The sequence below is a fragment of the Coffea eugenioides genome, chromosome 2 (assembly GCF_003713205.1).
Source record: "Coffea eugenioides isolate CCC68of chromosome 2, Ceug_1.0, whole genome shotgun sequence".
NCBI lineage: Eukaryota > Viridiplantae > Streptophyta > Magnoliopsida > Gentianales > Rubiaceae > Coffea > Coffea eugenioides.
The window spans coordinates 22,089,590-22,230,022 of NC_040036.1; the positions used below are offsets into that span (position 1 = coordinate 22,089,590).

At 36.9% G+C, this 140,433-nt stretch overlaps 16 protein-coding genes and 1 pseudogene across 26 annotated transcripts in view; 9 read left to right on the plus strand and 8 right to left on the minus strand.

Moving 5' to 3' along the window:
- The window catches only part of LOC113761716 (phospho-2-dehydro-3-deoxyheptonate aldolase 2, chloroplastic-like), a 3,506-nt gene extending 3,179 nt beyond the window's left edge, over nt 1-327 (minus strand). Inside the window, exon 1 of the mRNA XM_027304819.1 lies at nt 1-327. This exon is cut by the window's left edge and continues 226 nt beyond it. Coding sequence (XP_027160620.1) covers nt 1-272 — 272 coding nt within the window. The 5' untranslated portion in view covers nt 273-327.
- Nucleotides 328-2,148: 1,821 nt separating this feature from the next.
- LOC113762719 (polyadenylate-binding protein 2-like) lies at nt 2,149-6,764 on the minus strand. Its single transcript, XM_027306286.1, has 6 exons — nt 6,667-6,764; nt 6,400-6,502; nt 5,331-5,401; nt 3,006-3,197; nt 2,602-2,729; nt 2,149-2,483 (listed from the first exon to the last, which is right to left on the minus strand). The coding sequence occupies exons 1-6, from the start codon at nt 6,712-6,714 to the stop codon at nt 2,435-2,437; spliced, it is 591 nt and encodes a 196-aa protein (XP_027162087.1). The 5' UTR covers nt 6,715-6,764; the 3' UTR covers nt 2,149-2,434.
- Nucleotides 6,765-15,704: 8,940 nt separating this feature from the next.
- LOC113761291 (ABC transporter G family member 11-like) lies at nt 15,705-20,845 on the minus strand. Its single transcript, XM_027304214.1, has 8 exons — nt 20,443-20,845; nt 19,311-19,390; nt 17,787-18,245; nt 17,490-17,576; nt 17,225-17,350; nt 16,851-17,051; nt 16,650-16,736; nt 15,705-16,549 (listed from the first exon to the last, which is right to left on the minus strand). The coding sequence occupies exons 1-8, from the start codon at nt 20,780-20,782 to the stop codon at nt 15,857-15,859; spliced, it is 2,073 nt and encodes a 690-aa protein (XP_027160015.1). The 5' UTR covers nt 20,783-20,845; the 3' UTR covers nt 15,705-15,856.
- A 10,859-nt stretch (nt 20,846-31,704) lies between these two features.
- Nucleotides 31,705-35,862, minus strand: LOC113760691 (ABC transporter G family member 11-like). Its single transcript, XM_027303370.1, has 8 exons — nt 35,484-35,862; nt 35,070-35,149; nt 33,630-34,094; nt 33,449-33,535; nt 33,224-33,349; nt 32,914-33,108; nt 32,726-32,812; nt 31,705-32,642 (listed from the first exon to the last, which is right to left on the minus strand). Exons 1-8 carry the CDS (start codon nt 35,830-35,832, stop codon nt 31,998-32,000), a joined length of 2,034 nt encoding a protein of 677 aa, XP_027159171.1. The 5' UTR covers nt 35,833-35,862; the 3' UTR covers nt 31,705-31,997.
- A 3,737-nt stretch (nt 35,863-39,599) lies between these two features.
- On the minus strand, nt 39,600-48,205 carry LOC113759249 (annotated as a pseudogene).
- A 2,382-nt stretch (nt 48,206-50,587) lies between these two features.
- On the plus strand, nt 50,588-56,389 carry LOC113762509 (2-carboxy-1,4-naphthoquinone phytyltransferase, chloroplastic). Of its 2 annotated transcripts, none has more exons than XM_027305983.1 (13): nt 50,588-50,696; nt 50,960-51,056; nt 52,169-52,415; nt 52,746-52,849; nt 53,305-53,376; nt 53,582-53,720; nt 54,284-54,390; nt 54,469-54,559; nt 54,647-54,685; nt 54,777-54,887; nt 55,119-55,184; nt 55,594-55,748; nt 55,835-56,389. In XM_027305983.1, the coding sequence occupies exons 1-12, from the start codon at nt 50,588-50,590 to the stop codon at nt 55,726-55,728; spliced, it is 1,317 nt and encodes a 438-aa protein (XP_027161784.1). In that variant the 3' UTR covers nt 55,729-55,748; nt 55,835-56,389. The 2 variants fall into 2 exon arrangements, with proteins under 2 accessions (XP_027161784.1, XP_027161785.1); XM_027305984.1 differs by having other exon boundaries at nt 50,694-50,751.
- Nucleotides 56,390-57,485: 1,096 nt separating this feature from the next.
- On the plus strand, nt 57,486-60,864 carry LOC113763774 (3-methyl-2-oxobutanoate hydroxymethyltransferase 1, mitochondrial-like). Of its 2 annotated transcripts, none has more exons than XM_027307694.1 (5): nt 57,486-58,207; nt 58,677-58,883; nt 58,986-59,132; nt 60,084-60,137; nt 60,248-60,864. In XM_027307694.1, the coding sequence occupies exons 1-5, from the start codon at nt 57,779-57,781 to the stop codon at nt 60,509-60,511; spliced, it is 1,101 nt and encodes a 366-aa protein (XP_027163495.1). In that variant the 5' UTR covers nt 57,486-57,778; the 3' UTR covers nt 60,512-60,864. The 2 variants fall into 2 exon arrangements, with proteins under 2 accessions (XP_027163495.1, XP_027163496.1); XM_027307695.1 differs by having other exon boundaries at nt 57,902-58,207; nt 58,661-58,883.
- Nucleotides 60,865-62,943: 2,079 nt separating this feature from the next.
- On the plus strand, nt 62,944-66,711 carry LOC113760649 (putative pentatricopeptide repeat-containing protein At1g16830). Of its 9 annotated transcripts, none has more exons than XM_027303310.1 (3): nt 62,944-65,896; nt 65,960-66,128; nt 66,223-66,711. In XM_027303310.1, the coding sequence occupies exon 1, from the start codon at nt 63,336-63,338 to the stop codon at nt 65,283-65,285; it is 1,950 nt and encodes a 649-aa protein (XP_027159111.1). In that variant the 5' UTR covers nt 62,944-63,335; the 3' UTR covers nt 65,286-65,896; nt 65,960-66,128; nt 66,223-66,711. The 9 variants fall into 9 exon arrangements, with proteins under 9 accessions (XP_027159111.1, XP_027159112.1, XP_027159114.1 ...); XM_027303311.1 differs by having other exon boundaries at nt 65,981-66,128; XM_027303313.1 differs by having other exon boundaries at nt 66,014-66,128.
- Nucleotides 66,712-67,315: 604 nt separating this feature from the next.
- LOC113761414 (14-3-3-like protein B) lies at nt 67,316-69,682 on the plus strand. The gene is made up of 4 exons (XM_027304390.1): nt 67,316-67,891; nt 68,661-68,783; nt 69,146-69,262; nt 69,393-69,682. Exons 1-4 carry the CDS (start codon nt 67,400-67,402, stop codon nt 69,447-69,449), a joined length of 789 nt encoding a protein of 262 aa, XP_027160191.1. The 5' UTR covers nt 67,316-67,399; the 3' UTR covers nt 69,450-69,682.
- Nucleotides 69,683-71,676: 1,994 nt separating this feature from the next.
- LOC113763527 (LMBR1 domain-containing protein 2 homolog) lies at nt 71,677-81,347 on the plus strand. The gene is made up of 14 exons (XM_027307360.1): nt 71,677-71,844; nt 72,482-72,561; nt 73,167-73,325; nt 74,289-74,502; nt 74,773-74,859; nt 74,981-75,120; nt 75,850-75,930; nt 76,995-77,059; nt 77,454-77,629; nt 78,592-78,722; nt 78,845-78,932; nt 79,192-79,408; nt 79,676-79,782; nt 80,487-81,347. Exons 1-14 carry the CDS (start codon nt 71,677-71,679, stop codon nt 80,979-80,981), a joined length of 2,208 nt encoding a protein of 735 aa, XP_027163161.1. The 3' UTR covers nt 80,982-81,347.
- Nucleotides 81,348-82,148: 801 nt separating this feature from the next.
- Nucleotides 82,149-94,827, plus strand: LOC113760561 (probable DNA helicase MCM9). Its single transcript, XM_027303190.1, has 20 exons — nt 82,149-82,425; nt 82,538-82,640; nt 82,935-83,034; nt 83,116-83,254; nt 83,663-83,729; nt 83,978-84,152; nt 89,310-89,409; nt 90,199-90,296; nt 90,380-90,445; nt 90,573-90,665; nt 90,974-91,090; nt 91,250-91,322; nt 91,931-91,997; nt 92,366-92,447; nt 92,647-92,768; nt 92,859-92,926; nt 93,426-93,535; nt 93,622-93,669; nt 93,740-93,892; nt 94,478-94,827. Exons 1-20 carry the CDS (start codon nt 82,304-82,306, stop codon nt 94,555-94,557), a joined length of 1,983 nt encoding a protein of 660 aa, XP_027158991.1. The 5' UTR covers nt 82,149-82,303; the 3' UTR covers nt 94,558-94,827.
- A 1,119-nt stretch (nt 94,828-95,946) lies between these two features.
- On the minus strand, nt 95,947-99,634 carry LOC113760646 (dicarboxylate transporter 2.1, chloroplastic). The gene is made up of 4 exons (XM_027303302.1): nt 98,616-99,634; nt 97,452-97,765; nt 96,670-97,118; nt 95,947-96,328 (listed from the first exon to the last, which is right to left on the minus strand). Exons 1-4 carry the CDS (start codon nt 99,423-99,425, stop codon nt 96,213-96,215), a joined length of 1,689 nt encoding a protein of 562 aa, XP_027159103.1. The 5' UTR covers nt 99,426-99,634; the 3' UTR covers nt 95,947-96,212.
- A 3,675-nt stretch (nt 99,635-103,309) lies between these two features.
- On the plus strand, nt 103,310-108,098 carry LOC113761054 (bifunctional riboflavin biosynthesis protein RIBA 1, chloroplastic-like). The gene is made up of 7 exons (XM_027303870.1): nt 103,310-103,584; nt 104,489-104,879; nt 104,974-105,195; nt 105,567-105,889; nt 106,374-106,503; nt 106,876-107,172; nt 107,467-108,098. The coding sequence occupies exons 1-7, from the start codon at nt 103,535-103,537 to the stop codon at nt 107,710-107,712; spliced, it is 1,659 nt and encodes a 552-aa protein (XP_027159671.1). The 5' UTR covers nt 103,310-103,534; the 3' UTR covers nt 107,713-108,098.
- Nucleotides 108,099-108,174: 76 nt separating this feature from the next.
- Nucleotides 108,175-109,815, minus strand: LOC113763353 (acetyl-CoA-benzylalcohol acetyltransferase-like). The gene is given in 2 exon segments (XM_027307122.1): nt 108,175-108,855; nt 108,858-109,815. Coding segments are annotated over 2 exon segments (1,380 nt in total). The 5' UTR covers nt 109,684-109,815; the 3' UTR covers nt 108,175-108,301.
- A 1,098-nt stretch (nt 109,816-110,913) lies between these two features.
- On the minus strand, nt 110,914-113,045 carry LOC113763979. Its single transcript, XM_027307983.1, has 5 exons — nt 112,781-113,045; nt 112,580-112,651; nt 111,647-111,729; nt 111,316-111,518; nt 110,914-111,222 (listed from the first exon to the last, which is right to left on the minus strand). Exons 1-5 carry the CDS (start codon nt 112,858-112,860, stop codon nt 111,127-111,129), a joined length of 534 nt encoding a protein of 177 aa, XP_027163784.1. The 5' UTR covers nt 112,861-113,045; the 3' UTR covers nt 110,914-111,126.
- A 4,339-nt stretch (nt 113,046-117,384) lies between these two features.
- LOC113761648 (E3 ubiquitin-protein ligase RING1-like) lies at nt 117,385-119,027 on the plus strand. The gene has a single exon (XM_027304722.1). The coding sequence runs from the start codon at nt 117,480-117,482 to the stop codon at nt 118,722-118,724; it is 1,245 nt and encodes a 414-aa protein (XP_027160523.1). The 5' UTR covers nt 117,385-117,479; the 3' UTR covers nt 118,725-119,027.
- A 13,879-nt stretch (nt 119,028-132,906) lies between these two features.
- Nucleotides 132,907-136,140, plus strand: LOC113761664 (protein DOWNY MILDEW RESISTANCE 6-like). Its single transcript, XM_027304748.1, has 4 exons — nt 132,907-133,264; nt 133,687-133,931; nt 135,062-135,389; nt 135,632-136,140. Exons 1-4 carry the CDS (start codon nt 133,049-133,051, stop codon nt 135,872-135,874), a joined length of 1,032 nt encoding a protein of 343 aa, XP_027160549.1. The 5' UTR covers nt 132,907-133,048; the 3' UTR covers nt 135,875-136,140.
- The last annotated feature ends 4,293 nt before the right edge of the window (nt 136,141-140,433 follow it).

Sequence of the window (140,433 nt, forward strand, 5' to 3'; positions counted from 1 at the left end):
ACTGATTCAAGATCAGATTTATCCGGATATTCTGGGAGCTGAAACGCTGTTTTGGATTTCCAGCTATCTGGCCTCCAATCCTTCTGGGCTGGTGGTGTTGTGGCCACGGCTGAGATGGGCTTGGCATTGAATTTTCTACGGGGAAAAGAGTTGAACGGGAAAGAGGAAAGAAAAGTGGGTTTAGTGGCTGCAGGGTGGAGGAAGGCGCTTGGGACGTTTGAGTTGCAGGTCACGTCCGCCACTGTGATGGTGGTTGTCAGCGCGTGAGCCATTGCTTCTGTCCTGAGATTTGGACTGGTAAAGGATCAGAAAGAAGACTAATTAAAAAAACAAAAAAAAAAGGAACGAAAAACGAAAATCTTAGCAATTAGCATAGATTTTAGCTTAGATTATTCACATCCTTTTCCACAGTTACATTTTACGGTTTATGGTATATATCAAAAAGAAAAATACAACCTCAAACTTGAGGGTTTTTTTAAATGATTATTTTAATGTCATCTCTGTTGGACATAATTTTTTATTAAAAAATTCCTTCTCAATTACTTCTTAGTGTGCATTTGATAAAATTAAAATTTACAAATTGAAATATGAATCCATTATGTTATTGAACTTTTAAATATTAAATTAAATACATTTGAGTGTATATGACATTTAGTGATAAGTGAATAACTTATCACTTATTTTTGTAAGCAAATTTTGCTTAGGAAATTTAGTGGCACTTAATTAATTCAGATGTTCAATTTTTTGTTATCGAACGCGTCTGAATATATTAAGATCTAAATACATTAATTTTAAGTGATGAATTACGTTATCAAACAGGACCTTAGTCTATTAAGATACAATTTACAGTAATAAGGCTCAACTTTTTTTTTTCTTTTTTATGCATAATAAGGCTCAACTTGACTTTTGTTTGGATAGAGCATTATCCCAAATAATTATTTGGAATAATTACTGTAACACTTTTTATGATGTGAGATAAAAAGGTGATTGGAAATATAAAAAGATGAATTGAAAAATGTGTTCATGATGCAAGCGAAAATTTTTTTTTTTGGAAAAAGTTGCTATCCAAACATAGTATATACTCTAGAAATTTCCATGATATCATGTATGTGAAATAAAGATGTGGTTGGGAAAATTAAAAAATAATTAAAACACCTATTTAAGATGCAACCAATTTTCTTTTTCCAGAATAATGAAGTACCTACATAAACCCAATTTTTACTATACATTCTGTCAAGTGGAATGCAATTTTTTTAAAAGAAAATTTGCATACAAATTTTCTGTATTAATAATGCTTAATAGCAAGCTATTTTATTTATATTATCTATTAATAAGTTATAATTATCTTTTACATCATTCTGTTTCTCTCCTAATGCACATTAGTGTAAAACCAACTAAACTAATTAATGGTTTTAAACACTCAAACTTTCAAAGCTTCCCATTTTCAAGGCTTTTAACTATTACTTAGTGCATAACCAATCAATATAATCCAAAAAGAACTCAAAAATTAATAAACTTGTTTCATGTATAACTAATTTTCGCTTATTCTTTTTTTAAAAATAACAAAAAAAAAATATTAGCAATGGCACACGCATGCCGTGTGCCATGAGCACTAGTGTCAATAATGTCGTTTTTACTCATGAGAAGTATCTCGAACCAGCCTGCTATTCAGCAATCAAGCATTCGGGCTGCTAAACCGTTGATCACAAAAATAACGTGCAATTATTGCACATTCATAAGAATATTAAGTAACACCATATCTCAAAAGATCGTAGTTTGTGGCAGCTAGCTTACAAGGAATAAAAAATAAACATCAACGACCTTTAAAGTGAATCCTCTTGCAGCCATTGGAATTTACATCAACGGCAATACAAGTATCACAATCTGCTCTCGAACTCAGACGATGTGGGCAAGGTTTTTTGAATAAATAATAATCAAAAAAGAGGACTCGGTTCCAGGTAAAGACTTGAATTCCCTGCTTAACTGGGCAGAGGTATCATCTGCCTCATTCAGATATTCGAGCGTTTAATTGCCTCCAGGCGCGAGAGGAATGGGAGATCTTTTCCTACCGTAATGTGTTATCCAGCCATTATTAGTTCCAAAATCCTTTTTTAAAAAAAAAATAATAATAAGTGCACATGCAATTGGAAAATGAGAAGGCATTAAAAGACCTTGCATAAATCACTCAAACAGCATCAATCCACAGCAGAAGAAACTGTTCCGGTCCATAATTACAATATTAACCAATAATATCCAGAAGGTAAAGCATACAAGTACCACCAAGGACTGACAGATTCTCGACCGATCCCGAAACCACCACTCCACCCCGAAACCACAATGGGTTCCCTCCAAGCATATTGGATGACACATCACAAGGCAAGACACAGGATTTGCAGAAGAGCGCCCTATCATATGATCTCATGGAAAACCGGATTCAGAAATAAGGGCTGTAACGCATAGGCATTCTGAACCTGGGAACCTTCCTGCAAAACAGATATTTCCAATACCATTGCCCAAGGTAATAACAACATGTGGAATGTCCATTGCAGCAAACACAATTTACAGAAAAAATTACATCGCAGAGAAATCATGGAAGCTCACCCAAATCCATAGGGAGGATATACATAAGGAGCCACATAAGGTGTCCTGCCCCGAAATCCCATATAGGGGCTGGGACGCCGGGGACGAAATTGTTTCATGCCAGGAACATTAGTCCGTTTAGCAGATACCTAATAACATATCCAGAGTTAAAGAGATAAAACAAGCCTTCAAAATGAATAGGAAAACAAACGGTAAGGCTTCACCATGCAACTAAAGTCATTGCAGGATTCAGGGTCCTTATGCCAAGAGGTTGTTCCTTGAAACAAAACAAGGACAGACGATTGGATCTTGGCTTATGTGTTTGCTTACTTTCATTGCAGGATTCAGATTCCTTATGTCAAGAAGTTGTTTCTTGAAACAAAACAAGCATAGAAGATTGAACCTTGGCTTATGTGTTTGCTTACTTTCAACTGGCGACCATGAAGCTCAGACTCATTGAGAAGGAGAGCCTCTTGAACAGCTTCTGGTTCAAGAAATTCGACATAAGCATATCCCTTTGGTTGGCCAAACTTGTTTGTTCGGATGGTTACTCTATTAACTGTTCCACATGCTTGAAAATGCTGCTGTACCTCCTCTGGGGTACATGAATAATCCACCTACAGAGCAAGTTGATACCACACAGAGAACTACTCAGGAAATAATTACGTGAATTGTGGTTCCATATTTACACCAAAAGACTTAAACTACATAAGAGGTATCTCACCCAAAAAAAGCTACATAAGAGGATTAAAAAATTTTAAAAAAATCCCTTGGCTTGTGAATATCCATCAACAGTTTGATTTACAAAGCAGATTATTTTTCACTTATCCACTGGTAGAAGAAGTTAGGTATCTTAGTACAAGTCACGCTAGCCTCCTGTAATTTTGTCATACAACTTGTCTCAAAAAATGACAACTGTGCAAGAAGTACGTGCAACAAAATAACCAAGGGACCAAAGGAAAAAAAAAAGAAGAAACAAGCCATATGGCAAACTGAAGGTGCTTCATTTGTTTAACAATTTTACTGTCCACAAGAATACAAGTCATATTTGCAAGAAATTTATTCACACTGATAAGGTTGACACTAGGTAAAAATCCATATGACAGTGACTGACTAGTTAATATATCCATAAGAAAGTGTAATTACAGCAACTAATTTTCATTGCGGCTTCAATCAGATTAACAAGGAAAGAGAAACAAGTCCTTGACACTGTCTGGCAGAACAATCCGCTATAATACAACAAAATCATGTAGCAGAATATTCACAAATTATGTAACATATAGATCATAACATATGCAACCAGGTCAAATTAGCTGAAAATACAATTAACCACTGGAAATTTTCCTTTCACAATCAGAAATAAGCCCAACTCTGAGGGACCATAGGCCACAGAGACACAATGCAAGCAATGAAATGCTAAGGAATACTAAATTCTCAGCACAAGCTCCATAATCATTCCCAAAATTCAAAAAGTAAGCAATAACTCAACCATAGAACCGGAATAAACCTCTCCAACAAAGACTGCTATTAGAAACCAGCACCAGGAGACCTAAAGCTCCCATTGCCCTCGATTGCATTGTATCAATGTTTATCCACTTCAAGGGAACATCTTAACAAACAAAAAGAAAATTTGTAAACATTTCATGCCCCAGGTTCTTGCACAAACTGAAAAAGAAAAACTATAATTGGAACCTAGCCAATCAGGTTTTGAAATTGGAACAATGATTGCTTGTCAACCACTTCAAAAAATATATCAGTCCAAGGCCCTTAAGATAAATCAAATCCGCAGGAGATTTTGTTGCTAGTAGGTCGGTCCTTAGGAAAAGCGTATGAGATTTCGTTGTTCTAATCACTGAGACGATATAAAGAAGCCGACACAATTCCACATGAATAACCTAAATTAACAATGTTAGGTTTCTTCACTGACACAGGAAGGATGAAAATGATCACTTAAAAGCCATAAATTTCACAGTATGTGACCTTTAATAAACTTAAGCTTACATGAACAGTCATGGACTGTTGGATCCTAAATCCTTGACTCTGGAAAGAAAAAAAATATTGATTCTTTTGGTTTAGACAATTAAGCCATGAAGCATTTTCACACAATCAAGCACCCTACGTGATGATTACAAACTAGAAGCTTGAAGCTAATACTCTCGTTCCCAGTTTTTCCCCAAAGGGATGAAATCTTGTTCTTAACAGCACAGAAAGTGAGGGAAGGAAACATATATGAAGAAAGATTGTGAGTTCATAGTACTGAGTCTGGAAGACCAAACAAAGACTGAATGATTCGAAAATCTAATCAAATTCATATAAGGACATATTGATTCCAAAATTGAATGAAATTACCCAAAAAATTCCAACAGCTCCTAAAGTATACATTTAAACACCCATCAACTTCTTATAAAAATCAAATTCATCAAGCAGCATCTTCCAGGAATCTTTGTACAATTTTCACTTATCTTGCATGCATATCCTGATATAATTAGGAGGAAAATAACTAAACATAGACAAAGATAAAACAAAACTTTCACAAGGCAATCATGCCAGCCACAAAACCCATATATCGACTCAGAGATATCTATGAATATCAATCACTAAAGCAACACATTATAAAATAAATAAACATTAATTATCGAAAGCAAACAAACTTCAGGGAAGTCAGGTGATTCATGAGTTAATGAGCCATTAATGCGAGTTTAAAAGTACACTTCATCTAATAATTAGTAGTTTATCATAGAGATTCTCACATTGCCAACAAAGACGGATCGAGAATCCACTTCTTCCCTATTTGCTTGACTTGCTGCAGCAGCAGCAGGATCTGATTGCATTTCAAAGAGGAAATAATAATGACAAGGTAGAAAATTTAACAAAAAAAATGCAAATGCTAATCAGTTTTATCATTGTACTTGCCAAGGGGAAGGGCCCCATTACATGACATTTCAGAAAGTGGACCAAGATAAGATAAATACTGACAAATGTCCTTAAGATGTAGAAGAATACTAGACTTTCCAACTGGGAAATTGCGAAAAGATCAAACAGAACAGTTAAAAAAATAGAAAATCAGAGATTTAATTGCTCTTTAAACAGATCAAAAGATCCTAAGAGCATATGGAAGAATATCTAATCGCTTGTATTAAATCAAATTCAACCAAAGTTCTCTGCCGTACAGGAAATTTCACAATTGAACTTATCCAACCAGCAACTAAAAAAATGTAAATTGCAGTATGTCCAACAACATATGGAGATGGTAATGACTGTAGTTGTGAAAAGCTGTGAAGCTGTAATGAAACCCAAACCCAAAAAATTTACAATATCAAACAAGACTCTCAAAATAAGTTGAGCAATCGATTACAAAGTCCATCCAAATAGTGGTCAAATTGCCAATTTCAGTAATTTCTTAAGATTATTCCAAATTCAACAGCTAGAGTACATAAAAAGAAAAACTTTGGCCAATAGAGCAGACCTTGTCCTACATTATAAGCCCACAGATACTCCTAGTTTACACATTAAAACTCCTCAAACTTTCTAATTTAGACCAATCCGTGGATTCGCAGCTCAACGAACAGCAACAAAGAACCCCCGAAAAAAAACCGAAAAAAAAAGAGCCGCAGAAAACACCAATGCACACATTAAGAACAGCTTTTTAGCTACAAAATAGATCCCTTAAAAAATGCCAGATATTGCAATTACCAACAAAGCTCACATCACTATTCACCAAATAACTCTAAAATTCTAATGATCAAATTAATAAGAGCGACGAATAGTAGAAAAAGGCTTTCAAAATATGAATATATGTATCATACGAAAAGGGAAGACCTTGAACGGCGCCCATTTCTTTCTCGACTTTGGCCTGCATTTCCCGGAGAGCTGCCGCTTCGTCTTCCATCTCCTTCAATCTTTTCTTCATGTCGTCCAGCTCCTGCGTGATAATAATTTGACACGTACAAAATCATCAGTTTTGATTTTTAGGTCAGTACAAGCAAAAAAGTTAGGGTTTTGAAAAAAAAAGATAAATGAAAAAGAAACGAAGTCAATTAATAGCAGAAAAACTTGCAAGGGAGAGAGTTAGAAAGAGGAGCGAACCACGAAAGCTCCATCCTCCGCCGCGGCCATCTCCACGTCGCCCTCCATCGCGATCTCTCTCTCTCTTCCCCCGTTCCTCTCTCGCTCTCCTCTCTCTCTCTCTCACTCAGTATATATACTTATAATAAAAAAATCTAAAATATGTGTTCTAAATATTAAAAGGACAAAACAGGACTTACGTTTTGAGTTTAGCTTCTTAGCCTGTTTAATAACCTAGTTCGACATTTAACTTTAATGGATTCGGATTTTAAAATATTCAAATCGTTTTATAACTAAAAATTAAGGGATAATTTCAGAAACCTCCCCTGAGGTTTCTGACAGTCTCAAGGACCTCCCCTGAAGTTCCGAAAATCCCTTATACCTCCCCTAAAACTAAGTAGATAGTTTCAGGTCCAACCCAATTGAGGTGGACAATGAATATAAAATGTGTTTCAGGAGAGAGAAAATAATCAAATTCCACCTCTGCCCTCAAGATTGTCATTAGTGAGGATGTTTATGTTAGGGGCTGCTTGGTTAAAGGGTTTGGGAATCACAAAATGGAATAAATCCCTTATTTGTTGCTTGGGTTAAGCCTATTGGAATGCTATTTTTGGAATCATTCCCGAGTAAATTGGGAGGTTTTGGACAAAACCCTCAACTCATTCCCTCAGACAATATTTATCAAACCAGAGTCTTCTTCTTCATCAGTTTTTCTATCTCTTCTTCTTCAATCAATCGCCACCCATCACCTTCATCGGACATCTTCTTTCTCATTTCAAAGTCCCAAATTCAGGTTCACAAATAGTAGCAATAGCTTTCCAAGATCTGAAAGTCTAAACGAGAAATTAGATCATGTAGTAGATGATTTGCTTGAAAAGGTTGAAGCTTCCAAGGTGGAAATTGGAGAAGAGAAGATTTTATTGATTGGGCAAAACATTCCTTAGAACCAAACAATGTCATGAGTGGTGAAGTTCTGGTGAAATTTTTTGATTGTGTTCTGGTAAATCTGAAGGATCTGCTTAAGTTTGAAAACAATTTGATTCTGTCTTTGAAGGAACAAATCTCAACCCTTGAAGTGAATTTACTATTCTTGAAAAACTTTGTCATCTTCACAAATAGGCTATGCAATGGGTATGCGAATATCGGACTGTTTTTTACTTCTATTGAAGATGCTGCAAATAATGGTATTTCGTTCTGGTGTTGGTTGGGATGGAAGAAATAGGGAGTCAAAAGTTGATAGTAATAGAGACAGCGACATTTTAACCCTTCATTCTAAAGCCATAAAGAGCTGGTGTTTTATGGAAAAATAGGTACTCTGTTCTTATAAAGTAGGAAAGTCATAAAGAGCTGGTCTTTTATGAAAAAATATGACTATTGTGAAAGTGACCGCGATTTGGTTTATGAAATTATCCCAAAAAAATAGCAGAATGAATTTGTTTGTTTTGAAAGTTGTATAACGGTCGTTAAACTTCAAATATTCCTTCCTTAAACTTCAAAATCTACAAAATCTCATATTTTGAACCCATTGAATGCCGAAATTAAAATAAAATAAAATAAATTTATTGAATTAAAATAAAAATTTTTCGGAAAAATCATGCCAAAATATGGAAGCATCATACGAAACAATGATGGGAAACTGAGGTACATGACCTTGCATTTGTTAAATGCAAGGTACATTATCTCGCATTGAAGGAAAATGGGTACTCTGTAAGTATAATGGACGAAAGCCATAAAGAGCTGGTCTTTTATTTAACAATGGGTTTAAATTTATTTTATCCGATAAATAAATTTCTAGAAAATTTTCTAGGCAATTTTCTAGGAATTCGTATTTATCGGATGCAAGATACAGTCCAACCAAAAAGCTTGCTAGTTTGATGCAATTTTTGGCGCCTTTTCTCTTAGCCCAAATTAGCAATTCATTTTATTATCAAATTCCAGTTAAGTTACTTAATCCTTTCTATTACTCATTTCACTAATTAATTCATGTTATTATCAGAATATATTACTTCAACAGCAGGGATATTTGTGTCAATTCAACGTTTTTCAAGTCATTTTGGGACCCAACAATCTGACAGGGGAGGTATAAGGGATTTTCGAAACTTCAGGGGAGGTCCTTGAGACTGTCAGAAACCTCAGGGGAGGTTTCTGAAATTATCCCAAAAATTAAATATTTGAATTAATTAAATTATATTAAATTTTCTAGATAAAATTTGCTTCCAAAATTAAGTGATAAATTATTCACTTGTCACTAAATATGATATACACTCAAATATATTAAATTTAATATTTAATAATTTAATAAATTCAAACTTTAGTTTTATCAAACACACCTCGAGACTAAATAGCACGAGCTTTAATAATTTTTTTTTTCCTTTTGCCCTTTTTCACGCCTAATTAGCGTGAACACAGGATTCGAACTTGAATTTGAATTGAGAACTCGACATGCCTAACTGACGTGGACACAGAATTCGAGCTGAGAACTCTAGAAGCTTGAGGTGACCTTAGTGGCTCACGAGCGTTAATAGTTTGATTCTTTTTAAATTAAATTTTATGTTTTAGATTTATAAGTTGAGCTTATGTTAGATCCTGTTTTTTTTTTATTTTTCGGTAGATGAATGATATTAACACTCCTCAAATATGAAGAGTGTGTTTGGATAGAAAATTACTTGAAAAAAACTAATAAAAATATTATAGTATCTTTTATAATATGATGCATGTGAAATTAAAAGATAATTAAAAATTAAAAAATTAATTAAAAAACTTATTTATAATGCAATCAAAATTTATTCTTTAACTAATAATAGCATATCCAAGCTAGACTTGAGTTGAATGCCGAGTAGCTTTTTTATTTTTCAGCTTCACTCATATGCAACAGTTGTGCACTGTCAAATGTCAATAATCAATTTTAAAAGCATTAATTATTCGATTTCTTCTCCTTTGTAAAAGCTTTAAAAAAGGATATTCCTATTATCATACGTTTACAAGCACACGCAATTGGTAAGCATGCATAAATTAGGCTAGTATTTCAGTATTAGCAAATAGCATACCAAGCATATAATGAGAAATTGCTTCGATAAGTAACTAGAATTTTACCCATACCTTAGCACAGTCTTTTTTTATTTATTTACTGTGAATTTATACAAATATGAATAATTTAAATACAAAAATTAACAACAATCATACATGCTCATTCATATTAACTTAAAAAATTAATGTATTCAAAATGTTCAATTATTTACTAATTTTTAAAAAATTTGTTTACATCATTATAATATGATAATATACATCAAATAACACATCCTATAGTAAAAGCTTGGTAGATATTCTTTTTTTATAAATATTCTTTTAGATAATTAAAATTTTTATAATGACCACAAATCTAAAACTATATATTCACATTTAATTAAGTAGAAAAGATCCATCAATCCGATTTTTTCATCAATAAATATTTAGTATCCAACAATATTGATAAAATATGTCAGTGTAACAGTTAATTCTCTATTTTGCACTAAGTTGATTCAAAATTAAGAAAAGAGATGATGAACAATTTGAATACTAATCAATGATATGGTGGTGAAAGGAAGTAATTTATGGAATATGTAAGATTTTAATAATTGTGATTTGAAAAAGTTTTACAATAGTTGTATGTAATAATTTGATAGAATGCAGATATTATTAAGATAAGATTAGTTATTTTTAAAATTATTTTAGATATCATTAAGATAATATTAGTTATTTTTTAAAGTTATTTTAAAATTAGGAATAATTTTTAAACATATAATATAACAGTCAATATGGGTAAAACCCAAATGACTTATAACCCATTAATTCTCTTCAATTAGATATGCCACACAGGAGTGAGAAACAACTCTAATTAAAATATCTACTTTCATATATATATATATATATATATATATTAGCATTAGTATTGTGTTTTTCAAGCATTAGCATAGTCTAATTAATCGTGTGTCAATATTAGATGAATATTGTTATATGTAGATAGAATTTATTTTATTTGGGGAGGTATATGAATAATTTTAGCCTTGTTTGTTTGGCATGATTTTTTTTTTCTAACTTTTGGCCTTTTTTTCTTAGGGGAGGTATATCAATAATTTTGGCCTTGAATGTTTGACCATGTTTTTAAAAAAACTTTAAATATGTTTTTCAATCACATTTTTATTTCACCATACGTACATTTATCTATAAAAATGCTACAACGAAAAATTTCAACGTGCACCTCAAAAAACAAGTATCTAGTATTCATTTGGTGCTATTAAGAAACATAATTTTTAATTAACTTTTTATCTTTCCAATCATTTTTTTATCTCACATACATTATATTCTAAAAAGTGCTACAGTAATTTTTTCAAATAATATTTTGCTTGCATCATAAACATATTTTTCAATCTACCTTTTTATATTTTCAACCACCTTTTTATCTCACATATATCATATCATAAAAAATGCTACATGCTATAGTAATTATTTTAAATAATACTCTATGCAAACACACATAATCTCCTACCCAAACACACGCACTAGTTTCCTATTTGGGTTGAAAAGTGGAATGGGGTGGATGACCTATTTATGTATTGAGTTGCATTTAAATGCTTATGATTAACAAAAAAAAAAAAAGTTCTTAAACTGTTCTCATCCCTACCAAGTTATGTGTATCAAATGAAGGAAGTGATACTCCAACACATGGGTGGTTCAATTTATGTGCGAAAAGTCACGTGAAATGTTACTATTCTCACAAAATATATAGCAATTTTTTTCGGGACATGATACAACAAACTGTACTCATATAGAACATACTGTTAGGAAATTGGCTTAATTTCTTTTAGGTAAATTTCCTGTTTTGTGTGGAAGTAACTAGATTCCTAATTGGTTTTAGTTACTTGAAATAGTAGTCAAATAAAGCCCTATTTAGCAGGAAATAGATGCTATTTCTATATGAGTTTAGGAAATAACATTGGTTTCCAAATTGTTATTTGGTTTTTTGGCAGTAATGTTCCCTATAAATAGGTGGGTTGACATACTACACGAGACACACAAGAGAGACACAAGGGGCATCATGTAGCCTTATACATGAGATGTGAGAGAGGGTTCTTGGGAGATGAGAGATGGTATACAAGGGTTGGATTTGGGTTCAAGTTGTATTCTTGTATAGGATTTTTCTCTCATAATAAAGAACAGGTTTCTCTCCGTGGATGTAGGCTCAATGGTGGAGTCGAACCACGTTAAATATTGTGTGTCGTCTATCTTTCATTCATGTGTGTTGTTCATCGTTCATGCTAGATATTGTTTTCTATTAAATTGTTGGTCTTTTCCTTTTCAAATAATTGGCCTGATACCTTAACAAGTGGTATCAGAGCCTGGTTGCAAGACTGGGCAATAGAGCAAGGTTCATGGTTGGATCCTAGTTAATTATTGAGATCAAGTGGATTGGTGGCTGTTACTAATTGAACGATTTAATGAGTGGTATCTTTGTTTCAATGGTTTGGCAAAAAGCATTGATGGTGAAGGATGGGAAGTCGAAAAGTATGGAGATGCTTGACGGTGAATCTAGGCAGGTGATTCAAGGGTCAAGAAAAATGCTATGTTTTCAGACTCGGACCGGGACTCGACTCGGTCGAGGTTAGGGGTCAGGGGTCAATGGGTTCGACCGGGGTCGATAGGGGGTCGAACCGGATGACGTCATATATACGTCATATATATATATTTATATATATATTTATATATATATATTCCTGCAAATCAAATTTACACAATATAACCAAAGAGCCCAATCATCCTAATTTATATCCAATTCACCAAACAATTCACCAAATTCATCCAAACTGACAAAATTTATAAAATAGAAATCCCATACATGTTTAATCCTTAACAAATAGCAATCCAAATAAGGTAACAAGTTCATGTTCAAATGCTTGATAAATATCAATTTAAATAAAACAATGTTCCAAAAAACTATCTAAGCCATTCTTCATCTTCATCTTCCATTGTCCTACATTAGAAAGAACATTGAAAATATTAAATAATTTTAAAAACCTCCTATAAATGAAAATCTACATCAATTATTACACATGAAGTTGGAAGTTGGAACATAGGTACCTTTCAATTCTATAAATCAGTACCTTTCAATTCTACTTTCTATTTGAGCATTTGGAAGTTGGAACATAGGTAAGAGCATCAGAACCAGCATAACAAACTTCAAGGTAATTCAATAATTAGCAAATTATATTTATTTTGTTGATGCACAAGATAGTAAGAGGCAGACAAATATCAACTTTCAACCCACAGAAAACCAAAACAGAGCAAAAGAGTGGGTTATAAAGAAGCTTAATGAGCAGTGGGGGCACCTAAGTCTCATCAAGCCATCCTAACAGGCATTCATTGAACTTGCCCATGTTTCATTCAACCTAGTTCAAAAATAAATGATTCTAAGGCTTAAAATTTAGCTCAAACCTTAAAAAATATAACACAACTAAGAGACATCCAGTTTTATGCAACAATAGTAGAAAGAAGAAACAAATGGCACTTAAAATTACCACAAGACTTAGTTAGCAAACTTTCTAAGTCAACAATATAACAAAAGTAGCCATAGAAAAACATCATTCAGATTAATGTTATCCAAACACAACATTGAGCTGTCTTCTCAAAAGTGGCTACCTTCAAGCCATTACTAATTCTCATCCTTAGATTATGCAAAAACCCACGTCAACCATTTACATTTTGTAACTACAGCTTTCTTACCCACTTCAAACAATTTGAACCAAACTGTCGTAAAAGATGAAAAAACTCAAAATGATAATTTGCAATCCTGCATCTTTTACAGATTAACGCTCAGAACTAAAACTTGTTCTATAGCTTTTCGACAATTCGTCACTCCAAAAAACAACATTTCCTTTTTCTTTTCAATCTTTGATTTTATCCACAGCCACTTTAGATGACAACTTCCAAACTTTTTTTTTTCTAGTACATCATGTAGCACAAACATAAATTGCAACAAGAAAGTTAAAGCAACAGTATATGCCACTTGAATCACATCTCAAACTAATCAAATATTCATCCAATCCACTAGAGAACCGATCAGGGGATTCTCGATCGGCCATTTCTAAGGTTACTTTTCCCTTGGCCCTTATAAAACTTCTTCAATCTTTAAACTAGCAATGTATCGAATTAACATCTGATTCAAACTAATTGCGAAATAGGAAACAAATTGAATAGTACAGAGAACAAAAATACAAGTGGCTATATCTATAGTTAGCGAAAGTAAAGTAGGCGGCTTTCTCATTCAATTCAAAATTTCCCCAAAATACAAGCGGCAACAGTAGTTAATAACAATATGAAGAATAATTCTGTTGTGATCCACTCCCATTCATATCTTTCGCAGACTCTTAGTCTCTCTCTCACTCTCCTGCTTCTCTTTTTCTTTCTCCAGATTCTCTAATAAGGAAGTATTATTCACACCCGTAATATCCAAAACCTAAATGCCCCGCATAATGAATCAAAAAAAATACTGAAATTCCAATCACAGATCAACTTTAGCATAATGAATCAGCAATAATAGCCTTCAGACTGTAAAAATTACCAGATTTAGCTTCAGTTCACCCGCATGTTAATTACTTGATTGTCTTGAAATCTGAAGATACTGGTGGTGTTGCGGCGGTGGAGGCTAGAGATTGAAGGACAGATGAATATTAGAAATCGTGATTAAGAAACGATCGATGAATCTCAAGAGATGGCGTGTTATCGGCGCTGAAGAAGAAAGGAAGAAAAGTAGAAAACTTATGAGAGGAGAAGCAGAGTAGCGGCCGACCCAAGTTTTGTCAATTTTAATCGATTTTTTCAGTCATTTTTTAGCCTTTTAGTTGGTCAGTCAACTGTCAAACTTTGACTGAAAAAAGGCCGAAAAAGAAAAAAAATACAAAAACCGGGGTTAACCAAAATTTCCGGTTCACCGGTCAAACCCGGTTATAACCGATTTTATAACACCCGGTTTCTTAAACTAACTCGGACCGGATGACTGGCCGGTTCCCGGTTCGACCGGTCCGACCGGCCGGTCCGGTCCGAGTCTGAAAACACAGGAAAAATGTGGAGTCCAATATTGACTTTGGACGTGAATCAGTGGAGACTTTCTCACATCTCCAACGGTTGATACTTCATCCCAGTGGAGTCTTAGAAATCACACGTGGCGAGACAGTCCTGATGATGGGAAGAAGTATGGTGATTTTACCACTTGGTTGCCTCAATGGTTAGGGTTAGAGCTCATAGAAGGGGATCCCAGATTGCAAGTGGTGGTGAGAAGAAATCCTGCAAAGGGAGATGGTGAATTGAGACACCTTCTCACGAGTCAACTGGAGGTTGGATTCGGGACAACTACACATGTTCGTTTGCCGATTGAATCAATTTGGTGTCAGGACTGTATTGATTCGGGTGTGTAGTTTGGTACCATATTATTTGGTAGTTGAAGGCAAATGATTGCTAAAAGAAATTTTCGCCAAGATGGAGATCTGTTAGGAAATTGGCTTAATTTCTTTTAGGTAAATTTCCGGTTTTGTGTGGAAGTAACTAGATTCCTAATTAGTTTTAGTTACTTGAAATAGTAGTCAAGTAAAGCCCTATTTAGCAGGAAATAGATGCTATTTCTATATGAGTTTAGGAAATAACATTGGTTTCCAAATTGTTATTTGGTTTTTTGGCAGTAATATTCTCTATAAATAGGTGGGTTGGCATACTACACGAGACACACAAGAGAGACACAAGGGGCATCATGTAGCCTTATACATGGGATGTGAGAGAGGGTTCTTGGGAGATGAGAGATGGTATACAAGGATTGGGCTTGGGTTAAAGTTGTATTCTTGTATAGGATTTTTCTCTCATAATAAAGAACAGGTTTCTCTCCGTGGATGTAGGCTCAATGGTGAAGTCGAACCACGTTAAATATTGTGTGTCGTCTATCGTTTATGCTTGTAGCTTGTTCCTCATTAAATTGTTATGTACTTGATATTTCAATAGTTGTTTATTACGCGTCCGGATCCCAACACCTACCAACGGAAACAAAGTAGCACAAGGCAATAATTGAGCACGCACCTGCTATTTCATGGACTCATTATCGTGGTACAAATTTTGCTCAGTTGCTACTTTATCCTATAGATGGCATCTAGCTAGATCTGGCTAAGAGGGATTTCATTGATTCGTGCGCCATTCACTGTAGAAGCTCCGCCGGATCATTTGCTGCCATCACTTGCCTGGCCTGTTGTGGTTGAACAGACGTCAATGCTCTTAAAACAGGCCTAACCTTTTCACCAACCTTGACAATAAGCCAGAAGAGCGAGCGATATACAACAACCATTCCAAACAAAATGGCAACGTCTACCCACTTGGAGTACGTCATTTCAACTTGCCAAGTATTTCGCAAGATGCTTTCACCGCTGAGCGTTGGAAGGTTTTCTCCAGGACGGTAAAAGGTTCGGCCTTCGAACTCACTCTTGTATAGACCTTGATATGCATACTTGTGGAAGGCAATGTAGTAGAGTGGGTATTTCCAGAATGGTGCTGGCAAATCGTTTGGATAGCGGAAGAACCCGCCGCTTAGAACCATCAGGCCTTGGATTCCGGCACCAACTATGATTCCCATGAGGAAATTAGGGACAACGCTTGCAACAATCATCATCAGGCTCTCAACCAACATCATGGAAACGAAGAGAATGGTACAGAAATAAATAAAATGTTCAAATCCTTCTCCAGGTCCAACTCCTTTCTCAAGTCCAGCAAGATAATAAGCGATCGATCCTGGAATCAGCGAAACTAGTAGCAAGTATGGCAGTGCAGACACAATGTTGCCAATAACAAAAGCACTCGAACCATAGTGGCCATTCAATCTTTCTCGTTGAAACACCTGTTAAGTTATTGGTTGTGGAAGTCAATATGCCTTTCTCAGAGTAATTATAATATTTGTATGTTGATCTTTGATTTTCTAGACAATAAGTGTATTATACCTTCATTTCCTCTACGAATGAAGGGAATCCACCTATAGCCATGAAAGTTAGGAATGAAGCCACAAACATGAGCATTGAACCTCTTGCCTGAAATAATAGCGAAAATTATTTAGGCTTAATTGACTGGTTAGAAAGAACCTGCATTACTGTTGTTTTCCATTGTGGCTTTAAATTTTAATGGCATAATTCCTAATTTCATACCTGAATGGAATTATAGCTTTTGCCACTGCCAACATCGTAATAGATGGTTCCGATCCCAAGAGCCATTACGGTGTAGACTACCAGGCGCATCCAGTAATATCCAAGATCTCTAAACATGTTTACGGATGATCTTCTTGTCAGAACGCTGCATTGACTGATGAAGTTGGCATTGTCTCTCCTTTTCTCTAGTTCTTCCCCATTCTGCAGGTACGTGATAAATGCTTATTACAACTAATTACTTACACGAAACAAGTTTTGAATTTGATTGGAGGCCTTCGACATGTTATGTGTTACTTGTGAAATTTTGAAAAGACTACAACGAAAAGGAAAAAGAAAGAAGAAGAAAGAGAGATTAAAAATGAATGTGTCCTCACATCACTGCATATTTCATCAACCTGCCTCTGAACTTCTTGGTAGTTAATGGATGATTTATAGGACTCAATAAGAATGCTGATGACTTCCTCCGTTCGCATCTTTCCAGTTGAGCCCTCTTCGATATCCTGTCAAGACCATCCAAATTAAACCCTTGGCTTCGTAAGTCAAATTAATTAAGGAAGAATTAAACATGGATTCAAGGACATTACATATTCCATAAACTAAAAGAAGATAAAAAATTCATTGTCTTTATATTTGACATACCTCATCAAAGTCGGTGTTTATAGTCTTCAGGAAGTGATCAGATGGATTTTGAAGAGTTGGGCAGGGAAAACCATTCGATGCAAAAAACTGCAGCAAGAGAAAGCTTGGAAGATTAATCATTCCTAGTTGGTTATACCTCAAAGATGATCTGCAATTAATATTTCTCTGCATTTGGTTCTCTGTCGGAATTGTAACTGGAATTGTATCTTACAAGCATGTTTATAAACATATTTGAGCTCCACTTCCGAAAATCCCAACCTCATAAAAACGAGAATATATGGGTATAATCTCACTCACCCCATTGGCTGCATTCGTTGGGCCAAAATATATAGTTCTTCCCGAAGACAATAGACAGACGTTCTGAAATAGGCTGAAAACTTCAGCACTTGGCTGATGAATGGATGCTAAAATGGTCTTTCCTGCCCGCTGTCTGGCAATTCTGCTCATAACATAATATGAAGCGGCACTGTCAAGTCCGCTCGTTGGTTCATCAAGGAAGAGAAGCTTTGGGCGAGTCAGTATCTCGATGCAAATGCTGAGTCTCCTCTTTTGTCCACCGCTAAGTCCCTTTTGCCCCCATCCTCCGACTCTCGTGTTCATTGCATCTTGCAACCCCATCTCTCTTATGGTCATTTCAGCTCTCTCTTTTTTCTCCGACTTGGGCATGGAATTTGGCAGCTGAAGTTGAGCAGAATAGTACACTGCCTCTTTTACGGTTAAGGTGGCAATCAATGCGTCATCTTGAGTCACATAGGCCTGATTTTACCAAAAATTTGAGAAGAAATAAACTTGATCAGTCTTAAACTCTTAATCTTACCTTGCGAGTACTTTTCTTGATAATACAGTTCAAAATTTGCAAACTAGTCGACAGCTGGTAGCTTGATTTTTTTTTTTCCTCATTAAAAGTTAATGTTTCTTAAATTGACGGTGTAAAGACGTTGTAAGGAGAGAATTACAGTGCTGCGTAAAAATCTTGTGGTATATATGCATCCAAATTAACAAGCTAAATTAATACATGTACACATCAGGTTAAGAAGGTTTAATCATTTTCCTCTCTATCATCGTTAATTGGCTTTTGTCCAAGTATATATTTTTAACCAAGAATAAATGGTTAAAGTTTAATTAGCTTTTTTTTTTTTAACTTATTATTTTTTACCTTGGCTTTAGCCGAGTCTCGTAAATGCTAGTACTTAATAATTTGTTGTCTCATCTGTTGTTTTGGATGCTTTCTTCAACTTTAGGTTGTAGTAAGTTTCTTTTCTCCTGACCTTTCGCATTGAATTGCCGTGATTGCTAATACTCAATTAATACTCACAGAAATTGACTCGTAGCATCTAAGGTCATGTGCTTAACAACTATTTTGACTAACTTATACAAGTAATAAATAATTTGAGCTGCGGGGAAGCGTAGGGTTGGGTAGCTTGACAATTAATACTTAATTAAGAGTCCAATTGACTTCTAGAGTCCAAGTTCATGCATTTAACTACTGCTTTGACCAATTTGTACCAGTAATAATGGGTTGAACTGTAAATAGAAAGTTATACCTCAAATCCTTCCACTTTAAAAAAAAAAAAAAAAATCGAGACATTTCACATTTGGCAGGTGTCACTGTTACGTGTAACACCAGAGCTTTGACAATGATGCTATTGTGCTCTCAGAAAAAAAGAAAAAAAGAAAAAAAGACAATGACGCTATTATCATCATGGGCAGAAAACCAACAAAAAAAGGGTACGCTAAAATTGTGTGGCTCTGAGTTGAGTTCAACAAACATCGGACTACAATACAATGACCAGCTAAAAATCGGAGAATGGAAAATCTTACAGAAGTTCCGTAGGCCAGTGCTTGTCTACGACCATTGATCAAGATATCACCGCTCTGCCCTGTGTTCGAGTCCAGCCTTCCTATACTCGCAGAAATTGTACAACTTCATGGATTAAACACAAGTTGATTTTCAAAACCAACAAATTGATCATCATAATTAAAAACAATTGACCTTGAACTGTTTTAAGTTCTTCTGTATAAAAATTGAATTTTCAACGTTTTAAGTCCACTGGATACGTTTATATTTGATTAAACGCAACAATCTCGCCCCCATACATCGCTGTCATCCGCCGGGTACTAGGTTGGGACAACATTTCATTTGAATATATGTCTATTGAGAGGAGTTGTCATGGTGCCATTGGCTTTCCCATCCCAAGATGCCTTTTTCACCATCGATGTAAGATAAATTCAATGCATTGGCATAATCGCGACAAAGTTTATTCTGTGATTCTTGTGCTTTCGTCCCCCTAATTGATTTTTCAAGCCACGGATCAACACGTTAATGTAACTCATATGGTTGATTTTCTAAAGCAGACGCAAAACCAGACACAAGGTTAAAAGAACTTGGGACAAAAAGATGATTGTTAGGAATGAAGGAAAAAAAAAAAGAAGGAAGCAAAATCCCTCGGATTTTATCGTGTGAATATTTGGTATTGCATGAAAGCTTTGGGAGTAGTTCACTATGTCGAGAAAACGAACGGTGTCTTGCTCAGAAAAATCAGGCAGGGTGTTTTTTTTGCTCCGACACATAACGTCTAACTCCTCGAGCACCATATTATCTGCTAAAATTCTCATCCTAAAGACAAAAGAAAGAAACGGAATGGGTGTGGCTGTGTTGGGAGAGATTCAGGAAGAGTGTGCCCAGATCGGGCAGGGAAGTGCAACTGCCCCCCGATATCATGCAAATCCATTTTTTTATACCACGAGAATGTGGATTTGCTTGAAAAGTGCCTCCATATATTCACGTTAATAATGAATTTAAATTGTCTTCCAGAGCAAAACTCCCCGTAATTTATATAATATAATGGTGTTGGATTGGATGCATGTTTGTATGCGCAGAGAGGAATACCCTGCAGAGTTGAAGATTGCAGTAACAGAGAGAATAATTTGAGACGATTTATATATATGGTACCTGCTAATGCATCAAGAAGTGTTGATTTGCCGCAGCCAGAAGGACCCATAATGGCTAAAAGTTCACCGGGACGGGCATAGCCCGTCAGCCCTTGAAGGATGCATCTGCTACCTTTTTTCCCATTGGAGACCGTGACCCATAAGTCGTTCCAAGTCAGAAAAACCCCTCTCCTGCTGGAATGGGTTTGGTCTGTAAGGCCGTGATTTCCTTCTCCCTGGTTTTGCATTTCCCTAAAACTCGTCTTAACTTCTGATGGGGATGGGTTTTCGATTTCTAAAACACTATGACTCAGCTCATGGTTGTCATCTGGAGGTGGGGTGGTGCAATAATTGGAAGCCATGCTCGAAAGAAGAAAAAAGGCGGAATGCGCGCTTGCAGTTTGCTTGGAATGCTGCAAAATACTACGTACTAGCGCGAGTGATACTTATAGACTTCAGGAGTCATGCACAAAATCACACATCTTCTCGGCATTGATTGGCCGTAAAAGAGGAATAGTCTACCTCATTTTTAAACTCAGAGAAGGAAAATGGAGATTAAATCAAATTTATATAGTACTATTAGACTAAAAGTTCACATAAACTAAAATAATAAAAAAACTGCTTTTTTAAAACAAAAAAATTAGTTTAGTATATTACGTCTTTTTAAAAAAGGAATTTGGTATCTATGTTTATTTCAGTATTATTTATTCTTTTTGTTTGACTCAAATTATAATAAATTGAACAAAGCATATATAAAAGTGAATACTAATCGCTAGAAAAAAATTTTATGGATATAAGCTAAATTTAAACTTTATTTAGCATTTTTCAGTTTGATAATTTTATATTGTTGATATGATAGAGAATATGTATATTTTTTAAAAATGAAAGAAAATAATATTAAGTTATAGATAATTTCATGAATAAACGAGCAATAATATCATTGCACTCACTTTTTTTTTTTTTTTTTTTTTGTATTTTTAACTTTAACTGGTGTTCATGAGGGATAAAGTGTATATATTTAAAATTAAAGAGAGGCGTAAAATGTGATTGCCCCCTAAGTTGGGGGCGGTGTTATTAATCCATCCTATTCTATACGTAAGCTTCCAATACGTACCCAACCTATTCTAGTGTAGTAAATGTAGCTTGCTGAGTCTAATATTGCTTAATACGTGTCGACCGTTGTAACTTTGTGTGTTAATAGTATCCTGACAGTGCTTAAATATTTGTGTTTCCTTAAGCGAAAATCATAATTTATTGAATTAATTCAAGTTGAATGTTATTGTGGTGTTATTTGGTTTGGCGTCCACTTGAGAAAATCGAACAATGGAGACAACGCTTACGTAATCGACTTGATTACAATGGTTTTAGGCGTGCTTGGTAGATGGGTACGTGTCAGGATAAGAAGAATGATTGAAATTGAAGGGCCAAAGTGTAATAAATTCTGGATTGTACTGTAGTAGTTATGGGAATTATGTGAAGATTAGGAGCTATTTTTGTTATTCCTCAGACATCAGTGGGCTCCAATTATATAGTCGACTAACAACTAATGATAGTCATCACTGACTAATTATATATAGTTGACTAGCAAGTAATGGTAGTTATCAGTAACTAACCCCTTATTCTAATAGCTCAAGTAACCCCTAATCTTCACATAATTCTCGAAACTGCTTGTACAATCCAGAATTTATTACAATTTGGCCCTTCAATTACTATTCAACAAGAATAATTCTGTTAAATTTTGCCACTTATGGCTTGGATTTGAAGTTGATTAACCCATGAATAGAATAATGAGGTTTAAGATATCAATTCCGATTTTGGAATACGAATCAAACGCCTCATTAGAATTTCAAGAACTTTTACTAAAAATAAACACTAGACGGGATCTCAGTTGAAATTATAGGTATAAAGAATTATTGGTCATAATAGATTTGTTTGTGTTTAAGGTGGATATCTTATTCTTCATTTATATAATAACTTTCGATCTAATAAACAATTGAGAATATGAGTACGTAAAAGATTTTTCTAACGTTTTGTTTAGGTTTAAATTATAATGTTTTTGGCCTACGGCTATATTATAATTTTTCCAAATGCCAGATAGCAGACCTGTTTAGTGACTAAAATGAATGGGGATTGGCAGATTATAAAATCATGGTACCTTGCGACCCTTATCATTAGTTGGATAGATTTTTAATCAACCCTTAATTATCATTATTGTTTCTAGTCGAATAAAACAGCAGGGGATCCTTATCATCATTCACAACCTAGTCATCCCTCCAATTCAATTGTTGCATTTTGTTTTGTCCAAGATACATACACAAGCATAAACAACATGCCAAAGAACATAAAAATGAGACATCAAATCCCTTGGCAAAGGAAAAAAAAAAAAAAAAAAGCCAACTAACAAAAATAGATAATACTACTCGAAACTTGAAAGTTGGAAATCTCGTTAATTTGTTTGAATAGAGTATTATTTGAAATAATTACTGTAATATTTTTTATGATGTGACGTATGTGAGATAAAGAGATAATTAAAAATATAAAAAAAAATTAAAAAATATATTTATAATGCAAGTAAAATATTATTTGAGATAATTTGCTATTCAAATAAACCCACGTAATTTTTTGTACTGAATTTGCCACATAGTTAATTCTGATATAGAGACAAACGACGGAGTGTCATTAAAAAAAAAAAACAAATGACATGTTACTAGTCTTCTTTCTTTCTGAGCCGAAATTGAAAATTCTGATTTCGCTGCCGATGTTTGTTTGTACACCACCTTTTTCGACAAGAACCGCAAGGCGTGATCCACGAGATTAAATGACGGCGACAGACCAATAAATGTGTGGTTTGAATTGTAAACAACCGCCCCAGGGCCAGGCTAGTCGTGTTTCGAATGCACATGCAGTCGGGCCGGCGGCCATGCTTTAAACGTTTCCCGTCGTGTACAGGATGTTTGGCTGCCGGAACCTTCCGCTGAGGACGCAAGCAATCCCACGTAGAGTATTTTTTTTCGTCTTTCTTGTTTCTATTGCAAGATCTTTTGTAGTGGTAATACAAAATTTCCGACATAAATTTGATTAAATGATAACATATACTGTATTTTTGTAACTTATTACATTAGTGCCTAACATTAATATTATTGTTTTAATATTTGAATCTATTGTTGTGCTAATCTCTACGTTGCATCATGCTATTGAAATTAGTGAAGGCTGGAGGTGCCGTGACTTGAACGGGTTTGAGCATGTTATAGTTGGATAATGGTTATAATTGACTCAATTCATTTATATCAATTTATTTAATATCATTTATACCCATTTTATAAATGAATATAGGTATAGTCAATTACCCATTTATGAATCATTTGAAATTTTACTTATTATTTGACAAAATTATTGTTATTATATTGGTAGAAAATTCAAATTTATCTCCATAACACTTACTAAAAATTGAGTTTAAATGTATAATTATTTTTAAATAAGTATAAATGGGTATGTCGAATCAATCCACTACCCACAAATTAGATGAATTTAATTGAATATCAATTTAGACACATTTAAAGATAATGAACGGATTTGGGCGGGTCATTAGTGGGTGGATTTAGGTGGATCAATATAATTAGATTAGGATCGACACCTCTCTAATAGCAGGAGATGTCTTGAACCCATTAACGTGTGTCATTTCATCCGATAAGTCTTTTTCCCGTGGATTAACAAATATAAATGTTCCATAAACAATTAAAGAGCTACTAAAAAAAAACAAAAAAAAGAGAGGGAGGGGAAGATTAATCCTTCTTAATACCGGCCGTGGAACGCTGCGATTAGTCAACACAACAAGGGCAATAATTCCCTCCGCTCTATCTGTCACTCTCAGTATGCCTCTGCTCTATCAGCCATACATTCAAGAATCCAAAGATCTCTCAAATTATCTAGAAAAGATTATTTATATATTCACTGTCCTTAGTCGAAATCAAATACTATCCATTGTTACTACACAAAAAAAGTCAGATGGCAATAATACAAGAAAGCTCAGATTTGATGGGTAAATTGACTTGATAAATGAGTTCATGGTAGAAAGGCACTCCATTTTAAATCAAGCCACCTCACTAATCTTTTTTTCTTTTTCCCAACTGTTCAAGCATTTGTCCCTAATGTGGAAATCACATAGCAAATATTACACATGGGGTTGTCCACATCTTCCTCTATGTAGCTTCTTCACTTGAAATAGCCAACTCTGTTCCACCACTAAAAGAAGGCCAGCACAGCAAAGTAGAATTGACACTTTTTTTTTTCCCTACCGCAAATAACACACACACACAAACTAATAAATACACACACAAGCAGTTAATGAAAGAACAGCCCAGAAAGCAGTCTAAGGAGAACCTACAAACCAACATCATCCAGTCAATTGATACTTGATATGATACAACTCTACTGAGTTCATGCCCGACTTTGGGAACTGCCAAAAATAGTACGAGGTGCTGGCAGATTAGTGGCACTTGCAAAAGACGTGAATTGTTTATATTCTTTTTCATCCACACAATATTACTTTGACATTTTCAACGGAATTGAAACGCAATAAACTCTTTGGTATGCTGGAATATTGGAACTTATGTTGCGTCAAACATTGAAAACAAATGAGCTCCAGTGACAGGCAGAAATACGGGAGCTAATTTGTCCATTATCTGGCAACCCAAAAAAAAAAGATCTAGGGGTGTTTGTCCATCAGCAGGCATATGTGGTTATAATTCTCTTCAGTTTCGTGGTGTGAGCCCGTTTGACTTGCTATGTTTTAGAATTATTTATTTATTTATTTTTATTTGTAGAAAAATTGCTTACCTTTTCTTTTTTACGGAGACGATAAACCTATTCTATTCTACACTAGGAGAAGGAGACGGACCTGAAAAAATCTAAGGGTAACTCGAAGGGACTGAACCACCACCGGATCAGTGCACCTGTCTGATTTTTTTAAGCAAAATCACTTAAAGTGGCAATTGGTGGGAAGTAACCCATTAAGCTTTAATGCTTTGGTGATGACCGCCAGATCAAAGACTGGTGGTTGAAAAATTGCTTACCCAACGAGGCCAATTTTGAATGGAATGGATCATCGATGTGACAATTTTGAATGGAATGGATCAAGGGTTTTACCATTGGGATAATTTCATAAACCTCCCTTGGGATTTTTGACATGAAGCCACCTCTCTTGAGGTTTAAAAAATTATACTTACTTTCCTTGATATTATGAAAAGATTATACAATAGGCTCAATAGATCTATGAATCCTAAATAAAAAATGGATGTAAAGGAAAAGAAATCCGCATTTTACAAATATTTCTTTATCCAATAGCTCGAACTTCATCTCATTTAATACATTATATTCAATTCCTAGATCATTTAAATAGACTGCTTAGTTAGTTTTATAAATAACCTACTAGGGGATGCATTTGTTAAAAACAATTTCTTCACAACTTACTTAGCAAAGGAGAAAAAAAAAAGAGGTCCAAATATTAAAAAATGATGCCTTGAAATATAGCCTAAATTTTGCTGCAAAGAACTACCTTAAATTTTTTTTTCTTAGTAAGTAATGCTTATATTTGATTTCTTTTGTCATTTAGTTTGTTTTGTAAATCAAATAGGGGAAATGTAGGATATTCATTAGATTTTTTGTACTTACCAAAACATATTTTGTAGGAGAGGTTTCTATGTGACAGCCCCACCTCCCCCTAAGGCGAACCAAAGGGTTCGGTGGGCCGCCTGCCCAACTCTCGTCAGGACTCAGTCGAGTCGTTAAAAGAAATCGAAAACGTTCAGGAAGGTAATAGCGCGCTCAAACGATTCAGAGTCGCCAAATGGCAAAACGAAAATCAACACCACAATGAATAGTGGTTGCCACATCACCACCCAGCCAGGAGCCCATCGAATACAGATATGGTCATATGACTCGGGAAAGCATTTCCAATCCAAATAGTATACATGAACAGGGTAAACAGTTTTATACACATACGTTTGTAATTTACGGAACAAAAGAAGATAATTAGATCAAAATACATTTAGGGTTTTCCAACTATCGAGGAGCTTTACAAAACTATAATAAAACTAGCTTGACTCGTGCGTCAAAACATCTTAGCCCCAAAAGTGGTTCCTTATAAGGAAAACAAAGATGACGGGAAGGGGTGAGTTTACGCTCAATGAGATACCAAAATAATAGCAAATAAGAAACATGGAATTTCATATTCAATTAATCGCATATGTGCATCAAATAAAGAAATGAACAAACACCATAGACAGAAAGGATACGGGTGGCTCTCAGGAGCCAAATTCCCATTTGCTTCACCGAAACTTGATCGAAATAACAGTTGACACTCCGTCAACGTTACAGAAGTAACCAATACCGTAGATTCCACTTTCTTCGATTCCTTCCACCTCACATACCCCCACCGGATCCGAAATTCAATCAGATCAGAAATGGTAATACTCGAGTATACCGGAATCAAGGGTCTCAATACCCAAAGATCCCAAAACAGACTACTGTGGTTCGTTATCTAATCGACCAGGCCCTTGCCGGCCCGACTCGAGTAACTAGCCACAGGGGTGGAGCTCAGAGGTCCCAGAAAGGTCGTTGGATACAAGCTTCCAAACGACGTCAGAACAGATACAGATACAGATACCAGATACAGATACCAGATTCAGATACGCACTCAAAATTGGCATATGAACAGACAAGAGAACGAGTGTGATAAAGTACACCCTCGTCTCAAACAGAATAAACAGATAGTTCAGTCGTTCATATCACAGATTGCATGTACAGAAACCGAGTTAAACAACAACAAGTGAGGGGAGTGGTACACTCACCGGTGTCAGTACAGATACCTCAAAAGCTTTTGTCCACAAGAAAGCTTTAATCACCAAGAAACCCTAAAATAATCAAAGTAAAACAATTGAAGGTTCCACTTTCAAAAATCGAGTATTCAGAATGCACATGTGAGGCTCGACTACCAGTCGTATGCCTCGCCAAATAATTGCTAATGCAAGGGTGCAAAACATGATTTTTGGAAACGAAAAGGTAACATGAAGACTTAGGCTCAAACAACCCAAAAGCCCTTCATTTCTACCAAAAGGCAATTCAAACTAAAGGAACCAAACGGCCTAGAAAATTGGACAGCATTTTCCCTAAATTTGCTTACTTTTCCAGCGTCATGGCTTCATTATTTCAACAATTCAGTCCCAACATCTCGTACAAAAATAATCTCATTTCCAAAAGCCGTTCACTAGGCTTAAAGTCATTCAAGTACAAAATTTAGCTAGGAAAATGACCGGAAAGGAAAGTCAAGCCCTAAAATATTCCAATAAGCACAATAAGACTCGATTACAAGTCATAAACCAATGCCAAATACTACCGAAATAGGGTTCCATAAGCATACATAAGCATTAGAGGAAACCAGAAAAATCCGGAAATGGAGTTAAGTGTTAACCCAAAAAAAATAGTTTTTGACATCATTTTGCGGTTTTGGTACCAATGGCACTACGATTATCGGATGGAGGTACAAGAGACACCGTTTCGAAGCTAAGAGATAGGGCTACAATGTTACAGAAGGTCACTCAGCCCAGTTTCGAGTGTAACCAGGTCAAAAATGCAATATACTACACCAGAACCGCAAAAACAGATTCACAAATCGCATTCTGGTGCAAACATCATAAATCAGGCTACCTAAGTCCAAATCCAGTAATTCCAAAGCCATCCGAAAGCTAAGAAACAGGGTTACAATTCATCAGAAGGCCTCAACAACTAATTCCGAAGCATTCCCAACCAAAATAACCCAGTACAGAAGCAATTCTCAAATTCGGGTAGAAACAGGGCAGCAAGGGTAATTCCATCTTTTCACAAGCTACGTTGCTCCGATTGACCTGAAATTTGTAGGCATCTCTAAAATATCATTCCCTACAACTTTCATGTTTTAACCCAAGGCCAATTCGGCCTCTAACTATGAGCTACAGTGCCGGGCAGAATGTAAATCAAAGAAACCCTAACTTTCCAATTTTCTTTCCAAAACAGAAATTGCTTGCAATTAACCACTTTTTCCACCTTCTAGCTTCCTTAACTATCATTTCCAATCATCATACATGACCACATAATCATATTCATATGAAAACAGAAATATCACCAATAATTATAAAACTTCACCAATTCAACCAAAAATCAAGATATAATCCATAAAATTGCATCTTATACCACCACCAATCATGAATTAAACATCATTAGATGGAGGAGAGGGGTTCCTTCACTACTCACCTTAGCAACACAAGAGAGGGAGCAACTAATCACTTTAGTATTCCAAACAACTCCACTAAACACCTCACAATCACTCACTTAAGAGTTTCTATGGAACAAAAGCAAGATTAAATGGTTGAGTTCTTGGATTTGAGCAAGAGTAGAGCTAAGAATTTGGAGAGGTTTTCTTTCTTTCTTCCTTGGAGAGAGCCGACTTCAAGAGCTTGAAATAAGGGTGAATTTTGGTAATTTTTGTTTTATTGGTTTAGTTGGTCAAATGGTAAAAGAATGAATAGTGGTCTTATAGCAAGATTGAATCATATGGTGACACTTGTCACCCTAATTAATGCATCTCTATCTCTTTGTTTCCTCTCTCACCAATCCACTTGGGTAACCTCTAATTATCTCTTAGCACCCGATAATTTAAACCCAGTGTCCAAAACTTAACCTAGTTGGCCGAATTTTGCCGAACTTTTCACCCTAGCGGGTCCCACGTCCGAAATACGCTCTTAATTTCTCAAAACCTATTCGATACTAGAAAAATCACCTAAAACCTCTATTTACTCATACAAATTATCTAGAAATTTTCCTAATCAAGAAAATGCAGAAAACAGGCCATTAAAGATAATAAAATCTAGAAAATGAAAAAGTTACGGGTTCTCACATTCTACAATTTTTCAAGACCTCAAGGGAGGTGGTTGCAATCATTACAAATCTCATGGAAGGCTTCTAGAATTATCCCTTTACAATTTTAAAGACTTTGCAAATATCTTAACCTCCTCCGTGTAGGAGTTTGTTCTTTCCACAAATCAATTTAGTGGACCTAAGTAGCCTGAACGTCAACTTCAGTCTCCCATGACTACTCTTCATAAGCGCAGGGGGCTGCATGGAATGAGAATGCCATCTTTGTTACGTCTCCGTGAAAAACATTTGCCCGTGAATCTTGTAAAGGAGCTTTAATTCACTGGTACGGGGGTGGAGGTCCCATGCTAATCCTGCCATTTTACGTCAAATATGTTTTGTGATTGGGAAGTGTTAACCCTATTCCCCTTTTAGTTTATCGCGCACTCACAATTTATTTCATCATGTAACGTGAAAAATGAAAATCATACCATAAAAATGACAGTGAAAGTGCAATTTAACATTTTCCTGTGCGATTTTATTCTGCATATATGACTAATTTAAGCCTAGTGAGGCGCTCTTGTTCAGCGATTCACTTTTGGATTCAGTTGTTGATATGCACATGATCGTATGCTTGTGAATGATTTCTTGGATCTGTGGGAGATGATACGTCTGAGTAGCCAAGTGATGCAAAGCAACCCTGGTAACTGACTGTTTCGGGTTTGAGTGATATGCTTCTTTTGACTCCTCCCTAATCAGGCCTCTCTAATGGAATCAAATGCAACAAACAGCTAAGACCTCAGATATAATTTTCTGCTGTCAGAATATTTGCATGAATTATTTTAAGCTCCACCACAGCACACTGTTGGAAGGAGATCCAAATTTTTGAACAATGGTACCATAAGGGAAGGGATTTGGGTCTGCAACCTAGACAAGTGAAACCGTACATTCGACATTTGCATGGGACGGTCCAGATTTTTTCCAACCCTTACAATAAATCAGGATCTAATCCTCAAGGATGGACCCTTATGAAATAATTGCAGCAGATATTCTTTTGTCAGCCCCCCTAATCTTGAAGGAAGGACCCTTCTTATCAAATAATTGCAGAAGAAAATCTTGTCAGGAGCAAGAGATGTCAACATTTTTGTTAACTGCTGTTTGACTTCTAAGAGCTCTCTCGTACCGCCGGGCCAACTCCAGATATATATATATCCTCCAACGTATAGTTTGCAAGTAACAGAGTACTGGCTTTGGTAATGATAGTTTTGATCTTTTCTCAGGAATCCACAGATTCTTCTTGTAGCGTACGTATCATATCTTGCTATTATATATTTTCTAGGTGGAGAACGTTTCTTGCATACCCCAAAAAATAATTTTGCATACCTTATCGTATATATATTTTTGTTGCACAACATGCTTATTATATAATTAAAAAATAAAATTCAGGTAATATGCAAGAAACTTGTTAGAGTTTCCTCCTTTTGGAAAGGTCCCATGACACGTGTATAGGAAACAGATACCATGCCTACACGGAAGAGAAGCAGCCGTTCCTGGCAGGTCATGACCGAAATTTGGCCAAAAAAAATTGTAAAGTTCAGATTTTATCTTGTACCTCGTTTTTAACATGTGTGGAACATATAAAGTTTTGTTCTAAAATTACACGTTATTAAAAATAAGGTATATCATATGTAAACACGGTTATATCGTGTGCAAAATACACATAATCTTCGGGGACAGTTGCTTCTTGCCCCGGTCCATGCCTACCCATGTTAGACTTTTCGTCACCTTCCATTTTTGCACTAATAGTTCTACTTGTCTTGTCACTGCTAGGCCAGCGAACAAGCAGGTAAAATACTGAAATTGACGTCAGCCCTGGAAGTTCTTACTGTAGCTTCTGTTTTCCATGGAATACATTCTAGTTGGGTTGAAGGAATTTAACGGGATTGTGTAGAGCTACAAACCATCTTGCCATTCTACTCGCGATTTGTGAGGACTGAGGAGAAGTAATCCAATTCAACACTTAAATTTAATGGATTCAGATATCAATATATTCAGATTGTTTGATAACCAAAAATTAAACATTTGAATTAATTAAGTGACACTGAATTTTGTAGATAAAATTTACTTCCAAAATTAAGTGTTAACCTATTTATTTATCATTGAATGTGATATGCATTCATTCAAATGTATTAGATTTAATGTTTAACAATTCAATAACTTAATAGATTCAGATTTTTTAAATTTTAAATTTCAGATTTCAGTTTTATTAAACGCAACCCAAACGTAACCTTTTTTCCCTTCCGGGGAGTAATATATTTGGTTTCATCGACGTCATCTTTTGCATCACGTGCAAATTCGTTGCTCTTAAAGAAATAGATTCGAAGAATGACGATCGTGATTTCTTTGACGGATAATTTATTTATAAAAATTGAAGCGGTTCGCTTTAGTGATTAACAGCTAAAACTTTCTCAATTATATTGTTCAACTCATCCAACTCCAGGATGGTTCTTGCTTCCAACAAGAGAAATACAGACTCACCTTAATATTTGGACATGCTAAGATTGATGTTAGGCCTGTAATGTAACATACTACTGAGACTAACGAAACGAGTCTGATACAGAACTTATCAAATCTCCAGCCGGAGCTTCTTTCTCTTGGCCCTTTGAAGTAGCCTAGTGAGCAATTCACAAATCATTCTTTCTTAAACGAAAGCCCCAGGTGAAAACGTTTGACCAGAGGTTTAATGCTTTCTCTTACTTTGATTATCCCGAAGAATAAGAGCCTGTATATGATCACCATTAGAAACAAGATTGCCAGATCAATCCACTTGGAGTAGCCCCTCTCAACTTGCCATGTATCTCTCAAAATAGTTTCACCATCAATCGGAGAAGATCCACCCATCATCAACTCATTACTGGGAAATTTCAGCCCTTCAAACTCGTTCTTGTATAGGCCTTGATATGCATACCTATGGAAGGAAATGTAGTAGATTGGATATTTCCAAAATATTTTTGGCAGATCATCTGGTAAACGAAAGAAACCGCCACTCAGCATCATTACACCTTGAGTACCAGCCCCAATGATCAATCCCATTAGGAAATTTGGTACCAAACTTGCTACAATCATCATGAGGCCTTCAACCAACACAATAGAAGCAAAGAGTACCATAGTGAAGTAGAGAAATCTTTCAGTTCCCCGGTGCAGTCCTACCAGATAATAAGCAATCACTCCGGGAATGACAGCTATGAGGAACAGGAAGAGAACTGATGAAACTGTGTTGCTAATAACAAATGCTGCAACCCCGTAGTGCCCATTCAATCTTTCTCGTTGAAAAACCTGTATGCATTTACTTGTCACAAAATTAATCAGGATGGTTGTTCTGTGACAGAAATAGAGCAAAAAATGAATGTTCTTCTGACCTTTATTTCCTCCACAAATGATGGGAAACCTCCAATACTCAAGAGAGTCAATAATGATGCTACAAACATGAGCATTGAGGCTCTTGCCTGAACAAAATGGTAACAAGCATTTCTAAATAGTAGAATATGGATGCAGGGGGAAGTAAAATTAGAAAAACTGCTAAATGCATACGAAAGATTTGGCTTACATTAATGGAGTTGTAACTGTTTCCAACATTGTAGAAGACGGTACCTAAGCCAAAAGCTAAAGTGATGTATATAGCAAGACGTAGCCAGTAGTAGCCTAGGTCACGGTACATATTCACAAATGACCTCTCTGTCAGGACAAGGCACTGCATAAAGAAGCTAGCACGTCTCCTCTTCTTCGCCATCACTCGAAGTTGCTACAATATATTAATTCAACATTTGCATCTTTAAGGTTTAACATATTGAAGAATGTAAAAGGAGTTGCTCAAACTTTCATATACTATCGCTTCTAGCTTATTCAGGAGAGCTTACTTGTCCATTTATCTGTGCTACTACACTCAGGATCAGGTTATATATATCAGATGATGTGTAAGAATCGACAAGCTTATCGATCACCTCCCTTGTGGTTGTCTTTCCTTCAGCAGCTGATTCAATGTCCTACACATGGTTTCGATGTTTACTGAAATTATAAGCTTGACACCCCATCTACTATAGAGGAGTGCTGCATAACTTAGAAAAGGGCTGTTATACACTTACCTCATCGAAATCTGTGTTTATCATTCTTATATAGTGATCTGCTGGATTTTGTAGACCAGGGCAAGAGAAACCATTCCTTGCAAAAAACTAAATTGACAACAAAAATTAGTCATCCGCAATAACTATTTTCTCTCAGATCAAAGCAACCAAAAACCAAAGTCCCAACACTAAACATACTCACCTGACTTGCTGCAAAGGAAGGTCCAAAGTATATGGTCCTACCCAAGGAAAGGAGACAAAGGTTGTCAAGTAGATTGCAGACTTCTGTACTAGGCTGGTGCATTGATGCTACTACTGTCATCCCATATTCCTTGGCAAGTTCAACAATTCGATTCATGACATAGTATGAAGCAGCGCTATCGAGTCCACTTGTCGGCTCATCCAGGAAAAGAAGCTTCGGTCGCGTCAACATTTCAATGCAAATGCTTACTCTCCTTTTCTGTCCACCGCTGAGACCTTTGCTTCCCCAGCCTCCAATTCTGGTGTCAATACAACTCTGCAATCCCATTTCCCTGATCGACCTGTCTGCTCTGTCTATTTTCTCTGCCTTTGACAAAGTGTTAGGCAGTTGGAGCTGAGCGGAGTAGTAGACAGCTTCTCTTGTGGTTAAAGTCCATGTCAGGATATTGTCTTGAGTCACATAAGCCTGAAAAAAGAAAAAGATTATACAGGGCTATACATTTAGAGATCTTTTTTCTTTAATACAGAAAAAGTATAATTTGGTAAGACTCGTACATATAGAACTTTCAAGAAATCTGTTACTAAATTTCTTTCTTTGTATTTTGATTATAATCACGCCTTCCAAAATCTGGAATGATTCAATATTTTATATAGTATTAGATAAGCACTGGCCGAACCAGAAGTCGAGATTTTTGTTTCGGGGAGGGGTAAAACTAGTAAAGTTGTACACTTAGAAGGAATACTTTTACAATTTCATAAAAACCTCGGGGGGCAAAGTCTAATTTTTTAAGGATATACATGAAAATATTTAATATTTAAAAAGGATGTATCAGAATTTCCAAAATCTTGGGGGTCAAAGTCTAATTTGTACAAAGACAAAAGCGAAATCTTTAAATTTTTAAGGAAATACAAAAAGATTTGTAAAATTTTGGAGGGCGGCTCCCCTCTCCCCCAGCCACCACCCTTTGCAAGATAAATGCCATAGTTAAATAAAGTATAATTATTTTACTTTTTTGTTAGGATTCAAATTTCAAATTATTATCGACAATTTTCTATCTTACGAGTGCCCGGAAGATAGAATTCAGATGTTGATGGAGTAAGAAATGCAAGATAGCGTAGTAATCATTATTTTGTGTTTTGCATACTTATATGGTAGGTGGATGTGATTTAATTGTAGTAACAAGTGTTTAGCGGGCACTTGCCAGAAAAATCCAACATAAAAATACATGTTTAAGACAATCAAATCAACCAATCTGACAGGAAAGAATTTCAGACTTTGGCACGTATAAATCTGGTAAACGGTGTGTTTGGTTGTTAGTCAGAATGTATTGCCTCATGCATCATTACTATAAGCATGGTGAAAGCGTGGTGCATCATTACTATATATTGCCTCATGCTGGCGTGTTGAAAGCGTGGTGAAGAAGAAAAGTATTGGTCATACCGACGTTCCATAAGCTAGCTGTTGCATTCGGCCGTTAACTAAAATTTCCCCCCTTTGCTTTGATTTTGAATCAAGCCTTCCTGAAATAAGCATACCACCATATAGAGTTGGAAAGAAGTTTAGTCTGGGTTTCATGCCACAAAATCCCCTACCATATTTGTTATTTAAGGCCTAAGAAAAGGACAAATTAATTGGGTTTTGGCCAAGCCATTACAAGGAACAAGTTTTGATGCCTTGCAGACTGAGATTTTAAAAGCAAGCAGTTGGTATAAATGTTCTTTCAAAGCAAGTAGATGTTGGATGTCTCTCTGCATACCAATTTTTCTAGTCGAGAGGGAGTAATTGTTTTTTTGAGATAACAAGGAAACATATGAATTCTGGCACGTAAAAGATTGAGCAAAAGACTCGTAGCACCTGCTAGCGCATCAAGCAGCGTGGACTTGCCACAGCCAGAAGGACCCATAATGGCTAAAAGTTCACCTGGACGTGCATAGCCCGTGAGCCCTTGAAGGATCGCTTTACACCCCTTCTTACCATTAGGAACACTAACCCACAAGTCGTCCCACGTTAAAAACACGCCTTTGCTGTTTGAGTTAGATTTACAGTAATCTGGACCAACATTTTCCTTTCCATCTTCATGATCTCCATCCACCTCTAATGGAATCTTGATTTCTGAAACAGTAGGATGTGGCGAATTCATCAGCACATCAGCATAGTCGTCGTAGCTAAGACGAGATGGGGAGGCGAGATTTGGAGAAGCCATGCTGAAGTAGTTTCGGGACTAGGGGAGCTAGCTAGGAATATTTTGAGGATACAATACTTATATATATAGTAAGACCCCCAATGCCATTTACGTATAATTTTAGTGGAGTAGAGAAGGAGTTGATCAGTGCGAGTAGTTTTAATGATTTACATGCAATAAATGATTTATTAGTAGATGGATTTAATCATGGTGGGCTGGAAAGTCGCCAATTGTATGGGTGATCGTGATTTCTGAAGCCGAACACAAGGAGTCCTTGTTAATGCATTAAAGCAGGTTCTTGAAATCTCAAGATGATCATGTAAATCATTAAATTGCATAGGTTTGCCACTTTCTGCTTGAAGGCAACTCGAGATCATCTTTTTATTGCAATCAAGTTGCGGGCTACCAACGCTAAAAGGATACTTACATTGCATAACTACGTACTGTTTGAAGATAAACCCGTTGTATTGAATTTACATTTGATTGAGATTGTGCTTTTGGCACGAGTACTTAATGGTATAGAGAAAACTCAGAAAGATATATCCAGCAGGAGATGTGGTCAAATCTTGGCCATGAATAGTTTCAAATGATTACTAGTTACAAATAGTGGGTGCATGCGTGATTATTCAAATTAGAGGGGCACTGGCCGCAGCTATCAGAAATCTTAAACGGAGGCTTCTGAAATTATCCCATCAAAGAATTGTCTTCTTCGTCGTATCGTACTTGAGGACTTTTGAGGTTACGCACTCTCCGCGTCGGCCTTTGTTATTCCATTCTGCGACAACTTCAGCATCAAATTAATTGAAACCTCGAAAGGCTCATTCCTCTAGGCTCGGTCTTGCAAAATACTAGTAGTAGTTGTATCTATTCTTCACACGCATCCATCATGTGGGCACCCTGAGTAGTTAGTAGTTATTAGTAGCTGTGTTCTGAGTTTGATTGCATTTTTTGCCGCTGCCATGTTGTCATCGCAGTACTAGCTAGCGCGCTACTCTGCATGGATGGCTTCCTGTAGCCCATCCATTTAGCTGTCATCTTGGCACCCAATCAGCTTGTGCACGATCTTCGGATCAATGGAATATCAACAAGTGTGTCTGATATTCTGATTTTTTTTTTTTTTTTTTTGCATAGACAAGGCAAGGAAAATGTATAAATTAGAGGTGGCAATTTGTCCCAAGTCCCAATGGGTTACCCATGCCCATGGGGACTTTGGGCGGGATGGGTATTGGATTTTGATATTGGGTTTAAAATGGGACAAATCCCAATTGTACCCATTAATTGATGGGAATACTTGGGAAATACTTGGGTACCCATTGGGCTCAAATAACAAGGGCTCTGTTTGGTTTAGCTATTTTTTGGGGGGTATTTTTGAAATATTTTATTATAGCAGTGTATATGAAAATTTTTTACTATAAAATTTTTTTGAAATATTTGATATACTAATATGGATGGGATGTTTTTTGAGTTATTGTATATTACTGTAACATTGTATTTGAAAAACTTATTTTTTGAAAAAATAGCCAATCCAAACGGAGTCTTAGATTAAAAAATTATCTTTAACAATTTTTATAGTCATACTAGAGAATATAATCTAGTAGTTTTCCTAGTCATTATCCACAAGAATTTTCAACATTTCAGTCAATTTAGACCTGTCATCTTTGGACAATGATGAGGATAAATATTCAACACCTTAAGTACCTTGGTCATCTTGATATATGTTGGAATATGACTGTATATCTATTTTTTCCTTTATTTGTTAATCCAATTTTTTATGGGAATCCTGAGTATAAAGCACTTGCATGTTTATTTAATAAAACTAAAAAAAATTTAATAAATCAAAAATATTAAAATTATATAAAAAATAAAAATGAATTAAAGGAAAAAAAATATGTAGAAAATAGATTTGGGTATTGGGCGGGATCAATCTAAACCCATCCCAAAGTGATCCCGCCCAAGTTAGTCCCAAAACACATATGGGTAAGGTTGGGCCCAAATCCATATGACTCGGTTCCATCACAAACCCAAGCACATCCCGCCCATTTTGCCACCTCTAGTATAAATCATGATTATTGATGTATACACAGGGATATTAATGAAAAGTTTTTAATGCTCAGCAACTTAGAGCTAACTGAAAATGGGAAGATGTTTAATTGCTGTTTGCCTTATTGGGCGTCCAGTGATTCATTTTCTCACTGAAGTGACCTCTAAACAACAATCTTGGGACTACCCTCCACCAGAATTAACAGGTTAGATTAGACAGCAACAAAAGTTGAAATCACATGGTCCGTCCAAGTAACTAGGCAACTCACCAGATTTTGCACTACTTCTAAGGTGGTTCCGTTTGATAAAATTGAATCTGAATTCAAAAGTCTGAATTTTGAAATTTGAATATTGAAATAATTAATTTGCTGAATTTTAAGCACTGAAAAGACATATATGAAAGTTTGAATTTCAATACCAAACCGATTTATACTATTTGATAAATATTTATAACTGAATGTTTAATAAATTTAATTTGACAAATTTGCCCTTATATCTTTTCATTCAAAAAGAAATAGAACCTATGATTTAATTAACTTAAAAATTGTTAGGTATGAAAATGACAATATTTATTTTTTAAATCAAATTAGTATAAAAGATAAAATATAGTGTATGAGGAGTATGGAGAAGATGTGAAAGTCATTAAAAAGGGAGAAAAGAAAAACAAAAAATCGTTAGATAGAAAATATCAAGTTGTTTAATTAGATAAAAATTTTGAACATAATTAACAAACAATGGTAGTTTTGGTAGATAAGATAAGGTAGTTGAAGTAATTCTATTGATTATTATCAGAATTAAGCATGCAGTTAGGATTCTTGTGCTGAAAAAAATACACACAAGTTCAGCAGATGGATTTTTATTTATTAAACACTCGAAACATCTGAATGTTTGAATAGGTTCAGTTTCAACAATTTTTTATGTTATCTAACAGACCATAAATCAAGTTAGATGCTTTTTCGTCAATCTCTGAGGATACTAAAGACACCAGAAGTGATGGAATCTCAGTTAGTTACTATTGCACTTCTTAGAAACTGTCAATGCCATCTACTCGTGTCATTCTACCCTACCTGTTGGTGGGAGTTTGGAATTTACAAACTGTTGCTTCGTGCTAACACAACCAACCAACGGACCTCATTATAGCTATGTTTTTAGAATCGGACCAGATATCGATTCGGTCGAGCTCAGGGGTCAATGGGTTCAATCGGATTCGATAGGGGTTGAACCGGATAACGTCATAAATAAAATTTATTAAAAATTAAAATATTATATGTAAAATACTTAATAACATGTTAATATTAATAAAGGTATATTCATATATATATTTGATGTTTCAAATATATTTAATAAGAAAATACAAATAAATTAGAGCAATCAAGTAGCAATTTATATTATTTAATAAGCATTAACAAGTTTAGAATTAAAATTATGGATTTAATTGAAAAATAACACCAAACTTTAAGACAACATTTATAAAGTATGAAATATTTGAAATATGTAAATAATTTTTAACAACTTAAGGATCAAAACATCATATTAAAAATATTCTGCCCTTTCAAAAAAAAAAAAAAGAGACCCGGTTCATTTTTTCGGTCAAACTCGGGTTTTGACCTGGTTTGACCGAATTTTTGATTTCCCGATTTTTAGGATTAACTCGGACCGACCAACTTGCCGGTTCCCGGTTCGATCGGTCGAACCGGCCGGTCCGGTCCGAGTTTAAAAACAGGGCATTATAGTGCGAGCCTGATAAGTTAAAACTTTTCTGCAATCTTGATAGTCCCAAAGAGTAGGAGTCTGTACAATCACCATTCCAAATAAGATTTCCAGATCAATCCACTTGGAGTAACCCATCTCCACTTGCCAGATATCCCTCAAAATAGTTTCACCATCTACCAGATTAGAAGATCCTCCGGCCAACAGATTTTTGGGAAATGCTAGCCCTTGGAATTCATTCTTGTATAGTCCTTGATATGCATACTTATGAAAGGCAATGTAGTACATCGGATATTTCCAAAAAATCTTTGGTAAATCACTTGGAAGTCGAAAGAAACCGCCGCTTAACATCATTAAACCTTGAAGTCCAGCACCGGTGACGAGTCCCATGAGGAAATTTGGCACTATGGTCGCCACAATCATCACAAGGGTCTCAACCAACATAAGACATGCAATGAGTACCATTATGAAGTACAAAAATCTGTCACTTCCCTGCTGAAGTCCAACAAAGGTAATAAAAAATTGCTCCAGGAATCATAGATATTAGGAGCAAGAAAGGAAGTGAAGAAACTGTATTGCTGACAACAAATGCTGCAACACCGTGATGCCCATTTTATCTTTCACGCTTGAAGACCTACACATGTTAATTAGGCAAAACATATCCAACAGATTGTTTCGGGAAATCATAAAGTTGATAATAAAATGAATGGTCTAACCTTTATGTCTTCCACAACTGATGGGAACCCTCCAAGAGCCATGATGGTTAATAACGATGCTACAAACATAAGCATAGAACCTCTGGCCTAAACAAAAATGGGAAACGTGAATATCTGAGAACATTAAAAATTCATGGCGTGAAACTCCTACCTAGTCAATAGAAACACTGATGATTGAACTTACATTGATGGAGCTGTAACTGTTTCCAACATTATGGAACACGGTACCCAACCCAAACCTAATGCAATGTGTTGATTTGTCAAGACGCAGCCGCAATTCTTGACTTGGATGGCAGAATTTTGCGTCCCACATCGAAGATCAGAAACGGAAGGCTTCCCTCTTGATTCCTATAAATAGAAGAGGCCATTGAACGTTTGAGGTGCACCACTCAAGAGAGTTATATGGGCTATTAGCTTCTTGAGTCATCTAGCCCATTCAGTCAAATATTTTAGGCTCTCTTGATTTGAGTTTAGGAATATTTTCTAAACTCTTTTGTAAGTGCCTATTGGCCTAGGAACCACTTTCCTACGGTCTTTTGTATTTCTTCTTCATAGTAGAAATATTGCTCCTCCCTCGCCCGTGGACGTAGGTCAATTTGACCGAACCACGTAAATCTTCTGTGTCTTTTATTTGCTTTGTTATCCGTCTTTATATGGTCGGTTTTACCGCCTAATTATTATATGGCTGGTATCTACCGCCTATCTATTATATGGTCGGTTATACCGCCTACTTTGTGCTAACTTGAGTTTGTCTATTCCTGGCCCGGTCCTAACAAACTGGTATCAGAGCTGGTTGTTATATTTTGCAAGACAGGTTCATCTGGTGGGGTCCGTCCATCCTGTGGGGCCCACTCATCCTGTGGGGTCCGTTTATCTGTGGGGCCCACTCATCCTGTGGGGTCCGTTTATCCGTGGGGCCCGCTCACCTTGTGGGGTCCGTTCATCCCCGTGGGGCCCGCTTATCTCGTGGGGTCCGCTCACCCTGTGGGGCCCGCTCACGAGACTTGCATATTTGTTTGGCCAGTTTTTTGAGACAAACTTCACGTTACAGATTTTGTGGCAACAATGACGATAACAAAGACGGTTGTCGAGAAATTCGACAGGAATGTCAACTTCGGAATGTGGCAGCTCAAGATGGAGGCCATTCTTGTTCAAGACGGAGTTGATCTAGCGATTCACGGAATCGAGAACAAACCAGAAGAAGTCAAGGATGCGGATTTCGCCGATATGGATAAGAAGGCCAGATCCAGCATAATCTTAAATCTCTCCGATGAGGTATTGCGTGAGGTAGCAACGGAGACTTCGGCCAAGGCTATGTGGGATAAATTGAAAGCCTTGTATATGAAGAAGACAGTCGAGAATCGGCTATATTTGAAGCAGAGTTTGTACATGCTTCGGATGTCTGAAGGTACATCTATACTCTCCCATCTTGATAAATTTGATTCCATTATTATGGATTTGGGGAATATAGATTCAAAAATTGATGATGAAGATCAAGCCCTATTACTTTTGTGTTCCCTTCCCCAATCTTTTAAGCATTTCCGTGATACTATGATTTATGGAAAGGAAACAATCTCGTATCGGGAAATTAAATCTGCATTAAAATCTAAAGAGCAGATAGATAGGGATATTACTGGGGAAACTAGTGGGAATCAAGCCGATGGCTTGTTTGTTCGGGGTAGATCTGAAAAGAGAAATACAGAAAATAGAAGTAGATCCAAGTCCAGACATAAAAATGTGGTGTGCAATTATTGTAAAAAGAAGGGCCATGTTATTTCTGATTGCTTTAAATTGAAAAATAAAGAAAAGCAAAAGGGGAAATTTGTTGAGAAAAATACTGAATCCGCTGAAGCTAGTATAGCAGCTGATGAGAATGATGGAACCATTTTCTGTGCAACGGAAAATAATTTTAGGTCTAACAATGAGTGGATTTTAGATTCGGGTTGTTCGTATCATATGTGTCCCAACAGGGACTGGTTTTCAACATATGAATCAGCTGAAGGTGGAGTTGTCTTAATGGGCAACAACGCTGTTTGTAAAGTTGTTGGCAAAGGCACAATTCGGATTAAAATGTACGATGGTATTGTGAGGACGCTCACAGATGTTAGACATGTTCCAGATTTGAAGAAAAATCTCATCTCTTTGGGCACTCTTGAGTCTATCGGGTGCAGGTATTCAGGTGGAGACGGAGTTCTCAAAATTACTCGAGGAGCTCTTGTTGTTATGAAGGCACACAGATCTGGTACTTTGTATATTTTGCAGGGATCTACTGTGACAGGTACATGTTGACTTTCATTGATGATTATTCAAGGAAAATTTGGGTATATTTTCTTAAGTATAAAAATGATGTTTTCCTAACTTTCAAGCAATGGAAAGTTTTGATTGAGAAGCAAACAGGAAAACACATTAAGCGGTTGAGAACAGATAATGGCATGGAATTTTGTGGAGGTGAATTTAATGAATTCTGCAAGAATGAAGGAATTGTTCGGCATCACACCGTCAGGATGACGCCTCAACAAAATGGTGTGGCCGAACGTATGAACAGAACGCTTTTGGAGAGAGCAAGATGTATGATCTCCAATGCAGGGTTGACAAACGACTTTTGGGCAGAGGCGATCAATATGGCCTGTTATATTGTCAACCGTTCTCTTTCTGCATCTCTTGATTTCAAAACTCCTGAGGAAGTTTGGTCAGGTACTCCTGCTGATTACTCCAATTTAAAAGTTTTTGGGTGTCCAGCATACATGCACGTGAATGATGGAAAATTGGAGCCTAGGGCTAAAAAGTGCATTTTTCTTGGGTATGCTTCTGGGGTGAAAGGATACAGATTATGGTGTCCTGATCCCAAATTCCCAAAATTTGTAATCAGTAGAGATGTTACTTTTGATGAATTGTCTATGTTATCTTCCAAGAAGGAGTCTTCTAGTCCTTGTACTACTGATAGTACACAGAAGCAGGTGGAGCTTGATATTGGCAGTTCTGGTCCTTCTCAGACCAAATCTTCTATTCAACAAATGTCAGTAGATGCACCTGAGTCTACTGTGGAAGATAGTTCAGAAGAAGAGGAATATTCCATAGCCAGAGATAGACAAAGGAGAGACATTCGACCACCACAAAGATATGCAAATTTAGTTGCATATGCTTTGTCTATTGCAGAAGAAACTGATGCAGTTGGTGAGCCTTCCACCTATTCAGAAGCAGTTTCTTGTGATGATTCTGCAAAGTGGTTGATTGCGATGAATGAAGAAATTGAATCTCTTCATCGTAATGAAACTTGGGTTCTTGTAAAGCCGCCGTCAGCTAAGAAAATTGTTGGATGCAAATGGGTCTTCAAGAAGAAGGAAGGTATTCCAGGGGTTGAAGATGCAAGATATAAAGCACGATTGGTTGCAAAGGGCTATAGTCAGGTACAAGGTGTTGATTTTAATGATATATTCTCACCTGTTGTTAAACATAGCTCTATTCGTGTTTTGCTTGCTTTAGTAGCCATGTATAATTTGGAGTTAGAGCAGCTTGATGTTAAGACAGCTTTCTTACATGGCGAACTTGAAGAACAAATTTATATGAAACAACCCCAGGGTTTTGAGATTGAAGGTAAGGAAGACCATGTTTGCTTATTGAAGAAATCCTTATATGGATTGAAGCAGTCTCCAAGACAATGGTATAAAAGGTTTGATTCCTTTATGTTGGGTCATGGTTATTTGAGGAGCATGTATGATAGTTGTGTTTACTTCCGGAAGTTAAATGATGGTTCTTTCATTTATTTGCTGCTTTATGTTGATGACATGCTCATTGCTGCCAAGAATTTGTCAGAAATTCACACTTTGAAACTGCAGTTAAATAGTGAATTTGAAATGAAAGATTTGGGAGCAGCTAAGAAAATTCTTGGCATGGATATCAAAAGAGATCGAGGAGTAGGGAAGTTATTCTTGACCCAGAAAAATTACCTTGAGAAAGTTTTGGAGCGTTTTGGCATGAAAGATGCTAAACCAGTAACTACTCCTCTTGCTAGCCATTTTCGGCTATCTGCTGCTCAATCACCAAAATCAGATGAAGAGGAAGATTATATGGCACGGGTTCCTTATTCCAGTGCAGTCGGCAGTATTATGTATGCAATGGTTTGTACTCGTCCAGATATTGCACAAGCAGTCAGTGTTGTTAGCAGATATATGTCTTGCCCTGGTAAAACACATTGGCAAGCTGTGAAGTGGATTCTCAGATACTTGCGAGGTACTTCAAATGCATGTTTGGAGTTTGGAAGAAATAATAACACTTTGGTTGGTTTTGTAGACTCAGACTACGCTGGGGATCTTGACAGGAGAAGATCACTTTCAGGCTATGTATTTTGCATTGGCGGTTGTGCTGTTAGTTGGAAAGCTACTCTACAACCTGTCGTAGCTTTGTCTACTACTGAAGCAAAATATATGGCTGTGACCGAGGCAATCAAAGAAGCCTTGTGGTTGAAGAGTTTATTTAGCGAACTAAGTCTATATCAAGGTGTTACTGATATTCACTGTGATAGTCAAAGTGCCATACACTTGACTAAAGATCAGATGTATCATGAGAGGACGAAACATATTGATGTGAAGTATCACTTCATTCGGGATATCATTGCTGAGGGAAAAGTCCTTATTCAGAAAATCAATACTAAGGACAATCCAGCCGATATGTTTACGAAACCTCTTCCAGTTTACAAGTTCAAGCAGTGCTTGGATTTGGTTGGTGTTCATTATTGGTGATTTACGCCCATTGGGGCTTATGTGGAGAAGGTGGAGTAATTTTACTATTGTCGATGGTGGAACTAAAATTATGCCAAGGTGGAGATTTGTTGATTTGTCAAGACGCAGCCGCAATTCTTGACTTGGATGGCAGAATTTTGCGTCCCACATCGAAGATCAGAAACGGAAGGCTTCCCTCTTGATTCCTATAAATAGAAGAGGCCATTGAACGTTTGAGGTGCACCACTCAAGAGAGTTATATGGGCTATTAGTTTCTTGAGTCATCTAGCCCATTCAGTTAAATATTTTAGGCTCTCTTGATTTGAGTTTAGGAATATTTTCTAAACTCTTTTGTAAGTGCCTATTGGCCTAGGAACCACTTTCCTACGGTCTTTTGTATTTCTTCTTCATAGTAGAAATATTGCTCCTCCCTCGCCCGTGGACGTAGGTCAATTTGACCGAACCACGTAAATCTTCTGTGTCTTTTATTTGCTTTGTTATCCGTCTTTATATGGTCGGTTTTACCGCCTAATTATTATATGGCTGGTATCTACCGCCTATCTATTATATGGTCGGTTATACCGCCTACTTTGTGCTAACTTGAATTTGTCTATTTCCTGGCCCGGTCCTAACACAATGTATATACCAAGGCGCAACCAGTAGTACCCTACATCACGGTACATATTCAGAAATGACCTTTCAATGAGGATGAGGCAGTGTATAAAGAAGCTTGCGGGGCTCCCCTTCTTCTCCATCGTACCAGTGCTCTGCACCTCATAAATGAGAAATTTAGCATGTCAAAGAATATTCAATTGTTAATAAACATCGCGCAAGCTTTTCTTTTGCTTCAGGTCTTCCATCAGTTCAAGTGGCTTCCTTGTTTATCCATCTCTGCTGCTTGTCTCAGGATATCTTTATAGGCATCAGACGATCTATAAGATTCTGCCAGCATATCAATTGCTTCCCTTGTGGTTGTCTTTCCTCCTGCACCGTATTGAATGTCCTAAAATTGTTTCACATTTTATTCAATTACCAGATACCTAAATGACAACGTACAAGGGGAAGTGGGAAAGGGGAGTCAACCCAACCTCCGGCCTGGAACAGCTTTAAGCTCTATGCAGTGGCTAAGGAGCCCAAGGCCAGGTGTTAAGGGTGAAGTTAACTGGCTAAGTACCTCACTGAAATCACTGTTGACCATCCTCAGATAATGATCTGCTGGATTCTGGAGAGCAGGACATGGAAAGCCATTCACTGCAAAAAACTGAAGCAGGCAAAAATCAGTCAACTCAAACGGATTTCACATCTCAACTTCAGAAAGCAAAGTCAGCTAAGATACTGGGGCGCTGAGCCAGTTTAACAATTCTAGGATATTGTACTCACCTGATTTGCAGCATAGGCAGGTCCAAAGTATATTGTCCTACCCAAACAGAGGAGGCAAAGATTGTCAAGGAGCTTGAAGGCTTCACTGCTAGGTTGATGCAAAGATGCTACCACAGTCATCCCATAATGCCGAGCCAGTCTAACAATTCTATTTACAATACAGTATGCAGCAGCACTGTCGAGTCCACTTGTTGGCTCATCAAGGAAGAGAAGCTTGGGTCGCGTCAAAATTTCCATGCAAATGCTCACTCTCCTCTTTTGCACGTTACTGAGGCCTTTAATGCCCCAGCCTCCAATTCTAGTATCAAAGCAAGGAAGCAATCCCATTTCCCTTATCGTTCTCTCTGCTCTCTCTTTTTTCTCTGATCTCGACATTGCATTTGGCAGTTGGAGGTTAGCAGAATAGTAGACAGCTTCTCTAACGGTCAATGTCCATGTTAGGATGTCATCATCAGTCACGTAGGCCTAAAAGAAGCACAAGGTAATGAGTTACAGATTTTATAGTACTTTTAGCTATAAGTGATTTCTATGGCCTATTGAAAACTTGAGGAGCCCCAATTATATTAATTACATTATATTTGTGCCCTCGAACTCAGGTTTCTAGCAAGGAAGGGGGGAAAACATCCCATCAGGATCAAGTAATGAGAATGGCAAGAAAGAGCTCCTGTGATCCCAGAGGTATAGAAGGTTTCCCCTTTCTACCAATCAAGTAGAAGGAACAGGGTTCATCTCCATTCATGTAGTCAATCATGATGTGAATCTGACTTTCTTCTGCCATCAACAGAAGTGATAAAATGGTCTCTGGGAACAATTTATTTATCTGATTTCTGTATGTTTTGGCTCTTGCATAGATGTCAATGAATATCACCCAAATCCGTGTGCGCAGCTGCTCTTAATTTTCAACTCCATAGACCAAGAATTTAACTCTAGTGGCTAAAAGTGATAGCAAAAGTTAGAACTAGAGTAGTTTTGTAATTGGCATTGTAAGATAACAGCGGAGAAGAGCAAATACCGATGTCCCATATGCAAGCTCTTGTTGTCGGCCATTAATCAGAATTTCGCCACTCCGCTTCATCTTTGTGCCTAGCCTCCCTGAAAGAGTTGACAGTTTCTGCTAGTAAATTCCAAAATTTCTACTGAAACACTTGAAAAGGGGCATTAATGGGACAGAATTTTGTGGAAACCAGGATTTGGACTTGTTATGCGAAGTACAGAGAGGAAATTAACAGCTGCATTTTGGGGTGGCACGAAATCAAGATTACACATCCAGAAACCTATGTAAATGAACAACACATTGGAAGTTTAGAACATAAAAGGAAAAACCTCGAATGGGAAAACACTACATCAACAGATTGGCCATGATTATTCAAGTTTCCATATTGCGCCAATGGAGAAAATTACAAAAGATTCAGTCCGGTTGCTAAGTTTTCTAATGGACAGTGCTGTTAAAAAATTAACAGGCTTTTTAATAGGAGCTGACGTTCAAGTACAAGTATAAAGAAAATAAAATAAAAAGTTTTAAGTTGTTGTTTTACCAGACAATGCATCCAGAAGAGTTGATTTGCCACAACCAGGAGGACCCATGATCGCCAGGAGCTGACCGGGAGTTGCATAACCATTAAGTCCTTGCAGAATGAATTTGGTGCCTTCTTTTACATTGGAAACTGTCACCCAAATGTCCTTCCACGTCAAGTATACTCCTCTCCCATGAAAACCATATTGTGCTCCACCTGCAACAAAATCAACCGTTTCAACATCAAGCGCATCCTTTTCACATTGTTCAAGGTCGGGCAGGTGTGCATGCGAATCCTTGCAAATTGGATAAGCCATGAAGAATCAAAATTGTGGTTGAAAATGTCAGAATTGTGATACACTGCAAAAGGGATGCTGGCATTTAAAGCTAGCTAGTATATTACTGTGTTAGCTAAGTTAAGCCTGGGCTGGGGGGAAATGAACAAACAACTTCATGTATTGTACGGACGGCGCTTTTCCCCAGTGGTTCCCGTGACGCCAAGAGACAGGGCAGAGACGCAAGAAAGATTTGTCTGTGGAGAACGGATGCTAGCGTCGTTCAGAGGGGCTAATGGCTAATGAATCCAAAAGCCATGAGACATTATTCTTGTTACAGTGTTGAACAAAATCCAATTGCTACGACTGATATATTCAACTCTGTGGCGTTATTCGAGGAACACGGGCTTGGGACAAGCGGCTGGCGATGCTGCCCTTGACAGATCAAGAAATTGTCAAGGGATTTTCCAGATTTGTGAGAGGAGTTTAGCTATTTAGACCATTAAACAGATTGGTCAGTGTCCGAATTTCCACTCTTGTGTAACTCTATACTCCCTCGTATCCTTGGGAATGCCTTTATAGCTTTTTTTTTCTTTTCTTTCTGGGTAATAAAAGGAGAATAGCATTAATAAAAGTAGGATTCAGTTTACATACTGCAAAAAAACATTGCAGAGGAATCGAACGCCGGAAACAGACTCCACGTTGGTCCTCATAAAAAAACTGAAGCCAATTCAGGTGGACAGACATCAAAAATAACAAAAGTGCTGTCCACATTGCATCCAATCCTTGCTAGCGCATCAGCACATCTATTGGCTTCACGATAAACATGGGAGAGTCTTAAGTTGCTGGAGCTGCCATAGGAGGAATCTGCAATCCGACAACATGGGACGAACATAATGATCAGTGTTACTGTTATCATTCGAGTGAAACAAGGAAATTATATCAGAACAGTCGACTTCCACCTCCAAATGAGCTATATTCGTAGAGTTTGCAATCTCTGAATCATTTCTCATACCCCAGAGCTCTGCTGACATGCTGGCTTTATAGCTTATGGATGTGGAACAGTCCCCCCCCTTCTCTCTTTATTATTTGTATCCGCCATACTAAGCCCAGTTGTAGGTTATCCCATTCTTCATGCAATACGAATTGATACTTTTTTAGGATTCTCAAAAATGTTATCCTTTATTCATACATGGCAATCTACTCAAAATTCAAAATAGGTTACGTTGGAATATTAAAACCACCTTAAATGTTGAAGGACTGCTCCAAATTAATTCCCTAAAAAATCCTTTTTTTTCCTTTGAGCTCCCTAAAAAAATCGTTTTTAACATATAGTTATCACAAGTTCAAAACATGTACTTATCATAAGTTTATTTTAAACTTATGATAACTATATGTTAATAAGTTTTTTAAAATCTTATAGAGTGAATAAGACTTCAAGATTAACAGATTGGTTTTTTTTTGTAAGATATCTAGTTTTTTTTGTAAACCTCTCAATGTCTAGAGTCGAGTATTATTGGCCTCGATATTTTTTTTAATATAGAGATTAGATATATTCTTTTTCATAAACCTCTCGATGTTTGGTGATGGTATAATAATATTTCAACTAATCTAGAGTTGATCACTATCGATTTTTTTTTTTTTTCCTTTTAATTGAATGAATCTGGCATGTGTGCATGAATGAATCTTGACATGTGAGCACAGAGTCTGATTCGGTTGCCTTTCATCATTAAGGTGCACATTTCAAATTAATAAAGTGCACAACGAACCAACTGGGGTTGGGCCAAGTGGTAAGCAGCTTGGTTCCGCTTAAGCAGGTCTCGGGTTCGAAACCTGGCGTATGCAGCTACCCTTGTTGGGAGACTCACCCATCACAACCAGGTGTGCGATCCGGGTCGACCAACGGATTAGTCAGGGCAAAGCTCTGATACCGTGGCAGGCAACAAAAAAAAAAGTGCACAACGTTATAAGGGTAATTTAATCATTTAAAAATATATTCATTATCTCTTTTTCAAATACATAAAATTTAACATGATTCCCATGCACAATTTTCCTGAAAAAAAAAAAATTTAAACCCTACGTACGAATTTCAATTCTTCCCATCTTCTTTCTCCAAATTTTCCCAGAAGTCATTGTAATTACTTTCCTTTTGCAAAATTCCTATGATATTAGGCAAATGTTCGTTGATAATAACCCAAGATAATCTTAACCTCGAGGCAATTTTTGATGGACAGTAGCTTTAAATGGTAACTTTTTCAGCAGTCAGCACCCAGTTGTACGGAATATTCGTACAACAGGAATATTGGTCCAAACGATCCATCCTCAGTAAACTGTAAAGCTTATGAAGCGGGTGCGGCGCCTTTTATTTACATGCCAACATGGCTACACATTATTGGTCCGGCTAGATTTGCGCCACTCTCCGGTATGGATAACGTCTTGTTCCCTCTCTGGGGTGAATTTCCCACTTCCAACTTCCTTTATCCTAGTCCTGCTGTTTATCTTGCTTCTTCCATTGCTGTTCATGGAATAATGGGTATTACCTCTAATTCTCTAAGCCTTTACTTCTTTTCCTCTGGCAATTTTCAACTGTGAGTGCCGACTGTGCCTTCTTGTTTCATGGTCTTCTTTTTGGGTACTTGTTGTCTGTTTCTCAAGGTGGAGGGTGCTGTTCTAAGTTTCTTCTTGTTGTTTTAGTAGTTTTAATGCATTCTCTTTGCTGGTAAATGTTTATCCTTATTAATTTTGATTACCTGACTTAACCCCAATACTGCTGAAAAATATGCATCTTTTTTGCAGTAGGATTGGCTATGGCAGCTACATTCTGTTACCCGAACGGTGCTTTTGGCCTTAACAAACTCAACGATCACTTTCTTTACAGAGACAACAGTACAAGGCAAGTCCACTTATATTTCTTTGTTCACCCTTTTCAAATGTAATTTCTCATATATTTTGTGCTACAACATGTTCATATCATGCAAAATTTGAAATAAAAAAGACTTCTTTCAGGTTGTTAAGCTCACTGCTAGCTTGGACATTGTCACCTAAATTTTGGCAACCACCAACAGAGAAAAAAAAAAAAAGGGTTGTGTTTGGGGGGGGGGGGGGGGGGGGGAGTTTAGAGAGAGAGAGAGGTTGTAACACCCCAAATTGTTCGATCAATGTTGCTTAGTGTTTTTGTTTATGGTACTTGCTAACTTTTACTAAAGCTTTTTGAGTAAGATGCTTGGAGAATGATAATAAAACACCTAACTTGGTTTCCTACCTAATCTTCTAGCAGTTGGTTTTGCTGAGAGTTTTGTTGAGTACATGATTTTAGTTGCTTCTCCCAATCAAAGTTCCCTTATCTAAAGATAACTGAATGTGTTACTTCTTCGTCTTCAAAATGCTCTGCCTTTGCCTTTTCAACCACTACTGCTGATTGAGGGTTTCTTAACTAACTAATTAGGAAGAAGAAAAATTTATTATGACAAATTTCAAATCCACATCAAATTAACAGCAATCTAGCTGATTTTCTGAATTGAACTGGCTGTTCATTTTCCGATTCATGTTAAGGGTTTGGAGTTGACAACTTAGAGAAGGTGATTTTCATTTCTGACAAACTGAATCATTAGACAAGAATGTAGGCAACGTAACTGATCTCAGCTGTTCTTTCTTTCAATTTTTAAAGGAAACGAAATATCAGATACAGAGAGTGATTCAACTGAAGGACAAGCACAATGAAAGTTACACATATTACTCTAGGCTACACCTACAAACTACTATGATGAAGGTTATATTGTCAAGGAAGTATTGGCTTCCTGTCTTTCTTAGCTTTAGTAACCTGCTCAAATCAGATTCAGGTTTATTGTCATTGCTAAAGAGGTAGTGCAGGATTTATCTATTACTCTGGGTGAGAAGAGGGCTACTAGTTTTATGGCCAGTCAAGGAGTCAATCAGAGTCTGCAGATGGCACAAGATGGAAAACATTCCTCATTTATATACCATCTTAAACAAAATTTATTGCAGATTCTGTCCAGTGCCTTCCTTGTCTGGAAACATAAGAAGGCCCTGGTTCTGCAAGTGTCCTAAAACATGTCACCAGCCCAGCATAATGCAACTTGCAGTAAAGCAGCAAAGGCAACAATGGAAAACCTTTTTCCAGAGTACTTCTGATACTATCATTGAAGAGGAAAAAGATGACACTCCTAGAGCAACCATAATATGGAGGGCGATCAAGTTACCAATTTATTCTGTTGCCTTGATTCCACTAGCTGTAAGTATCATTGCATGGCAGTTATAACCTTTTTGTTTTCTTAGCTTTTATCTGACTTTTAGTGATAGGATTATTTTCTTTAACTTCTTTTAGGCACATAGCACTATTAACTGCTCTCTAAACTTCGGCCTGGGAATTCAAAAACATGCTGTTTTGGATTTAATAGTAGTTCTAGTGCGAGAGAGTGAGCTCTGCTATTGAAATGATTAATTTTCCGCATATTTGTTAGTGTAGGATTATTTGGAACATTCAGTCAGTCAACGACAAACGTCTATTGTATAACACTCAATTACTAGCTTCTTTATAATATGCTGCTATTACTGCAAATAGGTAGCAAGTGCAGCTGCGTATTTGCAGACAGGCCTGTTTTCTTCTGGGCGTTTTGTTGTTCTCTTGGCCTCGTCAGCTCTTATCATCACTTGGCTCAACTTAAGGTTAGATGCTTAATCTTTTAGGATTCAGATTGGTATCTCTTCCATTCTGATAAATGTCAATAAATTTATTGTACAAATATTGATCAAAAGATGAAAAAGGAAAAAAGAGTTTTGGAGTTAATTGCTGTAATATGTCAGACTAGAAAAGGAAAAATCAACTCCATTTAGTTAATAGGAAGCATCCCCTCAGGGGTTGGGAGTTGTTGCAGCTAAGGATTTTTGAACATAGAAATGAGGTTCTCTAGTTTTGTAATCTCTGTTCTTTGATCAAAGGATGGAGTGAGGTTGTCAAGTTCATTAAAGTTTTCTCCATCTTTCTTATGTGTTACTTTATCTCTCTTTCCTGTCATTTGGTTGATATGCTCTTTGTTAGCATATCACCAGTTGATCTATTTAATTTGGATATCAGCTGACTGCTTTTCACCCCTTCATTTATATATGTGTAATATGGGCAGCAACGACGTTTATGACTTTGATACAGGGGCAGATAAGAACAAGAAAGAGTCAGTTGTCAATATACTGGGCAGGTAAGATTTCATGTTTAGTGTTTTATTCTTGTTACCCCAGTGACTTTGCTACTTTTTGCTTCTCAATTGAGTCAAATTAAACAAAGTATAATTAACTATTTAAATACTCTTCAAACATGGGAGGCACGTTAGAGTTTGTCTTCTACATTCCTCCAAACAGTTTTGTTCTAAATTGGCTAATTGGAACTGTATTATTTGATGGAAGCCGTACAGGGACCCTTGTTGCTGCAGTTTTATCACTCATTCTGGGTTTTATGGGGCTTAGTTGGGCATCCTTGGAGGCAGGAAATGTGCGCTCAATATTATTACTGGCATCTGCAATCACTTGTGGGTACATATACCAGGTGGTACAATTTGCACAAAATTAGATAATCCCAAAGCACATGCATATCCCTTGCTGCACCAGTTAAACTAGCATCAAATTAAACAATTCATATTGGAATAAACATAAGGTGGATCAAGATGGAGTAGGCTTGTGGGAATTGAAAAGCAAATATGGAAGCTATTGTGCCTGTAAACTGTTTCTACAGAAGCACTACAGATTACAATGGGTCTTCTTGGCTTTAGCTTACTTTTTATGTGATGCATGTGCTTTTATGTTCTCATACCTGCACCCACTTCATCCATGTGGAATTCTTGGTCTCTTTACCATCTTATAGTACTTCTGGAGCACCCTAATCAGGAGAGCTGCAAACCTTATGTTGATACTGCATGACGTTATAATTCATACCCCTTCATGTTCATCTCAGGTTCCCCACCCTCTCTCACCATATTCTTAGTGAGGGACATCTACTAAACAAATTCTAAGCAATAAATCTTGGAGCAATTCTCTTTCTTATAGCCTGTCAACTGTTCTGTGCATGGGAAAGTCCAAAAACTCATGTCCTTCCAAAAACTTTTGTTGCAGTGCCCTCCATTTCGGCTAAGCTACCAGGGACTTGGAGAACCCTTATGCTTTGCAGCATTTGGCCCATTTGCTACAACTGCCTTTTATTTGCTTCAGAGCAGGACATGGTAGTTACTTGTATAGTTTACCTGCAATTACTACATGGAAATTCTTTTGCTTATGCAATTCATTCTGTATAATGATAGTGAGCTACCAATTACCGGCACTGTCCTTTCTGCATCAATTCTTGTTGGTTTAACAACAAGTCTGATCCTCTTCTGTAGCCACTTTCATCAGGTAGTCTCCCTCCCTCTCCTCCCTCCTTTCCCTCCTTCCCTTCCTCTCCATGTACTTTTACTACTAAACTTATGATGAGTATTCCAGGTAAAGGATGATATGGCAGTTGGAAAAATGTCCCCCTTGGTTAGTGCAGTGATAATGATGATTAAAATTTCATTGAAAAGAAAAAGCTGAAGGATCAATTAATCATGCACATCTCACTATGTTATTCCAGGTTAGACTGGGTACCAGAGCAGGCTCTGATGTGGTGAAAATTGCTGTGGTGGTTCTCTATTCATCTTTGCTTGTTCTTGGTCTTTTTGGCGGACTTCCAATCACATGCATTGTGAGTTTTAAGGCGTGTTTTAACTCCTTTTATTATTAGCTTGTAGGCTTGGACAAAGCCAAAATTATTGCTAACAGATCACCTCATGAAGTGGAGAAGCTTACTTTGGAGGGCCATTGACATTAACATTAGTCAAAATTTGTTTTAGTGCACTTCAATTTTGTCTTCACATTGTTGCTTAAAAGATTTTCCTCATATCAATTTTCAAATTTGGTTGCCCTTTTGTTTCAGATTCTTTGTGGACTAACAGTCCCAATTGGGAGATTGGTAATTAGATATGTGGCAGAAAATCACCAGGTGAGTGATGATTTAAGTCTTAAGAATCCACTTTAAATTGGAAAACTATATGTGAGATAGCCACACATGAACTGAATTTGTTGAGTGATAACCTATGGAGGGTTCAATACGTCAGTTTAAGTGAACTACACTGAAATGTACTTCTAGGTAGGATCTCCAAAATTTACTACATAAGCAATGGTGGACATGGTGTGGCAGCTGCCAAGCCAACCCTTACCTTTGCAGTTGATGGATGCCGCATTTTGTTTCCTTAAAAAATGAAAAAGAATTCATTTTTGTGAACCCTCTCCCAACATAGAACCACAGAACCATTTTAGTTCTCTATGATAATACTGGCCCTTCGTTTACTGTCCTTTCTATAATTTCTTGGATATGCTTCTGAAGTTTGATCTAATTCACAACTTTATAGGACAACACAAAAATTTTTATGGCAAAATATTACTGTGTGAGGTTGCATACTGTATTTGGCGCTGCTTTCGCCGCTGGACTTGTGGCAGCTAGAATGGTTGCTGGGAGTGGTATCTTAAAGCGCATTCTGCCTTAGTGTTTTTCACTATTTATCAGGTGAGAATGTGGATTTGAGTCTTGCATAAATGAAATTATCTGGAAATCGTAATTATACCTTTGACTTTGTCTTCTTTTCGTGTCAGAGGGAGAGTCTCGAACAATTTAAAGTCGTCTTTCAGGATGGCTTTTTCCCATAATGGCAGCCCCAAGAACGTACTTCTGCTTTACATTTATGGGAGTTGAAGGCAAAAGATTACACTTCCCATCAATGTGGCCGTCACACTTCTATTTCATTAATCTCCTCTGGCCTTACCAGCTGCACCAAACAGGAGATTAAGTTGAAGACTTCCCTGTGAAATCAACCATGATAATGGTACTGTAGTGGAAAGCTTTTTGTCTCATGGCAAAGAGCTGAAATGGTGGATCAAAGATCAAGAGTTCAGCTGTTGCAGCTTTTTTGCTTGATTAGAGATCTAGCTCTCTGCCATTGGCACAAGAATGGCAACTTAAAGGCGTATCATCGGAGAAAACGCTAATTACGTAATATGTTGTCCTGAAAGAAACTTGTTTTCAGGTGGACTTGTTCCCACCTTCCGGGATCCCAAATGCTAGTACCACGTATCATCAGCTTAATATTTGCAGCTGCGAAGCTTTTTAATGCTTCATTTTGAATTAATTGAGCAGTTCTTTGACTTGAATGCTTGCCTCCCACTTTCATGTTTTCTGCAAACACTGCTAGTCCTAAGACCACGTTAGGCTATTGTAGTTGATCGTAGGCCAGGCCTCAATTTATGAATGAGGAAATGCTGATCGAATAGTTTCCTTCAGCTACCATGCTTGAAGAAAATGTATTCTGTGTCCTCTACATATATCCTTCCTTCAAGCCCCATTTCTAAGATTCAACCAGATAGGGAAAGAATAACCTTACCTTTCACTACGACCTTTCATAATGATTAAAAAATCAATATGACTTTTAAGAATTTTAACCTTTTTTTTTTTATAAATTCAAAAATCAACATAAAGCTCACTACTGTTTTATTGTAAATAATTTAGTTCAGCTTATTTTTTTCGATCACCTACTCAACTTTTGAAACAGGATACATTATTGCCTTTATAAACATGGCAATTTCCCTTTAACGGGAAATCATAAAATAAAGGAAAAAAAGTCTTGCCGCTAAAGCTAGGAGGGCCAGTAGGGACTGAATCACCACCAGATCTAATGTGACAATTAGTGGGATGCAAGGTTTAAATGACTTAGTAACGGCCACCAGCCTTGTGGTTAAAAAAATCAAGAAGCAGAAATATAATCGCAAAAGCTGGTCATAAGGATGCAAATATTGTCTTTTTTTTGTCGAAATAATAGACCTATAATTATGGATGCAAATATTGTCTTTTTTTTGTCGAAATAATAGACCTATAATTATTCTATACTACGATGAGAAAGATATGAAGAGATCAAGAAAAAATCGAAGAAACCGAACCACCTATCGATCCAAGCCACTTAAAGTGGCTTGCGACATTTTGTAGCGAATGGTGGGAGGCGATAACCGAGCTTGTAAGGATGCAAATATTGTCGATGTCTTAAAATGTCAAAAGAAAGTGAGTTTGTTTGGATAAGAGTTTATTTAGATGATTTATTTGAGATATTTACTGTAGCACTTTTTGTGATGTGATGTATGTGAGATAAAAAGGTGATTGGGAAGATAAAAAGATGATTGGGATTTTGGGTAGTCGCAAATTGCAATTTGCAATTTGCAATTTGCGTCCTTCGTCATGGATAACGTCCCACAAAAACTTTTATATATAAACCTGGCACTGCCAAAAGTGGTTGCAATTTTCGTTTGCTGACTGACCTGTGACCAGCCCACCAGTCCACCTAACGTATCCCAGCGTATCCCCATTTCTCATCTTCCCCAATTGTTCTGCTGGTGGGGCAGCCCCAAAACTGAGCTGTGAAGTGAAGGGGCCAACAAAACCAAACCCCTCCCTCCACCCCAATTTCCTATATAATATAATTACGACCCTTCACATTTCCACGTACAAGATTCTAAGAAAGTTAAAATCTCGATTTTATTTTCCAAGTTTGAATGGCAGTTCTCACTTCAATCAGGAAGTCCTTAGGCTTTATCACCAAAAGGGAATCCTTTTCCAAGATCCTTTTGGGAACAGGATGTTTGAGCAATGTTCCAGAGAACACAGTTTATGGAGGGCCAAAGCCGCAGGATCCAAACCAAAGAGTGACACTGACAAATTTACGCCAAAAGCATAAAAAGTGGGAGCCCATAACAATGGTGACAGCCTATGATTATCCGTCTGCAGTGCATCTTGACACTGCTGGCATTGATATTTGCCTTGTGGGTGACTCTGCTTCCATGGTGGTTCATGGCCATGACACCACTTTGCCTATTACTCTTGAAGAAATGCTTGTTCATTGCCGTGCCGTGGCAAGAGGCGCCAAGAATCCACTCCTTGTTGGGGACCTACCTTTTGGTACTTACGAGTCCAGTACTCATCAGGTGATGTGCATGCTTCTCCTTTTGTTGCCCGCAAAAATAGTACCTTCAGTTTTTACCTTTTTCTGGGTAGTTATGCATATTCTCAGTATTGTGATGTTACTATGAAAGCAACTTCAATCCCATTTGTTTTTTATTCTATTATTTGATGGAGGTTTGCATTTTAAAATTTGGTTTTGAGGAAATAGAGGGGTAAAAAAAGGGAAATTGGGAAGGCAGACTTTTGAACAGGAAAAAAATATGGAAGAATACGGATATACTGAGTCGTCTTACACCCGTCCCTGTCAACTGTTGGCTTTTTAAGTGAAACTGTTGCTGAAAGTCCATGTTAGGGTTAATTATTTCATATTATTCTTTGCAAGGCTCTAGCAAATTCATATTATGCAGTTTCTGTCAGAATTAGACGAAATGTGGTTTCTTTCTCTTTTGAATGTGCAATGGTTGGTGATATTGCAGTTTGAATTGTGAGCAGGCAGTTGATACAGCAGTTAGGATACTCAAGGAAGGAGGAATGGATGCAATTAAATTAGAAGCTGGAGCACCATCAAGAATTACTGCAGCTAAAGCTATTGTTGAAGCTGGGATTGCTGTTATGGGGCACGTTGGGCTTACTCCTCAGGCTATTAGCGTTCTGGGAGGATTTAGACCTCAAGGTCGAAATGTTGCTGGTGCTGTAAAGGTAATCTTTTCATAATCCTATCCTTAGCAGGGGATGCTCTCCCAGGGCTTTGTTTGGTTATTTTTGGAACTTTATCTAAAGAGTAATTATGTCTTTCTGCAGGTCGTGGAGACTGCCATAGCATTGCAGGAAGCAGGTTGTTTCGCTGTTGTTCTGGAATGTGTTCCTGCACCTGTAGCTGCTGCAGCAACATCAGCTCTTCAAATCCCCACTATTGGCATTGGTGCAGGTCCATTTTGTAGTGGTCAGGTTTGTTGCTTTTAAGTTCTGTTTCTTCATCCCAGGACTGACAAATATTGTTAAACATATTCCAAAAATAAGTAAATGGTTCCATGAGGTTTTGGTTAGTTACTAAGTCAGTATTGACAATTTTCATTTTCCTTGATGCATTTTGTAAATTGGTTACATATTCTCTTCAAATTGACTGTTATTGGTTGAAATAGAGCTTAGGACAATTTTGATTGAGTAACAAGATAAGCAATATTCTAAACCTTGAAAGCTGTTTAATCAGTCTGACTTGCCATTGAACCTTAACAACTTTGAAGAGCGTCTGAAGAGAAAATGGTCACATTCAACGGTTTGATGAAGTGAATGAACTTTTCCTCCAACTGCTTGATGATATTGTTTAGGTCAACTTTTTTGCCTGCCGTTTGCAGTGATGACAGTTAGTGACATATTGTTAAAAGAGGTGTGGACATCCTGGTGAAGTTCCTCTTTTTTGTTTTTCCTGACTATGTGCTTGGGTAAGATTTCTTTGGAAGATTGTTTGCTCGAGAAAAATGTTTTATGGATTCATTAGGAATTATCATCTATCCGCTTAGAGGATATATTGATTTCTTGGCAAACTTCAGAAATGTATCCTTTTGATGTAGTGAAAATTGAACAAAAGCCAATGCTTTGACTTCGTATGCTTGCATCTGCCAACTTTGCCTTAGTAGTTACTGGCAAAATATGAAAACCTTTCCCACCAAATGTTGATACTTATGATCTTTCTCATTGATTTGCAACGTTTTTCTATTGCACTGTAAATTTTGATGCTATTGGTTAACATTGCAACATGGCCAGCATCGTAAGTTCTCTTCATGTTTTGTTATCCTTAATGATCAAGTTCAGGGCCCTCCTATTTCTTTACTATGAGTCGTTAGGCTGAAATTACTGACAATATTTTATTTCCCACCTTTTATCAATTCACATGGCCAGGTGCTAGTTTACCATGATCTCTTAGGGATGCTACAACACCCACATCATGCTAAGGTTTGGGATTTTATTTCGCTTTTCTGGATCTTCCACTTTTCTCAATCTCCTTGCCTTCATAAAATACCGGATTTGACAACTCATTAGTGCTTGATACGCAATTATTGCAGGTTACTCCAAGGTTCTGCAAACAGTATGCACATGTCGGAGATGTCATCAATAAAGCTCTTTTGGGGTACAAGGAAGAAGTAACAAGTGGTTCTTTTCCAAGCTCTGCCCATAGTCCATATAAAATTTCTGCTGCTGACGTGGATAGCTTTTCAAAAGAGTTAGAGAAACTTGGACTGAGTGATGCAGCATCTGCAGCTAGTGCTGCTGCTGAGAAATTGAAACCACTGAATAATCAGGTGGGAGAACACCAAGCAACTAAATGAGCTGCAGAAGCAGAAGGCTCATGACAAGCTTGCCCCACTTCTTGTTCAAACAGCAAAAGTTTGCACTTGTTTGGTTCTTCATTCTTAATTTTATTGATTCAGTCAGGATTATAAGCATCAAAATAGGATTTTGTTGATTCAGAATGAGTATCAAATAGGGGCATTTTACTTTTGAGTTTTGATGGATTCAGAATAATCCTTTTCCAAGAAAATTTCTTGGTTACAAAACTCACAGCCTTGGATGATTTCTTTTCTGTGATAGAAATTTGAAGATGCTCTTGTGGCAATTGCATTTTAACTGACCTGCAACGTCATTAACAGGGATTTCACAGTTCTTGCCCTGCATTTCTCAATAATACGTCTGGTTTAGAAGCCATTTTAATCAATTTATGAGTGGTTTTTCTTTTTTATGGTATAACTTCCTTGCTGATGGTCCTTAGCTAATGAATTTAGTACTGCTAAACCCCCAAAAAAAATGGAGTTTAGTACAAACTATTTAATCTTACACTCGTGTCAATCTCCCTGGTATTGAACGTTTGTTTCATCTTCCTTTTCCATGAATATTTACTCTGCCTATTAAGTTAGACAAGAAATCCGTTGTTAAATACCATTAGAGTGATTCTTCGTCCGTCTATTGATTTCCTTTTTGCCTTTTTGTTAAAAAAAAAAAAATTTCTACCGTGAGAAGATGTGGAATTCAAGAAATGAAGAGTAGTAAAAGGCAATTTGACCCAAAAATCTCCAAATCCTGAAATTTGAAACTTAACCACTAAATAAAAACTTCTTCAGTCAATTTCCTTTTTGCCTTATTTACTTCATATGCCAATGATTGTGTTACAGCTTACGAATGCATTTTTCATTGTGTTAATGCCCAATCAGGGCCAGAAAAATGCCGCTATTAAGATCTTAGCAGTCCTGTTTCCGTTGTCTTTGATTTTTATTAAAAAGAGATCTCCCTTTTATTAATGAAGGAAAAAGAACTTGGAAAATGTAGTAAATATTTGTTTAACAGAAACACGTAGTAAAAGCTTGACAGATAATTAGATACCATGACTCGTTTATTCAACATTAGTTACTACCATGAGAAATGAGAAGTCTCAAAAAATAATAAAATACAAAAGGAAAATTTATCAAATTGGTCCCTCACATTTTTTAAAAAAAAAAACTTTTTTAGTCTCTTACATTAAAAATCAGCCACAATAGTCTTTCAATATAAAAAAGCCTACTCGATTGGTTCCAAAGCTCATTTTTGCTTACTTTTTCGGCCAAAAAGTACATATCTTTCTTACATGCCTATAATTTCAAGAATAAAAATGAAAACACGCTTCGTTTTCTCTCTTTGTTTGTTGAAAAAAGGAAACTGTAAGCCACCAAATCCTTTTTTCCCCCTTGCTCCCTTTTTAGCTATTAAAACCCTAGTTGTAAGCCATCAAACATCCAATCAAAGAAGAAAATTTCAGTATGGTCACTTACAAGTAGTAAAAGAAGAGCAGAAAAAGACGTCTAAAAAGCTCATCCATTGCAAAGTACAATGGGAACAAACAATGATCAATCTCATTGTGGCAAAGAACCCATGATTGTGATTTCTTGGAAACCTGCAAATCCGAAAGGGAGATTCTATGGCTGCCAAAACTACGAAGTAAGCTCGAGCATATTTCATTTTGGTTATCTTAGAAAAATTGGTTCTTAATATTGAGTGAAAATTAGTTCTTGATATGTGCTGTTCTTGCATTTTAGGTAAATCGTGCTTGTCACTATTTCAAGTGGTATGACTCCCCAGTGTGCAATAGATCAGTGTCAATAATACCTAGCTTATTAAAGGCCATCAATCGGTTGGAAACCGAGCAAGAAAAGATAATTTGAAAAGAAAAAATTACTTTGGGCTACTTTACTTACTTTTTGAATGTGCATTTTGTTGATTGTGTTGAATAAGAATTCAATTAAAGTCCAAAGAAGAAACAAAACATATAACGTAAAAGCAATGTGATCTTTGTACCTTCATTGTTGGCACCATTGTCAACATGATATTGAAGAATGAAAAAGTTAAAATCTCTCTTGTTCAATCGAAGTTTATATTTAGGATTTTGGTGGCTTATGTATTTCTTAAGAGGAAATGAAGTATGTTTTCATTTTTGTCATTGAAATTATAGGCACGTGAGAAAGGCGTACACCTTTTGGCTAGAGAAGCGAGCGAAAACGAGCTTTAGGATCAATTGGACAAACTTTTTTTATCTGAGGGACTTTTGTGGCTAATTTTAAATATGAGGGACTAAAAAAAAATTTTTTTTTTTTTGAAAATGTGAGGGGCTAATTTGGCAGATTTTCCAATAGAGGGAGAAATGTGCACTAGGGATGTGGGAACCAAACAATACCTAAATGCCTAAACAGGCAATTTAATGAAAGTTCACACAGCCCACCAGGCGCCAGTCCAGTCCAGCAACCAGCAACCCTTCTCTGCCGCGGTTCCGCCTCTTGGTATTCAAAGAACGGCAATATTCCCGCTACCGGAACCCCGCTCACCAACTTATTTGAAACCCTCCATTTGAAAAAAAAGTTTGCACCAAAATTTTATCTTGCTCCACAGATTATTTACTTTGGCAACTCCCATCAATCAATTCTAGCTAATTGAGAAATACCGACCTCCTAAAATTTCTGCAGCTGCCAAACCAGTAAGCTTATTCTTCCATTTTACTTGTATTACGCACACTGATCAAGTTGAAATGCTTTGGTCATTTATTTCTTCTTTATTTTGTTTTTTCCAAGAATTTGTTTATGCTGCTTGTGGACTTACCGAAAGTCAGTAATACTAAATCATTATCTGGAGATGATATGGCGGTTGAGATATAAATTCTGGAAAGCTTTAGAGCTCAAACCCACTTCATATTTTCTTGTAAAGAGCCAACCTTTGGTTGCGATTCACTATCTTGCTTCACCACTTCAGAGTCCAACAACTGAAAAGCACAAAAAGTTTGAGACTTTTTTGACTAGGGAAGAATTTTATAGCAAGAGTTCTGGAAATATAGTGCTCAATCCTCACATTGTGCAAAAAACTTTGATAGATTGCCGTTCGGATGTAGTTGCTTTAAGCTTTTTCTTGTGGTGTGCTCGCCAGCCAGATTATTTCCATGATAGGGCCGCCTTTTCTCATATGGTGAATGTAGTTTCTCGGCTTATTCAAAGATTCTCCACGCTTGGAGGAATCCTTGAGGAATTAGCTCATGTTGGTTGTGCGACAAAACCTCAGACTTTGCTGCTTTTGTTGAGAATTTTCTGGTATGGGAAAATGTATGAGCTAGTTTTCGAGGCTTTTGAGGAAATGCTGCGCCATGGTTACACCCCAAATACTTTTGCTCGCAATATCGTTGTGGATGTGCTGTTTAAGATTGGGAAGGTTGGCGCAGCGCTTAAAGTTTTGGAGGAGACTGAGGTACCAAATTTTTTGTCATTTAGTATTGCCGTATGTAATTTGTGCAAGCTCAATGATTTGATTAACATGCGCAATGTGCTTAGGAACATGTTGAGAAATGGTTATTCTCTTAATCCTGAGACTTTTTTGTCTGTGTTGAATTGTTATTGCAAATTGGGTAGACTGGAAGAGGCATTGCAGCTATTAAGTCTTATGATTACTTTGGGTGTTCCTACCTCTGTGAGTGTGTGGACTGTGTTAATTGATGGATTCTGTAAGCCTGGCCAACTTGATGTTGCGAGTTTTTTACTGGACAAAATGGTTCAGAGTGGATGTTCTCCAAACATTGTGACATGCACTTCTTTAATTAAAGGATTTCTAGAAGCTAAGATGCCTAACAAGGCTTTTAAGATCTTAAGTACCATGGAGTCCAGGGGATGTTATCCTGATTTGTTTCTTTGCAATGTATTAATAGATCGTCTATCTAAGATGGGAAGATATGATGAAGCACTTGATTTCTTCTTTAATCTGCAAAAACAAGGATTAATCCCCGATCCTTACACTATATGTTCTATTTTGTCTGCCATCTGTTCTTCTCAGGAGTTTCTTCTTCTACCTTTATTAATCAGTGGACTGGTCATAGAACCTGACTTAGTGATGTGTAACTCCCTTCTAAATTATTTCTGCAAGGCCGGTCACCCAACTGGCGCCATTGAGTTTTACAATGACATGATACACAGGGGTTTTAAGCCAGATAAATATAGTTATGCTGGATTACTGAGTGGACTTTGCAGGTCAGGTAGGATTCACGAGGCAGTTAATGTGTATAATGGTATTGTTCAAGAACATCTTGGCCTTGATGCTCATCTTCATACCATAATCATTGATGGGCTTATAAAAACTGGCAACTTCCACAGTGCAATCAAATTTTTCAGGAAAGCTGGTCTAGAAAATTTCCCTCTGGATGTTGTGTCCTATACTGTAGCCATCAATGGACTCCTAAAGGGCGGTCGAGCTGGAGAGGCATATAATTTGTTTTTCCAAATGAAGGACCTTGGTATAACTCCTAATATATACACATATAATCTGGTACTCTCTGGTTTCTGCAAGGATAGAGATGTCAAAATGATTAAAGGAATTCTTCAAGAAATGTCTGATGTGGGGGTGGAGATAGACAACGGTACATTAAATTTGATGAAAAGTTTCCTCTACAAATGGCACTGCTACCGTCCAGTATTTGAGCTTTTTGTGGAGTTGTGGGATTCTGGATTGCTGCCAAAGAAAATGTATGCTTTATTGACTGATGAACTTGGTCGTGGTCTTTTAGCTGATGATGCACCTAAAAAGTTCCAGAAGCTGGCATTGTAGGCTCAGATGAATTGTGCGGTTTGGCTGCTTCAGTAGGTTGACATAATGCCTGGGAGAGACTTGGCTTTGTAGTTTTCGCTGACTGCATAATTTCTTCTCCTCAGACAGCTGTGTCATTGTGTCATCCACTACATCTTAGCTCAGACCAGGGTTAAAGATTTTATTGAGATCTTGCAGTCTGAGGCTTGCAGCTGCAGGTCTTCTGAGGTTTCAAGTGAATTTCCAAAACTTTCACCGCTATAAGCTAAGAGGGAGCTGATTATAGGTAAGATTGCACTTTTCCTGTTTATGCATACGAGGTAGGATTACATTTGATAATTTGAATCGGTAACACCTTGTCTGCATGTAGGTAATTTAAAGTCATACATGATTCAGAATCTAATGTGATAAACAATTTAAAGTATTGTTCTTATGTTCTATTGGCATAACAATTAGGCTCATGATTCTTTATGGAAAAGTAGAATGGAGCTGAGTTCACTGGAAGTTTTTCTACTTTGGCTATAAAGGAGCTTCAGTAAAAGTATGTTCATCCATATGATAGAACCGGTTCACCCATTAGACTTGCACAAGATTCAGTCTGATCAACTTGGTTCGTCTAAAAGCTTACAATGGTATGTTACTTTGATTTATGTTTATGTTTGGTTTCGACCCCTTGATTTTGACATACTTTTCAGTATATTGGTTGCTGCCTACAGGTGCAGAGTAATAAAATTTTAAGGTCTGTGCAGAAGCTCTGCGCATTGGCAACAATACTGCAGTTGAACCTTATTGCAAAAATAATGGGAAGAAGACAGAAGATGAACTAATCATTTTACCTTCAATATGTGAATCATTGCGTGTTCGGTAAGTGCATTTACTGACAAACTGCTATTTCCTTTGAAGAGACTACACACACTTACTCTCTCTCTTTCTCTCTATCTCTCTGCTCTTTGTTCAGGGGGTTGCATTGTTATTTAGTCCATAGATCAAGAGATGGGCTTGCACAGTTCATGCAATAATCCAGCGTGACATTGTATTCCAGTTCTGTTGTATGACAATATGATACATTAATTTCTCTGACAGCCCCAAAGCGGCTTGGTTTCAAGATGTAAATACTTTATTGACTTCCCAAGCACATGCAGCAGAAGATGGGATGGTCATCTGAAATCCCATACGGCAGAATAGTTTGATCAAGTGGAGCATTATTGTTCAACTGGATGAACGGTGTCAATCCTGAAATGCGATATTCTGAGCTTGGAACAGATGATGTATGTTGTTGGCTGGCATTCTGTCATGAGAATTCGTGGTCGGCTCTCCGAATTCAGTATGGCGAAAATGATATGTTGGTCCATCTATTTGGAATTCGGCCTTACAACGGAGAGATGCAAATAAATTGATGTTGTTGGTCAATCGAAATACCCATCTAATATTTATCTAGCTTATATGATGTATGTATACATATTATTAATTATTAATTTTTCTTGTATTTATATATATATATATTTTTTAATTTAAATTTACCTATTCTTTCTTTCTTGTATTTACTATAATTCAATCATCTAAATTAGGAAAGACTTTGTTGTAAGGTAAATGTGATATTTTTTTGTTCTTCTGTTTCTTCCCTTGCTGGCCTGCTGCTAATTGACGACATATTCTACTAGTTGATTTATTTTTTGTCCAAGAAAACAATAATCATTAACGAGTAACAGTAGTGTCCTAATATTTAGGTAATTCCTCCAAAGAAAAAGGAATGTATTAATCAAATCGAATACATTTCAACTAAATATTTCTCCATTTAAGCAATGAAAAGAAATTTCTATGCACTACTAGTAGTGTAATCTCCAATTAACGTTACCATTGGCTATTGAAGAAGAAGGGAATGCCCAGAAATAATTTAAATCAAACTACTAGTATAATCAATACCGTATAATTACCCAAAAAAAAAAAAAGAATAATTACAAAAATTGCAAGAAAAAACAAAAGGAAAAATACAGTCCTCTTGTTTTCACCTATAAAGCATCATTTCTACCCACCCTTCCGTTTTTACTCCTCTCCTCCTCTTTTTGCTGCAGATCTGATCTCAGAAAAACTCCAATCGTTTCTTTTTCTCCTTTGCCCCAAAAGGAAATAAGAAAATGGCTTCCGCGGCCCCATCGCCCCGTGAGGAGAATGTGTACATGGCTAAGCTCGCCGAGCAGGCCGAACGCTACGAAGAAATGGTGGAATTCATGGAGAAAGTCTCCGCCTCGGTGGGCGAAGGCGACGAGCTCTCTGTGGAGGAGCGCAACCTCTTGTCGGTGGCCTACAAGAACGTGATCGGAGCCCGCCGAGCGTCCTGGCGGATCATATCGTCCATTGAGCAGAAAGAGGAGTCACGAGGCAATGCCGACCATGTGAATGCTATCAAGGACTATAGCGGGAAGATTGAGAAGGAGCTTTCGTCCATTTGTGATGGGATTTTGAAGCTTCTGGATGCTAAGTTGATTCCGGCAGCTGGCGCTGGTGATTCCAAGGTGTTTTATTTGAAGATGAAGGGGGATTATCATAGGTATTTGGCTGAGTTTAAGACTGCTTCTGAGAGGAAAGAGGCTGCTGAGAATACCCTTAATGCCTACAAGGCTGCCCAGGTATCTTTCGTTGAATGTTATTTGCTGCTTGGTTTTTGTGCTTCTTTTGTTAAAGGTATTCTGTGTTTGACGGGATGTTGATTCAATTTTTATTTATGTGTCCCTTTATTTTGTGGATTGATGAATTTGGTTTCTTGATTGTAAAACGTTCAAAGTTTTTATTTTTATTTTTCGTGAATATTCTGATAAAGCATTATATGGGGATTAGTCATCTTTCTGTTTAAGTTATATTTATAGGTGGTTATCCGTGAAGAAGAAAGTTTTTGTTGCGTCAAAGTGGAAATAGATTTTCTGGTCAATTGAGAAGGATGTTTGGATCAATCTTTTATATTATCATGCAAAGGCTGTGACAGAACATGCGCCAGGGTTTTTTTTTTTCCTTTTCCCTTTTCTGTCACAGCCTTTGCTGGCGTTTATCATTGTAAATATTTATTTTTGTTTGGAATTTTGGTCTTAGTTTGGCGGTATGTTAGGATTGAGTCTGGAAGCAATGACAAGGATATACAGATGCGAGCAAATTGTTGCTCCAATCATGATCCAGCCTCTAATTTTGGAGGGTCAAGTTTGAGTAGACTCGCCATTTTTATATATACTTTTCACTGGGGCTGTCACCATCTAATCTAGTAACTCATGATCAATAATCTATGTTGGTATGCTGCTCGGAGTTACAGGTGTTTTAGAGTGCTTTTAATAGCAGTGATCTGCTTTTCTCTGCCTCTACTCTTTTGTTTTTTTTCCTCAGCTTTTAATCGAAAATTCTTTTTTGCAGGATATTGCAATTGCTGAGTTGGCTCCTACACATCCAATCCGACTTGGGTTGGCTCTTAACTTCTCCGTGTTCTATTATGAAATTCTGAGTTCGCCTGATCGAGCATGCAATCTTGCAAAACAGGTGACAGTTGTGTGATTAGATATTTCCTATTTCAATTTAATTGTGGTTATTGTGTGTTAAGCATCTAACAAAGAGCCATCTTTTGGCACCGAATTTACCTTTTCTTTGGGATCATGAGAGGCGTCTTTTCATTGAATTTCACGGAAATGCAGTACATTTTTAGTCTTTTGCAGCACATAGTTTACATTAGTCATATAGCGACAGAGAAACTATGGACTTATTGATTGCTTGTAATTGGGTGCACGCCTGAAGTACAACTGAGCTGGTGGTCTGTTAGAATGCTTTTCTCTTAAAATTTTGATGAACTCATTTGTCTTTGGTGGCATAATGTGTTTAATTTTCATGAATCTCTTGTTCAACAGGCATTTGATGAAGCCATTGCGGAGTTGGACACCCTGGGAGAGGATTCATACAAGGATAGTACTCTCATCATGCAACTTCTCCGTGACAACCTGACCTTGTGGACATCAGACATGCAGGTAATGCTGCTTCCTCTCTTTTCCTGGCAGCTGTTTGATGCCCTTCCATGTCCATCTCTTGCATTGATTCCAGACATGTCCTAAATTTCCGTTTTCTTTTGATGACGCCTGCATTTTTTCACGTCACTAGGATGATGGAGCAGAGGAGATCAAAGAGACATCAAAGCGTGAAGATGAGCAGCAGTGAAATGAATGATTAAAACCACGGAATTTTTAATTTATTTGTTGTGGTTGAAGTAATTTTTTCTGAATGTTTTCTTCACGAGACATCCAGCCATTAATCTTTTAGAGGCACGAGTGAAAATTCTTCTTGAAATGCTCAAGATATTTCAGTCATCATGAATTATGATATCGATTAGATATATGAATTTCAAATGCCTTTGCATCGTAAGCAAAAGGCTTTCTAGCCATTGTTGCCCAGAAGCCTCTATCTGCCCTTACAGGTCCTTCTGAACAAAATCCTTTCGTCATGGATGTTTGCATGCGTGATGAGCTCTTTACCGTGCAATTGGCAGCATGATATGTCCTCCCCTCGAATGCCAGTTGTGGCGTGGCGTTTCTTTCGCCCATGGCATAGCAATAATAATCAGTTCCTTTTGTATGAATAAACCGTGATTAAGGCGGCATTGGCGAGCGAATTATATCGCGCTTGATTCGATCCCGGATCATCATTAAATCAGATGATTGACGTTTCTCGTCTGTATTAGAAAATTCAAGTATAAAAATCTCAACATGCATATGCGCAATCTAATATGCAATGTTGCCAATGAACACTTGTGTCTTGACACAATGGCAAACTTACCAAAGTCGCTAAGCGGAGCCAAAACCCACGTCATGATTCATGCATGCCCCAGATCATTTTTTCTTATGGTAACACGTACGTAGGGTGCCGTCGAGCCGAGATGCGCTCAAACTCAAAGGGTATAAAGTGCTATTCAAGTTCAAGCTCGAATGACTCAAGGAGCTGATGCTTGAGCTTGACTGAGAAAGTTGCAGAAATAATTGAGTTTAACTCGATAATGTTATCAAATAATGTCGAGTCTTATCAAACTCGAAAACTCAACTCAAACTCGAATATTAAGATCGAACAATGCCGAACTTGTATTAGTAATTTTGTGTGTGTGTAAATTATGATATTTAATATTTATTTTTTAATCATTTAATGCAATGCTCGATAGAGTTCGTCGAACGTGCGATTCTTGAACTCATTCAATAATACTTTCAAGTAGTCCAAATTCGATCAAAATGAATTCCAGTTGAGCTGTTAATCGAGTAGCTCGCGAGTTCAAGTTGAGCTACTCGCAAGCTACTTGGTTCATATCACCTTGAGTAATATGATAGTCAATTTGAGATTAATTGAATTACTATGTCAATTAGTATATAACCATTCATGTATGATAACTATTCTTACACAAACCCAACAGCGTATAACATCATTAGTATATAAAATATTAATCCAATAAAAACGAGTATACAAAACTGATAAATATGTCAATCATTCACATTCTTATAGTTTTCCATAATACATCATGCAGAACAATATTTGACGTGAAAGTCTAAATTTCATGATATTATTGGATGGGAGTGTTTTTCAAATACAATAAAAATTTTTAAAAAGTACTATAAAAGATAATCTAAAAATTAGTTTAAATTTTTTTAAATTTTAAAAAATATCTCAAAATATATTCTAGAAACTCTTTTACTCTTAAATATCCCAAAATATAACCTAAAAATTCTGCTACAACAAAATTTTTCAAAAACACCTCCAAAAACAGTTAATCCAAACGGAGCGTATGTTTTTTACTTTTTCAAATTTTCTGGAATTAATTCAGCACCCATCCACGAATTGCATGTTTTTTCCTTCAAACATTTAGGGTATTGCAGGTAAGTAGTGAGTATCATTTAGTAATTTTAAGGCAGCAATAAAGTGTGTGTAAAATTTTCTTGAAGGTCGAGTAATTTACTAGCTAATCTTATGATAGCCAATATATAAGTGGGAAAAAAAAAAGAAATATAATTGCTGTATCAGAAAGATTAAAAAAAAATAAAAGAAAGAGAGAGGGAGAGAGAAGAGAGAAGTAAGAGAGTGCATGCATTAGGTTGCATGACGGGCTCTTTTTCAAGTCTTTGATTTGATTAGTAGTTGTCGTAGACTCGTAGTGGTATTAGTTTCCACATTTCCCCATTTCCTATGCATTGATTAGTTAGCCTTTCTTTCTTGACGTTAAATCAATCAGCCAAGCCCCAATTTTCCCTCCTTCCCACCTTAATTACGATTAATTACTTTGAACGAATGAATCCAGAACGCAAATGGGCCTACCTAACTAACTAACTGACTTGCTCTACCTGACTTAAACGATAATTCGGTTGAGCGATCAATCCGATCATCATCGTCGTCGTCGTCGTCGTCTAAAATGTGGGTGTTTTACTTGATATCTCTGCCCTTGACCATGGGCATGGTGGCCTTCACTCTCCATTACTTCGCCGGCCCCGATGTTCCTCGCTACGTTCGCTTCACCGTTGGCTACGCCTGGTTTTGTTCGCTCTCCATCATCATCCTCGTCCCCGCCGACATCTGGGCCGTACGTCATTCCTTCTCTTTCTTCTGCGCCACCCCTTTTCCTTAGCAGGACTATTACTTCTTCTTCTTTTGTGTTTAATACAATTCATCGTCTTTTCCTGTTCTTTTTCCCCGTCACATTGCTTTAACTGCTCATGATTGCCCACAATGTTTATTTTTCCTTTTTCATCTTTAATGAAACTGCATTCGTCTGTTCTCTATACCAGTAATGTGTACTTTTCTATTCTGTACTGCTTGATTAATCTTGAAAATACTCAAATTCCCTCGTACCGTTTACCAAAATGCCAACGAGTTTGTTGATTTTTTGGTGGATGAGTTCGTGAAGCATTGGTTTGGTTACTTCTTACAGACCAAACATCAATTTGAGTCGAAAATACACATAAGCCTTGGAAGAAGAAATAAAAGAATAACAGACGGCAAATAAGTAAAATATTGCTTGGAAATGTAAGACAGCTCGAAATGTTATCATAATTGGTCATGTTAATGGTCTTTATTTACAGTTAAATGTCAACATCGCAAGGATTTAAACTTGATATAAGCTCAGGGGAGATGCATAAACGTGATTTCTCCAAAGATTTACATAAAGATGGGTAAAATTTAATCAAGCGCTTACGTCATTACCTTCCTCATTGTTCAAGCAGGCTGCTGTAGGTCACGACAAGAACGGAATTTCTTTCTTCTGGAGCTGGTCATATTGGAGTACATTTATACTCACGTGGTAAGCTAGCATGGCTTATATCCTCTTCGAAGAATGCAGTTTTTTTGCTGAAATTTTTTTAGGAATTAACAATCCTGTATTTTGGTAGCTTAATATTTAATCAAATGTTCTGGACAAAATACTTATCTTTGTTTAGAGTTAATATTGTGGTCAAACCAATTTTACTGTGGATATTCTGCAAGTTTTTGCAAGAAAAAAGAATTGGACATTTTCATAGTTTGTCTCTGCATGTGTAATTCCCTCTTGGACGGAAAAGAGTAGGTTGTTAGAACTTGATACCATGTCTACATTTGGAGTATTCAGAGGCTGTTCATTGAGCTCTAGGTGTTGCTACATCTCTATCTTCTTGATACCTGTACACCTGGTTCACTATTTTCCTTCTATTTCCATTGGTAAGAGTTGGGAATGAATCAATCTTGGCTAACGGTGTATTGCATTGTAGTTAAATAGCATGAGCAGGTTTACAATTTTCTGTGCTTCTGTTTATCTTTGTTTTTCTGTGGTTGTCTTGTATTGATTTATTGTTAGGGTCTTCTTCTGGAAGAGTTCCCAATGAAGGTGCACATATTCTCATAGATTTTGTATGAAACCATTTCTCTAAGCAGGGCTGTGGTGCCTATACTTCAGGGTTATGAAGATGCCGGGGACTTCACTGTTGCAGAAAGGTTGAAGACTAGTGCTCATGTAAACTTGGTTTACTACTTGTGTGTTGGCTCTATTGCACTTTGTGGAGTTATACTGCTTATTGTTCTGCACAAAAACTGGTTTGTCTCTTACTCCCACAATATAGAAATCAGTTAATTGAACGTTATGTGCTTGGTTCAAAAACTGTATATAGAGCAATAGACGGAGAGAGATGTAGGCAAACTATGTTCTTGGTGCTTCTCTAGTGTTTACTGCTTGGAATCTTTAGAAGAATGGGGATTGGTTCGGAATTTGTGCATTATCAATATCATTATCCTTTCAATCTTAGTGACTGAGCAACTATTGGTATGAGGGGAAAGTCATAGTTTTGACAATGGATCCTGGGAATTCTATGCCCCTTTTCACTTTTTAATGCAAGAATGTCTTCTTGATCTGAAATGAAGCACATGTATTTGCAATGCACGTGTCAGGATTGGGGTGCCCTTGTCAACTGCGATCATGAAGGCATCATGAATTATATTCATGTTCATGCTTATTTGCATTTGCATACCAGAATCGTGAATGGGTATGCAAAGGTAGTAGCATAGATGGTTTACAGAATTGTCTGTCTCCTACCTGGTTTTCTTCTTCCCCCTCTCTCCTTTCATAAGGGGAGAATAGCAGAGAAATGTGAAAGATAAAATAGATGAATGACACAAAAAAAAAGGATGTCTAGGAGTAAGTTATGCTGGCATAACTTAATCTAACTTCTAACACTTGTATCTTGGGTTCAGGTTTGTGATTTGATTGGAAAAGAATCACTTAGCTAGATAGTTTTTGCAGATTCTTGTGCTAATGAGCTATATTTTGCATCTACCTGAATTTGCCTGGTAGACTTGCGAGAGTATGCATGTCATCGTACTTATTACATGCATAGAATAACACACATGCATATAGTTCGTGTGATATGAACAACATGGTTCCATCTTTCCAAAATATTCCTTTAGCTTAGTTTCTCATATTTTGTTTGCTTACCAGTTGACAGTGGACATTCAAATTTATGAAGTTTCCTTAGTTTGTATGATTGTTTTACTTTTATGCAGGGGTGGAAGTATACGTGGTTTTGCTATGGCTTGCTCAAATACATTTGGCCTGGTTACTGGTGCTTTTCTTCTTGGTTTTGGTTTGATTGAAATACCAAGGGGCATTTGGAAAAACGCTGATTGGACCACTCGTCAAAAGTTTCTTTCTCACATAGTAGCTAAAATGGCTGTTAAACTTGATGATGCTCATCAAGATTTTTCAAATGCTATTGTAGTAAGTTCCATTCTTTGCAAATTCACCTAGTATTTGTTCTTATATTCACTTGGATGCAAATCATTTCAAGCTAAAGTTTCTGAATTTGAATTGCTATTATTTTTCCGTAGTAATAAAACTCCTATCTCAAAGTACGTAGAGAGAGAGAAGGCGGGGGGGGGGGGGGGGGAGGGAATGAGAGAAGATTGAACAGAAATGAATTGCTTGGGTGTGAAAATTTCTCCTGGACTCTATGGTGATATTTAATACTGTGGTTATTCGTTACACTAGGTTGCCCAAGCAACATCAAGGCAGATGTCGAAGCGTGATCCTTTGAGACCTTATATGAGTGTTATCGATAAAATGTTGGCTCAGATGGTAGGGAGTAAGCTTATTCTGCCTGTGTTTTCTGTTTTGTGCTTTGTATCCAACTGCTTATGTACTCTGCTTCTTTATCTCCCAGTTGTTACTAATTTTTAAATAACCAAATGATTGACAGCTCACTGAAGATTCTTCTTTCAAACCCCAAGGTGGAAGGTTAGGTGAAAATGATATGGACTATGACACTGATGAAAAAACAATGGCAGCACTAAGGCGTCAACTAAAGAAAGCACGAGAGCAATATTACAGATATAAGAGGTATATTTTATCAAACAGAAATAATTATCATGATTGCCTCTGGAATTTTGTTCAATTCCAGATGTTGCTTTGTTGTTCTATGGATGGGCATCTTCATGTCACTTTACTTTTTTCACAAAATGTAGTATTTGTATAGTCCTTGGCACCTATTGTAGTTTGAGGTAGGATTGTTTTTAGTTGTTGATCAAGATACTCTAGATTTCATAAGTATTTTGCTCCATTATTCTCATCTGGTAATAGTTTCTTGATATTTGTTAGAGCCTGTTTTACAATTTTTCTTCCATTTTGAACTTCCATGGTTTTTTGGTTTGGAAGGAATCGGACACCGACGAAGAAAATTGGACAATGTGATACATCTTTACATAGAAGCTCTACTTAGAGAGTTAGAAATTTACCTTGAGATTTGTTATCATATGATATCTTGGCAACAACTTGTCTTTTTTCACTTAAGAGAATTAGAACTTTTACATAATTTTCAAAAGCCAGTGCACTTCATACTTGACATTAATGAATTGTAAGTTAACTTTTTCTTTTGTATGAGTAAACACAGTAGAAAGCATGTTATTCATGTTTTACTTGAGCTGTGAGAAACTTAACCTGGGCAAAACTCTAAAATGCTTTCATTTTTAGAGTTTGACTTTATATAAACATCTACATTTGATAATTTCCTCCATTCTTTTACACTGCATTGGTGACAGACCTAATATATGTTTTCTTGCTCTAATACAGTGAATATATGAAATACGTCACAGAAGCCCTTGAGCTGGAAGATACTATAAAGAATTATGAGCATCACACTGCTACTGGATGGTTTGCTCTTGCTCCAGGACTTTTCCCTTATGTCATAAAATGTCTAGCCATATATATGTCTGCTGAGTTTCTATGCTACCTTTGCCAAAAGTTAGCAATTGCTATTTATATTCTTGTACTATTCTGTATCCAGTAGAAGATCCATTCATGCTTCATACTTTTTAACTTGACTGTTTCAGCTAACAAGGTGATCTAAGGTTACAGAACTTTTTATTTGATGTTTTAGGTAGACCTGAAGAAAAGGAAATGAAAATAGGAAAAGTAAGAAGATAAGTTTTAAAGCTGTCATATGTGAAAGGCAGCTCGAAGTTCAATTCTGTTTTGAGATGTTGGGTGGCTGTAAATCGGAAATACTTCCGGCGAAGTTTGTGCACCCTGTCATGTTGCAACTTTGTTTGTGAGTTAAGGAGCTTAGGAATGACTTACTGTGAGGCAGGCAGGCTTGGGTGTTACCAGGAGCTAAGCAGTTGGTGTACAGATCTTTTTTGAGAAATTGCAGCAGAAGAAGAATCCAGGAGTTAATATGAAGAGGATCTTGTTAATAACAGCAGATCATAGTATTTTCTAATCGCTTAACCTAGTAGAGCTGAGAAAAAATAACACAGAAATTTACTGAAAATTGAAGTGAGGGGTGACTCTTGACAGATTGCTAAAGTTTACCAGTTTCAAACCTGGAGGTTCCTAGTTCAGTATATGGCATCACATCCATAGAAATCATCGGATTACGCTGTGCTTAATCCCGCTTGGGGGGTGGGGGGGGGGAAGGTTTGGTCATTTTTTGCATCAAGATGGCTTATATGCATTTGCCTTTTTATCTGATCACTTTTATGAGTCAAACAGTTGAAAGCTTTTGAACCTTTTTCGTCATTCTTTTAACCCTTTGAATTTTTTTAAAATGATCATATTTTCCCCTTTTTTAACACGAATTGTCATTGCTGCCCAGACTTGCAGTTAAACGTTCTTTTTGTGTGTGTAGTCCTCTGCTCCTGACTACTGCATATTAAGTTTCACTTTGAATGTTTGTGCCAAGTTTATCTAACTTAAAAGTTTTTGTACTTCTGCAGGAGATATATTTCGAGCTTTAGGGCTGAAAGAAGTGGCAAACTAGGGTCTGTTCTTGATGTGATTGGTACATTTTAGACTTTTAAGTTTCACTTTTGTTCTAGATCCCCATCATACTCCAATTAACTTGCATCCTTCCCTTGGTCAAAACGAGGTGAAATAGAAGAATAAAAATGTAAGCTTATTATGCTTAAGAACATGTAATGTGAAGGTAATTCAAAATGCTTTCATTTGGGCATATATTTGCGTTTTTGGGACAAGGTGAGGTCAATAGTATTTTTGTGGACCAATTTGGTTTCTTATGTTATGCTAGACAAACATATGCACAAAGCTGTTTTTCCTATGGTTCCGCTATCTCTTTTAATAATATATGATATTAATTTTCATAAACTTGGCCTGGTTTTGTACTTAGGTTGAAATTTTCATAGACTGACTTTTCATTATTATAATAATTTTTGTAGAGCTGGTCTGGCGCTGCATACTAAGAAAGCAGCTTGAGAAATTTTTGGCTGTAATATTGGGTTCCATATCAGCCGCGATTCTCCTAGCCGAGGCAACTATTCTGCCCAATGGTGTTGATTTATCTCTTTTCTCTATCCTGATAAATGCTGTAGAAAAGCATGAGGTGCTCGTGCAGGTAGAGTTTCAATTTCAATACCAGTTTGTTTGATAGGTAAAGCTTTTCCATTGATAAAGAGTAAACTTCTGGTCCCAAATGATAATATTCATCATTGACATTTGAAATTTTAGACTTGAAACCAAAAAAATTCAATTTAAAAGTGATCATGGGAACTAGTTAGTTCTTGAAGAATATCTGGTCATACTGGTTGTGTGTTTGCAGTTCAATGCTAGAAAGCGGGGATGGTTGGAATAGAGTATGGGAACAGTGAAGGTGGGAGATTGTGTAATGATTAGATTTACCAGGCACGTTGAGAGGTTTAAGTCTAAAGCTACGTGGTTTGGGACTAGGAGTTGGTTGATTGTCTGGAAAAACTGAGCCTCAATAGCTATCACGAGAGCATGTGGTCCATAGTTTAAATTCACTCGTGGGGATTGAGTACCTTCTCCCGAATGCTCTCCATTCACTTGTCTCTTCATTATTTTCAAAGGTTTAGTTACTTTTGCTGATTATTTGCCCACTTGGAATGAAGGACATGCTGGGAAGATAAATTTATCATATAAAAGTGTCTTCCTTCTGTTTCCACATACTTTAGTTGCTTGGAATTGAAACTTATACAGATGTCATTTAACTTAGTTTCTTTCAATGTTACTCTCAAGGGTATAGATTGATGATGCATGATTAATTTATGATAGAAATAGCTTCATTGCGTCAGAGGGCCCTGATTTGTACTTATGCACTCTGTTATACTCCAGCAGCTGGAGATTAGTCCAAATCATAATGGTCTGTATAATATTTGTCAATGAATCAAAAATTGGCTTGCAGTTTATTACTTTAAAGCCTTTTTCCTTGCTTACAAATAGGCCTTCTTATTATCTAATCAATTATTACTTTTTCTCCTATTTTACATACTAATATTATTGATTTACACTGTATTTGTTTTTTCTTCTCTTATTATTTTGCATCTTGTTTTGTTGCAGGTTGCTGCTTTTGTTCCTTTAATGTACATGTGTATATGCACATACTACTCCTTGTTCAAAATTGGAATGTTGACATTTTACTCCCTGACACCAAGGCAAACAAGTTCAGTCAGTCTGCTCATGATATGCTCGTTAGTTTCTTCTACCTGTCTTCTCCCTCCCTCTTTCTCTTTTAAATCCTGTTTGCGCATCATGAATGCAGTGTAAGTGTTTATGCTTTGAATTTAATCTCAGTTATTTAAAATTTCACTAGGATGGTTGCTCGGTATGCACCACCAATTTCTTATAACTTCCTCAACCTTATTCATCTTAACAACGGTGCTAAGACCATTTTTGAAAAGGTAAAGTTATTTCTTGCTCTTATTCTTATGATCAATGTTGTTTATTGCATTTTCCATGCGGGATGATGAATTATAAATTGGGATTGCAATGAGAGATTAGCATCCTAAATGAATTCTTCAAATGCTGAGAATATTGGATAAGTATGTTGGTTGTCATGATGCAATTATAAAAATCAACTGGAAGGCATGGAGTTTGCTTATGTTCTTCCTCTTTCAGTTTTGGCTGATGTAAGTTTTAATGATCTCTTTTCATTTGCAGAGGATGGGGAACATAGATGATGCTGTCCCTTTCTTTGGCAAAGGTTTCAATAAGATTTATCCACTTATAATGGTCATATACACCATACTGATAGCAGGCAACTTTTTCGATCGTGTCCTTGATTATGTTGGCAACTGGAAGATATTCAGATTTCAGAGTGAGCAAGCTGATGATTTAGATGGATTTGATCCCTCTGGATTAATTATATTGCAGAAAGGTGGGTGAAAAGGATCTCTCCGTTTTAACCTTGTATTGCCAATGATTAACCTCTATTTCTCTTTGCTGCAACCAAATGGATTAAAGAAATATGAAAAAAAAAAAAAAAAACTTGAAGCCAATTTCTGTCAACCAAAAAAAAAAAATGGTTAGATAGATTATCAGAAAATTTCTGGGAAAATTTGTTTACCCGGCTAAAGAGCACAAGATGCTTTTTTCAGTCAAGCCTATTGGAATGATCTGATGCAGTTTCTAATGTTTTATTCAGAGCGATCTTGGCTTGAACAAGGTTACAAAGTTGGTGAGCTTGTCATTCCGTTGGCTAGAAATTTCAGTACCACAAGTTTGGACCTGGAGTCTGGCACCAATAAAGTGGTATGCCTTTTCGACATAAGTTAACCTGACATATCCTCAAAATGTCACAAAAGTTTTCCTTGCATTGTGCTGTTTGCTACATTCTCCGAGAATTCAAGTGTCATTAATCAGTAATTTAATGGGCCATTTTAAATATCTAATCATGCTGCCCAAAATTTCTAGGCATAATGTGTGTCGACTATTTGCTCATGTTGAACACTCATGGTTGAGACTACTTGAACCCCCCGCCCCCCTTCCCGGGGCCCCTCTCCACCCCCAAAAAGGAGAACCTGTCACCCACCAGGAAATAAAATCCCTCAGTGAAACACAAGATGACTGCTGGAAGGAATTGTAATTGTGTTGTTAAATTTGGAGCTTGCACATCTGAGGTTATGGTTTCGAATTCTTTATTTTCCATCAGATTTGTGGCGATGTTGGTTTACTTTGAGATTAAATTCTAATGGAGCTCTAACCACCAACTTAGCTAGATGTGTTGAGCTAGTTTCACCAATGTCTAAACGGGATACAAATTATATGTTTTGGAATCTCTGCCTCGGTTGTCATATGACAGTTGCATCAAATGTTTTTCTGTTTAGTTCAGATCAAGGAAATTATTGATGGAATCACCCACATTTTCCTTTCATCATCCTTCTTCTTCTTTAATTGAGTACACAATGACGTATTGCTTTTTTAGTGTACCTAACAATGGTTTGGCATATGAAAAGGTTAACCAAGGGACAAAAGCATCAGCCAGCTTGAGGGAAGAGGAGAAGAGCAGTTATTCAAGGCCTCTCGACTTGGAGGCACAAAATTACACAAGCAGAGAAAGCATTAGCAGAAAGTACGCTGCCATAAGAGCGCAAGATATCAAGCAAGAAAGAGACTTGAGCTTGAAAGGAGACATCCACTCTACTCCTCCACATGATGCAGAAAATTCGCTGACTTCAAAAGCTGAACCATCTTCTGGTTTATCCTCTACCTGGCAATCAGTGAAGATGGGTTTTCGCCAATTCAAGTCTAACATTGAGGCAAAGAAGTTCATTCCTTTACGGCAAGTTCAAGATACTAAACACTTTCGCGATTCCTCCTCTGAATCCCTGGATGAAATATTTGAGAGAATCAAGCGACCTACTTTAGACCATAGGAATCATGACATTGATGATGATGACGATCTTGATGATTGTGGAACTCACATCAGAAGGCATGGGCCGAGCATATGATATTGCGGACTCCCTATAAGAAGAGCCTATTGATACTTTTGTGAGAAGAGATAGTAAGGACATACGCTTAGATAATTTTTGTTGCAGAGCAGATCTCAGAGGAAATTTTGGTGGGTTCTGAATGCCCCCAGTTGCAAATTTTGGCATTGGATGATCCACAACACAGGTAGAGGAGTAATGTCATGCATATACTGTAAAGAAAGTAAACAATTTGTATCATATGCCAGATACTACAGCCATATGAATTTGATAGAGCTGCAAAACACTTTTGTGCAACATTTAGTACACTTGCAACTCCATCCGGTGCTATTGAGGCTAAAATCCTGTAAATGACGAAGCACAAAATGGGTTGATGCCATTTTCATGTTTTCCTTTTTTTTTATTTTTTGGATATTTCCCTTCTTTATATGTGCTGCATTTTTTTTCCCCTGCTGAAATGCATTGATGCCAAAATTTCCATCCTTCACTAGGATCTTCTTTTTCGATTTCAATCAGATCAAGTTCTTCTGCAATTAGAGTGGTGATTGGAGGGAACAATTCATGATGGTAGATGGAGCGTACTTAAATTGGATGGTTAGGATTGATTTGTGGGCACAAATTTCAACAAATAATAATAAAAATAATTGTGTGTGTGTGTGTTTTTTTTTAATGTTTGTTGTCTTATTTATCCACAGTGGAATAACTATAGTTGAGGTGGATATGGAAAATTAAGGAGTGGTAAAAGCCGTTGGTGAGCCTTTGGCAATAGTCTTGGTGTTTTCCCTCCCCCGTTCCCTCTATCCCATATCGATTGAGAGTGGTATGTGTACTACTTAAGGTCCTCAGTGTGGCCTGAGAGTCAGCATTCCGTTCCCTCTATCCCATATCGATTGAGAGTGGTATGTGTACTACTTAAGGTCCTCAGTATGGCCTGAGAGTCAGCATGCCTTTTGGATTGGGCTGTGAGTTTCTCTTAGGTAGTGTGCGTATGTTTATTCCCGGTTGGGGGGAGGGGGGAAACTATATAGTTCGTTGCCCAAATTCCACAGAGATTGGGCCGTTCAACCCACAAAACATTTTTGTTTTAACTCCACCCCAATGCCGCTACTGATTAGCCCAAACGTCCCATCCCGCCAAAGCTGCAGAACTAACCAACCTTTTCCCGCCTCTTCTGTCTCTCCCTCTGGGCAGGCAGTGGCAGTGGCAGTGGCCACTCCCTCCTCACATCATCAGTCTCTTTCCTTCCTCTCCCATCCATTTTGTTCAAATCCCCAGACATCCCTACACTACACCACACGCTCGCTCGCTGTAGGAGGGAGGGAGGGAGATAGTGCCTTGACCATATGGACAACAGCAATGGGATGGCCAAAGAACTGGCTGGTTTCTTGATAAAACATTATACCGAGCAGCTGCACTCCATCATTCTCTCTCCTGATCCACGCCTTCACTATCCTCTACTTGTTGAGTATGCTACTGCATTAAATTTTTCGTCGTAATATTCAAATTCTATGAGGATTTGGTTTCATAGTCTTTCTGATATATAACTTGCTTTTTTTAAAAAAAAATTTCTCGGATAGTTTTGCAGAGCTACTAGATGACAACCCAACCCTTGCTCATCTTCTTTTCTCCCATCCCGCTGAATATTTACTCGTTTTTGACGAAGCTGCTATCTGGGCTCAGGTATTGTCCCTCGTTGCATATATAATGCGTGTGTAATATGGAATTACCATCGAACTTCTGATGGGTTCTACCGAGTTTGTCTAGAGAGTGATAATTGAGGATTTGAAGGAATTGAGTAGTGCAGGAGTTTGTGCGTGTTTTTGGGCGTAGTTGTGCATTTTTTATGAGTCTTAGTTCGGATGATGACATGGTATAGAAAGTGATAGTTGAGATTCGAAGAAATGAATTGCTGCAAATGTGTGTTTTTTGGGCCTCGTTGGGTATTTTCTGATGGATTTAATTGGGATGCTGTAGAAAGTGATATTTAAGGATTTGAAGCAATGGGACAATGCAAGTGTGAAGGATTATGTTCATGTTCGAATTAATGTCAGTGGTTCTCCTCTCGAATGCCCTGGTTGGATTTTTATCCTTGTAGATATTTTTATCTTTTGTTTATTTTTCTGTTGCTTTCCTGACTTTCTGAGATTTGTCTTAGAAACTTTTCCAAGTATTGGACGAGTGAGAGTGAAACACCGTGGGATACTTCTCACCCTTAAAGGGACTGTAATTAGGTCTGGAGCAATTAAGATGATTGAAGGAGAAAAGATTTATGAGTGTCGCAATTGTAAACACAGGTCGGTCTCGATTTGCTTTAGCTCTTAAATTGTTTCTTCCATAAAGTTTAAGGTGCAATTAGTGGATGTTATCTTTATAATACATAGAAGGAGTTGATAAATTCACTCACATTAAGACATCTCTCTGCAATCCTGTATTCGCCTTACCAGAAAAGCATACAGAAACTTTAAATTATGGTTAAGTTGACTGGATATCTATGAGCTTGTAATTTTGCTTCAAGATTGTCATTTGCCGAAGTATTTTAGAAGAACTACTTTGAAAATCTGAAAGCCTAAATACTAGCTGATTGACCTGTTTTTCTAAAGGTGAAGAATATATTTTCTTGTTCTGTATTCTTGATATTAGTAGAAAGCGCTTATATTTCTGAGTCAATGTTTCAGTGGTTACCTAATAAGTTCCATGTGCAGGTTCAAAGTTTATCCTGAGGTGGAAACTAGAAATGTAATTCCCAAGCCGACCATCTGTCCCTCTCAGGTTTGTTCTTTAGTCATTCAATTCACATCTTTTTTAAGTGCCTTGTTCAAGTAGCTACTATTCCCTTGCTCTTTTCAGTTTTCTGTTTGTTTATTGGGTTAACCTATATTACAGTTCATAGAATATTGGACTTCATTGTTCATACTTTTCAAAACCGAGTATATATGTCAGAAATTTAAGCCTGTTAATCTTTTACACTTTTCCTGCATTTATTTTGGCAAAGACTAAGCCCATCATTCCTATAACAGAGCTCTAAGTTTTGTGAAAGCACAAGGTTTAATCTTATAGAAGACAACAAGATATGTCACGATTACCAAGAGATTAAAATCCAAGAGAACGCTCAAGTATTAGGTGTTGGGGCTATTCCTCGTTCAATTCCAGTCATTTTGAAGGATGATCTAGTTGACACGGTGAAAGCTGGAGGTAGTGCATTTCAAAGTGCTTGTCTATGAAGTTTTAATTATTTATTTATTTTTGTAGTCCAACTTTCATTTCTTGGCCCCATGTAACTGTTTTCTTATATCTTGCTGAAAGTTATTGCCCTGATTGAGTTCACACCATTAGCAAAATATTTTGGTTCAATTCTCTTAAGAAAGCTTTTTTCCCTTTTAACTTTGGCGACTTTGTTTTATTTATCTTATTTCCTTGTTTATCCATATTAATCTTTTGTCTAACCAAATAAAGCTATTTGAGGCTGTCATTACTTTTAGTGATTGACATTCAGAAAGCAAGAATAAAGAGGATTAGAATTTTGTAGCATTTAATTAAGTGTCATAGGGTATACTCCACTTGATGCTAAGAGCAGCTAGGGCATCTGACCATCTTGGCCTCAGCGTAATTCTGTTATCCCAGTTGAAGTAGATTAAATTGTATGCTTAACTAATCTGTTCAAGATTGAAGCCGTATACTCGAAGACTATGAGCAAAATTTTTGGCTGTCAAAATTTAAGAGCTCAAGATGACGGGGTTTGGGACAAATCAGAAGCTTCTTTCCATGTGGTAATGCTGATTGTCTTCTCCAACTGAGTATTTGGTCGACCACAATGCTCATAAGAGGAGGTAGAACATAAATAGCCAGGAGAAGGTGTTGCAGGGGTTAAAATCCAATTGAGGAACCTTGCTGTTACCAGCAGTTTGAAATGAAACCGTTGAGCAATCAGTTCTTATATGAAATTAAAGAAAATGAAACATCTAGAGTGCGAATGAGACATGAAGGCCTAAATGGATATGACACTGAAGAATCAAAGAAAAGGAAACATCTTGAGTGTGTCAACAGGATGGGACATGGAGATTTAGCCTGTAAGATATTCAAGAACCCCCACTAACAGTTATAAGGTTGGCAGTTTTACAAAATTGGTAGAACTCAAGAAGGAAAAAATAGAACAGGTTGAAAGAGAAGTCAGGCCAAAAGAGAAGAGATGCATTAATCTTTACTACCATGGGAAGTGTCATTTTTATGAATGAAGCATATGTTCAGAAGCAATTCGAACGAAACCCATCTTGGCAGCTTTTAATTCATACACAGGGTATTTTTGTAAATAGTTTGTTAGGGTTGTACTCCTATAAATACTAGTTGGTCACTCATAATATGTGACTAGATGTTTTCCTCCCAAGATACCTGTTAACATGGTATCAGAGCAAAAGTCCTAGGGTTAGGGTTAAACATCTAGCAAAAGTTTTGGTCATCGCGACTGTTCACGCGATACTGTTCACCGCGACTGTTCAAGCGGGGGCACTGTTCATAGGGTACTGTTCACGTCGCTGTTCACCGCACTGTTCACGCGGCGCTGTTCGCTGTTCTTTACACTGTTCACACGTCACTGTCATCTTGAGTTTGATGTGCCATTTGCCATGGTTGAAAGGTTTGTTAATGCGGTTACCAATGACCACATTGAATCGAGTTTTTCAGCACATGGGTCCCAGAAGACTGTTACTATATCTGAGGAGGATTATGTTAAATTCCTACAGTACCAAGTTACAAATCACGCATCTCTTCCCTCTGCTTCTTTAGCACAAAAAGGTAATGACTCATGGATTATTGACTCCGGGGCTACTGATCATATGTCAGGTACCTCTAAAATTTTTTCTAATTTTCAAGAGTCTACTCCATATCCTCATGTTACTTTAGCTGATGGATCTACCACTAAAGTTAAAGGACTAGGCACTGTAGAAATTAATCCATCACTTCCGCTGTCTTCTGTTCTTTACGTACCCAATTTGCCCTTTAATCTAATGTCTGTTAGTAAGCTCACTAAATTTCTACAGTGTACAGTTACTTTTTCTCCTGATTCGGTTGTCATTCAGGATTTGAAGACAAAGAGGACGATTGGTGGAGGGCATGAGCATAATGGTCTTTATTTTCTCAACTTCAATGGTCCGATAGCATGTCCTGCTACTGTTTCTCCTCTTGAAATTCACTGTCGTTTAGGTCATCCGTCTTTACAAAATTTGAAAAAGTTGGTTCCTACTTTGAGTCAATTATCTTCGTTAGAGTGTGAGTCTTGTCAGTTAGGAAAGCATCATCGTGTTTCTTTTGCTCCTAGAGTCAATAAACGGGTTTCTGAACCGTTTTTGTTAGTTCATTCTGATGTTTGGGGTCCTAGTCGAGTCACTTCAAAGTTAGGTTTTAAATATTTTGTAATCTTTGTTGATGATTTTTCAAGAGTTACATGGCTTTATTTAATGAAAGATCGTTCAGAACTATGATATATTCCATTTTTTGTGCATTTGTTGCAGAAATAAAGAATCAATTTGGTGTGCCGGTACGTATACTTCGCAGTGATAATGCGAAAGAATATTTTTCCACTCCTTTTAATACCTTTATGAGTAAGTCTGGTATTATTCATCAGTTCTCTTGTCCTCACACTCCACAACAGAATGGAGTTGCTGAAAGAAAAATTGGACATATAATCGAAATTGCTCGAACAGTGTTGTTGCACATGAATGTGCCCAAACAATTTTGGAGTGATGCAGTTCTAACTGCATGTTATTTAATTAATCGCATGCCATCTAATATTCTTGGAGGTCAATTACCTCACTCCATTCTTTTTCCTCATGAACCTGTGTTTAAATTACCTCCTCGTATTTTTGGATGTGTGTGCTTTGTTCATCAGCTTACTCCCGGGGTGGATAAATTGGATTCTCGTGCCATTAAGTGTATTTTCTTAGGATACGCACGAGCGCAAAAAGGGTATAGATGTTACAGTCCAGTTTTAAATCGATTTTTTACTTGTGCTGATGTTACTTTCTTTGAATCCACTCCATATTTTATCAAACAAAGTACGCCTTGTGAGTTAGACCAGTGTCCCTCTTTTTCCTCTCCTGTTTTACCAGTCCCTTCCCCTTTATTACCTGAGTCATCTAGTCCACCAGATTCCATAGCTCGATTATCTCGTCCTCATCTTCAAGTTTACTCTCGTCGTTCCATGGTTGAGAAAGTTCCTGATATGCCACGCACTTCACCAATTAACTCTCAATCTTCAAATTCAGGTATGACGCCCTCCTGTGAGTTAGATCTTCCTATTGCTTTACGCAAAGAGACATTGTACTTCCTATCCTATTTCTAATTTTGTTTCTTATTCTCGTCTCTCTATGTCATATTCTTCTTTTATTGCTTCCCTTGATTCTATCTCCATTCCTAAGTCTATTACCTATGCTCTTAATCATCCTGGTTGGAGATTAGCTATGCAAGAAGAGATGTCTGCTTTGGAACAAAATGGTACTTGGGATCTTGTCCCTCGTCCTTCAGGTAAGCCTGTTGTTGGTTGTAAATGGGTGTACACTATAAAAGTGCAGCCTAATGGTTCTATTGATAGATTGAAGGCTCGGCTGGTAGCTAGAGGATTTACTCAGGTGTATGGAGTAGATTACTTAGAAACATTTTCTCCTGTTGCAAAGATTACCTCTGTTCGTCTTCTTATCTCTTTGGCAGCAACTTATAATTGGCCATTGCATCAGTTGGATGTGAAAAATGCATTTCTGCATGGAGATTTGAAAGAAGAGGTATATATGGAACAACCTCCTGGATTTGTTGTTCAGGGGGAGAATCCGCGGTTGGTTTGTCGTTTGAAAAAATCCTTATATGGATTGAAACAGTCTCCGAGGGCTTGGTTTGGCCGGTTTAGTAGTGTTGTCATGGAGTTCGGTCTGACAAGATGTGGAGTAGATCACTCTGTATTTTATCGGCATTCTAATGCTGGTAAAATTTTATTAGTTGTTTATATGGATGATATTGTGATTACAGGTGATGATGTTGTGGGAATCCAGAAACTTAAATCCAATCTGCAGGCAAACTTTCAGACAAAGGATTTAGGTCATCTACAGTATTTTCTGGGTATTGAGGTAGCTCGGTCTAAATATGGGATTTATTTATGTCAAAGGAAATATGTACTCGATATGTTGAGTGAAGTTGGGATGTTAGGTTGCCGACCTGTGGATACTCCTATGGATCCCAATGTGAAATTAGCAAGAGATCAAGGTGCATTACTTGATGATCCTAAGCAATATCGAAGACTTGTGGGTAAATTAAATTATCTCACTGTAACGAGACCTGACATTTCGTTTGCAGTGAGTGTTGTGAGTCAATTTCTTGATACCCCTCGTACTAGTCATTGGGATGCTGTTGTACGGATTCTCAGATATCTTAAGAGTGCTCCTGGAAAAGGGTTGCTGTATCAAAATCATGGACACACTGATATTGAAGGATATAATGATGCAGATTGGGCTGGTTCTGCCTCAGATCGAAGATCGACCACAGGATATTGTGTGTTTGTTGGTGGTAATTTAGTGTCGTGGAAGAGTAAGAAGCAAACAGTTGTATCCAGATCAAGTGCAGAATCTGAATACCGCGCTATGGCTCACACTGTGTGTGAGTTGGTTTGGTTGAAGAGCATATTACTTGAACTTGGGTTTGAGCATAAACAGCCTATGAATTTAGTGTGTGATAATCAGGCGGCTGTTCATATTGCGTCTAATCCAGTGTTTCATGAGAGGACAAAACATATTGAAGTTGATTGTCATTTCATTCGAGAGAAATTGCTTGACGGAGTCATCAAGACATCTCATGTACCGTCTGTAGATCAATTGGCTGATGTGTTTACCAAGAGCTTAGGGGGCTCTAGGGTGAAATACCTTTGTAACAAGTTGGGTGCTTATGATATATATGCTCCAACTTGAGGGGGAGTGTTAAGAGAATATAAGTATTCTTGTAGATAATAAATTAGTAAGGGTATTTTTGTAAATAGTTTGTTAGGGTTGTACTCCTATAAATACTAGTTGGTCACTCATAATATGTGACTAGATGTTTTCCTCCCAAGATACCTGTTAACAGTTTGGTTATTCCGTTAATACATCTGTGTGGTGCTTCTGGTGTAGAGAAATCAGTTGCATAAATGTTTTGATCTTCACTTAGAGCTTTTGCCTTACAAGTATATGATGACTATGCAGTTTTAATACCAGAGAAATATGTCATGGGAATATGGGAATTTGACATCTTTTTATTTCCTGGTTATGCTGTCATATGTACATTAAGTGCACATTTGTGTTGTGGTTATGTAACTGATCTGCGTAAGTTTGATTTCAGATGATGTGATTGTCACTGGAGTATTGACGGCAAAATGGTCACCTGATGTAAAGGATGTCCGCTGTGACCTTGATCCTATCTTAGTTGCAAACTACGTAAGGTACTTGTGGTTCTGTTCCTTGTTTAATTCAACTTTCAGATAGCTTTTCATATTTTTGTCATGATTAGAGAATCATCTGTTTCTATCTAATCAAACTTTATTGGAACTACTAGTTTTATCACTTTCTGCTGTAAATGCTATATTTCTTTACTTTCTGGGGTAACCTAATGAACCAGTTATGTTTTAGACATTAAAGAAACAAATTGACAACTGTTCAAAAGTTTAAGATATTAAGTGACAGGTAACTATTATGTCATTAATGTCAAATGCTACAATTGACTCTCTATATGGGCTTTGTTTGGTAAAAGATGCATCCATGTTTGGTTATTTTAGGCAATGAAATTTTTGTCAACTATCTTTAGTAAAAGAAATCGCAGGAGGTTATAATTTTAGAAAGTGCTAAATACAGGAGTTTAAGGAGAACATCTTGAATTATTAGTAGCATGCTGAGTCCCATGAAGCTCAAGATTTTTTAGGAGATAATACAGTGGCGTCCTCAAATTCAACAATCAAGTTTCTGGCTGTTACCTGTGCATTAGTATTTGACTATTAATGCTCTTTTACTTTTAGATTTCCATTGTTAAGTAGTGTAAGTAAGCATGCTAAATAGTTAGTAAATTGATGGTATTGTTCAATATAGTTGTCAAGGTACCTTGCTAAAAATCTTGACCAGTTACATATTATCTATTGGAGGATTCTGTGGTTTTCCAACTTAAAGCAACTCCGTTTTCAATGAACATCTGTTTATACTTTCTTTTTCTTCTCTTAATCGACTACTTTTCTTTACAGGAGAATGAATGAAGTCAAGTCAGGGATAGATATCCCAGATGATGTCATTATGAAATTCAAACAGTTCTGGCTAGATTTTAAAAATGCCCCATTAAAAGGTAATGATATGTACCTGTCATTTGGTCTACATACAATATGTAAACTTTTTGTCAACTGTCTCTGGACTTGTAAATTTTCCCAGGTAGGAATGCCATTCTACGCGGTATCTGCCCACAAGTTTTCGGGCTCTTCACTGTAAAGCTTGCAGGTACTTTCTACCAGAGAACTCACTGTAAGAGATCTCACTGTAAATGATACAGCAGGAGAGTGCATACCTTCTTGTGTAAATGGTGTATTTATATTTATAGATGATTTTATTTATATTTTGAATGCAGTGGCTCTGACACTAATTGGAGGTGTCCAACATGTTGATGCTTCTGGGACGAAAGTCCGCGGAGAGTCTCATTTGCTTCTTGTGGGAGATCCTGGTAATTACTTGGAAACCATTCCTCGCTGACACTTTTACTTTGTAGTTTCTTCTTTAACAGCAAGACCTACTTCAACAAGTGGTCAGCTTGTTTCACTGTATTATTGAGGTCCCTTTGGATTGACTCCATACGTTTGCATCCTATCAGTGGACCCAGGTTTTCTAGTAGTATAAGACAATGGTTTTATCTAAAGTGATTATTATGTCTACTTTTATGCTGAAATAGAGAATATTTGGATGCATAATTTACGTTTTGAGTTCTAAAATTGCTATAACTGATTAGATACGTCCCTCAATTTGAACCATCAGGCACTGGGAAATCTCAGTTCTTAAAATTTGCTGCAAAGTTAAGCAACAGATCTGTAATTACTACTGGGTTGGGAAGCACAAGTGCTGGATTGACTGTTACTGCAGTCAAGGATGGAGGTACATTCTTTTAATATTCTGCATTTTAATTTGACAACCTGAAATCTGAGCAGTATTATCATGGTCATGTCTCTCAAACTCTATTTTGCCTCTCGTAAAATTTCCAAGATCTCCATTGTGGCCCTTTTTCTGCATTAAGCACATTGACTAAATTTTCAGGGGAGTGGATGCTTGAAGCTGGTGCCCTTGTATTAGCAGATGGCGGTCTTTGTTGCATAGATGAATTTGATAGGTGAAGTTTGCAAGTAAAAACTTTCCTTTCTATCTTTCTGTCACATACCTTAGTATGTTGTAAGATGTTGAGTGACATCATTAAGCTTCTATTGGCTTTAATCTTTTAAATACCCTATTTGCTAATATTGTTGTTAACATGGGAACTCTTCAATAGTTTTCATGTGGCCATGATTTAGGACTAGTTTGGATTTGGTGCTGTTGATAAAATCTCATCAATGATCTCGTGTGAAAGTAGCTAAGCAGGGGATTATTAAAAAGTGTCATGAGTATTTCCTCCAAATTGCAACTTTAAACATTCTGGTATAGCTTTTGATGGAGACTTCAGCTTTCTGTCATAAAAAAAGACATTCAATTGGGTGAACTTGTTGCTGAGAAAGATGTGCAGTTGATCTGAGGAAAAAGCAAGGACAATTTATTTTCTTCTTTTTTGGTTGTCTTTTGAGTTCTATACAGTAATCCTTTTTAAATTATGTAGTGCTTTGTACATCCCAGTAGACGTTCTTGGTAATGAAACAAGTTTTTTTTTTGTTTGGACTGCAATGCAGTGAAAAATTGCAAGTCATATCTTTTGACTAAATGAAGTTTTTGTATTATGCCATTTGATAGCATGAGGGGGCATGACAGAGCAACCATTCATGAGGCTATGGAGCAGCAGACTATAAGTGTTGCCAAGGTAGTATAGAGTTAAGGAAAAAGCTTACTATTCTTACCCTAGAATCCTGCTTCTGTTAAGATTTTTTGGAATTTTGCATCTTGTTTGAGTTAGTTGCTTATAACTGGATAGGTGCTATCTAAGTATATTTGGTCAATGAACTTCTACAGCGTATAAGTCCCTAGAAGCTGTCTAGAAAAGATTTCTGTGGCTTATGGCAGGCACTTTTTCCTTTGCTTAGTATCAGTTGTATAAGGGATACCTTTTGCCATTTTTTCTGCCTTTTCTTTAGGTTGAACATCAATTCATATTTATTTATATTATTCTTTTGCATCTCTTAGGAAAACATTTTTGAAACATTACCCCGAAGTGACATTATTCGTTTGCAGGCTGGTCTTGTTACAACTCTCAGTACAAGGACAAGTGTCTTTGGTGCAACAAACCCAAAGGGACAGTATGATCCTGATGAATGTATCCTTTCTTTCAGATTTATTACTACGTTTTCTTCAACCTACATTCAACCATAATATGTCTAGTTATGTTGCCACAGAGTCAGATGGAAATGGTAATCAACTTAGTCTTTCCACAGGAATTAATTTCTTTCTTGTTTTTAATGCCTTTCTTCTGTTTTCCCTGCCTTTGAATATTACCATTTCTCAACCTAATCTAGCTCTGTCCGTCAATACAACACTCTCTGGACCCTTGTTGAGCAGATTTGATATAGTTCTAGTCCTCTTAGATAAAAAGAACCCCGAATGGGATGCAGTTGTTTCGTCTCACATCCTTGCTGAGGTAATATGTTCTAGATGAGTATGAATGGCTTAACAAAGTTTAGGAATGTCTCATGTATCTGAATATAATTCTGTTTATTGCAAATGCCAGGGAGAAAAGGAGAATGACAATTGCAATGAAGATCTGAAAAGCACTTGGCCTTTTCCCATGCTTAGAAGGTACAGCTCTGTTAAATAACATTTCTGTTTCATGATGACACGTAAGAACCATTGGTAGTCCAAGGTGCACATTCAAATAAGAGTAAGGTTGCTCTATTATGACTGGAAGGTGACAATTTGCATAAAGACAGTCTCTGCTTGCAACATGAACTGCACATATATAGACAATCTTAAACCACACGTTATCAAGAGTCTAATGCATGTGAGTTTCCTTTTATGATGTGATAAGACTACCCTTCGGAAATGTTATAGTTACAAAGAAAATAATTACGGTGTAATCTGTTGGAAGGTGAGCTTCTTGTGCTTCCTGAACCTTTTTGTATGGCGCTTATTTTATTTGCCAACAAAAATACTAAAGCTGGAATTGCACAATAGAATGGCATTAAATTCTTCATGCTATCTACAACATGGCCACTAGATTTTCCCTTTAGCAGATTGATGCTATGCAAAATCATTTTCTTTCACAATTTCCTGAGTGAAATATATTGAGGATTCACAGGTACATCCACTTTGTTAAAAGAAACTTTAGACCTGTTCTCTCAAAGGAGGCTGAAAATGTTATTTCACGCTATTTCCAACTTCAAAGAAGATCTGCAACTCAAAATGCAGGTTTCACCTACAAAACCACTTGTAAAAGCATATCAACTTCTATCCAATATTACTGCTTTTCAAGTCTCAATTGCTTTATGTTGCAGCAAGGACCACCGTTCGCATGCTGGAGAGTTTGATACGACTTGCTCAAGGTACAAGTCCTACCAGTATATCAACTCTTTGTTGAACCCTTGCCCACACTGATGTTACCTATTGTTGCAGCACATGCAAGGCTGATGTTTAGAAATGAGGTTACACGACTAGATGCCATTACAGCAATATTATGTATTGAATCATCCATGACTACATCAGCTATAGTGGATAGCGTTGGAAATGCATTGCACTCCAATTTTGCAGAAAATCCTGATGAAGAATGTATCCTTTGCAACATTTGTTTTCTGCATCCAACTTTAGAGACAAAAAATTGCTGCACGAATTCAATAATACAAGATGGGGGTTTAATTTTTCTTGATGAAGTTTACGTGCAACATTATCTCTTATTCCCCATGCAATCAACCTGAAATACTTTTAATGCGGTGAAGAAGGGGAATTACTTGTGGAAAAATTTACATACAGAATATATATATATATATACACAGTTTCTTTTCAACTATTTGACAGCATTTGAAGCTGGATTTAACTTCTAACAGCAAAGTTTCAATGGTTTGTGGATAATTGCATCCAGTTTGGTTATAAAGTCTAATTCTCTTCTTGTTGCTAAGTGAGGCATGACCATCTCATACTGTTTAGTGCTAAATGAGTGGGCATGTTAATGGATGTTATCTCAAATTGTATGCTGAGTACCAGTTACGGTTACGGATACTGATTCTGCGTTGTTTTGGTTACTACTACGGCGAGTAGCTGACTGTTGATTGACCTTGTGTCTATTTGTGATAATCTCTGGAATCTAGATTTGCTTTCACTGAATATTTTGTAGTTCTTAACGTAAGTAAACTACAGATGCCAAGCAGGAAATGCTGATCCTTCAGAAGCTGTGCATAATTGATGAATTCCCTGACTTGAAAAGTAACCTCCAATGATAAATTTGTGCATGATTGGTAAATGAGAGGACCAGCATGGAAACACCTCTGTGTTCTGTCTCGACTGCAGAAAAGGTTTGTACTCTTTCAGCTTCTGATGTGTGGGGCAGTAGCTGGATGAGAAGAGCTGGTTAACTATTCACTTGAAGATAGAGTTGAAAGTAGCAGTTCAAAATTCAGCTAGTTATAATTGCTCACCTGTGTGATGGATAATAAATAATTCTCTGTTTCAGTGACCAACTTTGCAGTTTCTGGTGATATGCTAGTTAACTTATGCAGTTCTAAACATAAATAAACAAGTAAATTAAATAAAAAAGTAGCAAACTGAAGCATGAACACAATAAGCTTGAACAAGAATATTCACCTTGGTAGACCGCAGTACTGAGTCTCCCCTTCCTTTTGTCCTCTTTCTCGCTTCTAAACGGAGGGATGGGGCTGATGTACATAGCATATACAGATGCCATATGGTACTGCACAACACTGTATCTGGAATTACTTCTTGCATTCGCCTCTGGAGGCTGCAGAAGAATGCATCAGATTCCACTTACTCCCACTCCAAGCCTTACTGCTTAAGATCATTGCCCAACATCCTTGGCTATTTATCCATCCACGTTTAACAGCCTGATAATTTAGAAGCATGAAAGACTGAAGATGGGCAATTTTGTGTAAAATTCGCAAGTACATGTTTTCTTAGTTCAAAAAAAAAATTGTTTATTAAATGCACTCGGATGTGCAATTCTCATTCTCAACCAGGCTACTGTGCAGCCATGCCTAGACCCTTTGATCAGCAGTTACTTGGCAATTGCTGATTCTCATTAGCATACCACGCCAATTGCGAACCACAAAGGTTATTTACGTTACGTTTTAAGATCTTGGTGACTTGAGACTTTTGTCTTCTCACTACTATATTTTCTTCTGGATGGTAGCTTAAGCGACTAAAACCCTAACATCTCCGGTGTTAGAATGATTTCACTCGTCGAAGTATCTTATCTGATGAAACTAGAGGTTGCAAGATTTGGGTTCCCCAACAAGCAAAAAGCTAAATGCAAAGTGGAAAATCTAATTTATTTATTCCCCCGTGTATTGCCAAAAATGGGCTGCAAAGAAGCTACAGTAAAAATATAACAATCAAGCGATCCGAGCTGCCTTGATTTCGATTCACAGAAACATGGGCGATCACCATTATCAGTTCTTTTGCAATAAGTGCTAAATTTCCATTAACCGTCAAGCTATGGTCCTTAACTTACCTCCCAAGGAAAGCATCCCAGAATTGCACTCCACCCGAGGATAGAAACATCCCAACCAGAGAAGATGAAGCTTATTAACTATACTATACGTGGAGAGAAATTATTGGTTGCTAAATATGCTTTCCATGACCAAATTACAAAGTGAAGGCATCAAAACCGCAACAAGGCAATAAATTTGATAAACAGTAGCCTTAAACTCTCATCCAAAGAAAGCAAAATCTTCCAGATTCCATCAAAGAATAATATTACATCGGTGTGATGTAGAAAATGAGCTCGAACTATAATCTTAGCTTGTATTTTGGTGACTCTTTCTAAAATAAGTTGTTGGGCACTGCGGCCTAAGGCCGACGAGCAACAATAATAAAGAGAACCTGAAGACCAAAAAACCTACTTACACTAGATTGAAGATCAGTACAGACCCAGAAACTTCCACCAGAAAGTTCCTACCACGGCCCATATTAATGCATTAATGAGGGCCATTATGAAGCCGAATTTGAAGACGTCCGGAAGATCCGTATAACCAGCTGTTGGATTAAGGAAAGAAAAGAAACACCTGATCAGTAAAAATATGCAACATAGAAAGAATAAACTCCAATACAAAAGCAAATCAAACCAATTCAAGTCTACTTTTTCTCCTTTTCCTATCTTTTCCAAATTTTCACACTAAAGAAGACATCCATCCTGCCAACCCACTCCCTTCACTGTCATGAACATAAAATGAAGACCTACTTCTAGCCAGAAAACAAAGTGTTTGCAGGTAAATACTCTTGGAAGAGGAATGGAGGATGAAGGATGTAAGTGGAGCTGATTATAAGACTAGCATGAGAACAACAAAAATTTGACACAAGAAAGAGACTAAGCGCACCTCCAAAGTATACAGCTGCTTGGCCACTACTATAATGTGTCAAAGCACCAAATAAGTTTGTATTATATGCCAGAGCTAGTGCTGCCAATACACCAGGCACCCCGGATGCCAAGTGCATAGCAAGAAAAGCAGAATACAATGCTCCCACATGACCAGTTTGACTAGCAAATAAGTAGTGGATAATAAAGTAAGCAGCCTGAAGGACACCAAACGCAGCAGGCCAGCTCAATGAGAGAGACTGAAGAATTTTGGCAACCCAACAGGACATCCAGCTTACAATGCCAAGGTTTGTTAGTTGACCAGCCATACCAACAAGGACTGCAAACCAAGCCAAAGTATCCCAAGCTGATTTTTCACTTAAGCAATCGTCCCAATCGAGCACTCCCAACAATAGTAGTATTGATAAACCAAGCATGGCAGCTACAACACTAGCAATACCAAGAGCATCCCTGGGTGAATAAGACAAGGATCAGTACCTTAAGTGGAAAAGATTACCTAGACAGAAGAATGGACCAATAGACAATTATCAATTATCTGTACTCTCAGAAATGCTAGTACCAAAAAAAAAAGTAACGAGTACAGACAACAGTTGTCGACCACATCAAGCAATATCCAAGAAACATTATACTGCAAACACACTTTTAGATTTTCAAGACTTTCATGACATATTATTTGGTATTACTAGCGTGCGGAACCTCAATTTATCACCCTTAGTTCATTGAAATGAAAAACATTCTAAAGGTACAACAGGGAACAGGCTACACCGTATAAAAGATACCTACCCAAATACCCACAAGGAGACTGCTAGAAGCATTGTACCAACCATCACCCATTCATTCCTCGTAACTGGACCCATAACCTCCAGCTTTTTGGATGCCATAGCAGGTGCATCAGGTGTATCCTTGGTTTCAGGAGGATAAAGTTTGTACAAGACTAGAGGAGTAGCTATGAGGGAAACAAATGCAGGTAAACTAGCAGCCTTGAACCAAGAAACCCAAGGGCTTGCAATTACTACCCCAAGTTCTTCAGCCAACTTGAGACAAAGCAGGTTTTGAGCTGCAGCAGTCAGGAAAAGAGCACTAGAGTTACCAGCAGACTGTCACGCATCACAACAGAGCAATGCATGAGATGTTTAATTTACAAGAAACAAAATAATTCATGAGAAAAGGTAGAAAAACATCTGTCACGCGGCAAGGAAAATGAGAGCATATTCACCCATGTGAAGATAGTACCGTAAAGGAAATAGGAAAAAGCTGTAAACTTTCAACAAAAATTTCAGCAAGAACTCACAGAACAAGTTTTAATAAAGAATTTGCCTTCATTCTGTCTTACAATTCTACCACAGAAATAAAAAGTTTTTTCCCCTCCTAAAGTGCCAAAGAGTAAAAATCTTATGATACTAAAGTCTGTTGAATCCCTCCTTCAATTGCCACCAAAGAATTTTGGTTGTTAAGCAATACTAACTATAGCAATCGTCTGACCAAAAGAAAAAGAATTCTCTAGCGATTATCTTATGAAGAACAAAGCAATAATTCTGTAACAATCATCCCATGAACCCTGAACATCTTTCAGAAATTGAGTCGTTATCATTAAATATTGGATTGCCTATCAAGTATTTCTTCAGGTTAAAATCCAATTAAGCTCCTTTTAATTCTGTGCCAGAGAGAGACTAGTTCAGAGTAACTTCAAAAGTTTCATCATCATCCTCTCTGCTTTCTTATAGAATTCTAAGTTCAGTAAATAAACTGTTTAACTAACCTACCAAGCCTCAGTGAACGCATACATCCAGGACAAATAAGCTAAACATCTGTAATTATAAAAAAAAAAAAAAAAAACCTTTCACTTCATTTTGCAACTCTATGGTACCTGAAAATCAATAGAAATCAACTAAATTCAATTCAAACAGATGCATCACAAATAAATCAGAGCTAGAACTAGAGCCAAACCTGGAACTGTGATTGAACCAAATACGCGCCCAGCTTCCTAGCCGAGGGGTCACCGGGTTTACTCCCAGCCGAAAGCGACAACGACTTGATAATGGGCAAAAAAACACCACCAGCTCTGGCGGTAGTGCTCGGCATTGCCGGTGCAATCAAAGCCTCGCTCAAAGTCAACCCATAAGACAATCCCAAAGTACTTTTCCCCAGCCATTTGACAAAATAGGTAGCAATTCGATCCCCCAACCCCGTCTTCACAAACCCGCGAGCGAAAAAGAAGGAAATGACAATCAACCAAATAACTTCGTTAGTAAATGCACTAAAAGCGATTGTAAAGGGGAGAGTTCTCGTCAAAATTGCGGTAGTTAATCCCAAGAACGCCCAGGCTCCCACGGGTAGTGGGCTCAAGACGAGGCCAGCAATTGTAGAAAGGAAGATTGATAAGAGCTGCCAGGCCTGAGGGGTGACCTCTGGGGGTTTGGGTACTAGAAAACGGACAATTAGTCCAATGGAGACTGAAATGATTAAAGGGATGATCTTTGCACCTTGCAGGGCGACGGTTTTTAGCTCGGTGGTGGAGGGTGCACTGTCGTTACTGGAGGAGTGGGGGGGAGAGAGTTTTTTGTAAAGGAGTTTAGGGGGTGAAGGGGAGAAATTCTGAAGAGAGAATTTGGGTGCGGAGATGGAAAGCAGTGATGGTTTAAGGGAGGATGAGATGGGGGGGAGGGCGGTGGAAAGCCGTGGTCGCAAGTGGTGGATGGAGACGCGAGAAAAGGAGGTGGAGGACAAAAATGGAGAGTGGAGAACAGAGCTCTCCATGAGGTTATGGTGATGGTGGCGATGGTGGTGGATGTAGATGAGTGAGTGAGTGAGTGTTGTGTGTGTAAATAGATGGTGGTCAGTGGTGGCGTTGGTAGGGAGGTTTTAGGAGTGGGGAAGCGGAAACTACGAAGGCCACGGAGGGAGGGAGCGTTCGGTTGGTTACCGAGTTCTTTTCTATTGTTGTTGTAAATTTCTGCCTTCTGTTTTGTCGCACTGGCAGTATTGTATCATGGAGTATGATGCAAACGAGAGGAGGGGAAACAATTTGGAATTTGTTTATTTGAACCATAGAAATAGTCACCGTATTTTATTGGATGAACAACCATACATATAATATTGGACGAATGATGGTGGTACTTTTGAGTTTCTCGCTTTAAAAAATTATCCTGTTACTATCATGGATACGGATTCTATTATGTGTTCTTGCTTGAAGGGTCATCTGCTAAGACTTGGACCGGGGTAGGCTTGATCCAAGTCCACGATAATTGAGTTTGAGCAACTTTACAAGGAAATCGAGTCGAATTTGAGTGAAAAAAAATTAAAACTTTAAATATTTGCTGAGTCTTATTGAGTAGTATATTTTTAATATAGTATTTATTATGAAATTATGAAAATTACTTTAAAAATCAAGCTTAACAACTCAATTGAACTCGATTAAATTCGACTTAGTAGAGCTTAAACTTGAGTAAGGTAAAGTAAACTCGAGTTCGACTTCAATCTCAACTTTGAAAAATTTGAAGAAATTAAATCCAAGAATTTTTACTTGGATAGTGTACTAATTATTAATCTTAATTCGACTTGATTGCAACCTTACTTAAAAAAAAGGCAGGGGTGTGAAATGTACGGGAGAATATTATTATTATTTTCTTCATTTCTACTGTAATTTACAAGGGATTCAGTCGGTTCTTTTAAACACCCCTTTCTTCGATTGAAAATGGTTTAATGTTGCTTTAATGTTTAAACCTTTGTTCCGTCTCTGAAGTGTAGGGGTGGAGAACCAAAAGGTGTAGGGGTAGTTCCAAAATGAGTGACCTTCACGTCTCCTAATAACAGCCGCTGCGCTGAGGAATGGCCAACATTTGTTTGAACTTTTGGACCATTTGTCCGCACCAATGCCAATCCTTCTCACTCGACTCTTCAAAGCCAGTCATGCGCTGCGCTAGCCTAGGCGGAGATACATAAACTACCCGTTTGGTTGAGGGGTATGTATGAGACCAAGGAATGGGATTTAAGAGTTAATGAAAGTGGGATTGTTGGTGTTTGGCAGACTTTTATCGGAATATATCTATGGGATTCAATTTATAAGCTATCGACAAGGGGTTTTTGCAATTAATGAGACATTAATTTTGTTTCCTAATTTTTTAATCAAATACGGATGAGTTTCTTATTCGTTGTCATCAGTTGAACCTTTCTCATATGGCTTTACCAGTTCGTGATGAGATCATCTGGGCTTGGGCTAAATAATGTAATTTCAATCAGTGTAGATGAGAGTGGAAGCCCAAACTAGTGATCCGGTGCAATCACACCCCAAAATCATTTGGGATGGAATGATAAACTTGGGCACAAATTTATAAAAAAGATGTCGTCGTGTTTTCCTTTTCTTAATTTGGAGCGGGAAGAAGTGGGGCTGTTATGATGTCGCCATGCATGATGCTAAGGCAATTTTCATGTTGCATGGTTTTACAAAATCATTTAATTCCAAGTTGCAGCATGTATGTTGAAAATAGAAGGCCAACACCAGCTGCTGTGAATAGATTAGGATTGACAAACAATTAAGTCACCGGATGGATGTGATAAAATTAATTACCATATAGTTATTGTCATAATTATGAGTATGTGTATATGCAGACCACGGGCAGGTGCAACCGTTCCTAGAAGTTATGTGCATTTTGTACAGCGCGTAACTTTGTTTGCACATGATGTAACTTACTTTCAATAACGTGTAATTTTAGAACAAAATTTTATGAGTCTCACACATGTTGTTAAAATCGAAATACAAGATGAAATTTGGACCGTACAAATTTTTTTGACTAAATCTTAACCGTAAACAGCTCATGAACGATTATTTTGATTACCGTCCCTGCCCCATTTCCGTATATACGCTGCTACGTCCTAATACTGATAAAAACATGCATCTGTCAAATTAATCGTAAATGATGTACTAAAAAATGTTGGGAAGATTTGACTGAGCACAGGGTTTGACTTTTTTTTTTTTTTCGGGTTGATGGCTTGCAGGGATGACGTGTGGGCTTGGACAGGGCAGGTCAAAGTTTTGATGCGAAAAGAAACCGAGGGGGAAGAGTAGAGGAAATATGGACGATGGCTCCTGGATGTGGGTCGTATCCAGTGCATCATGACGGAGGATATACTTTGGAACGTCAAGCAGCGTACGAACGAGTGTCTCTTTCTTTTCTTCCTCCTCCTCTTCTTTTCTTTGTCTTCTTTTTATTTGGCAATATTCCTTCTTTTGCTATTACTTGCCGCTTTTTCCTTTTCTTTTTCTTTTCCTTTTTTTTTTTGGCCTTTTCTCTACTTTTAGCCCATTTATTGACAATAAAAGTTTCATTTTATGATTTTCTTTTTTAAAAGTATTGGGATGGCTAATTCCTGATTAATGGATGGCGGACAGCAAACAGAGGCATTGGGTTGGAGGGTCCCTACGCCCTTCTTTTTGGCCCATGCCTGCCTACATGTGGTTACCTGCACGGCACGTAGGTGGCTGACAGTCTTGAATGATTGGAGGAGAAACATCTAATAATACAGTAGTATTTTGGTATTTATTTTCTCTTCCTTATCTTATTGCTACAGCCATTGCGCGGTAATTTACTTGCTACAACGAAGATTTGTACTGAAATCATTTGGTATATAATGTGCAAAATTTTCTTAAGCGGTTTGTAGTATATTTTTGTTATTTTCAAGGAAAAAAATAGTAGTAACATTTAACTTGCTAGAGCAATATGTGCCTTGAGAGTTTGCTTTGCTCTATATTTTACTATTACGAAAGAACGCTAATTTTGCAATTGGTAAGAAAATAGTAATATATATGTGTTTGTTATACAGCAGGTTGTTTAATTGACAATTTCATATTCATTGACTATATGTTATTTTATAACGATGACGACGACGTTGCTAATTTTAAAAATCATATATTCCAGTTGAGAATGGATGAACATTTTCAGCGAAGAAACACATTATGTGCATGGAAAGTTTATAAATTTGATTATAGTTAATCAAAATACCAATCTCTATCTAATAATATCTGTATATGAGAAGTATACAAACTTGATTGCTGTTAATCAAAACTACGAATCTCCTCTTGTAGCTTCTAATAAAGTTGAAATCCTTTTCAATTCAATTTGATCGTTAAATGATAGATACATCATTTGTAGAGGCAATTTGGATGGTGATGAATCGAATCAAACATTTGACCTATTAAACTCGATTTAAAATTTGGACTCCCAATAAAAATTCAAGTAAAAATTTTAGATAAACTTAAAATTTGAGTTTGAGTTCGATTCGATATTGTATGCGATGGGTTCAATCTCAACTAGAGAAATCAATTTTTTTATTTTTAATACTATCTTATTAATAATACATTTATTAGACGAGATATTTGATCCAATGGATGCCAACAGCGATGGAAGAGTCACCTTTGTAGAGTTTAAAGCTGCAATGCAAAGTAGCTGGACATGCGTTGAATGAATTCTAAAACTTCTGAAGTGGACGAAAAGAATATGAGATTCTAACAATAATATTGAGTTCTAGAATTTAACAACTTTTCTTTATTCAAAGAACAAATGGTGACCTTAAAAAAAAAAAAAAGGAAACAGAAGCAAAAAAGAATATAACTGGTTGGTGAACAACAGGATACATGTAACCCGCGGGGAGGGCAGTTTTTTTCCCATTATTTCACCTGTTTCCTAGTCGTTTCTTCATTCCTGTCGTCCTGAACATTACTTATAAAATTTGGCCATCTCCTCTGACCTCTTCCTCTCGGGTAAGCTGAAGAGGGGCCAATAACCAATTCTTTTTGCGCTAAAAGTTTGAGACCCCTTCTCAGATTGAGCCTTTCTTGTGAGGTTTAAGAAGTTCGTCTTCATTGAAAAATGGCTTCTATCAATGTTTCTTGCCCTTCAACAACTCTGTCTCGCTCTCAGTAAGATGTTTTCCATCTCTTTTACCCTCTCTACTTTGATTTAATTTTTCTTTCTTCTTTATATATCCCTATGTGTTAATGCCTTACGAGAATATAGTCTTGAGTGGTTTTATTTCATCGCAAACCTACTTAACTGGGATTTTAAATTGGTCGAAGAAAAGGCTACCTTAAGGTTGTGGCGTTTCCATATTCAGCCATTTTTCTTTGGATTTGATTTGATTTTTATGTAAAAAAGCAGAATTTTCTGTCCGACCTTTGCTATACGATTTTTATTTTTGTTTATGGGAGAAAGAGATTATTGCGAACCAAGAACTGCTACATTTCATCCATTACGAGGGTCAGGTGGTGTGAAAAGAGAAGTTGGTTGTCCTGTTTGTTCGATTCTGAATTTGAATCGAGAGGGACTGATTTGTGATTTTCTGGAAGGTGTGAGCTAAGGCTATGTATTTGGTAGTTATCAGTTTGGTTTCTAATAGGTTCTGGTAGTATAGTTCTTGATTCAAGTTCAAAGTCAATTTTTGCAGCACCTTTTTAAAGTTCTTCCAACTTGTTCTTAAATTTTTGTTCTTTCTGATGTTATAGGCTCTTATTTTAGATGGTCTCTATTTCCTGCCTGCCGTACTCAATTTTTTTGAGGTCAATGTGCTACAACCTGTAACCTGGTTAATGAAAGCATAGGTAGTTTTTGAAGTTTCTACGTCAAGATGATATACACTTTGTATTCCTTCTAGCATGTAAAGAGATATGGGTTGTACCAAATGAGACTCAATCCTGTATTTGTTTGGAGGTTCTTTCATGCGTGGAAACTTTTATGTTGTGTATGTGCACTTTATTGTTCTTGCTTCCTTATTTTGAATTCTAGAATGACATGATATCTAGCTGACCTTTCTTACTTTTGTTTTAGAGCATTAAAGAATTTCAGATTTTTCAATGGACTACATTGTGGAACTTTTTATCCTCAAAGCGGTTGTCCTGAAGAATCCAGCAGGCTGAAGGGTAGAGCATGCCTCCATATCAAAGGGGATGGTAGAATTAAGTCTGTACTTGTATCTGATGAAGGAAATCTCCTTTCTCATACTAATGGTGCTGATACTGTGGTAAAGAATTCCCCAATCAGCGGCATTGCTACTGGAATTCAGATACAGCCTGATTCTGTACAATTTGGAACTCTTGTGGCAGATATTGCTCCTAGCAGTACTGGATTCCCAGTTGATAATGATGAATCTGATTTGGATCGGCCCACCGAAGGCTTCTCCTCCATTTCAGATGCCATTCAAGACATTCGTAATGGAAAGGTACAATTGCTTTTCGGATTGGATTTTAATATGTAGTATGAATACCATGTGCTTCTGTATGCTATTTGTTATATTCTTCAACACATATTTGTAGATAGTATTGGTCGTAGATGATGAAGATAGAGAAAATGAAGGCGATTTAATAATGGCAGCATCAAAGGTTACACCAGAGGCAATGGCCTTCTTTGTGAAGCATGGGACTGGCATTGTATGTGTTAGTATGAAAGAAGAAGACCTGGAAAGGTTGAATATTCCTTTGATGGTGAACAGTAAGGATAATGAGGAGAAGCTTTGCACTGCCTTCACAGTTTCAGTGGTAAGTCATTTCTTTTCTGGATGCAGCATTAGATTCTTCATAGTTTACTTCTCTTCTATATTACGTTTTGAACTTTTCTGGCTGGAAATACCCAAGGTGGTGGTCTAGGAGAACCTGCCTAAAATTTAGAAGACTTTTCATTTTATTATTTGTTATTTCAGATTTCTTATGATTTTATTTTTTTTAATTTTTTTTATCCGTTCCCTCCAAAAAGATAAAGCAAATAAAACAATTCTAGTCAGTGTACTGCATCTATGATTTGGATTGAAATTTTTTACAGAGTTGGACCTGAAAAGGGTGTAGATAGTGCTGATGGCGTCAAAGGCTGGTAAAATGATGCTTGTGTATGTCTTTGTTATACAATTTTGCAGGATGCAAAACATGGAACAAGTACAGGGGTATCAGCTCGTGATAGAGCAACAACAGTTCTGGCTCTTGCTTCCAAAGATTCAAAGCCTGAGGATTTCAACCGCCCTGGTCATATATTTCCATTAAAATACAGGGAGGGCGGTGTCCTGAAAAGAGCTGGGCACACAGAAGCTTCTGTAGATCTCTCTGTGCTTGCGGGTTTAGAACCTGTTGGAGTTTTATGTGAGGTTGTGGATGATGATGGTTCCATGGCTAGACTACCTAGACTTCGGCAATTTGCCGAGGAGGAGAACATAAAGATTATATCTATAGCTGATTTGATCAGGTTGGTCAACAGACTATCTCTTTGCTTTCCAATGAACTAGGCTTTTGATGTTGATATTGTTCCAATATATTGTTAATAATAATAATTCTAATTCTGCATCTTGAGTGTTGACTTGATAATTAGCATTTTCTGCATGTGTTGATTATAGCCAACATTGTGAGTCATAGGAGAGTTATTAGAAGATCTGACAAAGGAGATGTATGGCGAGATGTTAATCCATCGAATAATATCTACCAAGTCATGGAACTTTTTATGCTATACATGTTACTTCTGTTTCCTTGTCATGTGTTGAATTATTTGTGTCTCTTCATCATCTTTCTGTATTTCACATCAAGAAGTGATCAAAACTCACCTGCATGATGTGAAATTCATGCCATTTATATATTTCTTCGTCCTGCTTTATATTTGCTTGGTGGTTGATTGATGCCATCGCATGAAAGGATGCAAAGATGATAATTCTTTTGAAAATGCTCAAAATTTGCAGATATAGGAGGAAAAGAGATCAACTGGTGGAGCATGCTTCTGCTGCAAAAATACCTACCATGTGGGGCCCTTTCACTGCCCACTGTTATAGGTCTATTTTAGATGGGATCGAGCATATTGCGATGGTCAAGGTCTTTACTTCTCAAACTGCTCTATATATAAGTTCTTGAGTACTACTCTAAAATCATTTGAATGTGTTCAAGTTTTGTCTTCATGTGAAGTTATTTGAAGTAGATTCAGTACAATTATCCCCATCTGATATGGTTGTTTTAACCAGATAATATTGCATGAGTGTACTTACAACACAAAATAACATTTTCAAACCTTCTAACAACATATCATTCTGCAGCATTCAGTTTAGGCAGCTGTAGAATCTGGCTAAGTGACTGATTCCCTTATAAATGATTTTTTGAATTATGTAAAGATACATCGAAATCAGAGTTTAGGTTGCAAGTTTATGTTGGCTCTGAAGAGAAATTTAAGGAGCTCTATGTTTTGACCAGGGTGAGATTGGGGATGGGCATGATATTCTTGTCAGAGTACATTCAGAATGCCTCACAGGAGACATATTTGGTTCAGCCAGATGTGACTGTGGAAACCAGTTGGCACTTGCAATGGAACAGATTGAGGAAGCTGGTAGGGGTGTCCTGGTATACCTCCGTGGTCATGAGGGAAGAGGGATTGGCTTGGGTCACAAGCTTCGTGCTTATAATCTACAAGATGCTGGGCGTGACACAGTGGAAGCGAATGAAGAGCTTGGATTGCCGGTTGATTCAAGAGAATATGGAATCGGGGCTCAGGTATTACCATGTATAACGTCATTGATGTATTTCCAGAGCAAAGCAAACTTTTCCAAATGATAGTGGCTATTGGAATCAAGTTCACAGATAGCATTTATGATCAATTTTTAGTCTTTTTCTTCGTAATCTTTGGTGAAGTGTCACATTCAATAATATTAGGGGATGTAAGATGGTTTTATTTGTTTATACGCTCCCATCCTTTTTCTTGCTTCTTGGCTTACTGAATGCGGATGCACACTTCTCCTTTTTTATTGTCCTACTATGTCATAGGACTGAGGCTAATATTTTCTGCAGATACTGCGAGATCTTGGAGTTCGAACCATGAAGCTGATGACAAACAACCCTGCAAAGTACAGTGGGCTCAAGGGCTATGGTCTAGCGGTTGCTGGGCGCGTCCCTCTTCAAAGTTTCATTACAAAAGAGAACAAGAGATATTTGGAAACTAAACGTGTCAAATTGGGCCACATATATGACTTCAGTTCAAATGGTTTTCCGAACTTAATTAGCAACAAGAATGGTAAACCCAGCGCTGGGAGCTAAACAAATGGATCTGACTCGTAAGCTTCTCTGTTTCCAGCGGCAAAATCAGCACTGGATGATTGCTATTCAGGCATGATCAAGAGATGAACTGACAGTTTTCATGATTTCAATTCAGATTGAAGTGACAAAAGGATTGACATACAGATAATTATATAACCTTATTCTAGTCATAGTCATTATGTGTTCTTTCAACTGTCATGCATTGCGTGTCATTCTTTTTTCCTGATTTATGCATTTTAGCTGCAATTTGTGCAATAGTTGTCTGAAAATTGTTTACTTCGTGAAGCCTGTCTGATGTATATAGGAATACCATTCTGAAAGATCATAAGATGATACAATATTGTTGAACTTCCTCTTTAAAGACTTGGGAGGTTCTTTTTCTGTGAGGTCTTTTCCAATCTAGCATGTCTGACGCAATTTGGCAATTTTCATGTGATTGAGGATAATGTTGCTTCAGCGAACAAATTCTAAACATGATTTTCAGAATATTAGCACCATAACTGAAGTACAAAAGACGGGAAAACAAGATTCGATGTTACCGTAAAATGTGGCTAATCAAACAGTATAAACTTAAAGGACGCTAGAATTATCATTTGGGCACTGGCACTAAAACTTCCAGTTCTCTTTTGAATTCGGTCATGTCCTCCTCTTTCAAGCTTACCCATGCTTCAAGCCCCTCTCCCTTTTTGGCATCCATCAAACCAATCGCCTCAAATGCTTTGCTTGCATGACTTACCCAATGTGGTTTTCCCCAACCAAAATCAACTTCCTGTATCGGGAACCTACACCAACTGGTACAAACGTAAACATCTATACCAACGGACAGATAACGTTTCTCAATAATCTCTCTGCGGGAGTCGATCAGCATTGATGAAATATCCTCAGGGCTAGCTGTTGCAAGTTTTTCACTTGTGGATTTTATTCTATTATCGAGTAATATCATCAACTCCTGCAACTCTATCTTGGCATTTTTCGCTTCCAATGGAACTATAACCGAGGTCCAAAAGTTCCCATAATTTGGTTCTGATATTGTTAGAGCTGTTTTCCCCCTCAAGTTCATTGCAATAGCAACAATTGAGTCCCTGAAGTGCCCACGTTTGGCAAGACATACTCCTAGGAGGGCCCTCCATATCAGTGCTAACGCTACCACCACTCTAGATATACTCCTAGGAGGGCCCTCCATATCAGTGCTAACGCTACCACCACTCTAGATGGATGAAAATTACATTTTGAACAAGATAAAGCAGCTCCTTCCATGATCTTCTCTATCATCGTTTCATCTAACAAGAACCTCTGCGTGACTATCTTAGCAGGGTAGTCGGCTGGTGGTCGGGGTTTAGGCCCTGATAGTGTTCTTGCCGGGAAGATTGAAACAATGTGGTCATTATAATTAGGACTGAGCACTTTATACACCTCTGTCGGGCTAGTGCAGCTGTTAGCCCATTCCTTCAGGAATGTCATCATTGAACTGGCATCTGCAATGAAGTGTGAAATTTGGATGCCTACCACTACTCCTCCACATTCAAACTTGTTGATTTGGACAGCTACTAGTGGACTTGTTGCCAGATATGGCGACGGTGGAGGATCCCAGGGCAGAAATTTATCCAGAAGCTCAATCTCTGGTCCTTCTTGAAGAAACTCCACAAGTTCTCCATTGACTTGGGCCTCAAAGTATTCAACTCCTTGATCCGCACAATCAATCAAGAGTTCATCTCTAAGGAATCTGCCAGCTAGAGGGTAATACTTGGATAATACCCGGGACAGGGATTTCTGCATTTGAGCAAATCTCTCGTCGTTTTTGGCTCGATTGTGATCTTCATCAAGCAAGGAATAGAAGAGTACATGAACATATAGTGGAGGAGCTAGCTGATCGAACAATGAAAGCTTGAAGCTTCTAAGATGACTTGGAGTTGGATTTGATGGTTTTATCAGCTTTCTGCTGAAGATTTGAACCTTCAAGCTATCATCCATTTAGCGATTTTTTCAGGGATTATACCGAGAGAAGAAATACGCGTAATTTCTCTCTAAATGATAATTTGTCAACAGTGTGAGTGTATCTGTGTCTTTGTTGGTTGATTTATGGTTAGGGTACACCCCCTTGTATTTTGCATCTTTTTTGGGTATTATCAAAATCTTATCTACCCAATTATAAAAGAATGATCCTTAATCTTCATCATGGATTAGAAAATGATTGTTTACATCATTAACATATTTTTTAATTAATTTTTTATTTTATACATATCATATATTAAAAAAATATTATAATATTTTTTAAAAAATTATCTCAAATAATCTACTACCAGACACACTCATTATTGACGTGATATAGAGCGGCGGACAAAAAAGCCTATGGGTTGTTACGTGGTATTAATCCGCATTCCACAGACTTTCATTCAATTCCGAATTCTGAGGGGCTTTGCTGTCTCTATTATTAATTTTGTTGGGGTCTCTCCAATAAATTTTTTTAGTAATTAAAAGTTTGGATGAATTCGGTTTTAATCATTACCATGGCTTAGAACATGGTTTCGGGACTATCAATCGCTTCAGAAGTTATTCTATATGACCTACCAACATAGCTCTTATATGGACACTGGGATTAGTTTTTTGATACAATGTCGTCCATCGCCTAATATGTAACATGTCACGTAGGAGGGAGTAGTATTTTTTTTTAATTTTTTATTTTCTGTAAAATTCTTTTGTTTGGGGGGGGGGGGGCGGGAGTATTTTATTTTTTATTTTTTATTTTCTGTAAAATTCTAGGTGGGAGTAGTATTCTATTTTTAATTTTTTTTAAAAATTTTTTTTTTTTTTGTAAAATTCGACTCCTGAAAATAGCATGCTCCGTGCTGCCGTTGAATGAGTCAATTATTAGTGGGTAGAATGAAAGGCAGGTGACAGAAATGTGAAGGTCTTGGATCAAAGAATGTGAAACAGATGCAAATTGAAAGTGCATGATGAAGATCAGCTGAAATCGAACTTGCGAGATTTTTGACAATGATGGCGGTATAGAACTTTTCGCAAATAGGACTAGGCTACATATTGTACTAAAGATTCTTAGGTAATTTGGGAGATGCATGGAGTTGGAAGAGACACAAGTGTAACTTGGCTGGAAGTTAAATGCTTAAACAGATATAGTCTATCATGAAGCTGCATGGCTTTCAGAAGAACAAAAACAATTAATAGACTGTTAATTACGCAAAATTCGATCATCAAGTGGAATCTAAAAGAGCATTTTCCAAGCTCAACTTATTGGTCTTTCAATAGCCATCTGCAAATTGCACGTACGAATTGATCAGTTATTTACAGAACAAAGAAGAAGCTTTTACAGAAATGGATCAGGGAACAAGGCACTAATTAGCATTGCACGATCAGTGCTGTGGAAAATACTCCTTGCCACAAGAAAATTGCGTCCATCTAAGCTGCTTGTTCTTGATGGGGTTCCACAACTTTTTCAATTGCAGGCTCTGCTATTGTCTCCATCTCTTTCAGGTCTTGCTTCATGTCACCAACCTGTCAATCCAAAGTAGCCAAGCTGCCATAAGTGAACCAGTAATTGATTTACAGGAAATGGTTTTCTTTTTTATTCTTGACTGATCCACATACGTTGTGAATAAAATCTTCGATTAATTTAGCCTCTTGAGCGGCCACACTTGATAAGTGTTCTACCACCAGCACAGCTTCTTTGATTTTGTTATTGTCCGGAAGCTCTTCAGCCACCTCTGCTGACACCTTCTCCGTCACAGTGGCCACGTTCTCCACCACCTCCGCTACAACTTCTACCTCTCCAACGACCTTTTCCACCTTCCCTGGACGCTCCGATTATGATTCAAGAAGCTTTAATTTAGTGAGATGCAACTATCCAAGTAATTAAATCACCTTTTAATCAAGCGCTCAAATCAAATACCCCGATAGAATACGCATAACACAAACGTACCTTCTAGTCCTCGTAAGCTTTCCCACTCTTGCTTCCAGAAAGGCAACAATAATGTCATCAAAGAACCCAAAAGCCACTTGGCCCTGCAGCATTAAAGGGCTATTAGTTTCTTCAATTTAGTTCTCCCTTTAATCCATAAAAAGATCATGTCTTCAATGTTGAGAGGGAACTTGAAGGCAGCGAACGAATCAAACTTTTATGCAGGGTGAATTTATAAGCAAGTAGTGTAAATTACTGTTCTTCTTAGCAGTTAGATGTGGCATAAAGATTGGTTCATAGTTTGTGGGGTATGATATAGAATCATCCTTTCTAACTGGGGAATTTGTGTTTCTATGAAGTTTAATTCATTGGTTATCTTTTGAGTAGCTATATATATATTTTTTGTTAGGCAGAACTAAGTGTTTTTTACATTGGCAATCTTTTTCCTTGGATGAAGTAGCATTTAACAATCAGTTTGGTTAACGAGTACTTAATATATATACTTGTTAAGAGAGGACTCAAGTGGTAGTTTTTTTTTTTTAAAAAAATGCAATTGATTTTAGAAAATATCTAAATGTAGGAGGTATAATGATTGCGATTGTATGTATTTATATGACAAATGAAGTATAGTTTAGATACGCTAACGAATGTCTACCTAACACCCGTTAAAAGAGTCTTTTACAACATTTATTTATCACCGTGTAAATATTTAACCGCATACAGCTGCCCCTTCTATAAAGCAATATCCTTTCCTTATGTTTTCTTTGCTGCTTTCTTCCAAGAGAAGAGAGGACAATTTATTTTTTCTCTAAAAAATTGGTTTCAGCTGGGATATGCATTACTCTCCATATGATCAATATCCTTATTATACTCATTAAAAAAATTGCACATTATTCAGAGGAGCATGTCTGAGTCATGCCTACTACTCCTTAGTCATGCCAAACAAGTTCTTACCACGATGAAAAGCTTTGCTTGTCAGCAGAAGCCGGCAACGTTGGCTGAACCTTCTTCTCTGCGTCCTTCAATCTACAATAAACAAAACACAACCCCAAAGAACAGGTAAAAAAAAGAAGAAGAATATATTTAGCAAAATGGAAGATGAGACAGCAGATGATTTTAGAGGTATCTTATATATATATATATAGAGACTGTTACATTTGAAAATCGGGTTTTCCTTTTGCATCAGCTTGGTCGATGGGGGCGCTAGTGAATGATCTTAAGTACCCTTGATTCATGTAATTGCCACAACGGAACTTGGATGACAAGAACTGGCGGTTGCCGCATTTGCCACCGATGAAGAAAGTCTATAACGGTAAAGTAGGGTGACCAAACCCTGAAGTTTATAGGGAGAATTTCTTGCAGCAGCTGACATAATTTATACTTGGTACTATATGATGAACAGATTTTCCACCGGACCAAAGGCTTATCATTCACCGAAAACAAACAAAAAAAAAAAAGAACTTTCTGAACAAGGACTCCTTATCGTTGATGAATGAATAGATTTGGTGGTATATTGTTAATTAGCTATAGAGAGGGATGCCACAACTCAAGTTGGAAGTCTTTTGGTGGAATTGAACTGGACAGAACGTGTTCGTGTAGACAATATGGGTCCAAACGTACGTTAAAATTAGTACTAACTTGAAAGCAGCAGATACGAACACGCCAAGGTATGATGCGAGATTTCCTAATCCTATGATCACTTTTTTAAGTTAAAATTTTCGCAAGCAACATCTTCCGTGCAAGTTAATAATGTTTCGTTTTTTCTTCCAATTTGATTTTCTAAATATATACCATAGTACTCGGAAACAAATTTCACAGGTCAAATCTTCCAAGTTAAGCTGCTTTCTTCTTAATGCTAATGGTGTGTAATATATACAGGATCATATATATATCCTTTTTTTTTTTACCCTGCCCTTCGCACGTTCTGGTGAAGTAACGTACGTAAGAGCATGAGAGGGTTGTTAGCTACGGAGGGAGGACTTTTTCCAGGGTGGAAAATAATAATACTATTCCCTGTAGTGATTAGTAATTATTTCCGCTTCATATATCATTATTGATAGGTCACCTAATTGACAACGATCCATTAGTAATTAATTATATCACGAATTGACTTTTTATCATTTGTGGAAAATGCAGCTGAACAATCAAAATATAAACTATACTAATGTATTCTATTTAGTATAATCATCAACAAACAAACAAAGATGGCAGGGTTGCGATCAAATTCAATCTGATCCAATTGATTCTTCTACTTCAAAGGTACCACTAGAATTGAAAACTTATGTAATAGTAGGATTAATTTGTGATGTATATATGGAGTGCAATGTGAGTGTAGTTCGTCTTAGTGTCAGTTCTTGTTTAATTGCACATGTGATTAAAATCCAGCTAGCTTTAGAAGTTAGATTCAAGATCAAGCTTTATATCAGTTCAGTCCACCCCAAATTCATCATCTTCAGGATCAAAATTCATCAAGTCGACTCTTACAATCAGCACCACATTTTTCAGGGAAGGAATTTCATGTACGAGGCAGCCGGATTTGAAGAATCTGCGGGTAATATCAGCCTGGAAGTCATTATCAGATAGGTCAAATGGGCAAGTTGTTTTAATGGTTGTGGATGGTTTTTCAGAAACTCCATTTTTTTTTTTTTGATAAATTAAAATTTGGGTGGTTCGACTCCGGTCATCACTACGAGTCAAGGCATATATCTTCGGTCATCACTACGAGATTCTTACAGATTCTTTTTCAACACAACCCTCACGTTAATAGCTAAACTTGAGCATACAACTTTTTACGAGAAAATGACTCATTCTTGTTAATTAAGCCAACTTGTGATGGCTAGAAACTCCTTATGAACTCAGATTCGGAACCAATTACTTAAAAAATGTAAAGGAGTACCTTGTTGTTGACCAAATTAAACTGCTCCCACATGCATTGCTGGGTTCTACTTCTCCAGCTGGAGCATTTATCAAATGTAAAACAATGACTGAAATAAAATGATGGTTGTTTCCCATTCAAAATTAGGAAAGAAAGTTGTGCTCATGTGGAGGGCCATGCCAATATATATATTTTTTAAAAAAAATAACTAGAGAATTAAAAATACAATGCTGAAGTTTTGAGCTAAAGAAAATGTTTATCCATTGGAAAATGGAAAATGGATCTTTTCTCTCTTTTCTCATGGTAAGTTCACCAGCTTCTACCGTAGTGTTTCGGTTGAAAGTTCTTTGGAATTAAATGTGGGGAGACAAGAGAAGGCAGTGGCATCCCTGCGCTTATTTTGTTCCCTATTTTGTGAGCATATGCACTAAGTTGAAACTAGCCAACAACTCTCTTGAATCTCTTTTTTTTTTTTGTCAACACAGGGTGTCCGTAGTGTTTCGGTTGAAAGTTCTTTGGAATTAAATGTGGGGAGACAAGAGAAGGCAGTGGCATCCCTGCGCTTATTTTGTTCCCTATTTTGTGAGCATATGCACTAAGTTGAAACTAGCCAACAACTCTCTTGAATCTCTTTTTTTTTTTTTTTTTTTTTGTCAACACAGGGGTGTCCGGGTCAAGACTCGAAGGCGGCTCGACTAATTCCATGCGCCTGGAGTACAGCACCACCCCAACCGCACCCAGGCGTTAAGTGAGGTTCGACCCCACGACCTGCGAGTGCCGGAAGCAGCCACAGACCGCGTGACTCTAGCAGTACTCGACCCCACGACCTGCGAGTGCCGGAAGCAGCCACAGACCGCGTGATCTAGCAACTCTCTTGAATCTAACTTAAACACTTTTTGTTTTTGCTCTGAAAATTTAAAAAAAAAAAAAAAGAAAAAGAAAAAGGTAATGCCCATATAGACGAAAGAAACAACAATGAGCGTCATTCACCACTATGCATTTGAATTTGGACTAACCCAACAATTGCAACACACAGTTACACAATACTACTGCTGTCCGCATAATCAAGGAGAATTTTCACGTGTGAGTCAAAATGTAAATACGCCTTTGATTCCAAAAAAATGTATATGAGAATTAAACATCAGCTACTGCTCCCCCACATGATCCTTGCCGGTTACCAAGATTCTAACAGTGTGGGAAAAAAAACTTGGGTTAATTACACTTTGGCCCCTTAAACTTGAGCCTTTGTGACACTTTGCTCTCCTAAACTCCAAATATATATATATATATATTTTACACCTTGCGATCAACTTTTTGATGGGATTAAAATGAAGTTATATTTTTCATGACCAAAATATCCCAGACTAATTCTTAAACACACATAATAATTGTAACATAACAAATATCTATTTGTTTAATAGTTGCTAAATGCATTTAAACACAATTACTCTATGCATTTCAATCTTTTAGTACTAAAATGAATTAGATAATTCACAAAAAACAAGTCTGAGCATCTCAATGTATTTATTTCATTGCCGATAGTAGTACTTGTTTTAAATGAAATAAAATTAATTAGTACATTTGGAATAAAAATTATTTGCTTATATTTTTTATTGTAGTACTTTTTAATGTGTTTTATATAAGATAAAAACATGATTAAAAATAAAAATATATTGAAAAACATAGTTAGAGAATTTTTAATTTTTTTAAATTTAGAACTCAAACAAAATACACAGCAAGGTATGAATGCGGTATAAAATTACCAAATAGCATTTTATTGACTCTTGAAAATCTTGTGAAAGTTGCAACGTAAATGAAAATTATTAAAATCAATCCGTTTACAATTTAAAGGAAGAAAGATAAGTGATGGAAAATTTGGGCAGATGTTTTAAGAATTTTAAAATTTTTTTTTCTGCAATACAAATTTTCAATTCTTTGATATTATACCATCTTGTATTTTTTTTATTTTTTAAATCATGTGACTTTGTGTTTTTTTCTAATAAGATGTTTCATATTTCAATTAAAAGTATAGTATTATTATGGAACTATTATGTAAGGACATTCATGTTATGTTGTTAAAATTTTGGATGGAGAATTCATCATTAATGTTTGATTAATCAATGAAGAGGGCAAAGTGTATATATTTAAAGTTCAGGGGGGCAGAGTGTTATAATGGATCAAATTCAGGGAAGCAACTGTAATTAACCCAAAAAACTACATGACCATGTATGGATAAAAAACTAAAGAAAAACAAAGTGACCATTTTGGAGTGAGCTTGATGGGATTTTACCTATTTAATCCAATATTTATTTGAAATTCCAAAATTTTTAATTCTTTTTAAAATAAAGATTTCGTTATTTCAAAAGATAACTTAAAAATTACTATTATAGATCGATTCTTTCAAGCGACCATTTGAAATGACGACTATAGACCACTTTAGAACAAGGAATCTAGAGAGAAATGAAGAATAAGTAACCTGTGAATTTGCCATCTAAAATTGTGGTTTTGAAATTGTCTTTTCAAAGTAAAATCTTTATTTTGAGAAAAATTCAGAACTTTGGATTACTTTTGCAATTTCCAATACAATACGGATTATATAGGGAAATAAGACATGCAAGGACGATCTGCGGCCGCCTTCAAAGTTAGACGGACCTTCGTAGAAGTCAAGATCAACAAATGGCCGGATTGGGAAAAAAGAAAAGCTTTACCAATTACCAGTCGGCATTTTCATTTTTTCACTTCTCCAGTATTAGGCTATTAGCTTTGGTCTTTTGACAAAAAAAAAAACGAAAAAGTATTAGCTTTAGTCAACGTTCAGCAACAGTCCAAGTGGTAGCCTTCGCCGACTCTTCCATCCATCCTCAATCCTCATCCAACCTCCAACCCCCAACCCCCATCCCCTCCTCCTTTCCTTTCTTCCTTCCTTCACCCCACCAAGAACACCACAGAAAAATCACTGTTATGAAAATCAAATGAGCCATGTCCTTCCACCACAGGAAGTTGCTTAATGATTCTCTCGAGCATTCAGTTGAAAGATTTTGTCTATCTTTCTGTGATCCTGCACAAAACCTAGACGGATCTTGTCCGGTCACATGTATACTCCAATGTTATCCAACCTGCAACCATCCACTCTTGCTCGGTCTGCCTCCACCACCTCCTGATCATACTTTGCTTTCTGATGGCAAGCATTCTACCCAGCTATCTGGACTCTATGTCTCCCTCTCCGTGTCTCTTGGTGTTTTAGCCACAACTTTCTTGATTTTCTCTATCTACATGATATACAAGTTTTATAAACGTCGGTATACGTCTTCAAGGAGTAGGCAATTGATTCCACAGCCCCAGCAGCAGCCTCGAGAGGATGAAGAAGCCCATCTGGATTTTCTTGATGAAGATCAGGGTCCCGTGGTTGACCATCCCATATGGTATATCAGGACAGTTGGTCTTCAGCCGTCTGTGATTAATGCAATCACTATTTGTAAGTATAAAAGAGGTGATGGACTGGTGGAAGGAACAGAGTGCTCTGTTTGCTTGAATGAATTTCAAGAAGATGAGACTTTAAGGCTGCTGCCCAAGTGTAATCATGCTTTTCATATACCTTGCATTGATACTTGGCTCAGATCACACACCAATTGCCCCAATTGCCGAGCTGGGATTGTTATGAGCACGGCTAACCTCCAGTCTTCGTCGCAGAGTCATCATAATTCAGGTCGTGTGGAGGAAATCCAAATGGGAGTTTCGGAAAATAATAGGGATTCCGAGAGAGAAAGGGAAAGGGAAAGTGAGTCTCTTGAAGTCGGTGTTGAGGTGGAAGAGGAAGATGAATCAAGGGTAGGAACCGGAAATGCATCGAGGAGAAATGAAAATTTCATGGAAGATGTGGGAAATAGTGGTGCCAGAGAGGAGGAAGGAATTCAACCGCTCAGAAGATCAGTTTCGATGGATTCCTTATCAGCCTTCAAAGTTAGTGCTGCTATTGCTAATGCATTTCCACCACAATGTGACAGAAACTCTGACAACAAGAATATGCAAATGAATGGATCAAGTATGGGTCTTGCTCCAAAGGGAGCTGGCAATGAGCAGTGCTTGTCGAGATCGGAGGGTTGTTCTTCGGTGGAGAGATCATCGCAAAAAGAGACTTCTGCGGTAAAGAGATCACTTTCTTGCAGTGCCAGGGTGTTCTTGTCAAGGTATAGCAGAAGCAGGAATTCCGTTCCCCCTCCATGAGCTTTTGGCCTTGAATTCAAATTACATGATAACTCTCAACAAGATGGGAGTTTCCAATGTTTCCACATCAAATGCACATAGAATTCTGATACTGAAAAAAATGAGGAGTTGAAACTTTGATTGAAAGGCTGACCCCGGAATTGGGATCAGCTGCCGAAAGTTGTCATAAGCTTGTGAATGTCGCGTAACGGTCGCACAGAACCTGTAAGTGTAAGTAAAGTTTTGCCTTTTATCTCAAAGAGATGAAAATCTAAACTGCGTGTGATACTTTTAAGCTTGAAAAGCAATAATGCTTGGTTTCAATCTTTTGGTGGATTTCTCAAAGTGCTAATTAATAGCGGATTCAGCATTTTGCGTGCTTCTTAAAATTTTTGGTTTTGTCAGTAATTATTCAGTCTTGTACCGGGATCCCATTTTTCAAGCAAACTGTCCTCTGGTAGCTGTTTCATGGCTTTCCATATATTAGGGATGATATTGCAGAGTTCCAAGTTCCAGGCAGCCGTGAGAACAAAGTCCATAGTGATGATATCATCTTCGTTTTTCCATGATCACTTCCTCCTATTTTCTCCTTTCGCTGTTGCCGGTGCCGGTGGGATATAAGCACGCGAGTAAAAATTAGTGTCTTAAAAGTATAGCCTTAGTCCCCGCTCCCCGCTAATCAGTAGTCACAGATGCATTGACAATGAATCTTCTGCCAATATTCGTTTCCATCCCATACTTAACCTCCGGTCCACAGCCCTGAGATCAATCTATTCTACTGATGAGTCCGGTCCACAGTTACTCCTGTTCAACCATCCAATTTGTGGAGCATTAAAGTACTCGCTAGTTATCACAACGAACCCACACCCCATAGGTGTTCATCTGCTTCAGCACCCTTCTTTGGATTCAGGGCTCACTGGTATTTCCCTCCTCAACTCAGGTACTCCTAATACAAATTCGTGCAGCTCTGTGACCGCCAAAACAAAACCCAAAAAAAAAAAAAAAAACTACTCTTGTATGTTTACCATCTCAAAACCTATTGGGTTGCGGCAATAACAAAAACTGGGGATATAGAGCCATACATTATTATATGAAAGAATCCTTTCCTAGTTCCAACTAGCTCTACCAAACCAATCACAAATCCTTCCTTTCCAAATAATTATGAAAGATAGCCTAATTATCATCTTCTGTCAATTCAACTTTTGACGATATTGTAAAAGGCAAAGCGTACTCTGAAGCACCTACAAAGATCTGAAGCTAACAGCGGCTCAACAACATCTGTGGATTTGATAACAAAGAAACGCCTGATGGTATTATTTGCTAAAGTGATTTTTGATAAAACTCCTGCATATCGAACCAAGTCTAGCCTTAGTTTAAAGTCGGATTCCACTTCAGCATGCCTCAATTTGAGACTTTCAAGCTACTTTTAAACCTTGCTACAATCAATCGTCCACAATTGTGCAGCAAGAAAACTTGTAGCCTGTGCCTGTCCGATATTCACCACCCCATAGCCGAAAAAGCTATTTGTCCCTCCTCGTCACTTCTGAGCACGGACTCCATTCTACTGCTGAACCATCCACATTTGATTTAACTTTACAAACCAAACTTCTTCTAAGGAATCCCTACCAGTAATGATCTCCCTTCGCCGCCAAAACTTCTTGTTTCAAACAAGAACATCTCAAATTTCAGATACATTCGACCAAATATTCTTCAAATGCCAATGGGTAGGTAATGACTGAGCTTAGTCAACAACTTGCTGTGCCCACATGATGGATGGTCTTCCTAGGTACCAGAGCCCATTTGAAAAATCGTTTCGGGATCCCCAAATCAGATCCAAAGACATTTTAATACTTCCTAATTGAAGGATATTGCTGTTGGACAAATTGGCAAATTGCCACGGAAGTTATTCGAATTAGGCCCACATCGCTGACAACCAATTCTATTAACTTGGAGAGTTGACAGCGTTTGACAAAAATTCAGGCTGGTAGCCCTGATTCCGGATGAATAAGGCAGCCCAAAATATGGAAATGAGATTTATTGCCCAGATTTAGTTATGATGGGCCGGATCGTGTAATAAAGGGAAAAGTCCAACAAACCCCGTTTGCACCAACAAATCACGACCCAATACACTACTTTTAACTTTCCTTCTCTGCGGGCTTCTAACTCCATTATGAATCTCGTGTACGATGGTATATCAAGAGCTTAAATCTCTCGTTCCTTCCTCCTATATAAAGTTGATACGATGCGTAATTGCTATCAAATTTGTAAATATTTTTCCTTGAATTTTGATCAAATATTATATTAATTGGTAGGTTCTATATATATTTTTAGTTAATGACGTTAATTATAGAAAAGTGGAGCAAAAAAGTGATTAAAGGAGACAATTTTTCAGAAGACTATGAACCGGTTTGTTGTGGGTACGTCCAAATTCTGTTGTCAAGTCCGGAGAGATCGACATTTGCGCCCCTTTGGCAATTTTTCAATTCAGGTTAAAGTCCTTAGGGGCGTATTTTCTTTTCCAAGATGATTGGCCTTCAGTCTTTCCAGCCTACATTAGGTATCGAGTTAGCTTATCTTTTGTCATTTTTAGGGAATATCATCCTTTTCTTAAGAAAAATTAGAAAAGTAGTAGCAGTTTCGAAAGAAACGTGAGAAACGGGGATTTCTTCTTTGACTTTGAAAGGGGGATATCTTTGTGTTTATGGAGGTGATTGATTAGTCTCGAACGAAAAACAGGGGAACGTCTTTGTTGTTTGGAGATTATTATTAGTCTCGGCACAAAACAGAAACTAAGGAGCCGTCCATCTTTTCTCTTTTGTTTTGCCATTCGTCGAACGCTTATGCAACTTTTGTCAATGAAAGTGCTTGGATTATTCCCAAGGATGAGTGGGTAATTTTCTTTTTCTAGTCAATGGGGTAACCAACGATATGGTTCAACTATAACTGTGAGACGTAATTATTTTTATCTATTTCTTTTATTCATTAATATTCGTATGTTTTCTGATTTAATTTTGCATGATTATTTTGTTATCTGAATATGAAGGGCTCGATATTTAATTCAACCTAATAATCTATCACCAATTAAGACAGTTAATCCGTAATTATTTAATTATTTTAATTTAGTGGTAACTAGCGTAATTGGTTTCATATTAGGAAAGTATATGATCTAATTTAAATAAATCCTTATAACAAGGTTTTTCTAGTTTTTATTGCAATTAATAAATTAAATTCTACTGGCGTAGTTTAACTATCAATAATTATCAAAAGGAAAAGCTGATTGTCATTGTTTGTTTGTTTGACAATTATAACATATTTGTTAATGAATAGATGAAATTATTATTGCATCAATGAGCAGTTGTATGAACCAATTTCGGAGTTTTCTCCTTCGCTAGAGCTTTTTTATTATTGAATTAATTTAAAATTTCTTTCGTTTGATTGCTTTTACTTAAATTGATTTTTTTTTATTTTAAATTTTCAAAACCCCCATTTAATTCTTGCTTGGATGGAAATAAATCATCTAGTTTATGAGGAGACGACTCTACCCACAGCTATATTTGAATTTAAGGCTCCGTTTGATAAAACTGAATCTGAATTCTGAATTCTGAATAGTGAAACAATTAATTTGCTGAATATTAAGCACTGAAAAGAGATATATGAATATCTGAATCTTAATGCTGAACATATTTATACTGTTTGATAAACATTTATAACTTAATGCTTAATAAGCTAAATTATACAATTTTGCCCTTCTATCTTTTAATCCAAAAAGGAAATAGAACCTATGATTTAATTAGTTTAAAATTGTTAGGTATGAAAATGACAATATTTATTTTTAAATCAAAGTAATATAAAAGAAGAAATATATTATGGAAAAGTCCAAATATCGGTGCAAATATATTTTTAAATCAGAGTTTGATAAAAAAAAGTCCAAATATAAGCAAAAGGAAGCTGCAATAAACAAGTTTTAAATTCACACCAAATTATATAGAAATTTAATTACTTCAATGGAAAAATGTTGACGCTACCTTGGAAATAATGAATTTGAGATCGGTGAGTACGGTAGCAATAAAAAAAATTGGGAGGAAAAAAATGACAAAATTATGAAAGAGTAGAAAGATGGAAAAAGATAAGGAGCAGACAGATGTGAGTAGCATGGAAAAATTGTAAAAAAGTCATTAAATAAGGAGAAAATAGAAGTAGAAAGCCAATACACAGAGAATGTCAGGTTGTTTAATTAGATAAGAATTTTGGATAGAGAATATTAGGTTGTTTAATTAGATAAGGATTTTGAGTGTAATTAACAAACAAGAATAGATTTGGTAGATAAGATAAAATAGTTGAAGTAAATCTCTTGATTCTTATCAAATTAAGCATTCAGTTACGATTCTTGTGCTGAAAAAAATATATACAAATTCAGCACCACTTAATAATTTCAGCAGAAAAATTTTTATTTATCAAACACCCAAAATATCTGAATGTTTGAATGAATTCAGTTTCAGCACTTTGTTTTTAGAGTAGGAATTTTAATTTTGGTGGTTTCACACCCATCAAAAGTTTACATGATGCTTCTTCAAAAGTGATGATTCGGTCCTTTCAAATGGATCTGACTCCGTTCCAACTTTGTTTTAGTTGGCGAAATACTTAGAATGTGACTCGAATTAGTGGGGAGTATAACCATGCTGAATCTGATCAAATGCTAATGTAATGCAACATCAAAATGAACAGAAAATTTCGCGTAAGACAAGTTTTCGAGGGACGCCTATCGCCAAGAAAAAATAATGAACTCACTTTAAAATTGTTTAAGCATAGAATGTAGACAACGGCATGTATATGTCTGCGTCTTTCATACTTTTGGGAATAAAATTTTTCCGTCGAAATCTTCTTGCTGCCTTTGCTCCTATTTTGATTTGAAACTTGGCTATGTACAGGATAAATAAACAGGGATAAATGTTCTTTTCTGTTAGAGCTCCAACGAGGTTGTTTACGCTTAAGCACTCAAGCCTGAACGGGAAGATTTGCTCCAAAAAGGAAGAAGAACATGAGATTCAACTCAATCTCTTATCTTTTCATTTTGTTGAACCAAAACGAGCCTGATTTTGTACAATTCAACTTGGTTGAACTCGAACCGACTTTGAGATCAAGAGGGTGAGTTTGAAATTATCTTTGTTTGCCACTTTGTTGTGTTTCGTTACTTTTTTTAAATGAGCATATACATGATCACTTTGTTCTACAATTCCATCACTTTTGTGGATAATCTTATATACATTAATAATGTATACATTATTATGATTATGTATATATATATATATATATATATATGAAATTTGAATTTTAAATTTAAATTCAAATTGCTTGTCATGCATCGATCAATGATCATGTATATATTGTCAAGATTAATCCTACCTTTAGTGCCCGCTAACATCAAGTTTATTTCGTTCTTATTTTACCTTAATATAGGTCCATATTCCATTTAAATAGAATGACAATTGGGACGGGCGCCTGCAGGGGTTGATGGGGTGAGGCGAGGATCATTTTCTGCCCCCCTTAAAAAATGGGGTGGGGGATAAGGGAGTATACCCCTGTCCCATTACCCACCTAAAAAAATAAATATATTATAATTATATATATAATATATTTGATATTATTATTAGTTATAAGTATTAGATTATGTATATGTAATATAATTAATATTATTATTTATACTCATAATTATTCATTTGTAATACTATAAATTACTGATTTGTTATATTAATACATTTATACTAAATTACTAATTACACTTTTATTCTTTTGCACTTAACAAATTTCTATTGTCAAGAAGTTATTAAAATGATTCTCAAAGTATGGATTCAGATGCATCAGCTTTGTGGATTATATTCTCATAGATATATAAAGCTTTGCAACCTAGAAAGCATTATGGGCACCTAGAAAGTTGAACAATGTTGCTCATTCATTTTATCCATTAACTTAACTGAGGAAAGGGTTGATTTAGTTAGTATGCATGCATTAGGCATTTCTTTTGATGAAGAGTGGCTACACTCTTAGCGCCGAGATGCACTTGTAAAGTCAATTTGGGCCTTTGCTCAACAATTGTATAGTTTATAACATATCAATGAAATTATCTAACGTTTCTAGAAAAAAAAAAAGGTATATGGAGGGCCTTTCTTCCAGATTTTATTGTTACCACACTTGTTGTAGAAATTATTTTACATTAATGAAATTTCTTTTTTTCTATTTAAAAAAATAATTTTTTATTAGCTCTTGCGAGCACCCATGGGAGAAGCGGGATGGGGTGGGGGGAATGTTTGGGCATTCCTACATGTGAGCATACAACACAAAAGAAAAAAGCAAACAAAGAGGGTAGGAGTGCATATTAAATACTTATAAAACATTACCAAGTTTTTAAAAAAATTGAAAAACATGTAGCCAAAGCCAAAGCCAAAACGAAGGTTATCTTGTGCCTAGGACTGTCAATGGAGTTGGGCCAACCCGAGCTCGGCTCGTTCGACTCGACAAAAAACCCGATGAGCCCGACCTTTTAGTGAGAGTCGGTCTGAGTTTGAGCCTAAAAATTAGACATGAATTAAATATGAGCCGAGTTTGGGCCTTATTAGGCTCAAACCCGATATAGGTCCGACCCTTTAATTACCTATATATATAATATTTATATTTTGATATTATGTATAATTATATATCCAAATATATTATTATTAAATACTAAATATATATAAATTACAAAATACAAAAATACATCTAAAAACTTTTTCATAAGCTTTCTTGATAGCCAATATTAGTAATGCATAACTGAATCTCTAACTTTTCTTATTGGTTGAGTAAATTTTTGTGTTGGTATAATATTAGTTGATTTCTTTTTGGTCTACAAACACAAATCATCAAGCATGTTTGGATTCAAATCAGAAGATTATAAAAAAGTTTCAACTTTTAAAGATGTATTGGCTTATGATCGCATGTTTTATTACTATTTTTCATGCATTTTGAACTAATTAAATATAAATATTGTTGAAAATTTTTTGGTTTATATACTTTTTAAGAACTATTATTTGTTCATATTTAGTTTTAATATTATAATCTTGTAAATGTTAAATTAGTTTTACAACTTAATAGTTATAGTAATTGTATTAAGAAAATTAAGGAGTAATAAGTGAGTTTGACTTAAATCCAATAAGGTTCACAGCCCGAATATTATGTGAGTTAAGTATGAGTTTCACATTTATGAACCCAAAACTCATAGCTCGAATCCCGAAAATGTTTCAAATTAAATGAGTTGAGTTTAAACTTATGAAATACGGCTCATTGGCCCGATTGACAGACCTACTTGTGCCATAAAGGGTAGTGCAATCAAATTCAAGAATCTTGAATCCTAGAACCTTGAACCAGTCCATAAATTAAAACATCTCCCGTTAGCTATCAATGTCGTGTAAAGTCATGAAGCGAGGCCAGACGAAAGTTGTGATTATTTTTTTCTTAAATATATATATATATATATATATATATATATTTATATATATAACCTAGTGATCGGCACGCAGGAACCAATAACCGTCAAAATAATTAATGCTAGCAGACAACAATCAATAAACGGCAAAATAATTCATGCAAGATTTCAACTCAGATTATGGCGGTCAGGCATCAGCCTGCACTGGCGATGTTTTCAAACCTAACCAAACTTAAGGAAAAAGAAAACCGCCAAAACAGAAAAAAGAGAAAAGGACAATAAATTCTCACTCATTAACCATCAATTGCTGTCCCGATATTGATGGAAGTAGTCCAAGCGGCAGAAACAAATGATAATAATCCCGTGGGAAACCGGGAAATTTTTGGAGAAAAATTTTACAGCATTAATAGTCGGAAAGCAAAAACCCATTAATCAACAGCAGGAGTCTTGGGTGCATGCCGTCTGACTAAGGTAGTTTCCAACCAAACGAGCGGTTGGAACCGACCCGAAGTGACTTAAATGGAGTGGTATATTCATGTTGTGAATTTGGGTCAGGAAATATATATTATCGTGAATTTGGTTAAACTTTAGTCCTTTACAGGCTACAGCGTGCAGCAACCGCCTCTATTTGAAGAGTCCGTAAAGCAAAAGGGACAATTGGACCAAGTGAAAGAAGAAGTGGACGATTTTTCCCGTCAGTATGCATGGCAGGTATTTTTGCTTTGACCACCTATAATTGAATTACATTTTGAAAACAAGAGCAATACAGGCAGGGACGGAGCCAGAAATTTATTTTTGGGGGGCCGAAGTGTATTAAAATTTTTTTTTTGTGACGAAATAAATATATTTAATAAGTAAAATTTAGAATCAATAATTATAAAAATAATAAAAACATATAATTATATGGAGAATGATTAAAAATGGTAGCTCTGCAGGGAGGATCTGGGTATGTTCGAGGGGTACGATATCAGAATGTGAGAGTAGATGACGTTTCAAATCCCATTATCATTGACCAATTCTACTGTGATTCGCCGACGCCTTGCCAGAACCAGGTATGATTCACCCCTCTAGCTTCATGGTTTTCCAGAATAGTTGGTTAATTGGGAACCAGACGGACTTTGTATTTTCTGCTCTCTTGGTGAATAAACTCTGAATGATACTAAAATTCGACCAAAAAAAAAAAAGTGCAGGCAATGTTTATCTACTCATCCTTAAAATATCCTGACAACGACTTTTTATATCCAGAGTTCTGCAGTTGAAATAAGTGAAATCATGTACAAGAACATTAGCGGGACTTCCAAAAGCAAAAACGCCATGAAATTTGCATGCAGCGACACGGTTCCTTGCAGCCACATTGTGCTAAACAACATCAACCTAGAATCTAGGGATGGTACCGTAGAGACTTATTGCAACTCTGCCATAGGGTTGGGTATGGATACGTGCAACCCTCTGCGGAATGTCTGACCTTATCAGACAAAGAAAAAATCATCAAGCAGGAGCCTGAGCTTGCCCTCTGCAAAATGGCTGGGCTGGCCGCCGGAATCCCCTATATATAGGGGGTTTTCCGGCGGCTTGGGGGGGGCTTAAGCCCCCACCAGCCCCCCCTTAAATCCGTGGCTGAATACAGGCTGATTCTTGCTGAGCTGATTCACTTGTTTGTTCGATGGAAAACCATTTTGATCATAAAATGCGGTTGTAACTTCATTCGTTTAAGCCACAGCCCCGCAAAGTACTACAGCAAAAGGCTGCGATTTTGCTTCGGGACAAGCCACCTCACTTGAGCCATTACTCTAATCTGCAAAAACAAATTGATCTGTGGCGACACAAGGAATGGGAGGTAAGGATATCGCATATTTGGCGAGAAGGAAATAATAGTGTGGATTGTTTAGTTAAAGACTCTGTTTTAAAACTCGGACCGGACCGGCCGGTCGAACCGGGAATCGGCCAGGTAGCCGGTCCGAGTCATATTAAAAAATCGAAAATTTAAAACTCGGTCAAAGCCGGTCAAAAATCGGGTTTGACCGGGAAAAAACCGATTTTTTCGGTTCAACAATAATTTTTTAAAAAAAAATTCAAACTTTTTAATATTATGTTTTGACCTCCTAAATTGTTAAAACTTATTGATATACCTCAAATATTTGATACTTTATAAATATTGTCCTAAAATTTGATGTTATTTTTCAATTAAATTCATAATTTTAATTCTAAACTTGTTAATATTTATTAAATAATATAAATTGCTACTTGATTGTTCTAATTTCTTTGTATTTTCTTATTAAATATATTTGAAACATCAAATATATATGAATATACCTTTATTAATATCAATATATTATTAGATATTATACATATAATATTTTAATTTTTAAATAATTTTTATTTATGATGTCATCCGGTTCGACCCCTATCGATCTCCAGTCGAATCCATTGACCCCTGACCCCTGACCTCGGCCGAGTCGCTATCCGGTCCGGTTCTGAAAACATAGGATAGCCTTAATAAGGAGCCAGGGTTACATCGTTTACAAAGCCCGCCGGATATAGTTCGATGATGGAAGAACTTGGATATTGCGGGAGTAACCACCCCGCGTTTTGTATCTATGTTTTGAGCTGCTTAGCTCTCCTTGATAACCAAAAAAAAAAAGTACTACAGCAAAAGTGTGCATGGAAGTCAAGTAGTATATAGTAACTATTAATACTTTTTTTCCCACAAGCCGGTGGAGAACATTTGCAACCTCAAAGTAAAAATTGTGCTAGTAAAATATTCCTGAGACAACTATTAACCCATAATAGTAAGATCAACACAAATAACTTTAATTGAATAAAATTACAAACTGACTTGAAAATGTTAGGATGAATAATGATAATGTTAGTTGATTCAAACAACTTGTCATTGTAAAATTTGAACTAAAAACCTCTACCCCTCGATTTGACATGCAGGAATGACATAAAAAGAAAAGATCGTTTCGACTTATTCATTTTATTTTCATGTTTAGCATGAATCATTTAAGTTGGATGACCCTTTCTCCATTTAGGATGCTCACACCATGATACCAACTCTTTTTCTTTTTCTTCAAGAACATTCACTCCTCAAAATGTTCAGGAAAACATCTTTTTATTCAACCTTATCCTAGAATACTCAAAAATAACAAGCGGGATGTCAAGTTTGACAACATCAACTCAGGGGAAAGAATAAATGAGCATCTACGTCTTAGTGTTCTAAGAATTGGACAGGTGTATAATACTACATTAAAGTCAAACGAAGAAGTAGCATTTTCCTGATGAGCAAATGAAGAAACAAACAAGTTCACATTTTCTCTCCCAGAATTGAATGTGGAATAAATACATCCATAAACAGACATAATTGTAACGCATAAAGCAAAAAAAAAAAAAAAAAAAAAAAGCAGCTGCACCTCCAAGTGGTTACTTACGACAGGTGGACTGGTGAGAAGAAACAGTCAATAGAGTGACGGCGTCACAAGCAAAACCATGGAAATTTCCAGCTTAATATGTTTTCCTATTCTTGTGGGACTAAATTCTCAGTCGATCAAAGACGCTAATGCCGGCTCCCAGTACAGTGGAGTATCAGCTTTGGGAACCCATTGTTGTCAAAAGAGTTGTGATCCCAGTTGTAGGATTCTACGATTCACCTTTCTAATGTTGATTTGGATCATCATTTCAGTCAGAGTTCTTAATTAATGAGTTCAAAATTGTCTTTGACCAATTAGTTCTACTGATCGAGATTTATGTGATCTGCACAACCTGGACTCCATGGGATTTTTCCATCAAATTAATACTACTACTGCTTAATTTCTCGTAACAAAAGTCAAAAGTCTTCAAGTGTGACTAACTAATACAAGTAAAATGATGTGGAAAAGGCACTACTGATTAGAATTTTTTTTCAAAAAAGAAATAAAAAGAAGAAAGTTTACTCTGATCCATGTTGTTAGCTTATCGAAGGAATCGGCGGCTGAGTGCTATAAATGTCTGCAACACATACCATTTCCATGGTTCTAGACTACTGTTTACTAAGTATTTTGACTCATGCATGCTATGCACGGGTTTACATTTTAAACTATCACAATAACAAAAATTTACTTTTGTTACATGAAATTAAAATCTAAAAAGTTTTTAAGAAGTATTTTTTTTATCCAAATTTATGAGAATGAATTATATTCAAAGAAAAGGGTATAAAAAATGGTTCAGTAGAATGTGCTAATTATTTTCAACATCGAGTTAATTTTTAACTATAGGTTGCATGTTCCGATCCCTCAAAATAAAAAAGGTTGTTACTATATATGGGATCATAAGAAATATTTATGTAGATTTACTTGTACGGATAAGTTCAAGTCAAATTTTATTTATCTATTATAAGTCAATATCTAATAATATTATGCATAAATATATGCAACAGAGACCACTGAATCACCACCGATTCAGACGAGCACCTGCTCTGCTGACAACATTTTCAGGAAAGTCTGGATTTTGAAATGTAATAAAGAGGATTTGATTCTTTGACCTACACCCAAATAGAGTTTTAAAACTCTTTTAATGGCTAATTAGTCTAGGAGTAGGTGGTTACTTACAATTCGTTCTAAATTTTGACTTTGTGATCATTTCCAAGTTTTTCATTCAAATGAATCTATTGCCTCAGTATCACCATCCAACCAACCAAATTTTTAAGTTGAAAACCAGGTGCGAACTTGTGGTTGTCAGGGTGCCTCTTTCATGATTTACTTGGACTTTGAACCTGCATCACTTCTTCTTCATCTAGAAAGGCACAACTTCTAGATGTGGGAAGGAGCTTGGCTACGAGAATGACTAATCCCAGGGACCCCCCCTGCATTGATGTTCGTGGTGTTGCTTTACCTACATGAGTCTCTGTATAACGCTCACCCTCCATTGTAAGGAAAAAAAGAAAAAGAAAGGCACAACTTCGCAGGCCACCGCAGTCAGAATCAAATTACCACAGCGTGCATCGTTGTCGGACGGACATGGTTACTGCTATGGTCTTTTCAATTAGGCTACGCTGCTGGCCGGATAAATTTCCAAGTTGATCTGTAGCCCAGCAGCTTAGTTGAGTTAGTTCAAATGAACTAGCAGAATCGACTACTAAAAAGTAAAAACCCAAAAGTTATTTTTTTTAAATTTTAAAAAAGAGGTTATTATAACATTCAGGATCGGGTTCAAATAATTTGATGTGTAAGCATGTACGCTACAACGTGACAAATAGTAATAATTGAGTAGTGTCACTAAGAAACGAATACTCGTCAACATCTGATCACTTGGCTTTATATTCAAATTATTCTAAAAATATTTGTATTCATGAATTTCGTCGTTGGTGTACCATAATGATGGTGTTTTGATCGGCCCTTATTATGGTGGTCGTGTTTCCTTTTTTTTTTTTTAATTTTATTTAATGGATAAAAACTTTCCTTGCATGGCTTCCAGCATTCAACTGCGCGCTGTTAATGAAAGAGCACATACAATTCTCACTTGATTACTAGCACTAGAGCTCAATGAAACTTGCTCTTGTATGTTCTTTCTACTGTGTTCTCATGCTAGCAAACAACCGGGAAAAATAAATAGAGCGCATTTATTACTGCAATGACGTGAAAGTGAAATTAGCAGCTTTACAATGCGCTTTCACATCTAAATTCCAAATACGACAACTGATGATACATCATCGTGTCCTATTTAAATATTAATCTCCAAAAATATTTTTGAAGTTTCATTAACAAAAACGAGATCTGCCTTGCGAACAAAAGGTCAATTTTGGTGTTCCCTCTGTGAATAACGAACGAAAGCGTCGGTTCCTGCTGCAGGAAATTATTTTCCACAACAAAGTCCGTTCTTTTTCCATCATATCCGTGGATAAAAGTGGCTAATGTTGTTAGCGGGGACAAACACACTATTAAAACGATTTTGGCTCTTAGTGCTGGGTCGTCTCGGTAGATATATCAAACTTTTCGAATATTTTTGTCGAGTTACTTCGAGGTAGCAATTGCCCCATCAAAACAGGGATTCGAGGTCTCGCCAATGTTTTGAAAATCGAATCAGATCGATCGAATTGTGAATCGGTCGTGACTTTGATTTGATTCATACTTTAGATTGGTTAGGTTTAAGAATTGATCAAAACCGTGTGAATCATAACGAACCATGAAATGACAGTTTTATGCTCTTGTCAATTAGACTGAAAAAAAAAAGAATAATTTTTTTGAAGTCTAAAGACTAATCACTAAAATTTATCTTTGAAGGTGTAAGCTCTTTGAAAAATATTTATGTTTTTATCAGTTGATCTCTTAAATTAGTCCACGTGATATCTTATGTTGTACACGTATATTTATATATTTTATTAAAATAACATTGAATCGAGGTTAAACCGATCAAAACCAATTGAACCGCGACCCAAATACCTCATTAGTTTACTTACTGATCCGAGTTTTAAAACATTGCATCTCACCGGTCAAATTTAGTCCTTTTCAGAGTAAAATGGTTATTTCAAAATCTTTGATACCCTGCTCTCTATCTTATTTATGCTCTTTCAGGACCAACGGGATTGAAATATGGGGGGAAGGGTTGAATTAGAGGGAAATATTGGAAGGTTAGTATACTAAGAGGTCTTAAATTGAAAAAATCTGGTAGGTGGGTAAGTGGGGTTGGTAGGACCCATCCACACAAAAGTATCAAAACAGCCGCCGGCCAAGGGCAACGGGCGCTCACACTTTGAGACCCGAGATATACTACTGAGTCTACTAGTTTTGCACCTATAAATTGAGCCAGGCCTGGGGGCCATTCTTCCACCGCCATCCTACTACTGCTTAGCTCAGTTTGCTTAGTTTGCGGTTCCCAGCTTGATCAGTTAACTAAGCATATTTACTTGACGACCCAAATGGCAAGCGTTAAAGCACTCGTGCAATCTCAAGACCTCAAATCCCTCCCTTCTGATTATGCTCACTTCAAAGACAGCCAAAAATCCATTGTTGCAGGCCCTGAAGTTTCGCTTCCCGTGATTGATTTTTCTTTGCTCAGCTCAACCAATCCTGATGAACGTGCCAAAGTCATCGAGGACCTCGGAAAAGCCTGCGAGGAATGGGGCTTCTTCATGGTACACTCTCTTTTTCTCCCTTCATGAGAATAAAGTATCTAGCAAACATAGACTGCGTACGTATCCTACTCGAGAATTGTTTGAATCTTCATACTCCAACCAATGCAATGTAGTTCGTAAAAGAATTTTTTCTCCCCCTTTTCGCTTTAGAATGACAGGGAGAGGGAGTTCAATTGCCACCGTTGTCGTCTTTCTTGTTTTGTCCTCCTCTCACCGCTTTGCTTCTATAATACTCCTTTGAGAAAACCATCATATTCTTCACCACCATGAACTTTGCTGATGTAAAAATTATATACATATATATATTTGAACCAATGAATAATTAATCGCTTGGTCCGGCATGCATATAACTAGTGTTGCATAGCATATCTTGGGTCCCATGATTTGATTGAATTGGATGATGAAATATAAGATGCATGCAGGTGGTAAACCATGGCATACCGGAAAACCTAATCAACTCATTGTTTAACGTGTGTAATGAGTTTTTCGACATGCCGGAGGAGGAGAAGCTCAAGTTCGAAACCACAAATCCCCTGTATCCGGTCATGGTCAGGTCCGGCAGTACAATTCACGATAAATCCAACCAAACAGTCCTCTTCTGGAGAGATTATCTAAGGTTCTTTGTGCATCCGGAGTTTTACTACCCGGATAAACCCCAAGACTTCAGGTAAACCATCCATCCCATCATAGTTTTTCCTTTCCCGTGTCAACAATCGTGATTCCCCTGTGAAAAGTTACGTAGATGATTTGCTCGCTACTAGTAGTAATGAGCCGATTTATTGGCAGAATGATCCAAATATAGTGGATCCCCTCACCCCTTGCCAACCCCTCCCCCACCTAAAATGAAGTGGATACAATGAACTTTCTATTGTTTAAAAGAAGACAAAACCAAAATGCCTTTTTTTTTGGTCAATTTTTTAAAATGGAATAATTAGATCAGAAGTCAACACTTGTTTTTCAATGCATTTTTTTTTTAATTTCTCGAACAATATTTTTAGAATTAATCTTTTCTACACTGGCAGTAATTACACTGTCAACGTTGGATGAATAACAACTATATCAAATTTGAATTTGAAATTTAACTTTTACACATATGTCATGAATCAAATCGTGATAGTATATATAATATATATATGATTTACTCATATTTTTATTTTACGTATATTACATCATAAAAAATATTACAATAATTATTCCAGATGACATCTTAAATAATACTCTATCCAAATACACTCGCTACTAAAGCAATACCAATCTTCTGGATGATCATTTATAAATCATCCATATTCTTCTGACCGACCCAAGGGATTACGAAAGTGTTTTACAGAAGCTTGTTATGTTAGTATTAAATAGGAATAGTAATAATAGGTATGATTTGACTTATAGTGACTCATAAGTTCTGCTGTTGCGTCACTTGTGGCGGGGCCTCGATTTGTTAGCTGCACTAATAAGTAAGTTACAACGCACGGAAGTGTGAAATTGACCTGATGTCAATTGATTTTATTGCACCATTATCCTTAAAAATTGCACTACCACTTGACTCCAATTGCCTGAAAAATGGTCCCGTACTTGCCCACCAAACCCTTTTATTTTCTACTTTATTTCTGTTGACCCACGCGACCTCAAAAAAAAAAAATAGCAAAAGGAACAACAAAAAGAATGAAAAGCAACTTATATAGATTATTATATATAAATAAATATATGTTCTATGTTGTTACCAGTACATGGAAACTGAACTGACTAGTAATGGGTTCCAATCCAGACGGGGTCATTTTGACTTAATTTGAATGGGTGTAGGGATCTTATATCGGAGTATTCTCAGAGAACCAGAGATTTGGCATGGAAATTACTGCAGGGAATATCACAGAGCTTGGGCATGGAAGAAGACTACATCCAGAAAGCCATGGACTTGGACCACAGTACCCAAATCTTCGCAGCAAATTACTACCCACCCTGTCCTCAACCTGAATTGGCAATAGGCATTCCTCCTCATACGGATCATGGCCTCCTCACCTTTCTCCTGCAAAATGGAGTTGGAGGCCTCGAGATCCAACACGAAGGCCAGTGGTTCCACGTTAATGCCCTTCCCAACTCCATTTTCGTCAACACTGCCGATCAACTCGAGGTATGGATGGCATACTACTGCTCAAGTTTTACTCTAATTTGAACCTCTTGGATGGACGAAACCTAATATATATATATTTTTTTTAAAAAAAAGGGCAGAGAGAATGGGCTAAAAAACTTTGATGCTTTGAATTACGCAATGATTAAAAGAAATGCATAAATAATAAAATTTTCAATTGCGTGTTTCTTTTTTTTTTTTTTTGGGGGTTTGTTTGTTTATGAACTTAAAATTATTACCACCAGGTTTTGAGCAATGGGAAGTACAAGAGTGTGTGGCACAGAGCAGTGGTGAATAACGAAAAGACCAGAATTACGTTGGTGGTGCCGAATGGTCCATCACCTGATACAATTGTTACCCCAGCCGCACCGCTGCTGCGCGAAGCTCCGGCTGCATACGGTCCGATGAAGTACATGGAATACGTGAATGTACAGCGTGTGACCAGACTTCACGAGAAGCCCCTCTTGGATCGACTCAAGCTGCACTAGTTTGTTCTTCCTCCTGTCGTCCTGCTACCTTTCTTCCACCATTCTTTCCACCTTGTTACTGCATTTGTTACATTTGTAAACGAGGCGGGAGATATTGGACGCTAGCTGACGAGCTCCTCCTCCTCCTCCACTTACTAAAACTCACTGGAGGAAAAACATAGATGTATTTCTTTTTTTTTTCCTCGTACGACAGTGAGTGATAAATAAGTACTATTGGACTTGTACTACTGTGTTTTTGTGAAAGAGTTTTTCGTCCACTTGGATTCTCCTCCCTCCCAGCTAACCTACTTTCTCTCTCCCTCTATATATATATATATTTATATATGTGTCTTCCACTCTATGTATTTCGAACCATACTTTTGGAAATTCGATTTTTCGGGATTTTTAGGGCTAGGGTCTTTGTGATTGAGGGGCTGCAGCCCCAATCATATTCATCAATTTGAAGGTATCTTGTATATGTGGGCAACTTCATGCACGGTAAAGGCGGTTTGATCCTAGAAAGCGAGCAAATAAATTGATCTCTTCGGGGGAATCAGAGTTAATTCCAATTTGCACCATTTAACTATCCCCGAACACTCATTTTGGTCCTTAAACTTTGAAATGAAACACTTTAGTTCCTGAATTATAAATTTTATCCCATTTAAGTAAGACTGTCGAGGAAGTGGAACAGATTTTAGATTAAAGTGAAAATAATTTATGGACAAAAATAAAAGTAATTTTATATTTTAAGGATTAAAGTGGAATAAGTTATATACTTTAGGGACTAAAGTGAAATAGACTTGATAGTTTAGAGATTAAAGCGTCTTATTCTAAAGTTTAAAGACTAAACTGAAAGTTTAACGGCTAATTCCTTAAATTATAGTTGAAAAAAAATTCTATGAAATGTTACTTTGATATCTCATACTATACCTACCGTGCTGACCAAACATAGCAGGTAACCTACACTTTTTTTTTTTTTTTAAATTGAAAAAGCCCACGGTAGCCAATAGTTGGCCAATAATTGCAACAACCAAACCTGCCGTGCTTGCCTTAAGGTTTTTTTTTTTCCCCAAAAAGGTAAAGAACAAACACGGCAGGCAATCTTCCCATTTGCTAAAGCTTTTGCAAAGGCCTCCCAATTGCTAAATTGGAAAGAATGAGCAACATGTGCTGGGAATGGGCGAAAAATCGGGTTAGGCTATTCCTTAAATTTTTTTCAACTAACCGGATTTCCAAACAAACAAATAAATTCTATTTTTTTTGTCATGTCATGCAAAAGTTTAACTTATTGCTTGAATTGTACATGAAACGTTATCACTACTTATTCTTTTTTTATTTTTGTAAAAATAGTTTGAATATTTATATATTATCCATCGGCACATTTCTCACAATCTTCAGTAGCAAAATTTAAGTACGCAATTTTTCAAAGGATGTTGTCATTTCTTATTAAGTGAGCCAACATGTGTTGACTTCTAATACTTATCCAATGGCTTAGCCCTTATTTTGATTGTTAATTTTTGTGGAAAAATTTTACATTTTTTTATGAATATTTCTTTTATATACTTTTTGTAACCATTTTTTTATCTCGCATATATTACATCTTAAAAAAATATGTTATAGTAATTATTTCCCAAAAACTCTCAGAGTTCAATCAACGACCTCTAGTCTAATTAGGATATTGGTCAATACATGTCGTCCGTTGGTAAATCTATGAATCACTTTTTTGTTAAAAAAAAAAAAGTTGTGACTCATGAATTGACAGATTTGCCTTAAAACGTGGTGGTGAACAAAAGCAAAATCACCCAAACTTTTTTTTATAAAAACATAAATAAATATTTGCTAAATGTTAAAATGGAAAAAAAATACTTAATTGCAAAAACAAAAAAAAAATCTACCCCAAAAAATAGGGTATAGAATGGAAAAGAAATACTTAATGCGAAGTACTAACCTAAGAGAGAGACAGAGCGGACATGGATGGGGAGGAAGGCTCGTGTTTCTATCCTACAAAACTATCCTATCCTACTCCTGCAAAACAAGTATAACCTCTGCAAACAACAGGGCAGCCTTTTTTTTTTTTTGGATTTGATCGAGGGTAGCGTCAGAGTTTATTAAAAAAATTCTATCCTGCCGGGCTTATTACAATAGCTTAGGAAGACCAACTTGTCAGAGCAACAATTCGTGGGTTATTTTTTGCAGGTATAATCTAAGGAATTAGCCAAGTTTAAGTATAGTCCTTTTATTTTAGAGTGAATGGCCCAAAAGATCACTAAACTATTAAAAATGGCACCTTCTAGTCACCAAACTTTTTTTGTGGCTGAAAAGGTCACTAAACTCGCAAAAACTCTCCGGCGGAGTCATTTTACCGAATTTCAACGGTTTCTCACCCGGTGACAAAAGCACTTGGGTTGAACGAATATTCTAATATGGGCAAAAATGTCCAAAAGGCTATTGGAACAATAGATTGTTTAATTCCCAAAGTTGACCAACCACCAACCTAATGAGATTTACTTCATCTTCTTCGGCGGTAAAAAGGGTGATTGTGACTGCCTGTAAACCAAATGAAAATAGAAAATAACCCACCCAAAAACAGTAGTAAACTCCTCCGCAAACACCTTCACAGACACAGACACGCAAAAACAGCTGATTCAGAGTTGGGATTCATCCAGTTTTCAAATGGGTAGTCAATTTAGCAAAACCAAGGGACCGAGCACGCTCACCCCACCGCAACGAGAAGGCAGCAACTCCAGTCACAGCAACCATAGTAGTAGTAATGGGGAAAAAGCTAACGATGTTGCCTCCGGATCTGAGCTCCTACGAAGCCGCCTGCCAAGCCGATCCACAGCTCCGATCTTTGGATGCCACTCTCAAGGAATGCACCAGCCGAGCCATCAATTCTATAGCGGTAGGCCTCGACTTCAGGGCCCTTTCCCTGCTTCTTAAGGGCCATCAATTCTATTTTGGGGCTGGATTCCTCCTTTGTGGAGTCTCTTAAGCAGACGAGTGTTCCAATGGTTCTTTATTTCATTGTCAGTTCAACCAGGCAATCTTGCAGCTATGAGTGACCAACGATTGCCTAGCAGGGATTGGAGTCGAATAATGAGGTCCTCCTCAGCTGCTGTGATGTTTCCTCTCTTGATGCCCGGCCGAAGATAATTCATCCATCTTAATCTACAACTCTTGCCACATCTGAGCAGTCACCGAATTTCTAGATCTAAGGCACGTCTTTTGAGGGAAAAACAGGTTTACCATATTTTGTTGGACATTTTTGCCCCTTTACTATATTCCTCCACTCCACATTGCCCATGCCACCGGATGAGGAACCGTTGAAATTTGATAAAATGATTCTGCCGGAGAGTTTTTGCGAGTTTAGTGACCTTTTCGGCCACAAAAAAAGTTTGGTGACCAGAAGGTGCTATTTTTAATAGTTTAGTGACCTTTTGGGCCATTCACTCTTTAAAGTATGGCGACGCATGCTTTACGCCCGAGATATGGTGGACCAATTCTCAAAAATTTTAGATGTGGAAGGAAGGCAACAGCTAGCCTAGACTCTTACGTCATCAGGAGTTTTTACTATTTCCTCGGCTTGGGATGAGCTACGCACTAAATGAATGTGTCTAGGATCAATGAGATGTATATGGAATCATAGAATCCCTTGCAAAGTATCAGTTTTTGTGTAGAAATTACTCAACAATTACTTGCCCTTTCCTAAAGTTTTGAATGCATTCAGGTTCCAGCTTCCTTCTAAATGGGGAATCTCAAGATCACATTTTGTCAAATTGCTCTTTTGCATTCGTGGTGTGAGATTTCTTTTCTAGGGTTCTTTTGATTCCTATTTGTTCCTCAAATGGTAATCTCAGCAAATTATAGTGTTGGTGGTATCATAGCTCGACTAGTTCAACAAGGGGAGAGTTGTGCATGGTATTGCCGTCAATCATTTGTTGGGAGTTGTGGAAGGCCAGGAATATATCAATGTATGAGGGTGTTAATGTTATGCCTATGCAGGTCAGCCGAAACATACAATCCATGATGTTAGGTATTTCTCAGGCCATCCCCTTTGTCCAAGTGACTAAGGAAGATGGAATCCTATTGCAATTGGCACTATTGACTAAATTGCGCAAGAGGAAGCCTAAGGTTCCATGCTCGATCTTTTGGACCATGCCGGCAAATGGTTATGTAAAGTTAAATGTGGATGGATCATCCTTACGGAATCCCGGTTACTCAGGTGCAAGATGGGTGATTCGAGATTTGTGTAGTAACATCTTATGTGGATTTGCTATATTTCTGGGAATTATGACTAATATGGAAGCCGAGTCTTTGGCATTGTTTGAGGGAATGCAGCTGTCCATGGAGAATGGCTTTCACTATGTGCAAATTGAAATGGATTTTCAAGCCTTGTTGAATATGGTGATTGGCAAAGGGCAAGTGCCTTGGAAGTTATGGAAGGCCATTGCACACATCAAATCCCTAGCTCTTGGTAAGCAATTTACCTTTACTCATATATTCAGAGAGGAAAATCCTGTCGCAAAAGCTCTTGCAAATCTTGCCAGCTCCCCGTGTTATCGTAACAAATTTTCTGCATC

Bases quoted from the DNA above. Each gene is read 5' to 3' on its own strand.
- LOC113760561 (XM_027303190.1), top strand. From the start codon at position 82,304: ATGGACAACAGCAATGGGATGGCCAAAGAACTGGCTGGTTTCTTGATA. The intron at 83,730-83,977 runs GTTTGTTCTTTA...TTCCTATAACAG, and splicing joins CGACCATCTGTCCCTCTCAG to AGCTCTAAGTTTTGTGAAAG. The intron at 91,091-91,249 runs GTACATTCTTTT...CTAAATTTTCAG, and splicing joins TACTGCAGTCAAGGATGGAG to GGGAGTGGATGCTTGAAGCT.
- LOC113760649 (XM_027303305.1), top strand. From the start codon at position 63,336: ATGATATGGCGGTTGAGATATAAATTCTGGAAAGCTTTAGAGCTCAAA.
- LOC113763979 (XM_027307983.1), bottom strand. From the start codon at position 112,860: ATGAATCAAGGGTACTTAAGATCATTCACTAGCGCCCCCATCGACCAA. The intron at 111,730-112,579 runs GTAAGAACTTGT...TTAATGCTGCAG, and splicing joins AAGCAAAGCTTTTCATCGTG to GGCCAAGTGGCTTTTGGGTT. The intron at 111,223-111,315 runs GTATGTGGATCA...TTGGATTGACAG, and splicing joins TCGAAGATTTTATTCACAAC to GTTGGTGACATGAAGCAAGA.
- LOC113761664 (XM_027304748.1), top strand. From the start codon at position 133,049: ATGGCAAGCGTTAAAGCACTCGTGCAATCTCAAGACCTCAAATCCCTC. The intron at 133,932-135,061 runs GTAAACCATCCA...GAATGGGTGTAG, and splicing joins GATAAACCCCAAGACTTCAG to GGATCTTATATCGGAGTATT. The intron at 135,390-135,631 runs GTATGGATGGCA...TATTACCACCAG, and splicing joins ACACTGCCGATCAACTCGAG to GTTTTGAGCAATGGGAAGTA.
- LOC113761648 (XM_027304722.1), top strand. From the start codon at position 117,480: ATGTCCTTCCACCACAGGAAGTTGCTTAATGATTCTCTCGAGCATTCA.
- LOC113762509 (XM_027305983.1), top strand. From the start codon at position 50,588: ATGGATAACGTCTTGTTCCCTCTCTGGGGTGAATTTCCCACTTCCAAC. The intron at 52,416-52,745 runs GTAAGTATCATT...TACTGCAAATAG, and splicing joins TTGCCTTGATTCCACTAGCT to GTAGCAAGTGCAGCTGCGTA. The intron at 53,721-54,283 runs GTGGTACAATTT...CTTTTGTTGCAG, and splicing joins CTTGTGGGTACATATACCAG to TGCCCTCCATTTCGGCTAAG.
- LOC113763527 (XM_027307360.1), top strand. From the start codon at position 71,677: ATGTGGGTGTTTTACTTGATATCTCTGCCCTTGACCATGGGCATGGTG. The intron at 75,931-76,994 runs GTTTGCTCTTGC...GTACTTCTGCAG, and splicing joins CATCACACTGCTACTGGATG to GAGATATATTTCGAGCTTTA. The intron at 77,060-77,453 runs GTACATTTTAGA...TAATTTTTGTAG, and splicing joins GTCTGTTCTTGATGTGATTG to AGCTGGTCTGGCGCTGCATA.
- LOC113760691 (XM_027303370.1), bottom strand. From the start codon at position 35,832: ATGGCTTCTCCAAATCTCGCCTCCCCATCTCGTCTTAGCTACGACGAC. The intron at 33,536-33,629 runs GTGAGTATGTTT...TTGTCAATTTAG, and splicing joins CTTCCTTTGCAGCAAGTCAG to TTTTTTGCAAGGAATGGTTT. The intron at 32,813-32,913 runs GTAAGCCAAATC...CATTTTGTTCAG, and splicing joins ACAGTTACAACTCCATTAAT to GCAAGAGCCTCAATGCTCAT.
- LOC113761414 (XM_027304390.1), top strand. From the start codon at position 67,400: ATGGCTTCCGCGGCCCCATCGCCCCGTGAGGAGAATGTGTACATGGCT. The intron at 67,892-68,660 runs GTATCTTTCGTT...TCTTTTTTGCAG, and splicing joins ATGCCTACAAGGCTGCCCAG to GATATTGCAATTGCTGAGTT. The intron at 68,784-69,145 runs GTGACAGTTGTG...CTTGTTCAACAG, and splicing joins CATGCAATCTTGCAAAACAG to GCATTTGATGAAGCCATTGC.
- LOC113762719 (XM_027306286.1), bottom strand. From the start codon at position 6,714: ATGGAGGGCGACGTGGAGATGGCCGCGGCGGAGGATGGAGCTTTCGTG. The intron at 5,402-6,399 runs GTCTTCCCTTTT...AAATGCAATCAG, and splicing joins AGAAATGGGCGCCGTTCAAG to ATCCTGCTGCTGCTGCAGCA. The intron at 3,198-5,330 runs GTGAGAATCTCT...CTTGCTCTGTAG, and splicing joins GATCCGTCTTTGTTGGCAAT to GTGGATTATTCATGTACCCC.
- LOC113760646 (XM_027303302.1), bottom strand. From the start codon at position 99,425: ATGGAGAGCTCTGTTCTCCACTCTCCATTTTTGTCCTCCACCTCCTTT. The intron at 97,119-97,451 runs GTAGGTATCTTT...TTATTCACCCAG, and splicing joins GTCTCCTTGTGGGTATTTGG to GGATGCTCTTGGTATTGCTA. The intron at 96,329-96,669 runs GTGCGCTTAGTC...TTAATCCAACAG, and splicing joins AGCAGCTGTATACTTTGGAG to CTGGTTATACGGATCTTCCG.
- LOC113761054 (XM_027303870.1), top strand. From the start codon at position 103,535: ATGGCTTCTATCAATGTTTCTTGCCCTTCAACAACTCTGTCTCGCTCT. The intron at 105,196-105,566 runs GTAAGTCATTTC...ACAATTTTGCAG, and splicing joins CTGCCTTCACAGTTTCAGTG to GATGCAAAACATGGAACAAG. The intron at 106,504-106,875 runs GTCTTTACTTCT...TGTTTTGACCAG, and splicing joins AGCATATTGCGATGGTCAAG to GGTGAGATTGGGGATGGGCA.
- LOC113763774 (XM_027307694.1), top strand. From the start codon at position 57,779: ATGGCAGTTCTCACTTCAATCAGGAAGTCCTTAGGCTTTATCACCAAA. The intron at 58,208-58,676 runs GTGATGTGCATG...AATTGTGAGCAG, and splicing joins ACGAGTCCAGTACTCATCAG to GCAGTTGATACAGCAGTTAG. The intron at 60,138-60,247 runs GTTTGGGATTTT...CAATTATTGCAG, and splicing joins AACACCCACATCATGCTAAG to GTTACTCCAAGGTTCTGCAA.
- LOC113761291 (XM_027304214.1), bottom strand. From the start codon at position 20,782: ATGGCTTCCAATTATTGCACCACCCCACCTCCAGATGACAACCATGAG. The intron at 18,246-19,310 runs GTAAGATTTTCC...TGGTAAAATCAG, and splicing joins CACTGGCCTACGGAACTTCT to GCCTATGTGACTCAAGATGA. The intron at 16,550-16,649 runs GTATAATACACT...ATAACTTAACAG, and splicing joins CATTCGTAGAGGAAATGAAG to GTGTTTCAACGAGAAAGATT.